Genomic DNA, 119,699 nt, shown 5'->3' on the forward strand with positions numbered 1-119,699 from the left:
TCTTTTTTTTGCATATGGAACATTACGGGGAGCTTTTATATCAGCTCATGAAACATGGGACTAACACTTTATATGTTGCATTCATATTTTTGTTCAGTGTAGATTAATTAATAACATATAAAAACACTTGTTTGCAGAGATCTCAAAGATGTTCAAAATCAGCTTCAACATGATCAAATGTCTGGTAGAAGAACAAAAAGGATTTTTTAAATGTATCACAGATATATCTTCGTGTGGAACAGTAGAAGCAATGTCTTTCCTGATTTGAGGCCAACTCCTTTTGCTGAGACAAAAATGCCCCCGCAAAAACCTCCTGACCACACTGTTCAGAGAAAGAGGGCATGTGCCAGTGTATACATGTGACAGAGAGACAGAATGAGAGAGAAAGAGAAAGAAAGAGACAAAAGCGAGCGAGATTGAGTCACTGTCACTTGTGGAGGAAAGTGCTAGAGTAGTTAGACCAGCCTCACTGGTCTGGGTGCATTTATCTGTCTGTAAGGCCTGTTGAATGTCATTCCCATGCTTCTCCTCCTAGTGATGACATGATCGAAAGAAGGGCAACTTCTCCACCACGAAAATAGACACGCGTGACTTCTAGAGATAAAGAGAAACAAACTGGAGAGTAAGAGAATTTGATAGAGGAAAAGGAAGAGAGAGAGTGAGAGCGAGAGAGAGAGAGAGAGAGAGTGAGCGTAAGAGAGACAGAAGAGTTTGAGCGGGTTTTAGCGTTGCTGTTTTTTGACACCGCTGAGTCTACAGAGCGATGTCGCAACTTTTCTGACAACCCAAGGAGGACTGGAGTGACCATGCAACAGACAGAGGAAATAAGGGGAAAGAATATGTCAACAATCCATCTGGAAAAACTGGTGAAGTATGACAATGGAGAACAACTGGAATGATAAAGAGAACAATCCTAACATGCTTCCTAACAAGACAAGAGACGCCAGGGCACACGCCTGAAATTGAACTAAGACTGAGGACAAACACAAGGAATATTCCAGATTGTTTTCTGTAACTCAATCTCAATAGCCGCTGGTCTTGTCTAATCCATAATCAGCATATCATATGTATGTACTGTATGTTTGTTTGTATATACCATCATTGGTCTAACCCAGGGGGTCTGATGTAAGAGTGCTCTCTGTCCTGAATGTCTCAGCCAAGCCCCTCTGTTGACACCCAGACCCTGCTTCAGTCCATGCTCCAGAGACTGAGGCTCCAGCCTGGCTCAGAGACCCAGCATGGCAGGCAGGACCAGGCCCCCCACGGCCCCACCACAGCTGCCCTGGGCCAGGGGGAGGATGGGGGGAGACCTTGGGCTAACGCCAATGGCAATGGGGCTCTGGGGCTGTCTCCGGCTGATGATGTCAGAGCGGCTGAGGGAAAAGGGGGATGTGAGAAGGCCAGGAAAAGTGAGATGTGGAGGTTGGACTCCAGGGAGGAGTTTGGGATACCTGTGTGGGACTGTAATTTTGGGGGATCCATTCGGAAAGGGAAAGGGGAGGAAGGGAGGAAGCAACCCACTGGCAGTCTCCCCAAGTTGGACAGGGGACAGATGGTGTCATCCCCTTTGGCTGCTCAGGGTGCCCCTGTCCTCGCCCCCTTACAGGATCCTGGCAGTGTAAGAGGTGACCCAGGGGGGTCAGTGGGGGCTCTGCCAACAGTGATGACCTTCACAGGAACTCAAACCAGGAACAAGGGCCACATTGACGCATCAGCTCTCAGTAACTCATCTCTAAGCTCCAAGACCAAGGGTGCTCAGAACCATGACCGGTCGGTTCTAATGACGTCAAACTCTGACTTTATTCCATTTGACATGGGGACTTTGGGCTATGGGGGTTCGGAGATTCCGGGACATGGAGATGTCATGAAGATTATGTCACCTGGTCAAGGTGTAGCAGAAAACACCTCGTCAACTAAGTCGATGAAGAGATTGACACAGAGGATAAAGGAGAAATGGAGGGACAGGCAGGAGAGTTTAGGGAAGAAAAGGAAAGCGGAGGATGGAGTTAGAGAAGAAAGGAAAGATGCAAAACAAGTTAAAGTAAGTACAGTAGAGTTGACTTTGACTCATTTTATTTATTTGATGATGCAGACTGTTTTATTAGCAAATACAAGTAACATATTTGCTAACCTTTGTTAGCTAACTGTCTAGCGTTACACTCGAACATTCAATATATTTTTCATTCAACAGTTTCAGCTGTTATCCAGAGATGATAACGTCACTAAGATGTCCAATAAAGAAGGCTATACGACCACTCAGTCACCAATCAGAGAGGGCCAGGGGGAAGCCCCTCCCGCTCTGTCAGAAGACAGCGGTACAGCGGGTCATTTCAGGTCAGTTCAAAACAAACAGACAATCAAACAGCTGTCAGTGTAGCAGATCAGCGTTGGTACTGTATGTGTTAGCAGCCATGGTTTGCTTAACTGATATATTTGTGGTTGTTCAGCGTCTGTGCATATGGCTAACTCATGTCCCAATTAAGTAGATTTGTGTACCACTTTGCCTATAGATACGGCATGGAGTATTTCCGAGTCAGGTCAGTAGGTCATGAAAACCTTTTTGCCTTAATTATACACTATAGAACAGCAGGGACTGTGAAGAGACACTCGTACAGGCACAGACACACAGAAACATGATAAGACACACACTCTACACACACGTACAGGTACACATACACATGATACGACACACACTCTACACACACGTACAGTTACAGACACACAAGCACATGATAAGACACACTCTACACACACGTACATTCACAGACACACATACACATGATAAGACACACTCTACACACACATACATTCACAGACACATGATAAGACACACACTACACACACGTACAGGCACACATACACATGATAAGACACACACGTACACATGAAGTGATCATTAGTAAATACAAATTCAGGGCTAGGAGATTCTTCTGACTATGCGATCTAACTAGGAATAACACCTTGCTTTCACATCTGAGTAAGTTCTGTGCAATATTGGTATATGCAAAGGGAGGTTGTCATAGCTGAGACATTAGTCAGGGTGATACTAGGCACTGACAGCTTTGAGGTGTCGGACACACCCTAGTTACTGACATTTACTGTCAATTACCTGCTTGTTATCGTGCTCTCACTCTCGCTCGCGCTCTCTCTCTCACTCACACACACACAGGAAGTTCTCAGTTCCTGTTTTAGTGAGTATTGAGTAAGACAGTGGTGCTTTGTTAGATAGTTATATACTGTATGTACATGTTTGATATATCTAATCTAGTATTCCTTATTTGTCATGACAGATCCCCAAGTTCCTTTGAGTTTGGCCTTGGGTCCTTTAGCTTGTTGGAGGAGATCCTCACAGGGCAGGAGTGGTCCAGGTTTATAAATCCATCACAAGTAGACACCTTAGCCAATCAAACACCAGCTGAAGAGGTCACCAATCAATTAGAGACCAGCCAGAGACGGCCACAAGATCATGAGAGCGGCCGATCAACTATGACCTTGGACAGAGTCAGCCAATCAGGAAATGTGAACAGTCAGTGGGACTTCAGACAAAGTGAATTGGACCATGATAGAAGCGCTGATGTTTCTTCCTCTGTCAATATGAATATTACAGAACCAAGTCTTGTCCAAGAACAGAACAGTAAATGTGAACTCATCAAATCGGCACCAAAGGAATACAGTCATGTCCAATCACAAACCAGTTCTGATGAAGTGAGGCCAAATCATATACCTGTGTTAGAGTTCTCCTTCATTAAGGTAAGATCTCACTCAAACATTATTGTGTCGTTTCCTGTACACAGGTTAAGCCTGGACTAAAAAGTTATTCTCCATTGAGTTTGCAGTTTAGTCCAGGACTAGGTTTAATCTGTGACCAGGAAATCGCCCCTATAGGCCTTCATTTAAACCCTATCACAAACCTTTTATGTAACCCTAAATTAACTAATCCTGATGAACTAAAAGTCTATGCCTTGGGGGGGGTTCTACTAAGATAACATATGGAATTGTTTCAAGATGGTCATACCATGGATCATTTAGCTATTTCATTAGAAATTTTAGGACCCCTGTAGGTATAAAAAAATATATATACATTTATTTTGATAACATATTGAATTTGTCCTTTACTACTGTACTATAGCCCATAGAAACACATTGAATAACATTCATGGCTAAACAGACAGACAAAAAAATAAATCATTAGGAATCATTTTTGAAGTATCTGTTGTATATCTAGAAGATAAAATATATTATAAAAAAGATTTTGGAAACATACTTCACACCTTTTTTTTGTTGGCACAAAACTACCTCCATACTTATATTGATTGTTTAAGACACCTGAAACCCCACCTCTTCAAGGAATACCTAGGATAGGATAAGTAATCCTTCTCACCCCCCCCCTTAAATGATTTAGATGCACTATTGTAAAGTGGCTGTTCCACTGGATGTCAGAAGGTGAATTCACCAATTTGTAAGTCGCTCTGGATAAGAGCGTCTGCTAAATGACTTAAATGTATGTATGTAAATGTTTAAAGTGGTGCTGGGTTGTCTTCAGACGAGTCCCGTGACACTTGTGGGGGTTGTAGAACAAAACGGAGAACACCAACGTGTTAGTGAGAATCGTATCTTTCCATAGAGTGTAGCCCAAAAGATTCGGACACAACAGACCGAAGTTGGCACATCGGCGGTAGTGACTTCAGATGAGTCCAGTGGGGCCAAACCAGATGCTACAGATATTTTAGTGAAAGACCCATTTTCGGGCCTGACAAACACTGCTGTAGTTTGGCCACCTTCCACCGCAGATGCAGAAGGTCAACATAGGCAGATGAGGTGGATTGACGCAGTCCATGCAAAAAGAAACATCTCTCTGTCTTAAACTGACAGATTTTGATGGGGATTTTTTAAATTACGTCACGTAGATAGATGCATGTGTGCGTCAATAATAGACTCTTAAGGATTAAAGTTGATAATAGTGTACCTTGTTGTTCCACAGCCAGTGGAGGTCTTGGACAGCTCTGCCCTGAAGAGCAGGGTCCACATGAACAGAAAAAGAGAGCACCGGTCACAGGAGAGGAAAGAAGAGAGAGAATGTTTAAAAGGAGAGGGGGGAGAGAGATTAGAAGACAACTCAGTCCCATCTGATGAGGAAGAGAGGGAAGAGGGGGACAACTTCATGATGCCTGTCTACCCCCTGAAATCCTCCCTTTCCCCTCCATCCTCTCCCTCTTCCTCCTCACATCCCCTTGTCACCCGAAGTATACTGCGACACTCACTGTTTCAAGATTCAGAGTCCTCACTATCAATGGAAACAGTGACCAAAAAGGTTTGTACAGATTTCACTCTCATTTGTCTGTCCCACACTGTCAGCATTTGGACAACTGTAAATTGAAAAATAATTTGGGGCATTCACCCAATATCTATCTATCTATCTATCTATCTATCTATCTATCTATCTATCTATCTATCTATCTATCTATCTATCTATCTATCTATCTATCTATCTATCTATCTATCTATCTATATCTATATCTCTCTCTCTCTCTCAGAGGCGGATGTCAAAATCTCGTCACGTGCGGTTCTCTGAGGAGGTAGTTACCATGCCGCCCAGCCTCCTGATCCAGCAGTATCCTGATTCAGACGAGGATGAGGAGGATTCCACGCTAGAGGAGAATGCAGTGATGGAGGAAGTTCAAGTTGTGCCGATGATGCCACAGCCCGCTGCTGCTCTCCCCGCCTGGATATTAGCTCTGAGGAGGAAGACAAGGAAGAAACACAAACACTGAACAATAACAGGCTCATCCTTGTCTACCCTTATTTAACCAAGAAATTACCTTGAGAATCTCCTTTGCAAGAGAGACTTGGCAAGATAGTAAAAGGACTTTGTAATTACTTTTGCATCTTTTTTCATTCAACTCAAATGTTTGATACTGAGTTATTAATGCTTTCCATGTGGAAGGGAAGAGGAAAGGAAACGAGATTACTTCAATCATTTTACAAGCCAACACACAGAAACTCATGTCATTACATGATCGCTATGTTTACGTATGTTTAGCAAGGAATGTCAGGAGACAATAGTTATAACAAACCGTTTCTCTCTCTCTCCCTCGCTCCTCATCAGTCCTTATTAATTAACAGTGGTGTAAGACCATTAAGAAGCTCTTTTCCTGATCTATTAGTGTTGTGATGGGTCCTTGGTGAGAGGAGGAGTGCCCAGGTTGTGTGTGTGTGTGTGTGTCCGTGCATATTGGGTGTGTATTGCAGAAAAACACAATACAGCAGGCACGACTCAGTCAAGTCCGATAATTGTATAATTCCTGGTTACCTTTGCTTTCCACCAGGTTCCAAGATCAATATAGGACCACGGCATCTTTTCTCATACCCCCCATTGTTATAGTACATCACAAATGGACCAAGACAGAGATGGAGAAAGGGATGAGGCCGGATAACTGTAACATATGAACTCCAGAGTATGTACAAAGGTAATGGGACCAGGGCAAAGCTTTTATGTGGCGGCAGACTGTAGAACAGCTACAATATTGAGAGTAACAGTTTATAAAGTTATTTGTTTGTTTTTACTAATGTATTCATCCCACTGTACAGAGATAGTTTGCAGGGCAAGTGGGGCGGAGCCCCATCTGTTTTGAGCCTCACATTTTTAGCAATAAATAAATAAAACATGTATATTTGTTTTAAATGGGGGTGGCTTGCCATTTTGAATGTTATTTTGGCATTAATATGTGTCACAGATCAGTTTGCAAACTATGTAAAAAAAAAAAAATCTAAATATCATTGAGTTAATAAAGGCGCATACACACATGGTCTCTTTGTTGTGTTGTTGAGTAAGGCAGCTCCAAAATGAAGGCGTTTCAGCCTAGCACAGTGCTTTCTGTGGTGGTGTGGCGAGCCAGCTGAAATAGGAGCAGTGTTCTGTCACACATGGGGACACTACGTCACAGGCCAAGTTTATTTTCTTAGTAAGGGTAGACTCCAAAATGTCAGCCCTTTGGGTCCTGCCATAGAGTTATATTATAAGTGCTCTTCCATGAAGGCTCAAGGTCATTGGCTAAAAAAATAAAATGACGTCAAATCACGTTATATGTACAGTAGCTATGATTAGACTGATCATGTCAACAGCTTACTTTCAATGTCTTAGCTGGCATTAATCATCACGAGTCAAGTCAGCAATCTATTGGCAAAATCCTTTTTAATCCTTGTCATATGAAGAGAAATAATGAAGAGAAATTATAGATAAAATGTATCGGTGCTCATCGGCCATTGGACATAAAGATTACACAACAAGTTGGAAATCGCAAATTCAACAATGAGTTATTTGGAAGTAATCAGTGGCTAACTGCAAGGATTGCAATGCAACCAGGAGCCAGCTATTCAGTGGAGTGGCTGTGATTTCCCACCATAAATCCAAAGAATGCCAGACTTTGATGACAAACTTTGATGACAAAAACGCCATGCCACCTTCATGTTTAAGTAAGCACATCACAAGTCAAGGTGAGTCCAAATGTCTTGTATGCTGCTGCATAAATGATGTAATATGCAAGGGAGCTATGTATACTATAGCTAAGGAAGTAATACTGTATTAAAAAGTGTATGTTGTATCGTAAGCTGTTAGTAGCCCATGTTCATCACCCTAATAATTTGATCTATTTTCACCTCTAATTTCGCCTAACGCTACTGTTCTGTTTCAGTGGTGCTGCACATGTAACCTATAACCTCTTTTTGAGAAATGTCATCATCTAATATTGTAAAAGGTTTCATTGTCTGCTTATGTCCCCTTCATTTATCCTACAGTTCTGACTTGGTGTACAGGGAAAATACTGTAAGAGCAGTCCATGTTCTGCATTTTGCCGCTGTACATTTCAAAAGTGCTGAACACATAGTTACATTGACTACATCCATCGACGCTTGCTCATTAATGTCTTAATCGAAATGACGGAATGCCTCTTATCTGCTCGCCGTTCCCGTATGCCATCGTTTGGACGTCTTACTTGTCAATAGAAACCACATTTGTTTTATCAGCTATGTTTTTTAAAAAGGCAGTAAACAAGGCTGAATTAATTGTTTCTCTGCCAGACAAGGCTCCGCTGATAGCCAGGTGTAGCGGTGGTAAGGATTCACTCCATTGTGCTGGAAAGAAAGCTCTGCTGTTGGGACAGCTTTATGTAGACCCTAATAGTTTGTGGGCACCGTTTGTCACTGTTATAGTGCAATTAATGTGTTATTTAGTGTTGTGTTGTGCAGTGTCTTTGCTGGCATGCATCTAAAAACAATTTGGGGTGTTTGCCCCACCAAGATTTACATGCTAAAATCGCCACTGCTTCACCCACATGAACATGGAACACATCAACAGCTGCTGATGAACTAAGGAAGTGTGGCAGGATCTTCCACTCTGCCGTTGGGTTGATGTGGACTGTCACTCAAAGCTGCTTCTTCTTCTTCTTCTTCTTCTTCGTCTTCTTCTTCTTCTTCTTCTTCTTCTTCTCCTCCTTCTTCGGTATAATGGCAGTCCTCAAACAAAATGTTAAGGTGCACGCCGCCACCTACTGTGCTGGAGTGTGCCATCAATCATGGTTTGCCTAATTCTGTACTACTAGGGGGGAAAAAATGAAATACAAATAAATCCCAATTAATTTCTAACAAACCCTGCCTCAAACCACTCAAAGCTGCTGGTCCAGGCAGAGGGAGACCGTTCCCGAGTCGTCTGAAATCTTCTCCTCTGGTTGGATTGACAGCTGGCTGCAACCTTCTCGAGAGAGTAATATCTGTATCTGTGACTCAGAGACCTAGGGTAAGGAACAGAGGGAGAGGAAGAGAGGGAGAGAAGATGGGATAGAGGAACAGAGGGAGAGGAAGAGAGGGAGAGAGAAGATGGGGTAGAGGAACAGAGGGAGAGGAAGAGAGGGAGAGAAGATGGGATAGAGGAACAGGGGGAGAGGAAGAGAGAGAGAGAAGATGGGGGAGAGGAACAGGGGGATAGGAAGAGAAGATGGAGTAGAGAGAAAGAGAGAATAAGACAGATGCTATTCACCTCTCTCTCCCACACACAAATGATGCATAACACAAAACAATATACTTTTTTAATTCAAAAATTACCTCCTCAAATTTCTTGGCTTTGTATTGGTCTGCCCCCTTCAGGAAGTTCAGAAGAATGATGTCACAGAGGACCGTACCCTGCAGCCAGTCAGAACGAAGAGTTATACAAGTTGACTTAACGAATTGGAAAATACAGTGAGCTCCAAAAATATTGGGACAGTGACACATGTTGTTGTTGTTTTGGCTCTGTACTCCAGCACTTTGAAATAACACAATGAATATGAAGAAAATGGTGCAGACTGTCAGCTTGAATTTGAGGGTATTTTCATCCATATCAAGTGGACCCTTTAAAAATAACAGCATTTTTTGTGTATAGTCCCCACATTTTATGTGGACCAAAAGAATTAGGCCAAATTCACTTATGTGTATTAAAGTAGTCAATAGTTTAGTATTTGGTCCCATATACCTGGCACTCAATTATTACATCAATTTTCTGACTCTACAAACTTGTTGGATGCGTTTTTTGTTGTTGTGTGTTTCAGATTATTTTGTGCCCAATAGAAATGAATTGGAAATAATGTATTGTGTCATTTTGGAGTCACGTTTACTGTAAATAAGAATATAATATGTTTCAAAACAATTCTACAATAATGTGGATGCTACTATGATTATGGATATTCCTGACTGAATCGTGAATAATTATGAGAGAGAAAGTTACAGATGGGACCAAATACTAAACTTTTGACTACTTTAATACACTTATAAGCAAATTTGTCCCAATATCTTTGGTACCCTAAAATAGATGGAAAAGAAAGTTGGTTGCTATTTATGTCGCACATGCAGCTAACAAAAATATATGGAAATGTCTACTCTATTCAAAATTATAACCAACTAATTGCAGCATTAACAGAAAAATTGAAGAGGCAAGCGGAAGGGGGACAAGGTAAGGAACCTGCATTAAAGACCAAAATTGGTTAAAGAAAATTGTGATAAATAAAAAAGTATACTAGTTTAATTTAAAAACCAAAAAATGTACAGCTGTGCCATACAGGTTGCAAAATATTTGGGAAGAGATTTTCGATTAATTGATTCCATGGCACATGGTTTATGAACTGATACACAAAACAATGCCAGATTCGAAACTTTTTCAATTGAAATGATAAAATGTTTTTTTTTATTGTAACCAAAATGATGTTATATCTATGAGGGATACAACCATCCCAGCTCTGCAGATTTTGCTGCAAAGAGACAGAATCATTAGCTCACTTGTTTTGGTACATCCCATAGTCTTGGTTATGCCCATATTATGTACAGTAGCTTGTTTTTGGTTGCAGGTTCAGGAATGGCTTAAGAATTACAACATTTACCTTGAGCTAACTCTGCAAATAGCACTGCTGGGGGATTTCAAAAGTCATGGTCAATTGATCAATAATATAATGCTCTTAGCAAAACATTTTATATTTAATTTACAATCGGTAGAAACTATAAGAATAGAAAGGTTCAGACACTTTTGTGAAACATTACAGCATAGTTTAAAAAATATATGTCAGCTAAAAATCAAAACTGGGTGGTCTTCAGAGATAGATGGGAGGGCAAAGGGTACTGTAGCTGAAGGATGGGCAAGCCGAAAAACACCATCCTAACCGTGAAGCATGGGGATGGCAGCATCATGTGGTGAGGGTGCTTTGCTGCAGGAGGGACTGGTGCACTTCACAAAATAGATAGCATCATGGAAGGAGAAGTACGTGGATATATTGAAGCAACATCTCAAGATATCAGTCAGGAAGTTAAAGTTTGGTCGCAAATGGGTTTTCCAGATGGACAATGACCCCAAGCATACTCCCAAAGTTGTGGCAAAATGGCTTAAGGACAACTAAGTCAAGGTACTGGAGTGGCCATCATTAAGCCCTGACATCAATCCTATAGAAAATGTGTGGGCAGAACTGAAAAACCATGTGCGAGCAAGGAGGCCTACAAACCTGACTCAATTACACCAGCTCTGTCAGGAAGAATGGGCCAAAATTCAACCAATTTATTGTGGGAAGCTTGTGGAAGGCTACCCAAAACATTTGACCCAAGCTAAACAATTTAAAGTCAATGCTACCAAATATTAATTGATTGTATGTAAACTTCTGACCCACTGGGAATGTGATGGAAGAAATAAAAGCTGATATAAATCATTATCTCTACTATTATTCTGACATTTCACATTCTTAAAATAAAGTGGTGATCCAAACTGGCCTATGACAGGAATTGTGAAAAACTGAGTTTAAATGTATTTGGCTAAGGTGAATGTAAACTTCCGACTTCAAGGATATGCATATTCTTAATACCATTTGAAAGGAAACACTTTGAAGTTTGTGGAAATGTGAAATGAATGTAGGATAATACAACACATTAGATATAGTAAAAGATAATACATTTTTTTTTTAAAGAGGTTTTTTTGTGTTGTTTTTTTGTTCCATCATCTTTGAAATGCAAGAGAAAGGTCACAGTGTATTGTTCCAGGTTAGGCGAAATTTCGATTTTGGCCACAAGATGCAACATTTTAGACTGATTCAATGAACCATTGCATTTCTGTTCAAAATGTTGTATCAAGACTGACCAAATATGCACTCTCCTCAAACAATAGCATGGTATTCTTTCACTGTAATAGCTACTGTAAATTGGACAGTGCAGTGAGATTAACAAGAACGTAAGCTTTCTGCCCATATCAGATATGTCTATGTCCTGGGAAATGTTCTTGTTACTCACAACCCCATGCTAATCACATTAGCCTACGTTAGATCAACCGTCCCATGTGGGGGGGACACCGATCCCGTAGAGGTTAATTAAAATCTTTTTGTGGGGGCCTCCCAAGTGTCGCGGCGTTTTAAGGTGTCTCTACAGACCTGGATTCGATTCCACGCTGTGTCACAGCTGGCCATGACTGGGAGACCCATGAGGTAGAGCACAATTGGGCCAGCGTCATCTGGGTTAGGAGAAGGTTTGGCGGCCGAGATTTCCTTGTCCCATCGCGCTCTAGCGACTCCTGTGGCGGGCCGGGGCGCATGCATGCTGACACGGTAGCCAGGTGTACTGTGTTTCCCCCGACACATTGGTGCGGCTGGCTTCCACGTTAAGCGGGCATTGTGTCAAGAAGCAGTGCAGCTTGGCTGGGTCATGTTTCGGATGACGTACGGCCCTCGACCATCGCCTCTCCCGAGTCCATGTGGAGTTGCAGTGATGGGACAAGACTGTAACTACCAATTGTATACCATGAAATTGGGGAGAAAAAAGTGGTTAAAAAGTATTCACTTTAAGATCAAAGTCATTGTATAATTTCAAATCCAATGTAATGCTGCTGCATTACAGAGCCAAAACAACAAAACATTTGACACTGCCCCAATACTTTTAGAGCTTACTGTACTTACTTATAATGGTGGTAACATTCTAAACATATTGCATGGCCTCCTTTTGAAACATACAGTCTGAGTACAGAAGCCTTACCAATCCCACGGAGGTAAAGGCTGCCACTACGTTGATCAGAGTAGGAACTGTGTTGAACTTCCCTGCCTGAAAGAACAGAGACAGATTAATCCCATATGATACACAGATAACAGGTACGAAAGCACACACACACACACACACACACCCTAATCCACACTCACGAGGCCAGTGACCAGGATGTCAAATCGGATGGCGTAGGCTTTGTGGAGAGTGCGGAACTCCGTCCCATTCTCATTTTTGTAATATTTGGCAAATCTGTGGAGGGAGATAGAGGAAGAGACAGTGTCAATGAACACAGCTTTACAACGAGGAAGAAGGGGGGTAAGGAAAATGGAGAGGAGAAAAAGGTGGTGGAAAACGACATGGCGGAAGAAAGGGAGAAGGAGGAAGAAAGAGGGGGATTCCCTTGAACGACACTAAACTGAAAAGTGTTTCAGTACCTGAAGTTGTATCCCTTAGCGATGCCATTCTTCTGAAACACAGCATCAAGCCGCGTAAAGGAGTAGTGTGGTTCACATCTCTCTTCTGACTCATCCAGATTACACTTCCATTCAATGTTGATCGCAATCTCTCCACCCTGATAGAGGGAGATAGAGGGAGGGAAGAGAAGGGGGGATAAGTGAGGAGGGGGAAGAGAAAATGTAGGGAGAAGCATGTGGGACTGGAGATATATAAAATGGAGAGGGAGAAGTGAGGAAGAGAGGTTAAGAAAGCAGAATGAGAGAGAGAGAGACAGAGACAGAGACAGAGACAGAGACAGAGAGACAGAGAGACAGAGAGAGAGAGAGAGAGAGAGAGAGAGAGAGAGAGAGAGAGAGAGAGAGAGAGAGAGAGAGAGAGAGAGAGAGAGAGAGAGAGAGAGAGAGATAGAGAGATAGAGAGATAGAGAGATAGAGATAGAGATAGAGATAGAGATAGAGATAGAGATAGAGATAGAGATAGATAGATAGATAGATAGATAGATAGATAGATAGATAGATAGATAAAGAGAGAGATAGAGAGAGTAGAGGAAAGAAAGATGGAGACTCTCGGGGGAGAAAGATGGAGAGGTGGAAGAGGGGAGGAGATATGTCTCACTGTCTGAGCGATGGTGGAGAAGTTCTGTCCTGTGTAGCGCAGCACTTCTCCCACCTTGAAGATGGGACAGTGGAGGTTGTGCTCTGGGTCATACGTACAGCTCCTGATATAAGTCGCATTCAGGGATGATGGGAAGTTCCCTCTGTGGGAGAGAGAGGGAAGGTAAAAACGTGAGCGATAGAGCCAAATCCCCTTCAGCAGAAAAGAGAGGGCAACGAGTTGACAGGAAAGCTCTAAAATGTGCAAATGTGCTGAGTGAACAGGTCAGGGCACTAAGAGATGACCTCATCATGGAGGAGATGACAGCCAAGGCTTGTATTAAAATCAAATGTTATTAAATGAATGACACAGATAGACAACTCAAGGTTAAAACACATCCAATACTTACACTGAGTGTACTAAATGGCTCTTTCCATGACATATCCTGACCAGGTGAAGGCTATGGTCTCTTATTGATGTCACCTGTGTTTTTCACGCTCAACAATTACCTGTGTTTATCAAGAATGGTCCACCACCCAACGGACATCCAGCCAACTTGACACAACTGTGGGAAGCACTGGAGTCAACATGGGCCAGCATTCCTGTGGAAAGCTTTGGACACCTTGTAGTCCATGCCCCGACGAATTGAAGCTGTTCTGAGAGCAACTTAATACTAGGAAGGTGTTCTTAATGTTTTGTACACTAAATGTACATAACAATATACTAATATGACATGTAACATCGATGAAACAAAGTTAATAATGTAACAATGAAACAAAGAAAAAATTGAAAGAAAAATAATAATGATTTAAATATGAATTAAGAATTATTCCATATAATATCTATTGTTTAAAGAAAACTAATTCTATAAATATAGATGAGGTTGGGTGGAAAAAGGACTGGGAGGGAGAAATATATTTTTGTCATGGGCAAAGAACCTCAAATGGGGTGACTATACTAATTGACTATACTAATTAATACACACTTTGATCCGATTGTGCAAACTGTGAAAACAGATCAACAAGGAAGATGGATTATTTTAAATATGCTACTGGACCAAAATCCGATCTGGTTAATTCATCTATATGGGCCAAATAATGATGATCCATACTTTTTCAAAAATATATGTAATAATCTATTGAGCTCACAAGCAATGAAATAATCTATTATTATGGTGGGAGAATATAATATGGTTTTAGGTACCTCAATAGATCGTAAAGGAAATCACACTACAAACTATCACCCTCAAGTACTTAAGGAGATCACAAAGATCATAGTTACATTAGAACTTGTGGATATATGGAGGTTGAAAAACCCTGACCCAGTGAGATGTACATGGAGGAGGCATCATCAAGCTTGACGTCTTGATGACTTCCGAGTCTCGTTCTTGCTGGCATCAAAAGTTTCAAACGTATTAATAGGAGCCTGAATGCGAGTGAACCACCATCTAATTGGCCTCCATATAAATCTGACAGCATTACCACTTGGGTGGGATGGATGGGGATATTGGAAATTTAATCAAAGCCTATTGGGTGACAATTTGTTCCTAAAACAAAATAATTCATAACTGACTTTATTTGTGCGACATAGGTACAGCAGATCCCCTTATTGTATGGGACACTTTCAAATGTACTTTTAGAGGCAATTCAATACAATACTCATCATTAAAACAAAAGCAGTTTAGGTCAAAAGAGATTAGACTAATAAAGGAAATAGAGGAAGTAACAGAGCAGGTAGATGGTAACGGAAACTGTACTATAGAGGCACAAAATAGGTTAGAGGTAAAACAAAATAAATGGAGGTACTTATTCAAGAACCATCAAGTGTAATGTAATACAAAAATAAAGTGAATTGGACAGAAAATGGTGAAAAATACATGGAAATTCTACCAAAAATAATTTACAGAAACTCGTTACAAATGATGGAGTTATCCACGATTCACCAAATTATATTTTGAAAGAGGAAGCAAAATATTTGAAGCATATGTTTTCTCTTCAGTCTCTTCCATTTCCACTGCATGATGTAAACTGTAAGGATTTATTTCCTAACAATAATGTAAAATTTACACATTTACAGAAAGACCTGTGCGAAGGCCAACTTACAGAAGAGGAACTTTTTGAAGCAATAAAATCTTTCGCAATATCAATTGAGGATGCTGAATTCACTGTCTTTATTCAGCAGTCGCAAAATGAACATGGGAAAGAGTGACTATTCCTCCATAATGAGTGTACTTGACAGCTGCCCTGATGATATTTTCCCAAATATAAACTCTCTGTCACACTTCCAATGACATCATGCAGTGTGGAGAGACGTTTCTCCACAACAACTAGGATTTCAAAAATCATCTTCGCACATCAATGACAAGCGCCCGGCTGAACCACCTCAGTTTGCTGTCTTTTGAGCGTCAACTGACAGATACATTACATTACATTACATTTAAGTCATTTAGCAGACGCTCTTATCCAGAGCGACTTACAAATTGGTGAATTCACCTTCTGACATCCAGTGGAACAGCCACTTTACAATAGTGCATCTAAATCATTTAAGGGGGGGTGAGAAGGATTACTTATCCTATCCTAGGTATTCCTTGAAGAGGTGGGGTTTCAGGTGTCTCCGGAAGGTGGTGATTGACTCTGCTGTCCTGGCGTCGTGAGGGAGTTTGTTCCACCATTGGGGGGCCAGAGCAGCGAACAGTTTTGACTGGGCTGAGCGGGAACTGTACTTCCTCAGTGGTAGGGAGGCGAGCAGGCCAGAGGTGGATGAACGCAGTGCCCTTGTTTGGGTGTAGGGCCTGATCAGAGCCTGGAGGTACTGCGGTGCCGTTCCCCTCACAGCTCCGGAGGCAAGCACCATGGTCTTGTAGCGGATGCGAGCTTCAACTGGAAGCCAGTGGAGAGAGCGGAGGAGCGGGGTGACGTGAGAGAACTTGGGAAGGTTGAACACCAGACGGGCTGCGGCGTTCTGGATGAGTTGTAGGGGTTTAATGGCACAGGCAGGGAGCCCAGCCAACAGCGAGTTGCAGTAATCCAGACGGGAGATGACAAGTGCCTGGATTAGGACCTGCGCCGCTTCCTGTGTGAGGCAGGGTCGTACTCTGCGGATGTTGTAGAGCATGAACCTACAGGAACGGGCCACCGCCATGATGTTGGTTGAGAACGACAGGGTGTTGTCCAGGATCACGCCAAGGTTCTTAGCGCTCTGGGAGGAGGACACAATGGAGTTGTCAACCGTGATGGCGAGATCATGGAACGGGCAGTCCTTCCCCGAGAGGAAGAGCAGCTCCGTCTTGCCGAGGTTCAGCTTGAGGTGGTGATCCGTCATCCACACTGATATGTCTGATACATTGGATTATGATGTAATCATCATCATAATCAACTCAAAGCCTCGCCGTCTGCACCTTGTGATGTAGGTCAGGCCGTATGATACATCTTCTAAAGGTAAGGTACCATTTTATAGTACTGCTGCCCGACGTGGTATAAATGGTAACATCAAATATAGGCTTGTTTGCCCATGGAGATTAAAGTGCGTCTGAAGATAGGTTTTATGTCGTTAGCAAGTCGGCAACTGGTCTAAAGTTACTGTCTTATATTAGTATGCTGGGATAGGTAATTATTTGTGGAAAAAACGTAGTGGCCTGAATACTTTCCGAATGCACTGTATCTACTGCATGGATAGTTCCATCTGAGCACCTGGTGTAATCACATTCTTTAACAAACATTTTTTGGTTGAGTTGAAGATGTGAATACAACATATAATTTGTTAACTTGTCAACTAGTTAATGACCTATTTACTGTAATGGGCTATTTACAAACAGCCATGAGTTAAATTAACTGAGGCTGCAGTTGATGGCTGGGGGCAGTATCGAGTAGCTTGGATGAATAAGGTGCCCAGAGTAAACTGCCTGCTCCTCAGTCCCAGTTGCTAATATATGCATATTATTAGTATATGTCGATATAAAACACTCTGAAGTTTCTAAAACTGTTTGAATTATGTCTGTGAGTATAACAGAACTCATATGGCAGGCAAAAACCTGAGAAAAAAACAACCAGGAAGTGGGAAATCTGAGGATTTTCAACTCATTCCCTATTGAAGATACAAAGGAATTATCCGGTTGGAACATTATTGAAGATTTATGTTAAAAACATCCTAAAGATTGATTCTATACATCGTTTGACATGTTTCTACGGACTGTAACGGAACTTTTTGACATTTCGTCTGCTCCTAGTGAACGCGGTTCGTGACTTTGGATTTGTTTACAAAACGAGCTAACAAAAGTAGCTATTTGGACATAAATGATGGACATTATCGAACAAATCAAACATTTATTGTGGAACTGGGATTCCTGGGAGTGAAGATCATCAAAGGTAAGTGAATACTTATAATGTTATTTCTGACTTCTGTTGACTGCACAATATGGCGGATATCTTTTTGGCTTGTTGGGTCTCTGAGCGCCGTACTCAGATTATTGCATGGTTTGCTTTTTCCGTAAAGCTTTTTTGAAATCTGACACAGTGGATGCATTAAGGAGAAGTTCATCTATATTTCCATGTATAACACTTGTATTTTCATCAACATTTATAATGAGTATTTCTGTAAATTGATATGGCTCTGCAAAATCCCCGGATGTTTTTCGAACTACTGAACAATGTATACTGAGATTTTTTTAAATAAATATGAACTTTATTGAACAAAACATACATGTATTGTGTAACATGAAGTTCTATGAGTGTCATCTGATGAAGAGAAGATGAAGAGAAGATTACCTTTAAAATGGTATAAGATTCTTGTATGTTTGAGGAATTTTAATTATGAGATTTCTGTTGTTTTGAATTTGGCGCCCTGCACTTTCACTGGCTGTTGTCATATCGATCCCGTTAACGGGATCTCAGCCCTAAGAAGTATTTAACCAATCTTGTCCTATGCTCTGGGGCTATTCATCACATTAGGAATTTAGATTTTATTGTTAGTCTCACTACTCAAAACAACTTCCCGTGGATATGGGTGAGACCTCCTGAAAGTACTCCAGCACAACTTCATAAAGGTTTGCCCATTACAGCCCCAGAAATGGGAAGTGTGTGGGACTCACCTGGTAACGTTGAACATAGGGAAGCGGATACTGTTCTTGATGAAGATGGTGAAGTTTTCCACTTCCATCATTGGTTGCCTGAGAAAGGGGGAGGAAGAGAATGTATATACAGTACCAGTCACAGGTTTGGACACATACTCATTCAAAGGTTTTTCTATAATGAGAGAAGTGTCTTACATGTGGACTTTGTCGTCCTCTGCAAGGCACCAACCCTCCATCTCACAGCGTCGTCCTTTAGAGGAGTTCACACAGGCACCAGTTATTATTCCTGGGGGAAGAGAGAGAGTGAGAGGGAGGGGGAGAGAGAAATAGAGTGTCATGCGTGTGCGTACTTGTGGAGAAGTCAGATGCAGGAGAGCAGAGGGTTGTGAACAGGCACACACTTTATTACAGCAGGAGAAACCAAAAGACAGACGCAGCTGCGTCAAAAACCTCCTCCAGCCAACAAGGCAAAGTGTGTCGCGCCCACAGTATTCACACAACATAAATTTAGAGCAATACAAATAAGCTTCAAACGCTTAGCCTAGTGCGTACAACACATAACACACAAAATAATTACACACAAAGACGAGGGGGAACAGAGGAGTAAATACATGTAGAGGGACTCACCGTTTCCAGTGGAGCTCCCCAAATACTTGTCGCACTCTTCATCTGTGTCACACTTGTACTTGCTTTCACTCTGAACACAGACAGTACAGATACGCACATAGATGCAGGCCTGATACATAGGCAGAAACATTGCCCTGTGATCAGAAACTCTGTCACCACCCAATATGAAATGCCTTGGCTTTTGTCAATGGTAATGGCAGGGACATCATAGAGTAGAGTACTCTGTATTGTTTTAAACATGGTATAGGTGCAGTGTTTCCCAACTCCGGTCCTCGAGTACCCCCAACAGCACACCTTTGTAGCCCCAGACAAACACACCTGATTCAACTTGTCAAGGGCTTGATGATGAGTTGACGAGTAGAATCAGGTATGCTTGTCCGTGGCTACAACAACAAGGTACATGGTACATGTATACTGGACTGGACTCACCTCCGGGCAGAATCCTTGGAACTGGTTCTCTGTGATGATGAGCTTGGTGATGATGCAGAACACTGCTGCACCCTGTCAGATCATATTCAAAACCAACAGTTTAGCCTAAACATCGTCAAGGCAACATATCAGGCCTACTGCTAAAATCATCTCAAAGCCTCAACCAATGCATGAGTCTGTAATTGTTTAACCAGTTGGTTGGGCTAATACTAAACTGACGTAGTAGCTATATATCATGAGCCACTCGGCCACAACTTCCACCCAACCAAAGGACTTTTCCTTCATCACCTCACACAAAACACTTCCCTTTAAGTGTTTAAAATGACCACCACTAAGTGCTCAATCACTTTATATCAAGTATCAAAAGACTGTTCGGGTATGTTTCAACTGAGGGAACTCCGCCTACATATTGCGATCATTTAATCAAAAGTTGAATCAATATTTTGTTTATTGCACAGTATGCACAGTTACACTCCCCAACGTATTTATTTGGACAGCGAAGCGAAAACCTTTCATTTGGCTTTATACTCCAGAATTTTGGTTTTGGGATCAAATGTTTACATGAGGCAACAGTCCAGAACAACACCTTTTATTTGAGGGTATTTTCATTTAATTTAGAAATGAAAGCATTTTGTGTATCTAGTCCCCCCATTAGAAGGTGTTACCAGTATTTGGAAAAATGCACTTATAATGTGTTAAAGGGGATACTTCACCCAAATTACAAAATTGCATTGGTTTCCTTAACCCGTAAGCAGTCTCTGGACAAGACATGACAGTGATTCATGCTTTGGTTTAGTTTCCTTGCCACTGTTTCCACGTGCTGACGTTTTAGCGTTTGTGGTACAAATCCCATTCAAGTCATGGGACCAATATTACAATATTACATTTCTATTGGACACAATATAATCCAAAAACGTTTGACTACTTTAATACACTATAAGTGAACTTGTCCAAATACTTATGACAGCTTCAAATGGGGGGACTAGATACATACAGTGTTTTAATTTCTAAACCTTAGAACAGATATGAATGAAAACACCCTCAAATAAAAGGTGACATTCTGCACTCCTGCCTCATATAAAACATTTATGCTTTACTGTCCAAATAAATACGAAGGGGAGTGTACAATATACAGGTTGAGTAAAGTAACTAAGTATGGTTGCGCTGCAATATAACATTGGTGTTGTCTCAGATTAGGGTCAAGGTTTAGGGGTCACGCTCAGGGTGTCACGGACCTGTGTAGGGGCGACATAGTCCGCCACATCCATCACACGGTTGTTATGGTAACCGAAGCCCTTCACCTTGGTCATGACTGAAGACTCGATGCCCGAGTCTCTCACCTGGTACGCCTTTTCGTGATAAAAGACCCAACTAAACGACAACAGACAGAAAGATAGATGGAGACAAAGATTGTGGAGGGGGAGAGGTAATGAAGGAGGATTATTAACAAGAGTTTTCGAATGTTGGAGAGATGGAGAGAGGAAAGGAGATGAAGAAGAGAGGTCAACATTATCACACACACACACACAGAGAGAGGCAAAAACAGGTTGTACAGACCATAGGAAGTAGATGATGATGAGTAGTTGTACGACGCGGTTGATGATTCCAACAGACCTGCTCTTCACCACCACCGACTTGGTCGTCTCGTAGGTGAAGAAATCCGTAATAAAAGCCCATATCTTAGGCATCCTGAGAACTGGGTTGTGTGCATGTGTCTATATGAGAGACAGCTACAGCGATAAGTGTATTTTGCATCAGTTTCTTTAGAAGTATGCGAGTGAGAGCCTTTAGTTACCACACAATGCTGCTGATAAGACTTTTCACATAAATTCCCTGTGTCCTCTCTTTCTTCGTTTCACCCCTATCTGTGCCTCTATCTCTGTAATGATTGAGTACATTCCGTAGGTCACCTTGTCCCCCTCCCTCGCTGCCTCTCTTTCTTTTTCTCACACATTGGGTAATGGTCATATTGGACCTTCCCCTTTCTCTGAACAAAGAGAAAAAAGGAAAACAACTCTTTTGGCTTTTTATCTCTCTGTTCCTCCATCACATACTCTCCCTCTCCTCATCATAACAGTTCTCTGCTCAGACTCCTGAACAAACTAAAGTCTCACTACACGTGAACACAAAACACTCTGCAGAACAGAACACCGTGTTTGACAGTACTCTGCAGAACAGAACAACACATGGACAGTACTCTGCAGAACAGAACAACGTAGACAGTACTCTGCAGAACAAAACAACGTAGACAATACTCTGCAGAACAGAACAACACATGGACAATACTCTGCAGAACAGAACAACGTGTTGACAGTACTCTGCAGAACAGAACAACGTGTGGACAGTACTCTGCCTAACAGAACAACATAGACAATACTCTGCAGAACAGAACAACTTAGACAATACTCTGCAGATGTCTCCACCCCCATCCAGGTGTCGCCCATCTTCCCCATTATTCCCAGTCTATTTATACCTGTGTTCTCGGTTTGTCTCTTGCTAGTTCATTTTGTTTGTCAAGCCTACCAGCGTTGTTCCCCTTGCTCCTGTCTGTTTCTAGTTCCTGTAATCTAGTTTTCCCGGTTTAGACCATTCTGATCCTGAGCCTGCCTGCCATTCTGTACCTTGTCACATCACACTGGATTATTGATCTCTGCCTGCCTGTCTTGTTTGTCAATTCAACCAGCGTTTTTCTCAGTTCCTGCTTTTTCCCAGTCTCGCTTTTTCTCACCCTCCTGGATTTGACCCTTGCCTGTCCGGATTCTGAGCCCGCCTACCTGACCACTCTGCCTTTCCCTGACCCTGACCCTGCCTGCCGTCCTGTACCTTTGCCCAACTACTCTGGATTATCGACCCCTGCCTGCCTTGACCTGTCGTTTTCCTGCCCCTGTTGCTGTAATAAACATTGTTACTTCACACAGTCTGTACTTGGGTCTTACCTGAAACGTTATAGATCTGGATAACCGACCTCTACCTGCCCTTGACCTGTTGTTTTGCCTACCCCCTGTTCTAGTAATAAACTTTTGTTACTTCAACACTGTCTGCATCTGGGTCTTCACTAAAACGTGATAGTACGAACTGGCCATGACTAACCGAGCAGACACAGACCAGCTCCGCAACGCCACCTCCACCCAAGGAGCCACCATTGGAAGGCACGAGGAGTTGCTTCGTGGTCTTATGGAAGAGTTCTAGACCTTGACTGAATCCCATGACTGACTGTTGAACACATTGCTGGAGCAATTCCGCAGGTTGTCTATTAGGCTGCCTACTACGACGGTAACCTCCCAGCCCCTCAGTAACCCAGCTGTTAGCAGCGCCGCCTCCCTGGCCACCCCAGTTTCCCGGGAATCCCACTTACCTCCCTGGAACACTTCAATGGAGAGTCGGACAACTGTCAGGCGTTTCTCACTCAGTGTTCCCTCATCATCGAGCTGCACCCCTCCTCCTTCCCCTCGGACCGCTCTAAGATAGCGTACCTCATCACGCTGATGTTCGGTAGGGCTCTCGCCTGGGCAACGGCAGTATGGGAACAACAGTCGGCCGTATACTTCAGCCTGGAGGAGTTTGTGGCGGAGGTATCCGGGAGAGAGTCTGCCCGGAAGTTACTCGAGCTTCGGGCAGGACTCCCGCAGTGTGGCAGACTATGAACCTGGAAGTTACTCGAGCTTCGGGCAGGACTCCCGCAATGTGGCAGACTATGAACCTGGAAGTTACTCGAGCTTCGGGCAGGACTCCCGCAGTGTGGCAGACTATGAACCTGGAAGTTACTCGAGCTTCGGGCAGGACTCCCGCAGTGTGGCGGACTATGAACCTGGAAGTTACTCGAGCTTCGGGCAGGACTCCCGCAGTGTGGCAGACTATGAACCTGGAAGTTACTCGAGCTTCGGGCAGGACTCCCGCAGTGTTGCAGACTATGAACCTGGAAGTTACTCGAGCTTCGGGCAGGACTCCCGCAGTGTGGCAGACTATGCGGTGGATTTCCACATCTTGGCAGCTGAGAGTGGCTGGAACCCAGAAGCGCTGTTCAACATGTTCCTGCACAGAGTTTCGGAGGAAGTAAAGGATGAGCTTGCAGCCCAGGAACGGATCACAACTCGCTCATCGCCTTCACCATTCGGATCGATGGGCGACTACGGGAATGAAGAAAGGAGAGATTTGATTTCACTCGCCCACCCAAGAATTACGCCTCGCTTACAAGGCATTCCGGAAGTCCACGAATTCTCCGTTGCCAAGAGAACCCGAGTTCCCCTGAGAGTCTCCGAAGTCTGCTGATTCACCTCTTCCCGAGCCAATGCAACTAGGCAGAGCTAGGCTCTCCAGCCGAATGGCTATTCAGGCTTCACACTAATAAGAGTTTTCTGTATTGTGGGACTACTGGTCATTTCGTCTCTACCTGTCCACTAAAAGACCAGGCTCACCAGTAAGAGCGAGTACTCTGGTGGGCCATATGGAGAACTTGTCCTCTCCCCTTACTCGCATTCCTTTTCATGCCATGTTGCTGTCCCTGAACCAATTGAATCTCTCTGGGTTCTCATCGACTCATAATCGATGAGAGCTTTATGGACGCTACCCTGGTGTCTGAGGTGGGCATCGCCCCTAAGCCCCTCTCCATTCCCATGGACGTTAGAGCGCTGGACGGGCGCTCTATAGGCCGGGTCACCCACATCAACCTACGTGCGTCAGGCAACCACAGAGAGACGGACCAATTCCTGCTCAGTAATTCTCCTCAGGTTTTCGTGGTATTGTGATTCTCTTGGCTCCAGCAACACAAGCCCATCATAGACTGAACTGCTGGTGCCATCATGGGCTGGAGCTCGTTCTGCCACGCTCATTGCCTGAAGTCAGCGCAGCCTGCCCCGGGATGTCCTCCTGGCAGTTACTCTGGACCTCTCCAATATTCCCGTGGAGTACCAGGACCTCTGGGAGATGTTCAGAAAAAACACGGGCCACTTCACTTCTGCCGCACCGACCCTATGACTTTCGGAATTACCTTCTCCCAGGCACTACTCCACCCTGGGACGATTGTACTCTCTGTCGAGTCCGGAGACCAAGGCTATGGAGACCTACATTGACTCCCTAGTTGCAGGGTTCATCCGTCCTTCTGCCTCTCCCGCTGGTGCAGGGTTCTTCTTTGTGGAGAAGGACAAAACCCTGCGCCCGTGCATCGACTTCCGGGGCCTTGACATCATCCCAGTGAAGAACCGTTACCTGTTACCACTCATCTCCTTGGCCTTCAAGCCGCTCCAGGGGGCCACGGTGTTCTTCAAGCTGGTCCTACGGAATGCCTACCATCTGGTGAGGGTACGGAAAGGGGACGAGTGGAAGACTATCTTCAACACGGCCAGCGGTCACTACGAGTTTTTGGTCAGGCCATTTGACCTTACCAACGCCCAAGGTGTGTTCCAGGCTCTGGTTAATGATGTTCTCCATGACATGTTGAACTAGTTCATCTTCATCTACCTCAACGACATCATATTCTTCTCCTGCTCCACCCAAGAACATGTGCTCCACATCCGACAGGTTCTCCAACGCATACTTAAATTCACACAGGACACCAGATAGGACAGGAGAAGTACTCCAGATATAACAAACTGACCCGAGCCCCCCGACACATAAACTACTGCAGCATAAATACTGGAGGCTGAGACAGGGGTCAGGAGACACTGTGGCCCCATCCAATGACACCCCCGGACAGGGCCAAACAGGAAGGACACAACCCTACCCACTTTGCCAAGGCACAGCCGCCACACCACTAGAGGGATATCTTCAACCACCAATTTACCATCCTGAGACAAGGCCGAGTATAGCCCACAAAGATCTCCGCCACGGCACTCCATCATCCCCTTCCTGGGTTACATCATCGCTGCAGGGAGTGTACAAATGGATACCGGGAATGTGAGAGTGGTGGTGGATTGGCCCCAGCCTACGTCCAGGGTGCAGCTGCAATGTCTACTGGGATTCGACAACTTTTATCAACGCTTTATTCGGGGTTACAGCACCCTGGCCTGCCCCCTGTCTGCACTCACCTCTCCCAAGGTTCTGTTCACGTGGTCCCCAACTGCTGACTGAGCATCCTGGGATCTCAAACACCGTTTCACCACAGCTCCCATCTTGGTTCATCCTGATCCGTCCCGCCAGTTTGTGGTGGAGGCCGATGCTTCAGATGTCGGAGTGGGGGCTGTCCTGTCCCAGCATTCTGCCCTGGACCTCAAGTAACATCCCTGCGCCTTTTTCTCCAATTGCCTCAATGCCACGGAAAGGAACTAAGATGTGGGGAATCGTGAGCTTCCCGCGAAGTAGGCATTGGAGGAGTGGAGGCACTGGCTGGAACATCTGTTCATTGTGTGGACCGACCACAAGAACCTGGAATATCTCCACACAGCCAAGCGTCTCAATTCTTGGCAAGCTAGGTGGGTCTTGCTTTTGACCCGGTTCAACTTCTCCCTCTCATACCGACTGGGAACCAAGAATGTCAAGCTGGATGTGCTGTCACGCCACTATAGCCCCACGGCTACAACCCTGGAAACCCGAGACCATCCTTCCCACATCGTGCCTGGCGATGACTGTTCATCTTCTGTTGCCCCGTACCCTCCGTATACTCCCCACTTTTCATATGTCTAGAATCAAACCTATCTCTCTCAGCCCTTTGTGTCATAGACCCAGGCCTCATCTGTGATTTCCAACGCCGGCACCCCGGTCAACCAGGTATGAGCCCAGGTAGGACGCCAGGTGGAGCCGCTAGAGGGGGGGGGTACTGTCACACCCTGATCCGTTTCACCTGTCTTTGTGCTTGTCTCCACCCCCCTCCAGGTGTCACCCATCTTTACCATTATCCCTAGTGTATTTTTACCTGTTTTCTGTTTGTCTGTTGCCAGTTCGTTTGGTTTGTTAAGCCTACCAGTGTTGCTCCCCTTGCTCCTGTCTTTTTCTAGTTCCTGTTTTCTAGCTTTCATGGTTTTGAACATTCTGCCTGCCCTGACCCTGAGACTGCCTGCCCTGACCCTGAGACTGCCTGCCGTTCTGTACCTTTTGGACTCTGATCTGGATTACCGACCCCTGCCCCCCTTTCTAGTAATAAAATGTTGTTACTTCAACACTGTCTGCATCTGGGTCTTCCCTAAAACGTGATAGCAGAAAAGAACAGGGTGTAGACAGTACTCTGCAGAACAGAAAACACAGAATAGTAGACGCCTTTGAGAGATCAATACAAACTATTTGACATATCATTATGGGTCTAATGATAATGGCTATAATAGTCACGCTTAGAGTCAGTGTGTTAATGCAATAATTTCAAAATGTGTGTGTTTGCTACGTGTGTACATGTGTGTAGTGTCTAGAGACCGAGCTGGAAGATGGCATCTCTTCATTTCTTAAGTGGTTCCATTACGTCTGTGGCAAATTACAGTAATGCAATGCAATACAGTTATATGGCTCTGAGTGCACACACCGAGGCAATGTTATCACGTTCCAGGAAATGACATGGTTCTCTGAAATCAATATACACTTCAGACATAAATGTTACATGAGAGACTTAATAAGAACCAGGAAGCACACATCACCGCATGCTAATGACGAGAGAGAGAGAGAGAGAAATAAGATTGACTGAGGTCTCTCTCATTACTAAGATTTTTGTGAAAGTTATCATCATACAGGAGACGGACTCGGTATAAACAGATAAACATGCACAATCGAAAAAGCAAGTCTTAGCAAAATTATAGATATACACATGACCCATTGTTCCCCAAACTCGTTCCCAGGGCCCCCTGGGTGCACATTTTGGTTTTTGTCCCAGCACTACACAGCTGATTCAAAAAAATCAAAGCTTGATGATGAGTTGATTATTTTAATCAGCTGTGTAATGCTGGGACAAAAACCAAAACATGCACCCAAGGAGGGACCGAGGACTGAGTTTGGGAAACGCTGACATAAGGGATTGAGTTGCAGTGACCTGAGGCAGGGAGGGATCTCTGATGAACATGGTAAAGCTTTTAAAACACACTCCCCACCTTACCCATCCCCTTTTAAAACCCACACTCCCCACCTTACCCATCCCCTTTTAAAACCCACACTCCCCACCTTACCCATCCCCTTTTAAAACCCACACTCCCCACCTTACCCATCCCCTTTTAAAACCCACACTCCCCACCTTACCCATCCCCTTTTAAAACCACACTCCCCACCTTACCCATCCCCCTTTAAAACCCACACTCCCCACCTTACCCATCCCCTTTTGAAAAACAACCCTCCCCACCCATTCCCTTTTAAAAAATGACCCTCCCCACCCATCCCCTTTTAAAACACACTCCCCACCTTACCCATCCCCTTTTAAAATACACTCCCCACCCTACCCAACCCCTTTTAAAACACACTCCCCACCTTACCCATCCCCTTTTAAAACACACTCCCCACCTTACCCATCCCCTTTTAAAAACCACACTCCCCACCTTACCCATCCCCTTTTAAAACCACACTCCCCACCTTACCCATCCCCTTTTAAAAACCAAACTCCCCACCTTACCATCCCCTTTTAAAAACGACCCTCCCCACCCATCCCCTTTTAAAAACCACACTCCCCACCTTACCCATCCCCTTTTAAAAACCACACTCCCCACATTACCCATCCCCTTTTAAAAAACGACCCTCCCCACCCATCCCCTTTTAAAAACCAAACTCCCCACCTTACCCATCCCCTTTTAAAAACCACACTCCCCACCTTACCCATCCCCTTTTAAAATACACTCCCCACCTTACCCAACCCCTTTTAAAACACACTCCCCACCTTACCCATCCCCTTTTAAAACCACACTCCCCACCTTACCCATCCCCTTTTCAAACACACTCCCCACCTTACCCATCCCCTTTTAAAACCACACTCCCCACCTTACCCATCCCCTTTTAAAAACCACACTCCCCACCTTACCCATCCCCTTTTAAAAACGACACTCCCCACCTTACCCATCCCATTTTAAAAACCACTCCCCACCTTACCCATCCCCTTTTAAAAAACGACCCTCCCCACCTTACCATCCCCTTTTAAAAACGACCCTCCCCACCCATCCCCTTTTAAAAACCACACTCCCCACCTTACCCATCCCCTTTTAAAAACCAAACTCCCCACCTTACCCATCCCCTTTTAAAAACCACATTCCCCACCTTACCCATCCCCTTTTAAAAAATGACCCTCCCCACCCATCCCCTTTTAAAAACCAAACTCCCCACCTTACCCATCCCCTTTTAAAAACCACACTCCCCACCTTACCCATCCCCTTTTAAAAATGACCCTCCCCACCCATCCCCTTTAAAAAAAATCGACCCTCCCCACCCAGACCCTTTTAAAAAACACACTCCCCACCTTACCCATCCCCTTCTAAAACACACTCCCCACCCATCCCCTTTTAAAACCACACTCCCCACCTTACCCATCCCCTTTTAAAACCACACTCCCCACCTTACCCATCCCCTTTTAAAAACTAAACTCCCCACCTTACCCATCCCCTTTTAAAAACGACCCTCCCCACCCATCCCCTTTTAAAAACCACACTCCCCACCTTACCCATCCCCTTTTAAAAAATGACCCTCCCCACCCATCCCCTTTAAAAAAATGACCCTCCCCACCCAGACCCTTTTAAAAAACACACTTCCCACCTTACCCATCCCCTTTTAAAACACACTCCCCACCTTACCCATCCCCTTTTAAAAACCACACTCCCCACCTTACCCATCCCCTTTTAAAAACCACACTCCCCACCTTACCCATCCCCTTTTAAAAACCACACTCCCCACCTTACCCATCCCCTTTTAAAAACCAAACTCCCCACCTTACCCATCCCCTTTTAAAAACGACCACCCCCACCCATCCCCTTTTAAAACCACACTCCCCACCTTACCCATCCCCTTTTAAAAACCACACTCCCCACCTTACCCATCCCCTTTTAAAAACCACACTCCCCACCTTACCATCCCCTTTTAAAAACCACACTCCCCACCTTACACGTCCCCTTTTAAAAACGACCATCCCCACCCATCCCCTTTTAAAAACCACACTCCCCACCTTACCCATCCCCTTTTGAAAACGACCATCCCCACCCATCCCCTTTTAAAAACCACATTCCCCACCTTACCCATCCCCTTTTAAAAACCACACTCCCCACCCATCCCCTTTTAATAACCACCCTTACTATTCTGACCCCACTCTACAACCACTGTCTCTACGCTGCCTTGCCAACAACTATCATTATAATTCACTCTGAAACAACCATCCCTGATTAGTTAAACCATACAGTTGAAGTCAGAAGTTTACATACGCTTCGGTTGGAGTCATTAAAACTCGTTTTTCAACCACTCCACAAAATTACTTGTTAACAAACTAGTTTTGGCAAGTCGGTTAGGAGATCTACTTTCTGCATAACACAAGTAATTTTTCCAACAATTGTTTACAGACAGATTATTTCACCTATAATTCACTGTATCACAATTCCTGTGGGTCAGTAGTTTACATACACTAAGTTGATTGTGCCTTTTAAACAGCTTGGAAAATTCCAGAAAATTATGTCATGGCTTTAGAGGTTTCTGGCTAATTGACATAATTTGAGTCAAGGAGGTGTACCTGTGGATTTCAAGGCCTACCTTCAAACTCAGTGCCTCTTTACTTGACATCATGGGGAAATCAAAAGAAATCAGCCAAGACGTCAGATTTTTTTTGTAAACCTGCACAAGTCTGGTTCATCCTTGGGAGCAATTTCCAAACGCCCGAAGGTACCACGTTCATCTGTACAAACAATAGTATGCAAGTATAAACACCATGGGACCACGCAGCCGTCATACAGCAAAGGACGTTGTGAAGATGCTGGAGGAAATATAAAAGTATCTATATCCACAGTAAAACAAGTCCTATATCGACATAACCTGAAAGGCCGCTCAGCAAGGAAGAAGCCACTGCTTCGAAACTTGCCTGTGTTGATTTTCCACACTATGAGTTTGGAATAATACTGTGAAATTGTGAAAATTATGACAAGCCCTTTTAGTGTATGATCTGTTTGAAAAGAGCACCAAATTAGTTAAGAGACCAATTTTCAGTTTCCCCTTCCCCACTCAGACCACTCCCAGACAGTCCTAACAAAATCCTTGCTAGAGAAATTGCCCTTTGCTGAGAGCATTTTTATTTATTTTTTTACAATTTTAATTGAAAACTATCACAGTAAAATACTTGTTACCCAGAGATTTGATATTGAGATAAAACGGCTAGATTGAACATTTAACAACTTTCTGCATCCGGGATGAGGTTTCTCATGGTCCACCTTTTGTCCCTTCCCTCCACACTCACGGTGACAACCGGTCTTGTTCTGCCATTATACAGGGAACCGTTCTTTGCCTCTCTCTCTCCTCCAATTCCAAAGGGCAAAACCTGAGCCTATAACAACATAGGTTAATATTTCCAGATGTACGATTTGTTGATTGGCTAATGTGGCACATTTGAACAACGTAGCATAATAAACCTTGATGTATGTAATCTCTCAGTACAGCCTCTAACGTCAAACTATCTACAAGCTCAATGAAGAGCCAGTTAACAGAAAGCATAAAAAGTGTGTGTACTCCTGCCTACTGTCATTTGTGTAAGTGGGTGTGTTAACGCGGTCCTCATCTGCCCCCATTTGATGTTTCCATCTGATGCCGTTGCTGACCTCACAACATATTATAGCCAACTGTGTGTGTGTGAGCTAGTGGTCTTGAGGTTCATTTCAGGGAGGAGACCAGTCTCTATTGGTTTAAATCTCATTCCTCTACCTGATAGTCCTCCACTCATAGAAGACATTAATCCTCTCACCTGGCTCCATCCCAATCCTCCCAAATGTCCCCCCCACCCACCCATCTCAGTTCCTTTAACTCCCTCGAGTGCCCACAAACAATCACTCACATTTTATTAAAAAAAGATGTATTATTTCACTTTGAAAAAGACAAACTTGACATGGCAAATAAACAAAAACGCACAGAATTGCAGTTCTTAATTTCTCTAAACAGTTTAAAATCTCAAGACTGAAGACCCCTCTGCATGTCTCAGTGCTACTAAACTACAACCATCCCCATGGGGCGAATAGAATAGAACCCAGTAGAATCATGGGTAATGTAGTACATAATATGCTGTTGGATAGATCGGACTTAGTCTGTTGAGAAACCCTCTATTTAGCATCAGGAAAACAAAAAGTCTGTCAGCACAGCAAGAGGTATTGACTTTCTGAGAATGTGTAGGACATCAGAGCGGGAATACAAATTATTGGTCCATTTAACGCTTAGTGTGTGTGTTTATATGATATGATCTGCGTTTCTTCGTGCACCGGTCACTGAGTAAACTTGTCCAATTGTTCCCTATTCGTTGCGATGTCTTCAGCAGGTCCAGCGAGGCTCCTCTCCCGCTCCTCAGTCAGAGTCCACTTCAGAGCTGGGGGGTGTGGTCATCGCTTCCTCTTCTTCCTCCTCAGACTCCTGAGACACACAATGAGAGAGACACACACACAGAGCAAGAGACACACACAGAGCGCGAGCGAGACACAGAGCGCGAGCGAGACACAGGGCGAGAGAGCGAGAGACACAGGGCGAGAGAGCGAGAGACACAGGGCGAGAGAGCGAGAGACACAGGGCGAGAGAGCGAGAGACACAGGGCGAGAGAGCGAGAGACACAGGGCGAGAGAGCGAGAGACAGGGCGAGAGAGCGAAAGACAGGGCGAGAGAGAGAGAGACAGGGCGAGAGAGCGAGAGACAGGGCGAGAGAGCGAGAGACAGGGCGAGAGAGCGAGAGACAGGGCGAGAGAGCGAGAGACAGGGCGAGAGAGCGAGAGACACAGGGCGAGAGAGCGAGAGACACAGGGCGAGAGAGCGAGAGACACAGGGCGAGAGAGCGAGAGACACAGGGCGAGAGAGCGAGAGACACAGGGCGAGAGAGCGAGAGACACAGGGCGAGAGAGCGAGAGCACAGGGCGAGAGAGCGAGAGACACAGGGCGAGAGAGCGAGAGACACAGGGCGAGAGAGCGAGAGACACAGGGCGAGAGAGCGAGAGACACAGGGCGAGAGAGCGAGAGACACAGGGCGAGAGAGCGAGAGACACAGGGCGAGAGAGCGAGAGACACAGGGCGAGAGAGCAAGAGACACAGGGCGAGAGAGCAAGAGACAGGGCGAGAGAGCAAGAGACACAGGGCGAGAGAGCAAGAGACACATGGCAAGAGAGCAAGAGACACATGGCGAGAGAGCAAGAGACACGGCGAGAGAGCAAGAGACGCACAAAGAGAGAGAAACACACACAGAGAGAGACACACAGAGAGAGAGAGACACACAGAGAGAGAGAGACACACAGAGAGAGACAGAGAGAGACAGACACACAGAGAGAGAGACAGAGAGAGACACACAGAGAGAGAGAGAGATACACACACAGAGAGAGAGAGAGATATTCTTCACTATGATAATCCCATCAATTCATCCTGTCAATTCATCCTATTGTTGCCATGGTGACAGTGCAGTACCTTGTCCCTGCTCTGGGGTTTGCCTTTGGCCTTCTTGGCTTTCTTGGCCTTCTTGCGTTCACCGTCAGATGAACTCTCCTCGCTGGAGATAAACTCTCGGCTCTTAAAGCTGTCGTTCCCTCCTTGCTCCTTTTCTTTCTCTCCTCCACCAGACTTCCTCTTCTTGTCGTCCTTCTTGCCCCCCGCCTTCTTCTTGCTCTCCCTGATGGAGAGAAATGGAACTCTAGGGTCAAGATGGTTGTAAGATTGAGGTTGTTATGAGTGTGTGTGTTAAGAGCTTCTATGTGCACCCGGTAGTGTGTGTGTGTGTGTGTGTGTGTGTGTGTGTGTGTGTGTGTGTGTGTGTGTGTGTGTGTGTGTGTGTGTGTGGTCTCCTACTTCTTGGCTGGTGTGGAGGAGCCTCCACCACTCTCTCTGTATTCCTTCATGGCTTTCTCATAGGTCTTTTTAGCCTCCTCTGCCTTCCCGTCCCATTCCTTGCAGAGACAAACCTTTTGTTATCAATCTGTTTTCCTAAATAATGGTTTAAATACAGAATAACAGTTCGCTAGGGTGACAATTATTTTATACAAAATTCCCAAACAGAAAAATGGGAGAGGAGCAGAATATGGGAAACAGAGAGTAGAGAAAGCATTCCCCCTCCTTCACCTCTTTGTCCTCCTTCCCGATCTGTTTCCACATCTCTCCTGCCTTCTTGGAGATCTCTGTGATGGAGATTCCGGGGTTTTCAGACTTGATGCGCTCGCGGCTGGAGTTGAGCCACAGCATGTAGGAACTCATCGGCCTCTTGGGGGCGTTCGTGTCCTTCTGCTTCTTCTAAAAGACAGACAGAGAGAAACATGAGCATAAAAACATCAATTTTGGAAGTGCTGCCATAGGTCGAAAAGGTATATTTTTCTCTGATACAAGCATAATAAACGAAGATATTACTCATCTATATTACCCCTTCTTTCTCTCTCCTCTTTCCTCTTCTAGATTACTCCTTCTCCCTCACCTCTTCTAGATTACTCCTTCTCCCTCACCTCTTCTAGATTACTCCTTCACCCTCACCTCTTCTAGATTACTCCTTCTCCCTCACCTCTTCTAGATTACTCCTTCTCCCTCACCTCTTCTAGATTACTCCTTCTCCCTCACCTCTTCTAGATTACTCCTTCTCCCTCACCTCTTCTAGATTACTCCTTCTCCCTCACCTCTTCTAGATTACTCCTTCTCCCTCACCTCTTCTAGATTACTCCTTCTCCCTCACCTCTTCTAGATTACTCCTTCTCCCTCACCTCTTCTAGATTACTCCTTCTCCCTCACCTCTTCTAGATTACTCCTTCTCCCTCACCTCTTCTAGATTACTCCTTCTCCCTCACCTCTTCTAGATTACTCCTTCTCCCTCACCTCTTCTAGATTACTCCTTCTCCCTCACCTCTTCTAGATTACTCCTTCTCCCTCACCTCTTCTAGATTACTCCTTCTCCCTCACCTCTTCTAGATTACTACTTCTCCCTCACCTCTTCTAGATTACTCCTTCTCCCTCACCTCTTCTAGATTACTCCTTCTCCCTCACCTCTTCTAGATTACGCCTTCTCCCTCACCTCTTCTAGATTACGCCTTCTCCCTCACCTCTTCTAGATTACGCCTTCTCCCTCACCTCTTCTAGATTACTCCTTCTCCCTCACCTCTTCTAGATTACTCCTTCTCCCTCACCTCTTCTAGATTACTCCTAATCCCGCTACTCTTCCCTCACCTCTTCTAGATTACTCCTAATCCCGCTACTCTTCTCTCTCACCTCTTCTAGATTTCTCCTAATCCCGCTACTCTTCTCTCTCACCTCTTCTAGATTACTCCTAATCCCGCTACTCTTCTCTCTCACCTCTTCTAGATTACTCCTAATCCCGCTACTCTTCTCTCTCACCTCTTCTAGATTACTCCTAATCCCGCTACTCTTCTCTCTCACCTCTTCTAGATTACTCCGAATCCCGCTACTCTTCTCTCTCACCTCTTCTAGATTACTCCTAACCCCTCTCTTCTCTCTCACCTCTTCTAGATTACTCCTAACCCCTCTCTTCTCTCTCACCTCTGCTAGATTACTCCTAACCCCTCTCTTCTCTCTCACCTCTTTGCGTGGTTTCCTCTCCCTCTTCTCTTTCACGACTTTGGCCTTCTTTGCAGGTTTCTTCTTTCCCTCATCACCACTGCCATCCCCTCCGCTGCCGCTGTCGCTCTCCGACGCGTTACTGTCATACCTGAGGGAGAGAGGCGGAGCAACACTGTTAAACAGAGAGGGGGAGGGAGAGGGGAGCAACACTGTTAAACAGAGAGGGGGAGGGAGAGGAGCAACACTGTTAAACAGAGAGGGGAGAGAGAGAGGGGAGTGAGAGAGGGGGAGCAACACTGTTAAACAGAGAGGGGGAGGGAGAGGAGCAACACTGTTAAACAGAGAGGGGGAGGGAGAGGGGAGCAACACTGTTAAACAGAGAGGGGAGAGAGAGGGGAGCAACACTGTTAAACAGAGAGGGGAGAGAGAGAGGAGCAACACTGTTAAACAGAGAGGGGGAGGGAGGGAGAGAGAGGGGAGAGAGGGAAGCAACACTGTTAAACACAGAGCGGGAGGGAGGGAGAGAGGAGGAGCAACACTGTTAAACAGAGAGGGGAGAGAGAGGGGAGCAACACTGTTAAACATAGAGGGGAGAGAGAGGGGAGAGAGAGGGGAGCAACACTGTTAAACAGAGAGGGGGAGGGAGGGAGAGAGAGGGGAGAGAGGGAAGCAACACTGTTAAACACAGAGCGGGAGGGAGGGAGAGAGGAGGAGCAACACTGTTAAACATAGAGGGGAGAGAGAGAGGAGCAACACTGTTAAACAGAGAGGGGAGAGAGAGAGGAGCAACACTGTTAAACAGAGAGGGGGAGGGAGGGAGAGGGGAGAGAGGGAAGCAACACTGTTAAACAGAGAGGGGGAGGGGAGCAACACTGTTAAACAGAGAGGGGAGAGAGAGGGGAGCAACACTGTTAAACAGAGAGGGGAGAGAGAGGGGAGCAACACTGTTAAACAGAGAGGGGGAGGGAGGGAGAGAGAGGGGAGAGAGGGAAGCAACACTGTTAAACAGAGAGGGGGAGGGAGGGAGAGAGGAGGAGCAACACTGTTAAACAGAGAGGGGAGAGAGAGGGGAGCAACACTGTTAAACATAGAGGGGAGAGAGAGGGGAGCAACACTGTTAAACAGAGAGGGGAGAGAGAGGGGAGCAACACTGTTAAACATAGAGGGGAGAGAGAGAGGAGCAACACTGTTAAACAGAGAGGGGAGAGAGAGGGGAGCAACACTGTTAAACATAGAGGGGAGAGAGAGAGGAGCAACACTGTTAAACAGAGAGGGGAGAGGGAGAGGAGCAACACTGTTAAACAGAGAGGGGGAGGGAGGGAGAGAGAGGGGAGAGAGGGAAGCAACACTGTTAAACAGAGAGGGGGAGGGAGGGAGAGAGGAGGAGCAACACTGTTAAACAGAGAGGGGAGAGAGAGGGGAGCAACACTGTTAAACAGAGGGGGAGGGAGAGAGAGGGGAGCAACACTGTTAAACAGAGGGGGAGGGAGAGAGAGGGGAGAGCGAGGGGAGCAACACTGTTAAACAGAGAGGGGAGAGAGAGGGGGGAGGAAGAGGGAGGGGAGAGAGAGGGGAGCAACACTTAAACAGAGAGGGGGAGGGAGAGAGAGGGGAGCAACACTTAAACAGAGAGGGGGAGGGAGAGAGAGGGGAGCAACACTTAAACAGAGAGGGGGAGTGAGAGAGGGGGAGCAACACTGTTAAACAGAGAGGGGGAGGGAGAGGAGCAACACTGTTAAACAGAGAGGCGAGAGAGAGGGGAGCAACACTGTTAAACAGAGAGGGGAGAGAGAGGGGAGCAACACTGTTAAACAGAGAGGGGAGAGAGAGGGGAGCAACACTGTTAAACAGAGAGGGGGAGAGAGAGGGGAGAGAGGGAAGCAACACTGTTAAACAGAGAGGGGGAGGGAGGGAGAGAGGAGGAGCAACACTGTTAAACAGAGAGGGGAGAGAGAGAGGAGCAACACTGTTAAACAGAGAGGGGAGAGAGAGAGGAGCAACACTGTTAAACATAGAGGGGAGAGAGAGAGGAGCAACACTGTTAAACAGAGAGGGGAGAGAGAGGGGAGCAACACTGTTAAACAGAGAGGGGAGAGAGAGGGGAGCAACACTGTTAAACATAGAGGGGGAGGGAGAGAGAGGGGAGAGCGAGGGGAGCAACACTGTTAAACAGAGAGGGGAGAGAGAGAGGGCAGAGGAAGAGAGAGGGGAGAGAGAGGGGAGCAACACTGTTAAACAGAGAGGGGGAGGGAGAGAGGGGAGCAACACTTAAACAGAGAGGGGGAGGGAGAGAGAGGGGAGAGCGAGGGGAGCAACACTGTTAAACAGAGAGGGAGAGGGAGAGAGAGGGGAGCAACACTGTTAAACAGAGAGGGGAGAGATAGGGGAGCAACACTGTTAAACAGAGGGGAGAGAGAGAGAGGGGAGCAACACTGTTAAACAGAGAGGGGGAGGGAGGGAGAGAGGGGAGCAACACTGTTAAACAGAGAGGGGGAGGGAGGGAGAGAGAGGGGAGCAACACTGTTAAACAGAGAGGGGGAGGGAGGGAGAGAGAGGGAGCAACACTGTTAAACAGAGGGGGAGGGAGGGAGAGAGAAGGGAGCAACACTTAAACAGAGAGGGGAGAGAGGGAGAGGGGGAGCAACACAGTTAAACAGAGAGGGGGAGGGAGAGAGAGGGGAGCAACACTGTTAAACAGCGAGGGGAGGGAGAGAGGGGAGCAACACTGTTAAACAGCGAGGGGGAGGGAGAGAGGGGAGAGCGAGGGGAGCAACACTGTTAGAGAGGGAGAGAGAGGGGAGCAACACTGTTAAACAGCGAGGGGGAGGGAGAGAGGGGAGAGCGAGGGGAGCAACACTGTTAAACAGCGAGGGGGAGGGAGAGAGAGGGGAGCAACACTGTTAAACAGAGAGGGGGAGGGAGGGAGAGGAGAGCAACACTGTTAAACAGAGGGGGAGAGAGGGAGAGGGGGAGCAACACAGTTAAACAGAGAGGGGGAGGGAGAGAGAGGGGAGCAACACTGTTAAACAGCGAGGGGGAGGGAGAGAGAGGGGAGCAACACAGTTAAACAGCGAGGGGGAGGGAGAGAGAGGGGAGCAACACTGTTAAACAGAGAGGGGAAGGGAGAGAGAGGGGAGCAACACTGTTAAACAGCGAGGGGGAGGGAGAGAGAGGGGAGCAACACTGTTAAACAGCGAGGGGGAGGGAGAGAGAGGGGAGCAACACTGTTAAACAGAGAGGGGAAGGGAGAGAGGGGAGCAACACTGTTAAACAGAGAGGGGAAGGGAGAGAGGGGAGAGAGAGGGGAGCGACACTGTTAAACAGAGAGGGGGAGAGAGGGGAGCAACACTGTTAAACAGAGAGGGGGAGGGAAAGAGAGGGAGAGAGAGGGGAGCAACACTGTTAAACAGAGAGGGGGAGGGAGAGAGGGAGAGAGAGGGGGAGTGACACTGTTAAACAGAGAGGGGGAGAGAGGGGAGCAACACTGTTAAACAGAGAGGGGGAGGGAAAGAGAGGGGAGAGAGAGGGGAGCAACACTGTTAAACAGAGAGGGGGAGGGAAAGAGAGGGGAGAGAGAGGGGAGCGACACTGTTAAACAAAGAGGGAGAGAGAGGTATACTATTCAACAGAAAGGGAGAGAGAGGGGAGAGAGAGGGGAGGGAGAGGGGAGGAATACTGTTAAACAGAGAGGGGAGAGAGAGGGGAGCAACACTGTTAAACAGAGAGGGGGAGGGAGAGAGGGGAGAGTGACACTGTTAAACAGAGAGGGGGAGAGAGGGGAGCAACACTGTTAAACAGAGAGGGGGAGGGAAAGAGAGGGGAGAGAGAGGGGAGCAACACTGTTAAACAGAGAGGGGAGGGAAAGAGAGGGGAGAGAGGGGAGCAACACTGTTAAACAGAGAGGGGGAGGGAGAGAGGGGAGAGAGAGGGGAGTGACACTGTTAAACAGAGAGGGGGAGAGAGGGGAGCAACACTGTTAAACAGAGAGGGGGAGGGAAAGAGAGGGGAGAGAGGGGAGCAACACTGTTAAACAGAGAGGGGGAGGGAAAGAGAGGGGAGAGAGAGGGAGCAACACTGTTAAACAGAGAGGGGGAGGGAGAGAGGGGAGAGAGAGGGGAGTGACACTGTTAAACAGAGAGGGGGAGAGAGGGGAGCAACACTGTTAAACAGAGAGGGGGAGGGAAAGAGAGGGGAGAGAGAGGGGAGCGACACTGTTAAACAAAGAGGGAGAGAGAGGTATACTATTCAACAGAAAGGGAGAGAGAGGGGAGAGAGAGGGGAGGGAGAGGGGAGGAATACTGTTAAACAGAGAGAGAGAGAGAGGGGAGGAACACTGTTAAACAGAGAGAGAGAGAGAGGGGAGGAATACTGTTAAACAGAGAGGGGGAGAGAGAGGGGAGAGAGGGAAGCAACACTGTTAAACAGAGAGGGGAGAGAGAGGGGAGCAACACTGTTAAACAGAGAGGGGGAGAGAGAGGGGAGAGAGGGAAGCAACACTGTTAAACAGAGAGGGGAGAGAGAGGGGAGCAACACTGTTAAACAGAGAGGGGGAGAGAGAGGGGAGAGAGGGAAGCAACACTGTTAAACAGAGAGGGGGAGGGAGGGAGAGAGGAGGAGCAACACTGTTAAACAGAGAGGGGAGAGAGAGAGGAGCAACACTGTTAAACAGAGAGGGGAGAGAGAGAGGAGCAACACTGTTAAACATAGAGGGGAGAGAGAGAGGAGCAACACTGTTAAACAGAGAGGGGAGAGAGAGGGGAGCAACACTGTTAAACAGAGAGGGGAGAGAGAGGGGAGCAACACTGTTAAACATAGAGGGGGAGGGAGAGAGAGGGGAGAGCGAGGGGAGCAACACTGTTAAACAGAGAGGGGAGAGAGAGAGGGCAGAGGAAGAGAGAGGGGAGAGAGAGGGGAGCAACACTGTTAAACAGAGAGGGGGAGGGAGAGAGAGGGGAGTGCGAGGGGAGCAACACTGTTAAACAGAGAGGGAGAGGGAGAGAGAGGGGAGCAACACTGTTAAACAGAGAGGGGAGAGATAGGGGAGCAACACTGTTAAACAGAGGGGAGAGAGAGAGGGGAGCAACACTGTTAAACAGAGAGGGGGAGGGAGGGAGAGAGGGGAGCAACACTGTTAAACAGAGAGGGGGAGGGAGGGAGAGAGAGGGGAGCAACACTGTTAAACAGAGAGGGGGAGGGAGGGAGAGAGAAGGGAGCAACACTGTTAAACAGAGGGGGAGGGAGGGAGAGAGAAGGGAGCAACACTTAAACAGAGAGGGGAGAGAGGGAGCAACACAGTTAAACAGAGAGGGGGAGGGAGAGAGAGGGGAGCAACACTGTTAAACAGCGAGGGGGAGGGAGAGAGGGGAGCAACACTGTTAAACAGCGAGGGGGAGGGAGAGAGGGGAGCAACACTGTTAAACAGCGAGGGGAGGGAGAGAGGGGAGAGCGAGGGGAGCAACACTGTTAAACAGCGAGGGGGAGGGAGAGAGGGGAGAGCGAGGGGAGCAACACTGTTAAACAGAGAGGGGGAGGGAGAGAGAGGGGAGCAACACTGTTAAACAGAGAGGGGGAGGGAGGGAGAGGAGAGCAACACTGTTAAACAGAGGGGGAGCAACACAGTTAAACAGAGAGGGGGAGGGAGAGAGAGGGGAGCAACACTGTTAAACAGCGAGGGGGAGGGAGAGAGAGGGGAGCAACACTGTTAAACAGAGAGGGGAAGGGAGAGAGAGGGGAGCAACACTGTTAAACAGCGAGGGGAGGGAGAGAGAGGGGAGCAACACTGTTAAACAGAGAGGGGAAGGGAGAGAGGGGAGCAACACTGTTAAACAGAGAGGGGAAGGGAGAGAGGGGAGAGAGAGGGGAGCGACACTGTTAAACAGAGAGGGGGAGAGAGGGGAGCAACACTGTTAAACAGAGAGGGGGAGGGAAAGAGAGGGGAGAGAGAGGGGAGCAACACTGTTAAACAGAGAGGGGGAGGGAGAGAGGGGAGAGAGAGGGGAGCGACACTGTTAAACAGAGAGGGGGAGAGAGGGGAGCAACACTGTTAAACAGAGAGGGGGAGGGAAAGAGAGGGGAGAGAGAGGGGAGCAACACTGTTAAACAGAGAGGGGGAGGGAAAGAGAGGGGAGAGAGAGGGGAGCGACACTGTTAAACAAAGAGGGAGAGAGAGGTATACTATTCAACAGAAAGGGAGAGAGAGGGGAGAGAGAGGGGAGGGAGAGGGGAGGAATACTGTTAAACAGAGAGAGAGAGAGAGAGAGAGAGGGGAGGGAGAGGATTACTGTTAAACAGAGAGAGAGAGAGAGGGGAGGGAGAGAGAGGGGAGGGAGAGGGAGGAATACTGTTAAACAGAGAGAGAGAGAGAGGGGAGGAATACTATTCAACAGAAAGGGAGAGAGGGGGGAGGGAGAGGAGGAATACTGTTAAACAGAGGGAGAGAGAGGGGAGGAGTACTGTTAAACAGAGAGAGAGAGAGAGGGGAGGAATACTGTTAAACAGAGAGAGAGAGGGGGAGGAATACTGTTAAACAGAGAGGGAGAGAGGGGGAGGGAGAGGGAGGAATACTGTTAAACAGAGAGGGAGAGAGGGGGAGGGAGAGGGGAGGAATACTGTTAAACAGAGGGAGAGAGAGGGGAGGAGTACTGTTAAACAGAGAGAGAGAGAGAGGGGAGGAATACTGTTAAACAGAGGGAGAGAGAGGGGAGGAGTACTGTTAAACAGAGAGAGAGAGAGAGGGGAGGAATACTGTTAAACAGAGAGAGAGAGAGGGGAGGAATACTGTTAAACAGAGAGGGAGAGAGGGGGGAGGGAGAGGGGAGGAATACTGTTAAACAGAGAGGGAGAGAGGGGGGAGGGAGAGGGGAGGAATACTGTTAAACAGAGAGGGAGAGAGGGGGGAGGGAGAGGGGAGGAATACTGTTAAACAGAGGGAGAGAGAGGGGAGGGAGAGGGGAGGAGTACTGTTAAACAGAGGGAGAGAGAGGGAGGGAGAGGGGAGGAGTACTGTTAAACAGAGAGGGAGAGAGAGGGGAGGGAGAGGGGAGGAATACTGTTAAACAGAGGGAGAGAGAGGGGAGGGAGAGGGGAGGAGTACTGTTAAACAGAGAGGGAGGGGGGGAGAGAGGGGGGAGGAATACTGTTAAACAGAGGGAGAGAGAGGGGAGGGAGAGGGGAGGAGTACTGTTAAACAGAGAGGGAGAGAGAGGGGAGGGAGAGGGGAGGAATACTGTTAAACAGAGGGAGAGAGAGAGGGGAGGAATACTGTTAAACAGAGAGGGAGAGAGGGGGGAGGGAGAGGGGAGGAATACTGTTAAACAGAGAGGGAGAGAGGGGGGAGGGAGAGGGGAGGAGTACTGTTAAACAGAGAGGGAGAGAGAGGGGAGGGAGAGGGGAGGAATACTGTTAAACAGAGGGAGAGAGAGGGGAGGGAGAGGGGAGGAGTACTGTTAAACAGAGAGGGAGAGAGAGGGGAGGGAGAGGGGAGGAATACTGTTAAACAGAGAGGGAGAGAGGGGGGAGGGAGAGGGGAGGAATACTGTTAAACAGAGGGAGAGAGAGGGGAGGGAGAGGGGAGGAATACTGTTAAACAGAGAGGGAGAGAGGGGGGAGGGAGAGGGGAGGAGTACTGTTAAACAGAGAGGGAGAGAGAGGGGAGGGAGAGGGGAGGAATACTGTTAAACAGAGGGAGAGAGAGGGGAGGGAGAGGGGAGGAGTACTGTTAAACAGAGGGAGAGAGAGAGGGGGAGGAATACTGTTAAACAGAGGGAGAGAGAGGGGAGGGAGAGGGGAGGAATACTGTTAAACAGAGGGAGAGAGAGGGGAGGGAGAGGGGAGGAGTACTGTTAAACAGAGGGAGAGAGAGAGGGGAGGAATACTGTTAAACAGAGGGAGAGAGAGGGGAGGGAGAGGGGAGGAGTACTGTTAAACAGAGGGAGAGAGAGGGAGGGAGAGGGGAGGAGTACTGTTAAACAGAGAGGGAGAGAGAGGGGAGGGAGAGGGGAGGAATACTGTTAAACAGAGGGAGAGAGAGGGGAGGGAGAGGGGAGGAGTACTGTTAAACAGAGGGAGAGAGAGGGGAGAGAGAGGGGAGGAATACTGTTAAACAGAGGGAGAGAGAGGGAGAGAGGGGAGGAATACTGTTAAACAGAGAGAGAGAGAGAGGGAGAGAGGGGAGGAATACTGTTAAACAGAGAGAGAGAGAGAGGGGAGGAATACTGTTAAACAGAGAGGGAGAGAGGGGGGAGGGAGAGGGGAGGAATACTGTTAAACAGAGAGGGAGAGAGGGGGGAGGGAGAGGGGAGGAGTACTGTTAAACAGAGGGAGAGAGAGGGGAGGGAGAGGGGAGGAGTACTGTTAAACAGAGAGGGAGAGAGAGGGGAGGGAGAGGGGAGGAATACTGTTAAACAGAGGGAGAGAGAGGGGAGGGAGAGGGGAGGAGTACTGTTAAACAGAGGGAGAGAGAGGGGAGGGAGAGGGGAGGAGTACTGTTAAACAGAGGGAGAGAGAGGGGAGGGAGAGGGGAGGAGTACTGTTAAACAGAGAGGGAGAGAGAGGGGAGGTAGAGGGGAGGAATACTGTTAAACAGAGGGAGAGAGAGGGGAGGGAGAGGGGAGGAATACTGTTAAACAGAGGGGGAGAGAGAGGGGAGGGAGAGGGGAGGAATACTGTTAAACAGAGAGGGGGAGGGAAAGAGAGGGGAGAGAGAGGGGAGCAACACTGTTAAACAGAGGGAGAGAGAGGGGAGGGAGAGGGGAGGAATACTGTTAAACAGAGAGGGGGAGGGAAAGAGAGGGGAGAGAGAGGGGAGCAACACTGTTAAACAGAGAGGGGGAGGGAAAGAGAGGGGAGAGAGAGGGGAGCAACACTGTTAAACAGAGAGGGGGAGGGAAAGAGAGGGGAGAGAGAGGGGAGCGACACTGTTAAACAGAGAGGGGGAGGGAAAGAGAGGGAGAGAGGGGAGCGACACTGTTAAACAGAGAGGGGGAGGGAGAGAGGGGAGAGAGAGGGGAGCAACACTGTTAAACAGAGAGGGGGAGGGAAAGAGAGGGAGAGAGAGGGGAGCAACACTGTTAAACAGAGAGGGGGAGGGAAAGAGAGGGGAGAGAGGGGGGAGCGACACTGTTAAACAGAGAGGGGGAGGGAGAGAGGGGAGAGAGAGGGGAGCGACACTGTTAAACAGAGAGGGGGAGGGAAAGAGAGGGGAGAGAGAGGGGAGCAACACTGTTAAACAGAGAGGGGGAGGGAAAGAGAGGGGAGAGAGAGGGGAGCAACACTGTTAAACAGAGAGGGGGAGGGAGAGAGAGGGGAGGGAGAGGGGAGGAATACTGTTAAACAGAGGGAGAGAGAGAGGGGAGGAATACTGTTAAACAGAGAGGGAGAGAGAGGGGAGGGAGAGGGGAGGAATACTGTTAAACAGAGGGAGAGAGAGGGGAGGAGTACTGTTAAACAGAGCGGGAGAGAGAGGGGAGGGAGAGAGAGGGGAGGGAGAGGGGAGGAATACTGTTAAACAGAGAGGGAGAGAGAGGGGAGGGAGAGGGGAGGAATACTGTTAAACAGAGGGAGAGAGAGGGGAGGGAGAGGGGAGGAATACTGTTAAACAGAGAGGGGGAGGGAAAGAGAGGGGAGAGAGAGGGGAGCAACACTGTTAAACAGAGAGGGGGAGGGAAAGAGAGGGGAGAGAGAGGGGAGCAACACTGTTAAACAGAGAGGGGGAGGGAAAGAGAGGGGAGAGAGAGGGGAGCGACACTGTTAAACAGAGAGGGGGAGGGAAAGAGAGGGGAGAGAGGGGAGCGACACTGTTAAACAGAGAGGGGGAGGGAAAGAGAGGGGAGAGAGAGGGGAGCAACACTGTTAAACAGAGAGGGGGAGGGAAAGAGAGGGGGGAGAGAGGGGAGCGACACTGTTAAACAGAGAGGGGGAGGGAGAGAGGGGAGAGAGAGGGGAGCGACACTGTTAAACAGAGAGGGGGAGGGAAAGAGAGGGGAGAGAGAGGGGAGCAACACTGTTAAACAGAGGGAGAGAGAGGGGAGCAACACTGTTAAACAGAGAGGGGGAGGGAAAGAGAGGGGAGAGAGGGGGGAGCGACACTGTTAAACAGAGAGGGGGAGGGAGAGAGGGAGAGAGAGGGGGAGCGACACTGTTAAACAGAGAGGGGGAGGGAGAGAGGGGAGAGAGAGGGGAGCAACACTGTTAAACAGAGAGGGGGAGGGAAAGAGAGGGGAGAGAGAGGGGAGCAACACTGTTAAACAGAGGGAGAGAGAGGGGAGCAACACTGTTAAACAGAGAGGGGGAGGGAAAGAGAGGGGAGAGAGAGGGGAGCAACACTGTTAAACAGAGGGAGAGAGGGGAGCAACACTGTTAAACAGAGAGGGGAGGGAAAGAGAGGGGAGAGAGAGGGGAGGGGGAGAAGGGGGAAGAATACTGTTAAACAAAGAGGGAGAGAGAGGGGAGGGAGAGAGAGGGGAGGGAGAGAGAGGGGAGGGATACTGTTAAACAGAGAGGGAGAGAGAGGGGAGGGAGAGAGAGGGGAGGGATACTATTCAACAGAAAGGGAGAGAGAGGGGAGGGAGAGAAAGGGGAGGAATACTATTCAACAGAAAGGGAGAGAGAGGGGAGGGAGAGAGAGGGGAGGGATACTGTTAAACAGAGGGGGAGAGAGAGGGGAGGGAGAGGGGAGGAATACTGTTAAACAGAGCGGGAGAGAGGGGAGGGAGAGAGGGGAGGAATAATGTTAGAGAGGGAGAGAGAGGGGAGGGAGAGAGGGGAGGAATACTGTTAAACAGAGCGGGAGAGAGGGGAGGGAGAGAGGGGAGGAATAATGTTAGAGAGGGAGAGAGAGGGGAGGAATACTGTTAAACAGAGAGGGAGAGAGAGGGGAGGGAGAGAGGGGAGGAATACTGTTAAACAGAGAGGGAGAGAGAGGGGAGGAATACTGTTAAACAGAGAGCGAGAGAGAGGGGAGAGAGAGGGGAGGAATACTGTTAAACAGAGAGCGAGAGAGAGGGGAGAGAGAGGGGAGGAATACTGTTAAACAGAGAGGGAGGGGGGGGAGAGAGGGGGGAGGAATACTGTTAAACAGAGAGAGAGGGGAGGGAGAGAGGGGAGGAATACTGTTAAACAGAGCGGGAGAGAGGGGAGGGAGAGAGGGGAGGAATAATGTTAGAGAGGGAGAGAGAGGGGAGGGAGAGAGGGGAGGAATACTGTTAAACAGAGGGGGAGAGAGAGGGGAGGGAGAGAGGGGAGGAATACTGTTAAACAGAGAGGGAGAGAGAGGGGAGAGAGAGGGGAGGAATACTGTTAAACAGAGAGAGAGGGGAGGGAGAGAGGGGAGGAATACTGTTAAACAGAGAGAGAGGGGAGGGAGAGAGGGGAGGAATACTGTTAAACAGAGAGCGAGAGAGAGGGGAGAGAGAGGGGAGGAATACTGTTAAACAGAGAGCGAGAGAGAGGGGAGAGAGAGGGGAGGAATACTGTTAAACAGAGAGGGAGGGGGGGGAGAGAGGGGGGAGGAATACTGTTAAACAGAGAGAGAGGGGAGGGAGAGAGGGGAGGAATACTGTTAAACAGAGAGCGAGAGAGAGGGGAGGAATACTGTTAAATAGAGAGGGAGGGGGGGTAGAGAGGGGGAGGAATACTGTTAAAGGGGAGGGAGAGAGAGGGGAAGGAGAGAGGGGAGGAATACTGTTAAACAGAGAGGGAGAGAGCGGGGAGGGATACTGTTAAATAGAGACAGAGCGAGGGAGGGAGAGAGAGGGGGAGAGAGAGGGAGGGAGAGAGAGGGGGGGATACTGTTAAATAGAGACAGAGCGAGGGGAGGGAGAGAGAGGGGGGGAGAGAGAGGGGAGGGAGAGAGAGGGGGGATACTGTTAAATAGAGACAGAGCGAGGGGAGGGAGAGAGAGGGGGGGAGAGAGAGGGGAGGGAGAGAGAGGGGCTGAAGTGGGCAATGGGAGAGTGAGTGAGGGATGACGGGTAAAAACTCACTCCTCAGCGACATCACTCTCCTCTCCAGGGTTGAAAGACTCATCTAGTAAAAAGAGAGATCATCAGTAACACAGCTCTCCCCCAAACCCGCTGCTCTCTTGGACAGCGACACAACTAGCTCACAATAGCCAGACCTACGACGTATTTAAATCTCTTCATGTATGAATGATTCCCATTGAGCTCTATTAGGGAGGCCCTGATTGGCTGCGGGAGCTGTCAATCAACGGCCTGGCCACCCTAATAACTGTGGGAGCTGTCACTCACCGGTCTCTTCGTCTGAGTCGTTGCTGCCGTCTCCCTCCTCTCTGATCTTGCCCTCGGCTTTCATCCTCTCCAGGTAGGCATCGTGCTGATCGTCGTCTGAGTCACTGTACTCGTTGTTCTTAGCCTTTATACCATGTCGGGGGGCAGCAGAGAGTCAGAGACTACACTACCCATGATGCTCCAACAAGGCCCTGTATCTCTTCCTATGGACAGCAGGTTACTGTCCAGAAGGGGCTGTGTTCCAACACTTTACAATTCCTTACCTCCTTACCTTTCGGACTACTGCTGGGAATGGAGACTAGGGGAGAATCTCATTGCATTTCCTTGATTCCTCACGTCCTTAAAACCCATTGGATGAGAAGGTCAAAGACCTCTGACCTCATCTAATGTGTTTTGAGGAGGATTCGAGAGAGGACGCAAGGAATGTAATGAGATTCTCCCTAAGTTAAAAGCTAAGACGCGAGACAAACAGGAGGAAGTGAAAGACATGATACTTTGTAGTTCTTTACCAGTCAGGTGACCTCAAGGTAATCGTTTGTTGCCGTGGCGACTACCACCCAGGGCAACGGAGTGGGGCACTGATGGACAGAGTGGGCTGTTTATATTACCAGAGAGCATTCTGGGAGTAAAAATCAGGACTTCCTGTATTTGGTTTAGAGGATGTGTTTCATCTTTCAGTTAACACACTGCAATGCCTTGGGCAATACATTAGTCAAGACAATGCAGGCAGCACCCCCCACACACAAACACAGCCTGTTTTACTATCCTCGTCGGGACCTAAATTACATTTCCATTCAAAATCCTATTTTCCCTAACCCTAATCGTAGTCCTCACCCCTAAGCCTAAAATAGATTTTCTGGGAAATGTCCCCACAACGGAGATTTTCCCCCCTCGTTTTACTATCCTTGGAGAATTTGGGGGATTTCCGGTCCCCATGAGGATAGAGGAACGAGACCACACACACACACACACCTCTCTCTTTCACACACACACTCTCCAAAACACATCTGTGGATAAGCATAATCAGCAATCACATACCGATTAGTAAATCATTCATGGTTCTTCACTGAAATCAACCACCATGATTAGAATTATAGCCCCCCCCCCAAAAAAACATACACAGACACAAGCCCCCCCCCCAAACACACACACCATGCGAGCAGTAATCGCTCCAAACCAAAAATCAAGCCAACACTCCCACACCCACGTAACCATACCAACCTTCTTCTTCAGGGGTACACAACAGACAGACAAGAAGAGAGTGACATCATCAATATTTATAAGCACATCATTTATCTTGGAGAGGAGTTGAATGCATGTCCACCACAGTAAACATCTCCTAAAGGTTACCTCCTTGAATCCTCGGTTCTTGATGTGGAGTTTCTTGGCGTTGACAAAGTCAAACAGCTTCCCGTACTCTTCCCTGTGACGAGAGAGAGAGAGAAACAGGAACCGTGAATTGGACACAGAATCAACAGGGGAGCTTGTGTGCTGCGCGTTCCTCCGTCCCCTCTAATTACCTCTCGATGCTGCTGAAGGTGAACTGGTTCCCCTGCTTGGTCTCCACCTCGAAGTCGAAGGAGCGCGTGGTGGTGGTGCCTCTGGCGAAGTTGACACTGGAGATCTCCTCGAAGCGCAGGTGAACTGGGGGCTTGTGCACATAGATGAAGCCCCGTTCCAGCGGGTAGAGCAGGCCGGACTGAGCCTTGTAGGAACATGTTATACACTGGGCCCCAGGGGTGTTACTACAGGGGAGAGGAGGCAGACTCAGTTATTCTGAGGGACATCACACAGTGTTTCATGGCACGTTTATAATGTCATGCCTCGGCAGAGGAACAGTGTGCGTTGGTGATCGCGTGTGTGTGTGTGTTGTGCGTGTATGTGTTGGCGATCCGGTGTGTCTGTGTGCGTTTACCCCTGGAAGTTTCCGGGCACAGTGATCTTCCTGTTGACCAGAGCCTTCATCACCCTGCTGACCATCTCATAGAGAGAACCTGACATGTTCTTGCTGAGCTTCCCTTCATAACGCTTCTCCACCTCCTCCCTTCGGTGAGGGAGCGAGAGGGGCAGGAGAGGGAGAAAGAACGGGGGAGAGGGCCCAAAGAGAGAGGGGGAGAGAAGAGGGAAACAGACATTGTATTTATTAAGTGTTCATTCTCCCTCTCCCATGCAGTGTTGAGCTGCTGTCGTTTCACTCTCCCACTCACTCGCTCATGTTGAGGGTAAGCTTGAGCTCCTCCTCCTTAGAGAAGTGCAGGATGAGGAAGTGGTAACGCGTCTGTCCCTGCTTAATGGGCGGGTCCAGACTGATCTACAGACGGCAGGGGGGGGCGTAGAAGAAGACAGAATGATTATGAATCGAAGACGATGGCAAGGGCTTTGAAGTGAGAATGATTGCATTTACACTGTGTTGTCTGCACATTCGGTGGCCCCCGACACCATCTTAACACAATCTACACTTGACTGTCAACCACTCACCTCAAACACACACACACACACACACACACACACTTACAACGAAGAACATCTGTCTCTGGTCCTTGCTTGGGAGCAGGAAGAGACGCAGCACGGTGGTGTAGGGGATCTTGTAGTCAAACGTCTTACCATGGAGGTGCAGGAAGGCAGGGTAGATGAGGATATCATACCTGACGCACAGAGGGAGAAGAACGTGGGTGAACAAGAGGGAGGCCTGCCGTCAAAGTGGGTGTTTGTCTAGTATGTGGTAGGTTTTCGTTTTTGGGGGGGGGGCTAGCGTTGAGCCAAGCGAACAATGTGGATCAATCTGATAAATGGAGAGTAATATTCAACAAAACAACGACAGATAATACTGATGAATAGTGGTTCATGGTGCTGATGCCACAGTACCTGCCCCTGGGTGTGAGGCACTGCAGCTCTTTGAAGACACACACAGCATCTCCTGTAGCCTGGATCACATCTGCCTTAGACCGCACGTTCTGGGCAAACGCCTGACAGGGAGGACAGGGACACAGGGTTAAAACAGGAATAACCACCGTATCAATGATGTTGGGGTGAAAATGGACTGTTTCTGAGTATAGGGACAGCTGTAGTGGTGGCGCCATCTGCTGGGGTGAAGCCAGTAAGGCACCGACGATCACTCCATTTTCAGCCAGCAGCAGGACAGAGTAGAGCGTGGGTTACCTCCACGGGGTCTGCCCCCTCGTCTGCGGGGCCGGGGGGGACGTAGAAACGGACCTCCATGAGAGAGACCTCAGCGTCATCGTTCTGGTGGAACTCCAGCGTCACCTCGTTCTTCCCGGTGGCACACTGGGACACGCTGGCCAGGGGGATCTCAAACACGGAGCTGTCATTCACGTCAAACGACAACAATGGACCTGCGGAGAGAGGGGGGTTCAAAAACCACAGCTCCCATAATGCACCACTACATAGCTGGAGGAATGCTACAACGGCTCAGTAAGAGAGATCCAGAGATGAAAAGGGTTGTTTTGTAAAGCTGCCAGCAGGATGATCAGATCCTCTGTTGGTGTTGTGTGATAAGTGTTCAGTGACATTTAGAGGGTGTTGTTTACCAGAGAATTTAGCAGTGCCCCAGTTCCAGCCTTTCACGCACATGTCCTTCTCTGTCAGCTCCACCTTGTAGTTGGCCTTGAAGAACTCAGAGATCCTCTCATAATCCTGCAGAGAGGGAGGGAGCGAGAGACGGGGGAGTGGAGGGGGACGACATGGGGAGGCAGAGAGAAAGCAAAATAGAAAACAGAGAGGAAAGATGTTCAGTTAAATTCTTACTGCCCACCACACTATTCAGTGAAAAACAAAGAAACACCTCTCTCTCCTCCCCTTTGATGAGGAGGCTAATTAATCACAGCTCAATCTGGTCGCTCTCCCCTTCTGGTCGCGCTCTCCTTCTGGTCGCGCTCTCCTTCTCGCAGCTTACAATCAACCCGTTTATTTATCCTGCCGGCCCGATTAGAGCTGGAGCACCCAGACACACACCGCAATCACTTCCACATGTGTGTGAAAGGACAGTGTGCATGGTGTGTTTTTGAGAGAGGAAAAGGAGAACGTGGGAAATAGAGCTTATGCACCTGGGTATCAGCTTGTCTGTTAGGTCAGGGGTTTTCAAACTTTTCTTGTCCAGGGACCCCTGACCAGGAAAACCGGCGTCCCGGGGACCCCTGCCCAGGAAAACCGGCGTCCCAGGGACCCCTGACCAGGAAAACCGGCGACCCAGGGACCCCTGACCAGGAAAACCAGCGTCCCAGGGACCCCTGACCAGGACAACCGGCGTCCCAGGGACCCCTGACCAGGAAAACCAGCGACCCAGGGACCCCTGACCAGGAAAACCGGTGACCCAGGGACCCCTGACCAGGAAAACCGGCGACCCAGGGACCCCTGACCAGGAAAACCGGCGTCCCAGGGACCCCTGACCAGGAAAACCGGCGACCCAGGGACCCCTGACCAGGAAAACCGGCGACCCAGGGACCCCTGACCAGGAAAACCGGCGACCCCTGACCAGGAAAACCAGCGACCCCTGACCAAGAAAACCAGCGACCCCATCATGTTAGCAAAACAATAGATGCCTTGTCATCAGGTAAAAGTCATCCACATTGATTTGGTAGTTTCATTATTTTGACCTCCCCACAGTTCATTGGAAGTGTAAACTCTAACAGAGCCCATTAGCTATAGAGGTGAAGGTGCTGTATCTGGGCAGTGGTGAAAACATTTTGCTGTTCTCAAGCACATTTTCTGTAATTCTACACATTTTCCCCCACTGAGTCGAGAGAAACCTTTTCAGATTCTAAACTAATTTCCATCTATTCTAAACAGTTGGCATGAAGTTGAGACAATTTTGCAATTTCCTCCGACACATTGGTGCGCGTGGCTGGCTTCCGGGTTAAGCGTACATTGTGCCAAGAAGTGCGGCTTGGCGGGTTGTGTTTTGGACGACGCGAGGCTTTCGACCTTCACCTCTCCCGAGTCTGTACGGGAGTTGCAGCGATAAGACTGTAACTACCAATTGTTTTTGACAAAATTGTGGAGATTTTTTTTAAATTCAGTCTTGTGTCACCTGAACTGTTCTGTTCTGTCCTCACCTTTGGTCTAATAATTTTCCCATATACTCAAAACTGTCACTTTTCAATTGCTACCATGGTTAGAAATATGCTTTTCATATTTCTTCTGTAAGAAACATTTCCTATCCAATTAGGGATGATACAAGTAAAGCAATATTTTTTTACATGGCAAAAATGGAAACACGAAGCACACCAAACTCTTTGGTCCTTTAAAACCCTGTTTTATGTCAATTATAGTGTGCTTTAACAAGGAAAGTAAATAAAATGTGACTCAGGATGACATCATCATTTGGTCTGTTCTCCTAAAGAAGATAAATCTGCTTGGTTTCCTTGCCACGATACCAACGAGTATCGCAGTACTGGTATCGTCCCAGCCCTACTTCTCCATATAGGCCAATTCCCACGAGTGTAAAGGGTTAAGTTGACACAAACTGTTTTTCCAACCCAAAAATGTACACTCAGATGACCCGCCTAAGAATTTTCTATACAGAAAAAACCCTGCAATTAGCTGAAATTAGTGTAATTTCCTCCATATTAAAAGGGATTGTTTGAGATTTTAGCAATGAATCCATTCATCTACTTCCCCAGCGTTGGATGGACAGGAATAGCTAGCAGGCCAACTGTTCCTGTAGACGTCCAATCATTGTGCTATCGCTAGTTAGCATTGCCACATAAAACTCTCTAAACTTCCTTCATACTGGACGCAGAGACATAAAAATGGTATCCATATTTTCTAAAACATTGCCAACCCCCTGCAGTACCTTGGACCCCTGTTTGAAAACCCCCGTTTGAAAACTCCTGTGTTCGTAGTTAGTAGAGTGGGAAAGCCCACAATGTGTGTGTGTGTTGGACAGAGAAAGAGAATATTCGCCAGACTGTGAATGTGTGTCCATCTGTGTGTGTATAGAACATCAGATCAGTGTGTTGACAGCATCGGTGCGTGTGTTTGTAAAGATGAATGAAGACATTGTGTTTGTGTGTGACAGCCCGTATATACAGACCTAAGTTTACATTATATAGTATATACTGGATATAAATCTGTGCGTGTGTGTAATGAGTGACCGGTAACTATGTAAAGATGTACATATCAATGTGTGTGTGTGTTCCTGCTGTCCTCATCAGCTCCAATATGTAGAGCACCATCCTTCATTACTCCTTTGGCAGAGTGCTGTTGCTTACATGACACAGCCATAATAAATCACTCATCCCAGCCTCCCCATACACACACACCAATTTCCTCCTGCACCAATCCTCCCTCCACCCCTCCCTGTCCCCAATGTGTTCCATTCCAACACCCCTGTTCCTCTCCCCCTAACTAATAAGATGCTCTGTAACACAGATGTTGCCATGTTATCTTGACACCAGGGTTCTTTGCATTAGTGGACACCAAGTTTTGCAAAAGGAAATGAAAAACAAGTGTTTTCTATTGGACAGGATTGTCCCTCCCAGTGTGTCGGCCCCCTTTGTTTAGGTTTTGTAAATTGTGCCTCGTGAATAGACCCAGTTACGGCTAACACAGTGGAGTCCAGATCAGTGCTAAGCAAACTCAGGGTAAGTGCAGTGCTGTTTACAAGAGGTACCAAATTAGTAAACAGATATGTGATACGTCATCAGTGCAATTCACCAGTCCCAATTCAAATACAGTATCATTACTTGTTCAGCACAGACATTCAACACATTGTCTATACAGTACCAGTCAAAAGTTTGGACACACCTACTCTTTCAAGTTTTTTTTTGTGTGTGAATATTTTCTAAAATGTAGAATAATAGTGAAGACATCAAAACTATGAAATACCACATATGGAATCATGTAACCAAATTATTTTTTTTATCTGTGTTTGAGGAGGAATAATGACGGTTTATGCCCTGCTATTGTTATAATTTGGATTTTCTTTATTTTTTTTTCTATTTTTCTACATTGGAAAACTCTTGGCATTCTCTCAACCAGCTTAATGAGGAATGATTTTCCAACAATCTTGAGGGAGTTCCAATATACGCGGAGCACTTGTTGGCTGATTTTCCTTCACTCTGCGGTCCAACTCATCCCAATTGGGTTGAGATCGGGTGATTGTGGAGGCCAGGTCATCTGACGCAGCACTCCATCAATCTCCCTCTTGGTCAAATAGCCCTGACACAGTCTGGAGGTGTGTTGGGTTATTATCCTGTCTAAAAACAATAGCTCCACTAAGTGCAAACCAGACAGGATGGTGTATCACTGCAGAATGCTGTGGTAGCCATGCTGGTTAAGTGTGCCTTGAATTTTAAATAAAATCACAGACAGTATCACCAGCAAAGCACCACCACACCACCTCCTCCCCCATGCTTCACGGTGGGAACTACACATGCAGAGATCATCCGTTCACCCACTCCATTCTCACGAACACATGGCAGTTGGAACAACAACAAAAGAAAACTCTAATTTGGACTCAGACCAAAAGGACAGATTTCCACTGGTCTAATGTCCATTGTTTGTGTTTCTTGGCCCAAGCAAGTCATCTTCTAATTGGTGTCCTTTGGTAGTGGTTTCTTTGCAGCAATTTGACCATGAAGGCCTGGTTCACACAGTCTCCTCGAACAGTTGATGTCGAGATGTGTCTGTTAATTGAACTCGGTGAAGTATTTATATAGGCTGAAATCTGAACTTGATCTGAAATTAACTTATCCTCAGCAGCAGAGGTAACTCTGGGTATTTCTTTCCTGTGGCAGTCCTCATGAGAGTCAGTTTCATCACAGCGCTTGATGGTTTTCGCGACTGCACTTGAAGAAAGTTCTTGAAATTTTGACTGAAATTTGACTGACCTTGACTGACCTTCAAATTGACTGACCTTCATGTCTTAAAGTAATGATGGACTATCGTTTCTCTTTGCATATTTGAGCTGGTCGGGCCATAACATGGACTTGGTCTTTTATCAAATAGCCCTATCGTCTGTACACCACTCCTACCTTGTCACAAAACAACTGATTGGCTCAAACACATTAAGAAGGAAAGAAAATCCACAAATGAACTTTTAACAAGGCATACCTGTTAATGTAAATGCATTCCAGGTGACTACCACATGAAGATGGTTGAGAGAATGTCAAGCGTGTGCAAAGCTGTCATCAAGGGAAAGGGTAGCTAATTTGAAGAATCTCACATTTAAAATATATTTAGATTTGTTTAACACTTTCTTTGGTTACTACATGATTCCATGTGTTATTTCATAGTGCTGAGGTCTTCACTATTACTCTACAATGTAGAAAATAGTAAAAAAATAATAATAATGGAGTAGGTGTGTCCAAACTTTTGACTGATAATGTACATGAGAAGTCGGCTGAGGTGTGTCGAACCAGTGAGGATATTCGGGCTGTCCCTGACAAAAAAATAATCTTGGTCGACCAAGAGTCATCTGATCTTTCGACCAATCGATTGGTCAAAATTCTTAGAAATTTATTTTTTCATAAATGATTCGACTGACACATCCTGTGTTTTAATTAAATCAACTATATGCTCTGAGCTTGTCTGATGCTTTACGCGCACTGTTTGATTAAATAATTAAAAGACAAATAACTAGAGGGAGTTCGACCACAATTGACTTGATTGTGCCGCCTGGCTCAGACTTGCTGAGCCGTGTAAAAATATATATATATATATATTTTTTTTAAAGACAGCGAGTAACTGTGTGACGAGCACCCGTTGACTCTGTCCTCACTGGTGCAGAGACCACCAAAGAACATCAGTGTTGATCGCGCTGTCCTTGTTGACAAAGCTGCAACATTATTACAGTCATTTCTTACTGAAAAGTTCTGTTACCGAAATCCCTCATTTGTTTAGGAAGAAACCATTCCCTCAACCCTAGGGCCTGACCTACAGCACATCATAAATAAATTGGTTAGAACAAACTCTGAACACCTTATTAACATGTGAGGAATACATTTGACTAGTTATGGGAAATACTGGAGAACAAGAAAAAGAAGGTATGGAACAAGCGCGGCGTGCACATTTGGCCTGTGTGTGCGCCAAACAGGTGCTGTTAGATTACAATATAATTTCAGACCGTTTGGAACAATGTAAACACAAAATAAATTATAGGGGTACCAGAGAGTGTGTTGGATATGTTTTTTTGTTTTTTTGGTAAAGCCTTTATTACAGCAAAGACTAAAAATGGTTTAGGCCAATTTATTATTTACGCTAAATTATTCAATGGCCCCTTTGTTATTTTAAAATTAAAATGCTTGATTACATTTCACATCATGAATGACCCGTATGCTGTGTGAAGACATGAACAAATAAATGACTGATTGTTACAATAGCCTGTTAGTATTGAAATATAGGCCCAAGGAAGTTACAATATTAAGACTAAACAGGTTGCACTCTTAGGCCGACAGCTCGATCAATGGTGGTTATACAAGGCTGCTATACTATGCCTACTAATAATAATGAAAGTACTTATTATAATGATAGTAATAACAAAAAGGAGATCAAAGGAAAAGGAGGGTTATTATTAGAAGCATAATTAGTCTGATAATTTGTAACAGATTAAATAATACTAAATCAATTAAAATAATAATACCAGAGAGGCTGGTCTAACGCAAAGAAAAGTGTAAAGCCTTTATTACAGCAGAGTAAAGATTAAAAACAGACCAATTTAGGAAACTGTTGTGTGAGGCTTGCTGTTCACAGAATCAGTAAGCTGTTAACCAAACGCTAAGACAGGCTACAGGCGCAGGATCGGTCTTATTTCTGTTGGTACGGTGCATTCGGAAAGTATTCAGACCCTTTGAATATCTCCACATTTTGTTACGTTACAGCTTTATTCTAAAATGGACTCAATTACCACCCCCCCCCCCATCAATCCACACACAATAGCCCATATTGAAAAAGCAAACAGGTTTTTAGAAATGTTAACAAATGTATGAAATAAAAACAGAAATACCATAAGTATTCAGACCCTTTGCTTTGAGACTCAAAATTGAGCTCAGGTGGATCGTGTTTCCATTGATCCTCTTTGAGATGTCTCTACAACTTGATTGGAGTCCACCTGTGGTAAATTCAATTGATAGGACATGATTTGGAAAGGCAAACACCGGTCCAACACGTGTATGGGATTGAGACAGAAGTCTTCAAGCTTTTGGATGCATTTCAGAACTGCAGTTTCCTCTGCTTGGAGCAACAGTGGAGTGGGTAGGGGAGTACGGATTTCTTCTCTTACATCTGCAAGCAGAGTCTGAACATCAGACGGGATGACATTGTCTCCCTCAATCCGTGCAATGGCTACTGCTATAGGTTTCAGGAGTTTCAGGCTGCTTACCACTCTCTCCCAAAATACATCACCCAGGAGGATCCTCTTGATGGGGCTGTTCATATCGGCAGACTGTGATATGGCCATTTCTTGGAGAGACTCCTTCCCTCCAGGAGACTGTCAAACATGATGACAACACCACCCCAACAGGTGTTGCTGGGAAGCTTCAATGTGGTGCTCTTATTCTTCTCACTTTGCTTGGCGAGTTAGATTGCTGCTATAACTTGATGACCCTTCACATATCTAACCATTTCATTGGCTCTCTTGAAGAGTGTACCCATTGTTTTCAGTGCCATGATTTCCTTGAGAAGCATATTCAATGCATGAGCAGCACAGCCAATGGGTGTGATGTGAGGGTAGGACTACTCCACTTTAGACCAAGCAGCCTTCATGTTCTCAGCATTGTCGGTCACCAGTGCAAATACCTTCTGTGTTCCAAGGTCAATTGATGACTGTCTTCAGCTCATCTGCAATGTAGTGACCGATGTGTCTGTTGTCCCTTGTGTCTGTGCTCTTGTAGAATACTGGTTGAGGGGTGGAGATGCAGTTAATTATTCCTTGCCCACAAACATTCGACCACCCATCAGAGATGATTGCAATACAGTCTGCTTTCTCTATGATTTGCTTGACCTTCTCTTGAACTCTGTTGAACTCTGCATCCAGAAAATGTGTAGATAAAGCATGTCTAGTTGGAGGGGTGTGTGCGGGGCGAAGAACATTCAGGAAATCTCTTTCAATACACATTGCCTGTGAGCATCAGAGCTGAACCAGTTTGCATACACAGATCGAGCAAGACATTCATCATAATTTATCTGAAAACGTTCCTCCATTGAGTCAAAAAAAACTTCTGATTCCAGGAGGACCATGAGCTGTTGCTATCGATAAGGTGTCTGATTCATAATTTTCACCTCAAATAGAAATTGAGGGACTTTTGTCAGAGGTTGCTTGTTGTGAGAGCTGACAGAACTTTATGCACTTGGCCAGATGATTCTGCATCTTCGTTGCATTCTTCACATGATTTGACACAGCTTTTCCTTCTGCATTAGCTGCAGTGAAATGTCTCCACACGTCAGCTAGTGCCTGTGGCATTGTCCTGTAAAGACGATAACAACACACACACACAAAAAAAAAATACAATTCCATGTACTGATAAATAGTTAAGCAATTAGATTAAACAACTCCTTTGTAACAAATGTTCTAAAATGAAACATGTATGGAAACAGGTGAATTAACACTCAGTTAGCATGCTCAAGTAAGCTAAAACCAAAAGGGTTGCAAAAACTAACTAGAAGAAATTGTTAACAAGTTAGAAATGATTTAAACACACTTTGCTGTAGGCTACTGTATACTAGTTAACAAAAAATCATGTATGTCCTATAAAATATATTCACCACACCAAGTATTGTAATCAAAACTTACCAGAAAGCATGTGGTCCATGGCTCAGACAGTGTAGTAGTGTGGGCTCAATAGCATCTTATTAGTGTGCAAGATCTTGAGAATCAGCTGTACATGTGATTGGAAGAGTGCACTGCACATGTGATGGAAGAATGCACTGTGCATGCAGAGGGTTGCAATTCCATTGAATTGGGTAAAGTTTAACCAAAATATGCCACAAGACCAAGAATTGCCTTATGTGTATCCCACAAAAAAAGGTTCACTGTAAAAAGCTAACCTTTTTGCTGAATTTAAAACAAAATTCCCAGGCTTAACTTCCCATGTAAAAATTTCTGGAAAACATTTCAGACCCTTTGCAACCCTAGTCAGGATCGAGGGAAAGATGAACAGAGCAAAGTACAGAGATCATTGATGAAAACCTGCTCCAGAGCATTCAGGACCTCAGACTGGTGGCGAAAGTTCACCTTCCAACAGGACAACAACCCTAAGCACACAGCCAAGACAACGCAGGAGTGGCTTCGGGACAAGTCTCTGAATGTCCTAGAGTGGCCCGGCCCAGCCAGAGCCTGGACTTGAACCCAATCTAACGTCCCTGGAGAGACCTGAAAATAGCTGTGGCGACACTCCCCATCCAGCCTGACAGAGCTTGAAAGGATCTGCAGAGAAAAATGAGAGCAACACCCCAAATACAGGTGTGCCAAGCATGTAGCGTCATACCCAAGAAGACTAATCACTGCCAAAAGTGCTTCAACAAAGTACTGACCAAAGGGACTGAATACTTGTGTAAAATGTGATATTTCATTTTCCCCCTTCCTTTTCATACATTTGCAGAAATGTATAAACACCTCACTTTGCTTTGTCATTATGGGGTATTGTGTGTAGATTTGAATGGGGGAAAACAATTTAATCCATTTTAGAAAAAGGCTGTAACGTAAAGAAATGTGGAAAAAGTCAAGGGGTCTGAATACACATAGCAACATGGTCTAGAAGGTGTCAATTCAACAGCGCATTGACGTGTTTCAGAAACGCGGTCCACTATCCAACAGGGGAAAAATAGAATTTGTTATAAAATAATATACTTTTTTTTAAATTTGTGTTACACCATTGTTCGTACATAATTTAACCATATACAATTTCAGTATCACGTCTTAGTGATGGACTGTGCCATCCCCACAGCCTCCACTATGGATCAGTCCACTCAGACAGGCACCAATCAGACTGGTGTATTGTACACAAAGATTATTATTTATTTTTTTATGTTGCTACAGCTCGACTAAAGAAATCTCGGTCGAACAACAGCCTATCGACCAGTCGACAACAATGGGGGTCAGTCCTAGAGGATATAGAGGGTGTACACATCAAAGTGACTGACTCGCTGGCTGCTCCACTAACCAATTCCTCACCAGTGAGAGTGACAACGTTGTCTAAACCCTCAGTCAGAAGATCCCATCTTCAAAAATACAATGATTACCCTCAGGAGACCACCTTAGCTTCTCTCTCTATAGCAGCTAACCTCAGGAGACCAGCCTTCCTTCTCTCTCTGTAGCAGCTAACCTCAGGAGACCAGCCTTCCTTCTCTCTCTGTAGCAGCTAACCTCAGGAGACCAGCCTTCCTTCTCTCTCTGTAGCAGCTAACCTCAGGAGACCAGCCTTCCTTCTCTCTCTACAGCAGCTAACCTCAGGAGACCAGCCTTCCTTCTCTCTCTACAGCAGCTAACCTCAGGAGACCAGCCTTCCTTCTCTCTCTGTAGCAGCTAACCTCAGGAGACCAGCCTTCCTTCTCTCTCTGTAGCAGCTAACCTCAGGAGACCAGCCTTCCTTCTCTCTCTGTAGCAGCTAACCTCAGGAGACCAGCCTTCCTTCTCTCTCTACAGCAGCTAACCTCAGGAGACCAGCCTTCCTTCTCTCTCTGTAGCAGCTAACCTCAGGAGACCAGCCTTCCTTCTCTCTCTACAGCAGCTAACCTCAGGAGACCAGCCTTCCATCTCTCTCTACAGCAGCTAACCTCAGGAGACCAGCCTTCCTTCTCTCTCTGTAGCAGCTAACCTCAGGAGACCAGCCTTCCTTCTCTCTCTGTAGCAGCTAACCTCAGGAGACCAGCCTTCCTTCTCTCTCTACAGCAGCTAACCTCAGGAGACCAGCCTTCCTTCTCTCTCTACAGCAGCTAACCTCAGGAGACCAGCCTTCCTTCTCTCTCTGTAGCAGCTAACCTCAGGAGACTAGCCTTCCTTCTCTCTCTGTAGCAGCTAACCTCAGGAGACCAGCCTTCCTTCTCTCTCTGTAGCAGCTAACCTCAGGAGACCAGCCTTCCTTCTCTCTCTGTAGCAGCTAACCTCAGGAGACCAGCCTTCCTTCTCTCTCTGTAGCAGCTAACCTCAGGAGACCAGCCTTCCTTCTATCTCTGTAGCAGCTAACCTCAGGAGACCAGCCTTCCTTCTCTCTCTGTAGCAGCTAACCTCAGGAGACCAGCCTTCCTTCTCTCTCTCTATAGCAGCTAACCTCAGGAGAACAGCCTTCCATCTCTCTATAGCAGCTAACCTCAGGAGACCAGCCTTCCATCTCTCTCTCTCTGTAGCAGCTAACCTCAGGAGAACAGCCTTCCTTCTCTCTCTGTAGCAGCTAACCTCAGGAGAACAGCCTTCCTTCTCTCTCTACAGCAGCTAACCTCAGGAGACCAGCCTTCCTTCTCTCTCTGTAGCAGCTAACCTCAGGAGACCAGCCTTCCTTCTCTCTCTGTAGCAGCTAACCTCAGGAGACCAGCCTTCCTTCTCTCTCTGTAGCAGCTAACCTCAGGAGACCAGCCTTCCTTCTCTCTCTGTAGCAGCTAACCTCAGGAGACCAGCCTTCCTTCTCTCTCTGTAGCAGCTAACCTCAGGAGACCAGCCTTCCTTCTCTCTCTGTAGCAGCTAACCTCAGGAGACCAGCCTTCCATCTCTCTCTCTATAGCAGCTAACCTCAGGAGACCAGCCTTCCATCTCTCTCTCTGTAGCAGCTAACCTCAGGAGAACAGCCTTCCATCTCTCTATAGCAGCTAACCTCAGGAGACCAGCCTTCCATCTCTCTCTCTCTGTAGCAGCTAACCTCAGGAGAACAGCCTTCCATCTCTCTATAGCAGCTAACCTCAGGAGACCAGCCTTCCATCTCTCTCTCTGTAGCAGCTAACCTCAGGAGACCAGCCTTCCTTCTCTCTCTCTATAGCAGCTAACCTCAGGAGACCAGCCTTCCTTCTCTCTCTCTGTAGCAGCTAACCTCAGGAGACCAGCCTTCCTTCTCTCTCTCTATAGCAGCTAACCTCAGGAGACCAGCCTTCCTTCTCTCTCTCTATAGCAGCTAACCTCAGGAGACCAGCCTTCCTTCTCTCTCTCTATAGCAGCTAACCTCAGGAGACCAGCCTTCCTTCTCTCTCTCTATAGCAGCTAACCTCAGGAGACCAGCCTTCCTTCTCTCTCTCTGTAGCAGCTAACCTCAGGAGACCAGCCTTCCTTCTCTCTTTCTATAGCAGCTAACCTCAGGAGACCAGCCTTCCTTCTCTCTCTCTATAGCAGCTAACCTCAGGAGACCAGCCTTCCTTCTCTCTCTCTATAGCAGCTAACCTCAGGAGACCAGCCTTCCTTCTCTCTCTGTAGCAGCTAACCTCAGGAGAACAGCCTTCCTTCTCTCTCTCTATAGCAGCTAACCTCAGGAGACCAGCCTTCCATCTCTCTCTCTATAGCAGCTAACCTCAGGAGACCAGCCTTCCATCTCTCTCTCTCTATAGCAGCTAACCTCAGGAGAACAGCCTTCCATCTCTCTCTGTAGCAGCTAACCTCAGGAGACCAGCCTTCCTTCTCTCTCTGTAGCAGCTAACCTCAGGAGACCAGCCTTCCTTCTCTCTCTGTAGCAGCTAACCTCAGGAGACCAGCCTTCCTTCTCTCTCTGTAGCAGCTAACCTCAGGAGACCAGCCTTCCTTCTCTCTCTGTAGCAGCTAACCTCAGGAGACCAGCCTTCCTTCTCTCTCTGTAGCAGCTAACCTCAGGAGACCAGCCTTCCTTCTCTCTCTGTAGCAGCTAACCTCAGGAGAACAGCCTTCCTTCTCTCTCTCTGTAGCAGCTAACCTCAGGAGACCAGCCTTCCTTCTCTCTCTGTAGCAGCTAACCTCAGGAGAACAGCCTTCCTTCTCTCTCTGTAGCAGCTAACCTCAGGAGAACAGCCTTCCTTCTCTCTCTACAGCAGCTAACCTCAGGAGACCAGCCTTCCTTCTCTCTCTGTAGCAGCTAACCTCAGGAGACCAGCCTTCCTTCTCTCTCTGTAGCAGCTAACCTCAGGAGAACAGCCTTCCTTCTCTCTCTACAGCAGCTAACCTCAGGAGACCAGCCTTCCTTCTCTCTCTCTGTAGCAGCTAACCTCAGGAGACCAGCCTTCCTTCTCTCTCTCTATAGCAGCTAACCTCAGGAGAACAGCCTTCCTTCTCTCTCTCTATAGCAGCTAACCTCAGGAGACCAGCCTTCCTTCTCTCTCTGTAGCAGCTAACCTCAGGAGACCAGCCTTCCTTCTCTCTCTCTATAGCAGCTAACCTCAGGAGAACAGCCTTCCTTCTCTCTCTCTGTAGCAGCTAACCTCAGGAGACCAGCCTTCCTTCTCTCTCTCTGTAGCAGCTAACCTCAGGAGAACAGCCTTCCTTCTCTCTCTCTGTAGCAGCTAACCTCAGGAGACCAGCCTTCCATCTCTCTCTCTATAGCAGCTAACCTCAGGAGACCAGCCTTCCTTCTCTCTCTGTAGCAGCTAACCTCAGGAGACCAGCCTTCCTTCTCTCTCTACAGCAGCTAACCTCAGGAGAACAGCCTTCCTTCTCTCTCTCTGTAGCAGCTAACCTCAGGAGACCAGCCTTCCATCTCTCTCTGTAGCAGCTAACCTCAGGAGACCAGCCTTCCTTCTCTCTCTGTAGCAGCTAACCTCAGGAGAACAGCCTTCCTTCTCTCTCTGTAGCAGCTAACCTCAGGAGAACAGCCTTCCTTCTCTCTCTCTATAGCAGCTAACCTCAGGAGACCAGCCTTCCTTCTCTCTCTGTAGCAGCTAACCTCAGGAGACCAGCCTTCCTTCTCTCTCTCTATAGCAGCTAACCTCAGGAGAACAGCCTTCCTTCTCTCTCTCTATAGCAGCTAACCTCAGGAGACCAGCCTTCCTTCTCTCTCTCTATAGCAGCTAACCTCAGGAGAACAGCCTTCCTTCTCTCTCTCTATAGCAGCTAACCTCAGGAGACCAGCCTTCCTTCTCTCTCTATAGCAGCTAACCTCAGGAGACCAGCCTTCCTTCTCTCTCTGTAGCAGCTAACCTCAGGAGACCAGCCTTCCTTCTCTCTCTGTAGCAGCTAACCTCAGGAGACCAGCCTTCCTTCTCTCTCTGTAGCAGCTAACCTCAGGAGACCAGCCTTCCATCTCTCTCTCTCTGTAGCAGCTAACCTCAGGAGAACAGCCTTCCATCTCTCTATAGCAGCTAACCTCAGGAGACCAGCCTTCCATCTCTCTCTCTGTAGCAGCTAACCTCAGGAGACCAGCCTTCCTTCTCTCTCTCTATAGCAGCTAACCTCAGGAGACCAGCCTTCCTTCTCTCTCTCTGTAGCAGCTAACCTCAGGAGACCAGCCTTCCTTCTCTCTCTCTATAGCAGCTAACCTCAGGAGACCAGCCTTCCTTTCTCTCTCTATAGCAGCTAACCTCAGGAGACCAGCCTTCCTTCTCTCTCTCTATAGCAGCTAACCTCAGGAGACCAGCCTTCCTTCTCTCTCTCTATAGCAGCTAACCTCAGGAGACCAGCCTTCCTTCTCTCTCTCTGTAGCAGCTAACCTCAGGAGACCAGCCTTCCTTCTCTCTTTCTATAGCAGCTAACCTCAGGAGACCAGCCTTCCTTCTCTCTCTCTATAGCAGCTAACCTCAGGAGACCAGCCTTCCTTCTCTCTCTCTATAGCAGCTAACCTCAGGAGACCAGCCTTCCTTCTCTCTCTGTAGCAGCTAACCTCAGGAGAACAGCCTTCCTTCTCTCTCTATAGCAGCTAACCTCAGGAGACCAGCCTTCCATCTCTCTCTCTATAGCAGCTAACCTCAGGAGACCAGCCTTCCATCTCTCTCTCTCTATAGCAGCTAACCTCAGGAGAACAGCCTTCCATCTCTCTCTCTGTAGCAGCTAACCTCAGGAGACCAGCCTTCCTTCTCTCTCTGTAGCAGCTAACCTCAGGAGACCAGCCTTCCTTCTCTCTCTGTAGCAGCTAACCTCAGGAGACCAGCCTTCCTTCTCTCTCTGTAGCAGCTAACCTCAGGAGACCAGCCTTCCTTCTCTCTCTGTAGCAGCTAACCTCAGGAGACCAGCCTTCCATCTCTCTCTCTCTGTAGCAGCTAACCTCAGGAGAACAGCCTTCCATCTCTCTATAGCAGCTAACCTCAGGAGACCAGCCTTCCATCTCTCTCTCTGTAGCAGCTAACCTCAGGAGACCAGCCTTCCTTCTCTCTCTCTATAGCAGCTAACCTCAGGAGACCAGCCTTCTTTCTCTCTCTGTAGCAGCTAACCTCAGGAGACCAGCCTTCCTTCTCTCTCTCTATAGCAGCTAACCTCAGGAGACCAGCCTTCCTTCTCTCTCTCTATAGCAGCTAACCTCAGGAGACCAGCCTTCCTTCTCTCTCTCTATAGCAGCTAACCTCAGGAGACCAGCCTTCCTTCTCTCTCTCTATAGCAGCTAACCTCAGGAGACCAGCCTTCCTTCTCTCTCTGTAGCAGCTAACCTCAGGAGACCAGCCTTCCTTCTCTCTTTCTATAGCAGCTAACCTCAGGAGACCAGCCTTCCTTCTCTCTCTCTATAGCAGCTAACCTCAGGAGACCAGCCTTCCTTCTCTCTCTCTATAGCAGCTAACCTCAGGAGACCAGCCTTCCTTCTCTCTCTGTAGCAGCTAACCTCAGGAGAACAGCCTTCCTTCTCTCTCTCTATAGCAGCTAACCTCAGGAGACCAGCCTTCCATCTCTCTCTCTATAGCAGCTAACCTCAGGAGACCAGCCTTCCATCTCTCTCTCTCTATAGCAGCTAACCTCAGGAGAACAGCCTTCCATCTCTCTCTCTGTAGCAGCTAACCTCAGGAGACCAGCCTTCCTTCTCTCTCTGTAGCAGCTAACCTCAGGAGACCAGCCTTCCTTCTCTCTCTGTAGCAGCTAACCTCAGGAGACCAGCCTTCCTTCTCTCTCTGTAGCAGCTAACCTCAGGAGACCAGCCTTCCTTCTCTCTCTGTAGCAGCTAACCTCAGGAGACCAGCCTTCCTTCTCTCTCTGTAGCAGCTAACCTCAGGAGAACAGCCTTCCTTCTCTCTCTCTGTAGCAGCTAACCTCAGGAGACCAGCCTTCCTTCTCTCTCTGTAGCAGCTAACCTCAGGAGAACAGCCTTCCTTCTCTCTCTGTAGCAGCTAACCTCAGGAGAACAGCCTTCCTTCTCTCTCTACAGCAGCTAACCTCAGGAGACCAGCCTTCCTTCTCTCTCTGTAGCAGCTAACCTCAGGAGACCAGCCTTCCTTCTCTCTCTGTAGCAGCTAACCTCAGGAGAACAGCCTTCCTTCTCTCTCTACAGCAGCTAACCTCAGGAGACCAGCCTTCCTTCTCTCTCTCTGTAGCAGCTAACCTCAGGAGACCAGCCTTCCTTCTCTCTCTCTATAGCAGCTAACCTCAGGAGAACAGCCTTCCTTCTCTCTCTATAGCAGCTAACCTCAGGAGACCAGCCTTCCTTCTCTCTCTGTAGCAGCTAACCTCAGGAGACCAGCCTTCCTTCTCTCTCTCTATAGCAGCTAACCTCAGGAGAACAGCCTTCCTTTCTCTCTCTGTAGCAGCTAACCTCAGGAGACCAGCCTTCCTTCTCTCTCTCTGTAGCAGCTAACCTCAGGAGAACAGCCTTCCTTCTCTCTCTCTGTAGCAGCTAACCTCAGGAGACCAGCCTTCCATCTCTCTCTCTATAGCAGCTAACCTCAGGAGACCAGCCTTCCTTCTCTCTCTGTAGCAGCTAACCTCAGGAGACCAGCCTTCCTTCTCTCTCTACAGCAGCTAACCTCAGGAGAACAGCCTTCCTTCTCTCTCTCTGTAGCAGCTAACCTCAGGAGACCAGCCTTCCATCTCTCTCTGTAGCAGCTAACCTCAGGAGACCAGCCTTCCTTCTCTCTCTGTAGCAGCTAACCTCAGGAGAACAGCCTTCCTTCTCTCTCTGTAGCAGCTAACCTCAGGAGAACAGCCTTCCTTCTCTCTCTCTATAGCAGCTAACCTCAGGAGACCAGCCTTCCTTCTCTCTCTGTAGCAGCTAACCTCAGGAGACCAGCCTTCCTTCTCTCTCTCTATAGCAGCTAACCTCAGGAGAACAGCCTTCCTTCTCTCTCTCTATAGCAGCTAACCTCAGGAGACCAGCCTTCCTTCTCTCTCTCTATAGCAGCTAACCTCAGGAGAACAGCCTTCCTTCTCTCTCTCTATAGCAGCTAACCTCAGGAGACCAGCCTTCCTTCTCTCTCTATAGCAGCTAACCTCAGGAGACCAGCCTTCCTTCTCTCTCTGTAGCAGCTAACCTCAGGAGACCAGCCTTCCTTCTCTCTCTGTAGCAGCTAACCTCAGGAGACCAGCCTTCCTTCTCTCTCTGTAGCAGCTAACCTCAGGAGACCAGCCTTCCTTCTCTCTCTATAGCAGCTAACCTCAGGAGACCAGCCTTCCTTCTCTCTCTCTATAGCAGCTAACCTCAGGAGACCAGCCTTCCTTCTCTCTCTCTATAGCAGCTAACCTCAGGAGATCTGTAGCAGCACTGGTAAGGCTAGATTGTACACACATGCACTCACATTCACACACACAGAGACGCAGATCTACTCTTGCACAGTACACATACACAGTCACGTGTGAACAGATCAACGGACTTACCTAAAAGCTCACCCGACACCTACCCAAACAGAACTCACAAATGAACACAAAACCACAGCCGTCGCTCACACAACCATTTTCAAACAAATTCCCTCACTCTTTCACACACTGCCTCACCGTGTCTCTGAAGCCGTCGTATTTGTAGACATGGCCATTGCTGGTTGCCAGTTTGATGCCGTGTCCCAGACACACACGCCTCCATGTGGCCACAGACAGCTCTGCTGCCGGGATGTTGTCCACCTTCCCGGTCTTACTGCTCTTATACACCACATTCTGCTTACTGAACCGCAGACGACCGTCGTTCTGCAGAGAGACCACACACACACACACACACACACAAACACACTTAGGTTATTGCGATTGACAAACTCGCGAGTAGCTAGATGCCGATTGGATATTGGTATATCCATTACAATACTCAATTTTCCTTGGCTAAAAAGAAAACACGAAGCAAAGACTTCACTCTATGATCCTTTAAAACCTACTTTGGTCAAATATAATGTGCTATTGCTAATAAACAAATGTGACTCTGGGTGACAACATAAAAAACGTTGTTGCTAACATTAGGAGTGTTTTCCTCAGGGAATTAAGTCCTCTTCATACTGGTAGAGTGCCAACCCTAATATCCATGTCTACTTCTATCCTGGTCCTGGAGACCCACAGGATGTGCAGGCATTCGTTCCACATTGATCCCTGGCAGGCCTAACAGACCTGATTCAACTAATCAGGGCACAGTTTTCCAAAAGCATCTTAAGGCTAAGTTCGTCATTAGAACCTCTGTATGAGCATATTTAAAGTCTCCGAGCTGTTTCCCAAAACATTTGTTACTAAAGTTGCAATTGAAAATGCTTGTTATTTACCGACTGCCTCATTCGCTATTAAAACAGCTAAGTGCATCGTTAAATGCTTTTTTTTTGTCCTTCCGCGTCACTTTACAGACAGCATATCTCAGCTAAACATGGAATCCAGATGTTTATCTGTCTCTGTGACCACCGGTAACTTCAGAACGAAGTTGACTACACATAGAAAGTTGCCAATGTCTTTGCAATTCCTACAAACAAGCAAAGGATAAACAGATACTTCAAATGAAAACCAAGATGACTGCATTAAAAGATAAATACAGTAGGCTACATACATAGGCCTATATATTTCCATCATATTGAAATCAATTTCACGTTCAGCCAATCTAGTTCTATTTTGCTGGCTAGCATACTGTCTGTCATTTTTGCGTCAATGCATATTTAATGTGTAACATGTGCACAATGTGCCAAATCTGTGACTTATTGCAATATTATTGGGAACGCATTTGAATAGCTAGTTACTGACCCAGGACCCCTTGGATTCATGGTAGATCTCGTTGAACTCCAGCGTGTCTCCCATCTCTGCCTCTACAAGTGATGCTCAGCTGAGGACACAGAGGAAGACCATGTCAAACAGTTAGCAAGCTAGCAATGTTAATTCAGAGGAGCCCACGTTGTAATATATCGAGCTATTTTGCTAATTCCTCTGAGAGTCAACGGGTGACACAGACTGTTGTTGCCATTTCATTTAATATCTAATTAGCTAGCTAGCTTTGCAAAATCAAAACATGTAGTTAGGCTAAGTAGCTAGCCAATAACAACATACGAAAGCTAGCGTGACAACTCAATGCGGTTATAAAGGCTTAGTAGTAAGTGAACAACAGTGAGCAAGCTGTTTTATTTCTGGTTAGAACATGCAGATACTAACTGGCTATCTATCGTAAAACGTTAGATAGCTGGATATGTAACGAGATTGCTAGTAAATGGATGCCAATCGAGTGTGGCTAGCATGCTAGCTGGCTAGTGATGATGTTGAGTTGCTTCGTCAACTATTTGATTCCTATGGATCAATAGTAGCTCGGGCAATTTTACTTGTTTACTTGATCTAGTTTTATACGCATATATTTGCAATCCACTATTTATCTCCCTAAATAAAAATAACAAAAACTTGATGTCTTACTGTAAATGTGATGAGGAGACCTCGCCGTTTCCCGCGTGAAGCGTCAAGGCAAGCGCTGACGTCACCGGACATAAATCAATGCTACTTTAGCATTTACTTCCGTTTCGTTCTTCTTACCAGAAAATAACACGTTTTAAAGATGTTCGGCTGTGTTGGTCTTTCGCCTGACACTAACATAAACAAATTGTCTTTTTCTAGAAACAGATGAGAATTGTTTAATACGAAAGCTTTCAGTTTTTTAGTAAGGCCTTGTTTTATGAAACGCAACCCTCATCGTTTTCAGAACCGCCTGCAATGACTGCTCACCACCACTAAGGGGTGCACGCAGCAACCTGTTAAAATAATGGTTCACTGTGATGATGGATGGATGATGATCAAGCCACCGGTCGGCCATATTGGCACTCCCCAGTAGGAGCAGTCCTCAGTAGGAATGAATGGAATTGTACTGTATTTCAATTAAATGTTTAAATGACAAAATTACATGTATTTATGTATTGTTTTGTTGTAGTGGGGGCAGTATCATTAGTAATCTCAAAAAGTATACTTTGCTCACATAATATAATTAATTGGTATGCATTAAGGTGTTTTAATTGAATAAATGTGGCAAAAACTAATGTAGACATTAACAAATGCATTTCTAAAGCTTCCAAAATATTTTTTACAATGGTGGGGAGTGATAAGATGGTCTGTGCTATCCTGGATCTTTGGGACATCCCTACCCCATTGAAGATGACATGTAAAATGGTAAGGGTTAGTGTAAGGGTAGGGGCATCTTGACCGTGGAGGCATGGGGCAGCATCCCCTAAATGTCATCTAGAGTATATATATAAATCATTGGACCCATCCCATATAGCCTACTGTACCACTTTGGCAAAGGAATTACACAAATTACACTTGTTCCACTGACTTGCCTTGATCCAATATCAACATACTACGTTATATGAATCCTATGAGCAGACACATATCAATGTTTTGATAATAATGAAATATTAGTTTTTAAATTGTTAGAATTAACATTGGTCTCTCTCTCTCTCTCTCTCTCTCTCTCTCTCTCTCTCTCTCTCTCTCACACCCACACACATACACATACACATACATCAATCGCATCTCACACTCTGGGTACACAATGGCACACGTTAACTGACAGGTGGAAGTGAGAGCAGGAGATCAGACTAGTCTAACTGTCAATAATGCTAATGGCAAAGGAATGACTATAACACAAAGGAGAAAAGTAGGAGTGAAGCAGGCAAACATTCATAGGCATATACATACACACACACACACACACACACACACACACCTAAATACACAGTGACTACACACAGACATCACACTCTATTCCTAAACCCTGTCCACTTTAATTCAAGTGGACTGATTTCATTTGCTGAGGTATATTGCATTGACGTAACATGTAGGCCTACAAATCTCCCGATGAAGCATCATGGGAATGAAATAAGTATATGTTTGATGAAAAGGAAGAATCACTGAGAGATAGAAATTGGTTGTGTCAAGTTCCAGTCATCCCAGATAGCACATTTGGTTCATTGGAAGTTGTGGAAACGTACATTTCTGGTTTCACATTGGTTCTGGGAACGAAGCCATAAGTTTTCTAACCGGTAAAACAGAATGTTTTTTAAACGTTCTGACAACAAAAGTGAAAATGTCACCTGTTCTGGTTTCAGGGAGGTTTTGAGAACGTTTACTATGGTTCCCTTAAAGTTTTCCTGGGAGATTTTATTAACTTTCTGAGAACAAAATGTATAGGTTATTTGAAGAGAAAATGTTTCAATAAGACTTTTAATAACACTCCTTGCTTAGTTTGGGTTAACTGATTTGAACATCAAACAGACAGGACACATGGAAAATCATTTGCTTGGGCAAATGCATTTATTTTTTTGTAGCTCTGCATTAATGAGATTTGAACTTATGAACTTCTGATTTCTATTCATGGAATTAGTCCACTTCGCCACCAGGATGGAGCTAGCATATCATGTTTTTTTTTACTCATAGAAATCTGTTCATTTTAGTCTATTCAAACAGACCCAATTTCAAAGGAAACAAGCACTCATTAAGATCAGGTGTGGGCAATTAATGGGTGAGGCTAACACACCTTAATACACTTAAAGGAAAGGTTGCGCGATATATAGTCCACAAATCTGATAAGATAGATTGATTATATTCCATCTAAAAGGTCTTAATGCAAAAGTTGATATATATTTAAAAATTATACACTTCTATTTTTGCAATTTGAATTACATTTATAAAAACTCCTATACCAACTATACACTGCGGCTTTGATGTCAAGAAAGGAACAGCCTACTCTTGGCTTCGGCGATGTAGGCCAATCGGACAAGTAGGTACTAAAGTGACGAAAGAGTTTTGTCATGTTATGTTGCTAGTAGATGATAAAAAAACTAAGGTAACCTAGTGGTTAGAGTGTTGGGCCAGTAACCAAAAGGTTGCTGGATTGAATCCCCAAGCTGATAAGGTAAAAATCTGTGGTTTTGCCCCTGAGCAAGGCAGTTAACCCACTGTTCCATGGGAGCCACAGACGTGGATGTCGATTATGGCAGCCCCCCGCACCTCTCAGATTCAGAGGGGTTGGGTTAAATGCATTCAGTTGTACAACAATACTGCAATTTGAATTACATTCAGTATAATTTTTTTGTTTTACCCCCTTTTCTCCCCAATTTCGTGGTATCCAATTGTTAGTATTGTTGGTATCCAATTGTTGTCTCATCGCTACAACTTGGGAGAGACAAAGGTCGAAAGCCATGCGTCCTCCGAAACACACCCAACCAAGCTGCACTGCTTCTTAACACCAGGAAGCCAGGCACACCAATGTGTCGGAGGAAACACCACCAGAGACTCTGGGTTCACGCCCAGGCTCTGTCACAGCCGGCCATGACCGGGAGGTCCGTGGGGCGATGCGCAATTGGCCTAGCATCGTCCGGGTTAGGGAGGGTTTGGCCGGTAGGAATATCCTTGTCTCATCGCGCACTTGTGACTCCTGTGGTGGGCTGGGCCGGGCCCACCACAGGAGTCGCTAGTGCTGCGATGAGCCTAGGCGTTAACCCAGAGTCTCTGGTGGCACAGCTGACACTGCGATGCAGTGCCCAAGACCACTGTGCCACCCGGGAGGCAGCACATACTTCTTTGAGTTGCTCAATTGAACCATGAGGAAACCTGTAGGAAACATTATGCTGAAGTACTGAAATTCCCACCAAAGAAAAATATGGTTCTCAGAACGTTATGTGCTAGCTGGGTATCCTGCGGAATTTGTTGGTTGTATGCAAAATAACCATAGCACAACACTCTCACCAAGCTCTAAGAAACATGGTTCTCAAAACGTTATGTGCTAGCTGGGGTGGCTCCTTCAAGTTTAGCCTATGCGTCAACTTGGTGAATCACCAGGAGGATAAAGAAATAAAGGGAGGGATAGGAGGGGGACAGAAACTTTCTCCCTCCTTACAAAAACCATCCGCAGTCAGTCTGTCACACAGACCATACGCCCGTCAAGTCTACGGACCGTCAACGTCAGCCAGGCGGATTTGGTGCGCACACCTCGGCTTGGATATACAGGGACCCACCGATGGAATTCGGTGTTATCGATATTTTTTTTATCAACTCACAAATTTTTCATTAGAGAAGGTGTGAATTCCACGTACCCAGGATTCAGAAATGTATTTTCTTCAAGAGAATATATTTAAAATTGGATTAATCAAGGAGAAATGAAAGTTGAATAGGTTAAACTAACAAAAGAGGATACGAATTCATCATTACGCAATTTGGCAAGTTGTCTTTGGATAAAGCCTTGCTGATTTAATCAGTGTGAACTGAAAGGAAATAAAGTCATTTGCCAAAAATAAAAATGCATTTTGGAGGTAAGTCCCAGTAAAAAGTATCAAAGCTTAATATCTTCCACATTAACAGTCTTGTAAAAATATGTATTTATTTATTATAATGATGATTCATGTGATTAGGATAATAATGATTTACCGATGGCTTTTACAAATTAATATTTTACAAACCACACTAGTGGTATTTCTGTTATTTGATCATTTTGAAATTTCCACAGTAGGAGTTCCCAGTATGTTGTATATTTTGGATAATGATATGACTAAGGTGAATTTGCACTTAATTTTCTCTACTTACCTAACTCAAATTTCTAAGTAAATTTCAATGAATATATGAATCCTGAATATTTTCAGATAATAGCAGAAATCCCTCCCCAATTGACAATTGTAATAACATATTAAAAGATAACAAATATGTAAAGCACATTTATCTGAGAATACAGAAGAAACAGAGTAGTTCAACTTTTGTCTGCAGATATCATATATATTGATACTCAAAATATAAACAAATACTGAGATCAAATGTTATAACATAACCAAAATCCCTTTGAGAATTTCCCTGTTCTATTAAAAATGGGATTTTTCAGTGTAGGACATTGAGGAAGCAATTTGATCTGAATGTAAGTTTTCACAAGCTTGGAAATGACAAATGTTTTTTAAATTAGCGCTCGTGTGTGTGTGTGTGTGTGTGTGTGTGTGTGTGTGTGTGTGTGTGTGTGTGTGTGTGTGTGTGTGTGTGTGTGTGTGTGTGTGTGTGTGTGTGTGTGTGTGAATGGGAAGTTTCCTTCATTGTAAAAAATGGCTTCGGTTGAGAGGTGCAAGATGGAGCTAAAGCCCTTGTCTAGTTAGCTGGCACTGATATGAGAAAGTACATTGTTCACGTTAGTCAGGGTGTGAGAACACACATACACCTGCCCCTTGGGACAGCCTATGCGGCTGCTGTTCCGTGTCTGTGAATGGGAGGTAAAAGAGAGGGAGGTTAAACATTGTTTGACAAAATTATGCAAAATGTCTTCTCACTGTCAACTGCGTTCATTTTCATCAAACTAAACATGTGTAAATATTTCTATGAACATAACAAGATTCAACAACTGAGACATAAACTGAACGAGTTCCACAGACATGTGACTAACAGAAATGGAATCATGTGTCCCTGAACAAAGGGGGGTTCAAAATCAAAAGTAACAGTCAGTATCCCGTGTGGCCACCAGCTGCATTAAGTACTGCAGTGCATCTCCTCCTCATGGACTGCACCAGATTTGCCCGATCTTGCTGTGAGATGTTACCCCACTCTTCCACCAAGGCACCTGCAAGTTCCTGGACATTTCTGGGTGGAATGGCCCAAGTCCTCACCCTCCGATCCAACAGATCCCAGATGTTCTCAATGGGATTGAGATCCGGGCTATTCGCTGGCCATGGCAGAACACTGACATTCCTGTCTTGCACGAAATCACGCACAGAACGAGCAGTATGGCTGGTGACATTGTCATGCTGGAGGGTCATGTCAGGATGAGCCTGCAGGAAGGATAACACATGAGGGAGGAGGATGTCTTCCCTGTAATACACAGTGTTGAGATTGCCAGCAATGACAACAAGCTCAGTCTGATGATGCTGTGACACACTGCCCCAGACAATGACGGACCCTCCTCCAAATCGATCCTGTTCCAGAGTACAGGCCTCGGTGTAATGCCTATTCTTTCGACGATAAACACGAATCCGACCATCACCCCTGGTGAGACAAAACCGCGACTCGTCAGTGAAGAGCAGTTTTTGTCAGTCCTGTCTGGTCCAGCGATGGTGGGTCTGTTCCCATAGGCGACGTTGTTGCCTTACAACAGGCCTACAAGCCCTCAGTCCAGCCTCTCTTAGCCTATTGCGGACAGTCTGAGCACTGATGGAGGGATTCTGATTTCCTGGTGTAACTCGGGCAGTTGTTGTTGCCATCTTGTACCTGTCCCACAGGTGTGATGTTCGGATGTACCGATCCTGTGCAGGTGTTACACGTGATCTTACACTGCGAGGCCGATCAGTTGTCCGTCCTGTCTCCCTGTAGTGGTGTCTTAGACGTCTCACAGTACGGACATTGCAATTTATTGCCCTGGCCACATCTACAGTCCTCATGCCTCCTTGCAGCATGCCTAAGGCACATTCACGCAGATGAGCAGGGACCCTGCGCATCTTTCTGATGTTTTTCAGAGTCAGTAGAAAGGCCTCTTTAGTGTCCTAAGTTTTCATAACTGTGACCTTAATTGCCTACCGTCTGTAAGCTGTTAGTATCTTAACGACTGTTCCACAGGTGCATGTTCATGAATTGTTTATGGTTCATTGAACAAGCATGGGAAACAGTGTTTAAACCCTTTACAATGAAGATCTGAGTTTATAAGCTCTAAAACAAAAGAATAATAGGCTGAAGATTTCCTCTCTCTCCCTGCCTCTCTCTCTCTCTCTCTCTCTCTCTCTCTCTCTCCCTACCTCTCTCTCTCTCCCTCCCTCTCTCTCGCTCCCTGCCTCTCTCTCTCTCTCTCTCTCTCTCTCTCTCTCTCTCTCTCTCTCTCTCTCCCTGCCTCTCTCCCTCTCTCGCTCCCTGCCTCTCTCTCTCTCGCTCTCTCTCTCTCCCTGCCTCTCTCTCTATCTCCGTGCCTTTCTCTCTCTCTCCCTGCCTCTCTCTCTCTATCTCCGTGCCTCTCTCTCTCTCTCTTCCTGCCTCTCTCTATCTCCGTGCCTCTCTCTCTCTCCCTGCCTCTCTCTCTCTCTATCTCCGTGCCCCTCTCTCTCTCCCTGCCTCTCTCTCTCTCTATCTCCGTGCCCCTCTCTCTCTCCACGCCTCTCTCTCTCCCACTGTTTTTCCCCCTCCTCTCTCCCACACTTTCAGGTGGTCTTCAATAAAGCAATAAGGTTAAAACAACAACCCCCTCCCCCCTTACAAATTATCCAATATTAGTTATATAACTAAACCACTTAATATGACCAAGTTTCCCAGATTTGAGCATATAAAGAATATAAACCAAGTTCAAACAGACCATATTGCCTTTGACTTCTTTCTTTCTTTCTTTCTGTCTGCTGTGTGTTTTTCTCTCTGACACATACACACCGGCATGTTATGGCTGGGAGGCTGAATTAGTGTCGGTGTGTTTCAGATAACAGTGTTTGTGTCCGTGTGGAAAGCAGAGCACATCCACTCTGTTGAAGGGTTCAAACCCACCCTTGGATCTAGAGCAGAAAGACCGAAGAATACAGGAGAAAGTAAAGAGAAGGGGAGGAAAGAAAAAGCGATGGACCATTCACATCCTTTGCTCAGCTCCATCCTTGACTCTTTGTGTGTCAGAGAGTGGGAGAGAGACATTGAGGTAGAAAGAGTGAGAGAAAGGGGGATTGAGTAAGAGAAGGAGAAAGTGGTGGTGCAGGATTAATACAGTACAGATTCCCTATTGACAGGAGTTAGCGAGAGGGAGAGGGGGAATGATGTAAAATGAGTTGGTCACGCTTTGAACAGTTACACATGCTGTTTACATTTTTCCCAAATTAACATGGCCCTTCACTTCATCTCTCTCTCTGCCTTTCCCTTATTCTCTCTCATCCAAGTCCTTTATTCATTCTCCTCCTCTCTGTGTTTCTCTCTACATCCCTCTCTTTATGTCTGTCTGTCTCTCACTTTCTCCCCCATCCCCCTTTTCTCCTTCTCTCCTTCTCAATTTTTTTCTAAAGCAGACAGACCGGATACATTGAATGGAAGGCTCTTGTATTTTTGTTGTTGTAGATTTCTTTTTTAAGCGTAACCTGGGGGTTTGGATAGGGAGTTAGGTTTCTCATTTACCTTTCCCTGCTCTGCCTAAGTCTGAATGTTTGAAAAAAGGAAGGAAGAATGGAAAGAGGTATAGTAGATGAAGGGAATGAGGTGTGCTAATTAGAGAGGGGAAGAAAGAGAGAGACCAAAAAGTGAACATCGAAGGAGAGAAAGAAAGGGATATGGAGAAAGCTAATATTGATCATTAGTGGTGGATGGAAAGCAGAGAGGACGAAGTGTGTAATAAAATCAACAGAAAGTAAGAAAGAATTAAAGACAGATTTCTCTGGGAAGGAGTGGGAATAAACAAATGGGGAGAGGAAGATAATTAAATCAGAGAGAGAAGCACAAAAATAAAAAGAGTGAACGTTGAGTTTGTTGGAAGTAGCACAGAGAGGGTTTTGTTGTAATCATTCAATTGTATTGTATGTTTTATGCCTCTCTATCTCCCCTTTGGTTTTCTGTCATTGATGTTCTTTGGCAATCCAGGGTCCGTTCCATGCCAAGTAGATCAATTTGAATTTCAATATGAACTCCAAGAAGATATCTCTAGGGATAAGAGATGTGTGTGTGTGTGTGTGTGTGTGTGTGTGTGTGTGTGTGTGTGTGTGTGTGTGTGTGTGTGTGTGTGTGTGTGTGTGTGTGTGTGTGTGTGTGTGTGTGCATATGCTCAAGCACATGTAAGTGTGTTTCAAAAGATTGGCACATTGGTCCTTGTGTGTGTGTGTGCATATGTGCGTGTGTGTGTGCATGTATGTGTGTGTGTGTGTGTGTGTTGAGTTAGTGAAGGAATGCACATTTGATTGAGTACATAAATCTGTGCTCTAACTGTACACAGGCACACAACATCGACCCTGACCCTGCCCCCCCCCCCCCCCCCCACCCCCAAAAAATCTGTCGTTCTGCTCCTGAACAGGTAGTTAACCCACTGTTCCTAGGCCATCATTGAAAATAAGAATTTGTTCTTAACTGACTTGACTAGTTAAATAAAGGTAAAAAATAAATGAAATATGCGCAATGCGGAGTGCCTGGACAGTTTATAATGTGGAGTGCCCTTAGCCGTGGTATATTGGCCAAATCCCTGGGGTGCCCCATTGCTATTATAAACTGGTTACCAACGTAATTAGAACAGTAAAAATAAATGTTTCGTCATACCCAGGGTATACGGTCTCATATACCACGGCTTTCAGCCAATCAGCATTCTGGGCTCGAACCACCCAGTTTATAATGTAGAATGTAGCACCGCTTCCAATCCAAGTGCCAATGCCGTTTAGCAAACTCCGAGCAGGGTTATGGTCAGATGACATGAAAATAGAGTTCTTTGGCCACGCACACGAGTGGTGGGTTTGTCATTGAAAAACAGAAGCATATACAGAATAGTAGCTCATACCCACTGTAAAATATGGTGTTGGATTGTTGATGTTATGGGGCTATTTTGCTTCCACTGGTCCTGGGGCCCTTGTTAAGGTCAACTGCATCATCAACTTTAAGAAATATATTTTAGCCCAAAACCTGGCTCCCTCAGCTAGGAGGCGGAAACTTGGACGCAAGGGGATCTTCCATCAAGACAATAACCCCAAACACAAAATACACAAATAAATGGTTAATTGACCACAAAATCAACAGTCTCCAGACTTGAACCCATTGAAAACTTGTGGTTTGAATTGAAGACGGCAGTCCATAAGCAGAGATGAAGGATATCAAGGATCTGTAACAATTCTGTGTGAAGAAATGGTCTAAGACCCCTTCCAATGTGTTCTCCCACTCAAAAATCCTTTTAGAAAAGGTTCATTGTCAATATCCTCGCAAGGTGAGGCTGCTGGAGTACTGAAAACAGGCTGCCAGTCATTTACAACCTTGTCTTTTTTGGATTTGTTTTATTAGTTAAATGAAATAGTCTCTGAGCAACTCTATTAGTATAAAATAAAAAACCCACTTAGCATACAATACAGCTCTGTGTTTGTATGATTTATTTTACAGTCTTTTTTTGCTCATCTTTATCAAGGGTGCCAATCATTTAGGACATGACTGTAGCTGATAGCAAGTCTTCTGTAGTCTGTAGGATATGTACCCCAGCCCTGAGACCAGCCTGTGCCCTGACATTAAACTTTGAACCCTAACCACAATGTTCAACCTTGACTGACCACAGACTCCTAACCTAATCAAGCACCATAAACCTTGTCCTACAGCTGGCAGCCATAATTTTGTGCAAAGTTTGACATTTACATCTGCAATCAAACCATAGATTAACATAGATAATCAAACATGGTTTAGAGAATGGAGAACTGTGTGTATAGACACACACACACATATGCAGGCACACACACACAGGTCACGGGGAACCTCTGTTGTAATGTGATCATGCCTGTGAGAATGTTCTGGCTTCAACCTGGCCTGTGGAGTTTGTTCTTAGTGCCAGGTACTGCTCCCTGCTCAGAAGACCGAGGGTTTGGGCTTTACGTTATCGTAACATTTACCGTCCACAGTAAAACTGTCTCATTCTACAGAAGACACTTGTGCATCAAAACGGCATTCTGCCAGACTGCGTTGTGTTTTGCATTAAAACACATGCAATGTGAAGTGTCCCAGGTGTGTGTTAGGAGGTTACCTAGATTAGTTATCGTTCTCTGCAGGATTCTTCGATGTTCCAAGGGAGAGTTGTTGAGCTGTTGCCATTCGTTCTAAATATTAAGGTGTGTCGGGCATTGAGCTTTTGTGATTGAAAGGAGTTGACATGTTTTTGCTGTAACTGTTAAACTGATTCAGATGAAAGGTGTTGAGGTGTGTTAAGGAGTAATATGTTGAAAGTGATGACGTTGAGAAATGGGTTCTATAGTGGACAAAGTCCTGACATGTTTGGTTAGTCCTGAGCAGAACAAGGTGTCTGCATAAATGTTTGTGAGTTGTTCAAGAGCTCCACTTAAGTCTTTCACTCCCTGGGGGCAAACTGATGGAGGGAAGAATGAGGGAGTGATAGAGAGAGAGAGAGCACTAATCGGGGTTAATAAGCTGCTGTTATTTTGGCCTGGGGCGAAAAACGTAACACTTCTAAAGACGAGAAGAAAGAGAGGGGGGTAAAGGAGGAGAAGGAGAGGGGGGGTAAAGGAGGAGAAGGAGAGGGGGAGGTAAAGGAGGAGAAGGAGAGGGGGGTAAAGGAGGAGAAGGAGAGGGGGGGTAAAGAAGGAGAGGGGGAGGTAAAGGAGGAGAAGGAGAGGGGGGGGTAAAGGAGGAGAAGGAGATGGGGGGTAAAGGAGGAGAAGGAGAGGGGGAGGTAAAGGAGGAGAAGGAGAGGGGGAGGTAAAGGAGGAGAAGGAGAGGGGGAGGTAAAGGAGGAGAAGGAGAGGGGGGGAGGTAAAGGAGGAGAAGGAGAGGGGGAGGTAAAGGAGGAGAAGGAGAGGGGGAGGTAAAGGAGGAGAAGGAGAGGAGGGGGGGAGGTAAAGGAGGAGAAGGAGAGGGGGAGGTAAAGGAGGAGAAGGAGAGGGGGGGGGTAAAGGAGTAGAAGGAGAGGGGGAGGTAAAGGAGGAGAAGGTGAGGGGGTAAAGGACGAGAAGGAGAGGGGGGGTAAAGGACGAGAAGGAGAGGGGGGGTAAAGGAGGAGAAGGAGAGGGGGTAAAGGAGGAGAAGGAGAGGGGGGTAAAGGAGGAGAAGGAGAGGGGGAGGTAAAGGAGGAGAAAGAGAGGGGGGTGTAAGGGAGGAGAAGGAGAGGGGGGGGTAAAGGAGGAGAAGGAGAGGAAATGGGGAAAACAATCAACAACCTGAAAACTTTCTACAAATAGATGGAGGGACTGAAAGGAAGAGAGGAAATGAGAAACATAGAGGGATATTGCAGGAGTAAGAAAGACAGGAGAGAATAAGTGGAAGAGGAGTTGAAAGAGAGAAAGGAGGGAGATGGATTGGATAGAGAGAGAAAGAAGGGGATGGATGGATGGGGTAACAGAGAGGTGGTCACATCCTGTACAGAACATATTTCACACCTGGTGAACAGCAACATGTTTAAAACTCATAATTACACAGACCCTTGCCCTGTCTGCCTGGAAGACCGAGAGAGACCGGGACCATGAATACAAGCGAGGTGGAGGAATGGAAAAGAGAGAGAGTATAGTGAGGATGAAACGGTTCTTGGAAAGCAAAGGGCAAAGGAGAATAGGAGAGAGATAACAGATGTGTGTGTGGCAACAAGATGGAGAAAGGTAGAGATAGAGATTAAAGGATGCATAAAAGGAGAGCCTTTGGGAAGTTATGACAGCTGAGTCCTGGGGGACAGACAGACAGGGGAAAAGGCTTTTCTGTGTGTTCTGTGTCTCTCATTGGCCCTATGGGACAGGGAAGTGGATAGGCACTGAGCTCTCTACCATTGACATAGATCATTTGGCCACCATTTCCCTGTGTGAAGCTGGAAGAGAGGGCCTTAAAAAGGGTCACCTCCGATTTAACACACACACACACACACACACACACACACACGTTGTGTATACATAAACTCATGTAAACAGGCACACACGCTTAACCTTAAACACACACACGTACACCAATGTATCCACACCGATGTACAGCATTTCAAATACAAACAAAAAAATCATGCACGTATATGTATGCAAATTTACAAGCAATCACATACCAACATAAACACTTATACAACACCAACATAAACACAAGTAAATTAAGGCAAATAAGAGACAAAGTTATGCATTCAAAACAAACGCACACAAATAAACATGTTGATGACAATAAAGTAAGCCAGATATATGTGTGTGTGCGTGTGTGTGTGTGTGTGTGTGTGTGTGTGTGTGTGTGGAGTGGATTTGAACAGTGAGACCATTCGTCTGACTCTTTGAAGCTATGAGTGACGTTTTATTTGAGACCAAAGGAAACATTTGACAGCCAGAACCTCCAGAATTGGATTGAAACCGAAAGGTTTTATTGCCAAGTTAGATTACTTAGATTTGCCAATATATTCAAACAAAACCATCACCATAGAGACAAAGAAATAAACAGCCTTGTGTAGTTTTAATCTTCAACAAATACTGATCTTTCCTTTGATTGCTTTCTCCCCCAGTCCATCACATCCAGCTCACACTGCTATTGTCTGCAGCCGTAGCATCGGTCCAGGTCCCAGAGCCCTACCTCAGCCTGTCTAATGAGAGAACTTCGATTGAGAGGACGTATGAGCTGACCAAGTACCTGGAGCATCAGCTGAGAGAGATAAAGGACACGTATGTGAGTACTGTACTGTTATATAGATGCTGTGTTGAAGCACTTATGTTGGAGCATGTCAATGTTTCTTTCCACAAGTGTTTGAATTCACCACATATTTGAGAAGCCTGGTTCCATTCTGTTTCTGCTCCAGCCAACCCGTTGGTCTGAACATAGTTAATCCATGTCTGATTGCACATGTTGGATTAAATATTCCTTCTCTCCCTCCCACTCCCTCTTTCCATACTCTGCTCTTCCTCCATCTCCTCCCCTCTTCCCTCCCTTAGCTATCCTACCTGGGCCCTCCGTTCAGTGATCCAGACTTCTCCCCTCCACGGCCCAACAGCACGACCCTGTCCCTGCCCAGCGCCGCCACCCGTCTGGAGTTGTGGCGGGGATTGGAGAACCGTGCCAGGCTGACCCAGAACCATAGGGCTTACTCTGTCCTGCTGGGAGCGGTGAGGGAGCTGGCCCGCTCCACCCTCTGTCCCTACCTCCAGAGCTCCCTGCTGCACTTCTCTACAGGCCTGGACAGTCTTTTGGGGTCTATATCAAACCTCATGAACACTCAGGGGTATGCTCTGCCTCCTGCTGGGATCGAGGCGCAGTACCTGCAGAGAGACACAGGGGGCGACAGAGAGGCAATGGGACGCAGACCATCTCCGCTGATGAGTCAGGGTCTCTATAAGGCAGGGGTGGAGGTGGGGCTAATGAGGCATCCTCTTGGTGATCAGAGGGGTGCTGGGACCATCAGAGGGGCAGTGAGAGGAGAAAAGGAGGAGAGCATCAGGAGAGAAACGACAGGGAGAAAGAGGGAGAGAGAGAAAGATAGAGGGAGGGGGAGGGAGGGTAGGAGAGCGGAGGTAACTAGGCCTGTGGTTAGGAGCGTGGGGTCGAGGCAGGAGGAGAGAGGGGAGGGCGGGAGGAAAGGGAGGAAGAGAGAGGCAGAAGATTGGGAGGGGGCCACTGAAGACAGGGAAGAGGAGGAAGAGTTGGAGAGAAAGGGAGGGAAGGACAGAAGGGGGAGGAGGCTGCTGAGTGTTTCAGGGGAAGGAGAGAGAACAGTTAAGCAGGGTCCACTAGACTCTGACGCCAGAGTCACTCTGTCCTTTTCAGACAGACAAAACTTCCCCCAACAACAACTCCTAAACAACAACAACAACAACAACAACAACCTCTACAGCTACAACTTCAACTATCACACCCAAAATAAGGAGAGAGCCGGGGAGGATTCAGAAAACAGGGTGACAGAGGAGGAACAATACATCATCCGAGAGTCTGCATCCCTCCTCTCCTCCTCTTCATCCTTCCACCCCCAGCGCCGATCCCCTCGCTCCTTATTCTCCCCCTCTCTCCACCCCCCCCTCTCACCCCTCTCCCTCTTCTACCCGTTTGGCACAGGGCCAGGGGAGGGACACACCCTGTTGTCAGAACCAGTTCCCCTGTCATTGAGGAGGGGTCCCCCCTTGCTGCCGCCCCCTCCCCTGCCACCTCTTCTGTCCTCCTCCCCTCTGCTGGCGGTGCAGCCGGCGCTGAACGACTTCTCCAGAAAGGTTGAGGGCTTCTGGGTACTGAGGGAACTGCAGAGCTGGCTGTGGCGCTCCGCCAAGGACTTCAACCGCCTCAAGAAGAGACTCCGAGTCTGACAGACTGATAGAGGAGGGAGGACACACACTGTCTCTCTCTCTCTCTCTCTCTCTCTCTCACTCACTCACACACACACACACACACACACACACACACACACACACACACACACACACACACACACACACACACACACACACACACACACACACACACACACACACACACACACACACACACACACACACACACACACACACGCAGTCTGAGAAACTGAGAGAACACACACGGAGACATACTCACACATAGAACCTGAGAGTGGGCACAAACACACACACATTTTCACATAGACAGTGTTGGAATACCTACCTAGCGCTGAACCACAGAAAAGTGGCTTTCTGGCCTGCCATCAGCCTGAGCACACATTGGCACATCCGGGGTTGGGACATAATCAATTGTCTGTCTCTCAGTCTGTGGACAATATCAGCACTGTCACCAATGACATGACATCATGACATAGCAGGTCATTGATCTGCCGTTGGAACTTATTTACTGGATGTAACGCCTCACAAACTGGACATAAAGGTGGTGATCAAGCAGATAGACAGTCATGTCATTGACTGAGAGCTGATTCAGAACAGCAGTGAATCACTAGACATTCATCTTCGCCAAGGGAGGAAGAGAGTTATGAATGGAGAGAGACAGAGGGAAGAAGAGGAAGGAGAAATGGCAGGATGGAGATTGGGTAGAAAGAGAGTGAGTGGGAGAAAGGGGGTGTCTGAATCAGGGGCTGACAGTTGGAGTCTGGGAGGTGGGGGTTGCTTGAGTAATCAGAAATCTGCAGATACTTACAGTAAACACTGCATAGACACCCACCGGACACACACAGTACAGACCCATTTCCAGGGGTACCAGTAATTTGTGAATTGGCCAACTGTTTTTACAGTGAGTTGTTGACACTTTTAGCTTTGGAATGGGCATCTCAGCTTTTCCCTCCGCTTGTTTCAGCCAAATGCAACACAAAAGCCCCTAAGCTTGGCATAGTTGGGTTTTCTATCAACTACCATGTGTCTTTACACAAGGACCTGTACAGTAATGTCCAACAGTGTGTATGTATAGAGTTTAAGATTAGATTATAGCTGTGATATTTATTGAACAAGATGTTGTATTTATTTTCTTGTGTGAATACTGTCCTACGTCATGTTGGAGATGGAAGAGAATCAAATATGAGTTGTTGTACTGAGATGAATGCTATTGGTCATTTAGGGAGGGGTGTTTGGGGAGTGAGGTTGTTTTTGAACGTTATGGTTTGGGTGAGGGGTACAACTGAAAGATGTAGAAGGGGGGGCATTTCCCAAAACAAAGAGCGACTCACATTCATCACAAACAAGAGGGGAATGAAAGTTTTATTTGTCTGTCTTGACAAAATTTACGATGTCTCTTTTTCTTTCATCTCTCCCCTTCCCCCCATCCCTCACTACTCCCTTTCTGTTCTCCATCCTATTATCTCACGCATCTCGCCTTCCCAAAAATATCCCTCGACCCTGCCTCGTAACAGACAGAGCTTAGGAACATAAACACACAGGTACAAACACAACCCTTAAACACGTCCACCTTCACCCCCTCTGTTTCTTTCCATTGCTCTCTCTCTCTTTAACTCTCTCTTTAACTCTCCCCCCTCTCTCTCTCTTTAACTCTCTCTTTAACTCTCTCTTTAACTCTCTCTTTAACTCTCTCTTTAACTCTCCCCCCTCTCTCTTTAACTCTCTCTTCCATCTCCCTCCCACAGTTTCTCACTCCCCCCTCTCTCTCTTTAACTCTCTCTCCCCCCTCTCTCTCTTTAACTCTCTCTTCCATCTCCCTCACACAGTTTCTCACTCCCCCCCTCTCTCTCTTTAACTCTCTCTCCCCCCTCTCTCTCTTTAACTCTCTCTTCCATCTCCCTCACACAGTTTCTCACTCCCCCCCTCTCTCTTTAACTCTCTCTTCCATTTCCCTCACACAGTTTCTCCCCCCCCCTCTCTCTTTAACTCTCTCTTCCATCTCCCTCACACAGTTTCTCACTCCCCCCCTCTCTCTCTCTTTAACTCTCTCTTCCATCTCCCTCACACAGTTTCTCACTCCCCCCTCTCTCTCTTTAACTCTCTCTTCCATCTCCCTCACACAGTTTCTCACTCCCCCCCTCTCTCTCTTTAACTCTCTCTTCCATCTCCCTCACACAGTTTCTCACTCCCCCCCCCTCTCTCTCGTTTCCCCTCAGGCTGGAAATTAAGGGATCAATGAAGGTCCCACTCTTCACCTCAGCTACACACCTACACTGTGCACAACCATTTCCCAACCCACTACACACACAGATACACAGGGCCGGTTCTAGCCTTTTGGGGGCCCTTTTAGTGTCCCCCCTCTTGACAGAGAAATGTACATTTTCAGGTTAATTTCCTGCAATATTTCTCCATGGGCGGAAATAAACTTTTTATATTTTATAAAAAAATGTCCTGCAATTCTACCTATTTTGCCATGGCTTATGCCATGTTATTGACATCTGGGTGAGAGTTACTAACAAACCTGGAGGTCACAGCCACACCATCATCCCAGACACCCTGGACACACTCAAATCCGGCGTTCCGCCGGGAACAGATCTACTGATGACTCATTTGCACTTCATATTGCTCTCTCTATTCCACTCCCACCTGGACAAGAAGAACACCTATGTGAGAATGCTGTTCATTGACTACAGCTCAGCGTTCAACACCATGGTGCCCTCCAAGCTAAACCAGTAAGCTAAGGACACTGGGACTGAATGCCTCCCTCTGTAACTGGATCCTGGACTGACGCGAAGCCCCCAGGTGGTGAGGGTAGGCAACAACACATCCACCACACTGACCCTCAACACGGGGGCCCCTCAGGGGTGCGTGCTTAGTCACCTCCTGTACTCCCTGTTCATCCACGAATGCATGGCCGCGCACGACTGCAACACCATTATTAAGTTTTCCGATGATATGATGGGGGTAGGCCTGATCACTGACAACGATGAGACAGCCTATAGGGAGGAGGTCAGAGACCTGGCAGTGTGGTGCCAGGACAACAACCTCTCCCTCAACGTCAGCAAGACAAAGGAGCTGATCGTGAACTACGGAAAACGGAGGGCCAAGCATGCCCCCATTCATATCGACAGGGTCATAGTGCAGCAGGTCGAGAGCTTCAAGTTCCTCTGTGTCCACATCACTAAGGAATTATCATGTTCCACACACGCCAACACAGTGTCATGAAGAGGACACTACAACGCCTCTTCCCCCTCAGGAGGCTGAAAACATTTGTCATAGGCCCTCAGATCCTCAAAAAGATATACAGCTGCACCATTGAGAGCATCTTGACTGCATCACCACTTTGTACAGCTGCTTGGTATCTGACTGCAAGGGTAGTGGGTACTCCCTGCCATTCAGGACCTCTATACCAAGCAGTGTCAGAGGAAGATCCTAAAAATTGTCAAAGACTCCAGCCACCCCAGTCATAGACTGTTATCTCTGCTACTCTCTGCTAAACTGAACAAGTTCCACAGACATGTGACAAACAGAAATGGAATAATGTGTCCCAGAACAAAGGGGGGGGGGGGGGTCAAAATCAAAAGTAACAGTCAGTATCTGGTGTGACCACCAGCTGCATTAAGTACTACAGTGCATCTCCTCTTCATGGACTGCACCAGATTTGCCCATTCTTACTGTGAGATGTTACCCCACTCTTCCACCAGGGCACCTGCAAGTTCCCGGATATTTCTAGGGGGAATGGCCCTAGCCCTCACCCTCCGATCCAACAGGTCCCAGACGTGCTCAATGGGATTGAGATCCGGGCTCTTCGCTGGCCATGGCAGAACACTTACATTCCTGTCTTGCAGGTAATCAGGCACAGAACGAGCAGTACGGCAGGTGGTATTGTCATGCTGGAGGGTCATGTCAGGATGAGCATGCAAGAAGGGTACCACATGAGGGAGGAGGATGTCTTCCCTGTAACACATAGAGTTGAGATTACCTGCAATGACAACAAGCACAGTCGGATGATGCTGTGACACACCGCGCCAGACCATAATGGGTCCTCCACCTCTAAATCGAGGCATCGGTGTAATGCTCATTCCTTCGACGATAAACGTGAATCCGACCATCACTTGAGAAAAAACTGTGACTTGTCTAGTGAAGAGCACTTTTTGCCAGTCCTGTCTGGTCCAGCGACGGTGGGTTTGTGCCCATAGGCGACGTTGTTGCCAGTGATGTCTGGTGAGGACCTGCCTTACAACAGGCCTACAAGCCCTCAGTCCAGCCTCTCTCAGCCTATTGTGGACAGTCTGACCACTGATGGAGGGATTGTGTGTTCCTGGTGTAACTCGGGCAGTTGTTGTTTCCATCCTGTACCTGCCCCGCAGGTGTGATGTTTGGATGTACCGATCTTGTGCAGGTGTTGTTACACGTGGTCTGTCACTGCGAGGATGATCAACTGTTCGTCTTGTCTCCCGGTAGCGCTGTCTTGGGCGTCTCACACTACGGACATTGCAATTTCTTGCCCTGGCCACATCTGTAGTCCTCATGCCTCCTTGCAGCATGCCTAAGGCACGTTCACACAGATGAGCAGGGACCCTGGGCATCTTTATTTTGGTGTTTTTCAGAGTCAGTAGAAAGGCCTCTTTAGTGTCCTAAGTTTTCATAACTCTGACCTTAATTGCCTACCGTCTGTAAGCTGTTAGTGTCTTAACAACCGTTCCACAGGTGCATGTTCATGAATAGTTTATGGTTCATTGAACAAGCATGGGAAACCGTTTAAACCCTTTACAATGAAGATCTGTGAAGTTAAGAGTTTATTTAATTATCTGCATTGACCATTTTTGCACCAACTTTTTTGACTCCTCACATACACTGCTGCTAGTGTTTACTATCTGTCACTACATGCCTAGTTATATGTATCTACCTCAATTACCTCGTACACCTGCACATCGGCTGGTACCGGTGTATATAGCCATGTTAACGTTAGTTATTGTGTATCTATTATTACTTATTACCTAATTATGATCTATTATTACTTGTATTATTTTTACGTGTTACTTTTCTACTATATCTCGGTTTTCTTTCTCTCTGCATTGTTGGGAAGGGCCCGTAAGTAAACATTTTTAGTCTACAATTGTTGTTTACGAAGCATGTGACAAATAAAATTGTATTTGACACGCACATATACACACACACACACACACACACTGACGTTCAAACTCCCAACCCAACCAGAGAGAGAGAGGGAAAGGGAGCTGTAATGGTTCAGTAGGAAGTGACTTATCCTTGGTTGGTTGTCAATGCTGACACATGGTCATACACGCTCTGACTCAGTAACTATGAGTGGAAGGGTTAACTCTGAGACAGCACACACACACAGCGCAGTGTGTTTTTTACATTTGGTAAAATACATCAAAGGGGCTGCCACCAGTGGTCAACAAAGACCGCTTTGTGCCAGCGTGTGTGTTTGTGCATGTGTGCGCGCGCGTGCATGTGTTTGACCCTGTGTGGCTTGTATGCGCCCCACTCGTGTGAATCATCCTTGGCGCATGTGTCATAAGTGGGTATGAACGAGGCTCCCCCTTCATAACTATGCCATTTCTACACTCTCTCTCCTGCAACACACACTCACACAGCCTCAATATTTCTCTCTGTATTTCCTCTGTATGGAGTAGATGGATGATGTAACTGGTGAGTGTTACCCAATGGTTCATCTGACCAGTGGCATTTTTTTTTGTTATTTATGTATTAAGTTCCATTCCCTAAGGCTCCCTGTAGCAGTCTGTATTAAGTTCCATTCCCTAAGGCTCCCTGTAGTAGTCTGTATTAAGTTCCATTCCCTAAGGCTCCCTGTAGAAGTCTGTATTAAGTTCCATTCCCTAAGGCTCCCTGTAGCAGTCTGTATTAAGTTCCATTCCCTAAGGCTCCCTGTGGCAGTCTGTATTAAGTTCCATTCCCTAAGGCTCCCTGTAGCAGTCTGTATTAAGTTCCATTCCCTAAGGCTCCCTGTAGTAGTCTGTATTAAGTTCCATTCCCTAAGGCTCCCTGTAGTAGTCTGTATTAAGTTCCATTCCCTAAGGCTCCCTGTAGTCGTCTGTATTAAGTTCCATTCCCTAAGGCTCCCTGTAGCAGTCATTATTAAGTTCCATTCCCTAAGGCTCCCTGTGGCAGTCTGTATTAAGTTCCATTCCCTAAGGCTCCCTGTGGCAGTATGTATTAAGTTCCATTCCCTAAGGCTCCCTGTGGCAGTCTGTATTAAGTTCCATTCCCTAAGGCTCCATGTGGCAGTCTGTATTAAGTTCCATTCCCTAAGGCTCCCTGTAGTAGTCTGTATTAAGTTCCATTCCCTAAGGCTCCATGTGGCAGTCTGTATTAAGTTCCATTCCCTAAGGCTTCCTGTGCAGTTTGTATTAAGTTCCATTCCCTAAGGCTCCCTGTAGTAGTCTGTATTAAGTTCCATTCCCTAAGGCTCCCTGTAGAAGTCTGTATTAAGTTCCATTCCCTAAGGCTCCCTGTAGCAGTCTGTATTAAGTTCCATTCCCTAAGGCTCCCTGTGGCAGTCTGTATTAAGTTCCATTCCCTAAGGCTCCCTGTAGCAGTCTGTATTAAGTTCCATTCTCTAAGGCTCCCTGTAGTAGTCTGTATTAAGTTCCATTCCATAAGGCTCCCTGTGGCAGTCTGTATTAAGTTCCATTCCCTAAGGCTCCCTGTAGCAGTCTGTATTAAGTTCCATTCCCTAAGGCTCCATGTGGCAGTCTGTATTAAGTTCCATTCCCTAAGGCTCCCTGTAGTAGTCTGTATTAAGTTCCATTCCCTAAGGCTCAATGTGGCAGTCTGTATTAAGTTCCATTCCCTAAGGCTTCCTGTGCAGTTTGTATTAAGTTCCATTCCCTAAGGCTCCCTGTAGTAGTCTGTATTAAGTTCCATTCCCTAAGGCTACATGTAGAAGTCTGTATTAAGTTCCATTCCCTAAGGCTCCCTGTAGCAGTCTGTATTAAGTTCCATTCCCTAAGGCTCCCTGTGGCAGTCTGTATTAAGTTCCATTCCCTAAGGCTCCCTGTAGTATTCTGTATTAAGTTCCATTCCATAAGGCTCCCTGTAGCAGTCTGTATTAAGTTCCATTCCCTAAGGCTCCATGTAGAAGTCTGTATTAAGTTCCATTCCCTAAGGCTCCCTGTAGCAGTCTGTATTAAGTTCCATTCCCTAAGGCTCCCTGTGGCAGTCTGTATTAAGTTCCATTCCCTAAGGCTCCCTGTAGCAGTCTGTATTAAGTTCCATTCTCTAAGGCTCCCTGTAGTAGTCTGTATTAAGTTCCATTCCATAAGGCTCCCTGTGGCAGTCTGTATTAAGTTCCATTCCCTAAGGCTCCCTGTAGCAGTCTGTATTAAGTTCCATTCCCTAAGGCTCCATGTGGCAGTCTGTATTAAGTTCCATTCCATAAGGCTCCCTGTAGTAGTCTGTATTATGTTCCATTCCCTAAGGCTCAATGTGGCAGTCTGTATTAAGTTCCATTCCCTAAGGCTTCCTGTGCAGTTTGTATTAAGTTCCATTCCCTAAGGCTCCCTGTAGTAGTCTGTATTAAGTTCCATTCCCTAAGGCTCCATGTAGAAGTCTGTATTAAGTTCCATTCCCTAAGGCTCCCTGTAGCAGTCTGTATTAAGTTCCATTCTCTAAGGCTCTCTGTAGTAGTCTGTATTAAGTTCCATTCCATAAGGCTCCCTGTGGCAGTCTGTATTAAGTTCCATTCCTTAAGGCTCCCTGTAGTAGTCTGTATTAAGTTCCATTCCATAAGGCTCCCTGTAGCAGTCTGTATTAATTTCCATTCCCTAATGCTCCCTGTAGTTGTCTGTATTAAGTTCCATTCCCTAAGGCTCCCTGTAGCAGTCTGTATTAATTTCCATTCCCTAAGGCTCCCTGTAGTCGTCTGTATTAAGTTCCATTCCCTAAGGCTCCCTGTAGTAGTCTGCATTAAATTCCATTCCCTAAGGCTCCCTGTGGCAGTCTGTATTAAGTTCCATTCCCTAAGGCTCCCTGTAGTAGTCTGTATTAAGTTCCATTCCCTAAGGCTCCCTGTAGTAGTCTGTATTAAGTTCCATTCCCTAAGGCTCCCTGTAGTCGTCTGTATTAAGTTCCATTCCCTAAGGCTCCCTGTGGCAGTCTGTATTAAGTTCCATTCCCTAAGGCTCCCTGTAGTAGTCTGTATTAAGTTCCATTCCCTAAGGCTCCCTGTAGTAGTCTGTATTAAGTTCCATTCCCTAAGGCTCCCTGTAGTCGTCTGTATTAAGTTCCATTCCCTAAGGCTCCCTGTAGTAGTCTGTATTAAATTCCATTCCCTAAGGCTCCCTGTGGCAGTCTGTATTAAGTTCCATTCCCTAAGGCTCCCTGTAGCAGTCTGTATTAATTTCCATTCCCTAAGGCTCCCTGTAGTCGTCTGTATTAAGTTCCATTCCCTAAGGCTCCCTGTAGTAGTCTGTATTAAGTTCCATTCCCTAAGGCTCCCTGTGGCAGTCTGTATTAAGTTCCATTCCCTAAGGCTCCCTGTGGCAGTCTGTATTAAGTTCCATTCCCTAAGGCTCCCTGTGGCAGTCTGTATTAAGTTCCATTCCCTAAGGCTCCCTGTAGTAGTCTGTATTAAGTTCCATTCCCCAAGGCTCCCTGTAGCAGTCTGGGAAAGCGCTGTCCAGATGAGTGGCAGTCTGTGACCTAATGGAAGAGTTATGGCCTACAGAGGTGTTGACATATAAGTCCTCTTGTTAAGAATTTTTATTTCCACTGAGAGGCAACGCTGTCTCTCTGTCCTTCTCTCTCCTTACACACAGATGCTCGTTCCTAAGTACAAATCTGACCCCCCCCCCCCCTCTCGGTCTCTCTCCCTCTCTGTCACTCTTTCAATCTCTTCCCCATATGTCCCCTTCAATCCCTTTCTTTTTCAGTCCATCTATCCGAATGTTAACCAGCCTGTCAGTCATTTTATCCGTCTGACTCCATTTCACCACAAATCTTTCATTACCATCACTTTTTAACTCTAATACCCCCTTATTCTCTTCCTCTTTTTACTATTATATTTTTTATTTATTTAACCTTTATTAAATATGCAAGTCAGTTAAGAACAAATTCTTATTTACAATGACGGCCTACACCGGCCAAACCCGGACGATTGAGTGGGACTCCCAATCACAGGCGGTTATGATACAGCCTGGATTCAAACCAGGGTGTCTGTAATGATGCCTCTAGCACTGAGACGCAGTGCCTTAGACCACTGTGCAACTCAGGAGCCCTTTTTATGTCTGTCTTCTGCTCTCTTTCTTTCCTTCCCTCTGTTCTGCTCACCTGCAGCACATAAAAATTCCCATTTTATTTCTCCACAGAACTGTTGTGTCGCCCAGGGATTTACTGCATTCCTCTTCTCTCTGCACAGCTACATAGCATTGACTTGTTTTCTCTTTTTAACAATTTTATTTCCCCTTTCTCTCTCTCCATCCTTTGTCTTCACATACATTTATTCTCATACTCTTGAATCTACCTCCCCTCGTCTCTCTCCTCCACCCCACTTCTCCCTGGCCCATCCCTTCCTTTTACCTCATGCCCCACCCCCCGCTCTGGGCCATTGCCATGCAATGGAACGTTCTGCCTCCACTAACTTAGCTGGAGGGTGCAGGGTTGGGCTGAACCTCTTAACCGCTAGGCAGGGGTTGCCCGAGGGCTTGGGATGAGCTTGATTTATGAGTTAATCAATTCATCCTCTGTGAGCGTGTAACCACTGAGGTGTGCGTTCTTTCATCTGGCTGTTTGAGTCTGTTGACTCGGCTACCTAGGAAAACACAACCTGCTGTTGCCCTACGTGTTAGACTTTTTCAACATGTTTTCGAAAGAGATTAGAAGGGTGGTTTTGGATTCAATTCATAGGATGTTTGAATGGTTTGTGTGCGCATGCAAGAACAGAACCAGATGACAGAGGGCTGTTTGATGATCATCTAATAAGTCTGACATGCATGTTGGCCGCCCGTCAGATGAATACAAAACACAGCTGGAGACAGAAAGATATAGGACCTATTTGAAGAGCTTTTTTTTTTTAGCGGCAAACCTATGGTCAGGTAAATCCAACATGGCGGAATCTGACTTTGACTTCAGACTTATTTAAGAATAATTATTTTTAACAATGCTCTCATGACATGTTGTGATTCATGTTCTGTCAGAGAGTTCATTCTGTGGCCTTAAAAGGAGTTCTGGTTGTGGGGGAAGTCAATGGGGCATTTAGCATGTTGGCGCGTCACAGTCAGTGCTCCATGTTGACGTGTCACATTTGTTATACTCTTTATGGCTGGTTAGGAGCAGCTGGAATTATGGTGGATCAAACAGCGCAGGTAGAAAAAAATAACATGAAATATATTTGGTCCTACCGCATGCCAACAGCCTGAAAGGATGGGACACCACCACTTAAAAAAAATCACCCTGCAACTCTGACGTCAAGTGCCACACACCCAAATACCTCAGCAGCTGCCGCCATAATCTCAAATTGTCTGCGACTCACATTCCATCCACACAGTAGTTGATAACCCATTGCTATAAACTAACAATACAATCATACCAGTTGTTGGCCTACCCCTCTGTACTAATACATGTCTACTAGTCACATCACTCCTCACAGGATCCCTCCCCTTGACCCATCTCCCTTCACAGCCTCAGCATATGACAACTTCTGCACTACTCTCACCCTGGAAACCTCAACCTGCCTCTCACACGGGACATTTCTGATTCCCAGCACCATGGGCACCCTGACAACTAACACATACCACTACTTTCCCCAATGCTGCACATTCCTTTGTCTCATGCCCTCCTGTTTACGTCGCACACCTAGGAAGGAGGCTCCTACACACTGCCACATGCCCATAGGTTTGACACCTAAAACAATGTCATGTATTCAGCATAAAAGCTTGTACAGGATAACATACAGTATATCCTAACATCACTTCGCCAAGAAGAGACATCAAATCAGTGACTTCACCACTCACACCACCCTGTCTGTGTCCCACCAAACAATGAGCATCAAACACCAGAACTCTTCCCCATCAGTTGGCCAATTTGCACATTTACCACGAGCCCCAGTAATCATGAGCAAAACCACTCACAGCTCATGTCCCCATTAATTTAACACAGAGCACCTGCTCCCTCTGACCAGCAAAACCACAAACCATCATCACAAGACCACTTCTGGTTACCTTCACAGATACTACAGCCCCCAACTCTGTTTTCACCCACAAATTGCTCAGACAAGAGTCAGTGCAAAGGTGTGTAGAAGGATGCCAATTAAATACAATGATGGTGATTGATGAAGCAATTTAATTCAGCTGAGTAAGGTGGGCTTGTGGCTAATGAAGATTGGATGCAGGTGGCTCTATAAGCGTGTATTTTTTATTTTTATTTATTTTTATTTCTCTATAACAGTGTATGGAGTTCCTGCTCCGACCACGGTCCAATATATAGGTCTGTGCCCATATATGGAGATCCTGCACTAAGGCTGTGTTCCAATACTAAAACAAGCCCATATATGGAAGTTCCTGTTGTGGGTTCGGTGTGTCAACTGAAGATTAAACTCTCCTGCTGAAACTACTTTATAAACTACATGACCTAGAGAGAGAGAGACACATACACGTCAAGAGGAAAATTCTTTCTCTCTTACACAAAAATATTTCAAGGAACCATGAAAACAAACCAAATATTTTCCCAGTCTAACGGTGGGAAATACTTACAGGGTATTTCTTTCAATTGTCCATTCAAAACTCAATGGTGATACAATTTCTTCATTTCGTTGCACTGTCTGAGTTTCTCGTTCTTTATTCCCTTTTGGTTTTTGGCAACATAAACACATTTAGACAGGACTAGACCAAAACAAACTCAATCCCAAATATGTGTCTGTCTGCCCAGTGAGAAATGGACAGGCCTGGACTTTGATATTGTAATGAGAAGTTATTCTCATTAAAAACAGTCTGTTCTCTATCCATGGAATTCGGGAGAGGCGAAGGTCGAGCCATGAGTCCTCCGAAACATGACCCGCCATACAAGGAGTCGCTAGAGCACACTGAGCCAGATAAATGATTTTGAGTTTTAGTACTGGGAGTCAGAGTTGGAAATCAGTCTGTGTGCGCGCGACGAAGAGGATGCACACTTGCTGATTTTACTTTTCTATTGAACATACTTCTTTCTGTGTGAAATATTATAGTTTAATTGCATTTTAGGGTAGCTGAGGATTAAATAGGAAATGTATTTTGACTTGTTTTAACAAAGTTTAGCGGTAGCTTTTTGGGTTCCTCTCTCTGCACGTTGAACGAATGGATTACTCAAATCGATGGTGCCAACTAAACTGACTTTTTGGGATATAAAGAAGGATTTTATCTAACAAAACGACCATGCATGTTGTAGCTGGGACCCTTGGGATTGCAAATCAGAGGAAGATTTTCAAAAGGTGAATATGTGTTATTTTACGAAGCCTGTGCTGGTTGAAAAATAGTTTGATGTGGGGCACCGTCCTCAAACACTCGCATGGCATGCTTTCACTGTAAAGCCTATTGTAAATTGGACAACGTAGTTAGATTAACAAGAATTTAAGCTTTAAAACGTCATTGGGATAGGGGGCAGCATTTTCACTTTTGGATGAAAAGCGTGCCCAGAGTAAACTGCCTCCTGCTCAGTCCCAGATGCTAATATATGCATATTAATAGTAGTATTGGATAGGAATCACTCTGAAGTTTCTAAAACTGTTTGAATGATGTCTGTGAGTATAACAGAACTCATATGGCAGGAAAAACCTGAGAGAAAATCCAAACAGGAAGTGGGAAATCTGAGGTTTGTAGTTTTTCAACTCAGCTCCGATTGAAGATACAGTGGGATATTGGTTATGTTGCACTTCCTAAGGCTTCCACTAGATGTCAACTGTCTTTAGAATGTTGTTTGATGCTTCTACTATGAAGGGGGGCTGAATGAGAGGGGAATGAGTCAGAGGTCTGCCAGCAGCCACGAGCTCTATCATGCGCATTCACATGAGAGGTAGCTCCCGTTCCATTGCTTTTCTACAGACAATGGAATTCTCCGGTTGGAACATTATTGAACATTTATGATAAAAACATCCTAAGGATTGATTCTATACATCGGTTGATATGTTTCTGCGACCAGTAATATCACTTTTTGGAATTTTCGTCTGACCTTTCCGCTGGAAGTTGAACGCGCGTTGCGATTTGTTCACCAAACACCATAACAAAAGGAGGTATATGGAGATAAATGATGAACGTTATCAAACAAATCAAACATTTATTGTGGAACTAGGAATCCTGGGAGTGCATTCTGATGAAGATCATCAAAGGTAAGTCAATATTTATAATGCTATTTCTGACTAATGTTGACTGCTCAACATGGCGGATATTTCTTTTGGCTGGTTTGGGCTCTGAGCGCCGTACTCAGATTATTGCAAAGGAGGTATATGGAGATAAATGATGAACGTTATCGAACAAATCAAACATTTATTGTGGAACTAGGAATCCTGGGAGTGCATTCTGATGAAGATCATCAAAGGTAAGTCAATATTTATAATACTATTTCTGACTAATGTTGACTGCTCAACATGGCGGATATTTCTTTTGGCTGGTTTGGGCTCTGAGCGCCGTACTCAGATTATTGCATGGTATGCTTTTTCCGTAAAAAGACATTTAAAATCTGACACAGTGGTTGCATTAATTAAGGAGAAGTATATCTCTAATTCCATGTATAACACTTGTATTTTCATCAACATTTATGATGAGCATTTCTGTAAATTGATGTGGCTCTCTGCAAAATCACTGCATGTTTCAGAACTACTGAATGTAACGCGCCAATGTAAAATTAGATTTTTTGATATAAATATGCACTTTATCGAACAAAACATACATGTATTGTGCAACATGAACTCCTATGAGTGTCATCTGATGAAGATCATCAATGGTTAGTGATTCATTTTATCTCTATTTCTGCTTTTTGTGACTCCTCTCTTTGGCTGGAAAAATGGTTGTGTTTTTCTGTGAGTTGGTGGTGACCTAACATAATCGTTTGTGGTGCTTTCGCTGTAAAGCCTTTTTGAAATCAGATCAAACACTGTGGCTGGATTAACGAGAATTTAATCTTTAAAATGATGTAAAATGCTTGTATGCTTGAGGAATTTTAATGTTGAAATTTTTGTTGTTTTGGATTTGGCGCCCTGCACTTTCACTGGCTGTTGGCGAGGTGGGATGCTACCGTCCCACATATCCCAGAGAGATTAACCGATATAAGAAACTTGTATGTGCCTAGATGTTTAATATCCATAATTTGTATGATTATTTATTTGAATTGCTTGCCCTCCAAAATCAAATCAAATGTATTTATACAGCCCTTCTTACATCTGCTGATATATCAAAGTGCTGTACAGAAACCCAGGATAAAACCTCAAACAGCAAGCAATGCAGGTGTAGAAGCACGGTGGCTAGGAAAAACTCCCTAGAAAGGCCAAAACCTAGGAAGAAACCTAGAGAGGCACCAGGCTATGAGGGGTGGCCAGTCCTCTTCTGGCTGTGCCGGGTGGAGATTATAACAGAACATGGCCAAGATGTTCAAATGTTCATAAATGACCAGCATGGTCAAATAATAATAATCACAGTAGTTGTCGAGGGTACAACAAGTCAGCACCTCAGGAGTAAATGTCAGTTGGCTTTTCATAGCCGATTATTGAGAGTATCTCCACCACTCCTGCTGCCTCTAGAGAGTTGAAAACAGCAGGTCTTGGACAGGTAGCACGTCCGGTGAACAGGTCGGGGTTCCATAGCCGCAGGCAGAACAGTTGAAACTGGAGCAGCAGCACGGCCAGGCGGACTGGGGACAGCAAGGAGTCATTATGCCAGGTAGTCCTGAGGAATGGTCTTAGGGCTCAGGTCCCGAGAGAGAGAGGAAGAAAGAAAGAAAGAAAGGGAGAATTAGAGAGAGAATACTTAAATTCACACAGGACACCGGATAAGACAGGAGAAATACTCTAGACAGACTGACCCTAGCCCCCCGACAAATAAACTACTGCAGCATAAATACTGGAGGCTGAGACAGGAGGGGTCAGGAGACACTGTGGCCCCATCCGATGATACCCCCGGACAGGGCCAAACAGGCAGGATATAACCCCACCCACTTTGCCAAAGCACAGCAGCCACACTACTAGAGGGATATCTTCAACCACCAACTTACCATCCTGGGACAAGGCTGAGTATAACCCACAAAGATCTCTGCCACGGCACAACCCAAGGGGGGCCTCCAATTTCACCGGAAGTTGTCGACTAATCCTAAGAAGTTTTTTAATGAATAATCATATTCTGAACGTTAAAATTTTCTTGTGTTTTTTATGGAAATTTTTCTTAAAGATCCACCTAAGAGGAAGTGGGAGCACCTATTTCGAGTAATATCTGTCCTAGAGCAGAAATTCTCATTTAGCTTCCACCTTGAAGACTGACACAGGCTGCTAAAAAATCTTCAGGAATTGGGGATGGGAACATTGTGACGATTCCCAAGTGTTGCAGAGAAATAATAACAGCAAATAGGACACTAACTGACAGCTGTCAGTGTAACTAGCTAGCATGCTAACCTGAGCTAGCTAATGAAAGATATGTGAGCACCACTTCAGTTAAGACAGGCTTAACTTAACACGGTTTAGTTGGGACTCATATCTTGACAGGTAGGCTGGTAGTCTTTTTCTGAGATAATTATATGTAAGTCAGGTGAAAATAATTATCTCAGAAAAAGACTACAAGCCTACCTGTCAAGATATGAGTCCCAACTAAACCGTGCATATACAACCTGTTGACATGTTGAGGGTTGACGTTAGTCTGAGTCTTGCCGTGAGATAATTCCAGTGAAACCATGTCGGATTCCAGGCAGCACTAATATTTGGACATGCTCACAGACCATATCAAACAGCTAAATTCTTTGTTCTCTCTTTTATCATTTCAGCAAACTAGCTAGCTATGTGAATTGCAGCCGCAAATCCGCTATATAGATATAATTAATATAATCTTGGGTAATATGGAAAGCCTAACTATTGTAGCAATGGGCAAGCTCGTTTTGCATGGCCCGATGCCCCAGGTGGGTGGAGATAAAAAAAAAAGTGATTTCTACTGGTGTGGGCGTTTAACGTTGTTGGAACAATTTGAGAGCATGACTTTAAATACAACCATGAGGTACCCTGTAGGAAACATTATGCTGAAGTACTGAAATTCTCACAAAAGAATGTTGTTTCTCAACACTCTCTGAACTATTTAAGAACATTTCCAATATCAAACCGGTTGGAGAACGTTCCTAGAATATCACCAAAATTAAAATGAAATGTAAATGTTACAACTTTTAGGAAATACCACAAAAATAATGTTTTTTTTGTTAAGTTCCTTATATATGCTGAGAATGTTCCAAAGCTGAATAATTGTCCTGCACCATTCCCAGAAAGTTGAAACCACGCTCTCGCCAAGTTCTAAAAAAACAAATGGTTCTAAGAATGTTATGTGCGAGCTGGGAAAGTTCTATCCATGTTTAGCTAGGGGCACTATTTTCTCTCGCAAACTGCTTTTTCCTAACCTAAACCTGGCATTGAAGTTTTATGAAAGTATGCTTTTAAACTCACTGCATGATCTTATCACGCAGCTCTACCCTGCAGCCTGGTTTCATAAACTAGACGTAACATAGTAAATGTAAATCCCGGATGCTGAAATTAGTACAACATGTTACGTGTGGTATGGTTACATAAGACAGATGGTTACTTAAGGCAAAAACTAAAGTAGGGTGGGTGGGCGTATAAGGGGAGTCTACCAACACAACATTTGCGAATTTAAATTTAATCACGGCCAACTTTAGCATTTTAGCTAATTAACAACTTTTCAACTATGTACTACTTTTTAGCTACTTTGCAACTACTTAGCATGTTAACTAACCTTTCCCCTAACCCTAACTTTGACCATTTTAGATAACCCTTCTCTTAACTCTAACCTTAACCCTTTTAACTAACCCTTCCCATAACCATTTGACCAAATTTGTAGCATATAATACAAAATGGGTGATGGACATCCACAAATTAACACATACCACACCAAACGTAACATGTCATACTGAATGGAGTGTTACAGATTTACGTACAGAATAATACGAAATGCTCTGAGACCAGCTTGTGCTAAGCACTGCCGAAGCCTCTTCACCCTCACCCACCTCCATTTGTTATCAACTCGAATCTCCCTCTTCCTCTCGATGTTCCCCACCGCCCCTCTCTCTTCCTTCTTCTCCTCCCCACATTTTCCTTCACCCTTTTTCACTTCCCTCCCTGGCTTTCCGTCTCCCTTCCCCGCTCCCCCTGCTCTCTTCTCCATCCCACTTTCATTTACTTGTTTGCTGTCACTCCTCTCTCTCTCCCCTCCTACTTCTCTCATTCCTTACCCTCTTCATGCTCCCTCTCTCCAACCCATTTCGCTCTCACCCCGTCTCCCTCCCCCTCTCTCTCCCCCTCCTCCCTTCTTCCCCTGTATGATTTACTCAGTCTGCTTGGAGGCACTCATTACCCACCTCACATTGGTTCATCTTAGCCATAAAAGGCAGAAACCGAACAAGAGCAGTTTAGAGGACAACACTTAAGGCCAGAGACAACACCCTCTCCACCCTTCTTTCACTTTTCCATCCCTCCACCAACTCCCCCTTTTGTTTTGTCTTTCACTCTCATCCCTCCGTCCACAGTTAATGTTGCGTTAACCCTTGCTATATTCTCTTAATATATGCTCTCTCCCTCACTCTCTCTCTCTCTCTTTTCTGCTGTCTTTCTTTTTATCCCAGGCTCATCCATCATCTGCTGTCTTTCTTTTTATCCCAGGCTCATCCATCATCTGCTGTTGCTGGGGTTAACCGGCTGTCAGGTAATTATCTCATATTTATGCAAATATTCGTGTCCCATATTGCTTCCCTAAACCCATCTAAAGCCTGTTCTCAGGGGTTGATGTCATAATTCAACCCAGAGTAAGAGTTATGGATGGCCCACAGGCACAGCAGCAGTACTTCATGCTCTCATCTTTGAGAGTAGTAATGATTCAGTAAGACTCATGAAGGGAGTGTGTTGAACGTACTAATTGAGGATCTTTGGCTACTGAGCAGTTGCTAACTTAACACAGAGGTAATGGTTAGACCTATATATTCAGCTGTTTCCCCAAATGGTGAGTTGGAACATACAGGTTGTGACAAAAAAACCTTGGTCTGACAAAGTTCTAAGAACCACTGTTCTGTATGATCCTCTGCTTCCTCCCAGTGGTCACAGTGGTCACAGCAGGCACATATCTCTCCTCTGTGTACTGTGCAGTATACTAGATGCTGTAGGGTCAACTCATTTCTCCACCTGCATGCAGTTTACAGTTAATAGGACATTTGACATGTTTTTCTTTTCATGATGGAATCAAGAATGAGGTGAGTTTAGCGAGGTATCGTGCGGCTCCTGCTCCTCTCTGACAACTGAGCCTCTCCACATGATGGAAATTAAGACCACATTTTGTGTGTGTGTGTGTGTGTGTGTGTGTGTGTGTGTGTGTGTGTGTGTGTGTGTGTGTGTGTGTGTGTGTGTGTGTGTGTGTGTGTGTGTGTGTGTGTGTGTGTGTGTGTGTGTGTGTGTGTGTGTGTGTGTGTGCGTGTTGCTGTCTGGACCTTATTAAGTAGAAAACAGATTTAATAATGATGTCTAATAGGAAGGAATTTCCCTAACTTTGTCAAACTAGAGCCGCATCCCAGAACTGGTTTAAGCAGGGTTGGGGTCAATTAGAAACACACACACAAACTGTGTTTTTTTGTGTACATAGGAAAGAGACTTGCTGATGGAGCAGCCAAAGATGGTGGATAAATGAAGATAGTTCACTCAGGCTGTTTGTTCACTGAGGCTGTTTACCATTGAAAAAAGTAAGTTCCGGTCTACTTAAGTGGGTGTGTCCCATAGACACCAATTCAATAGCAGCTGAGTCTGATCTAGTTAGTTCATGGACTTTTATTGAACCAGAAAAATAATTGCAAGTGGGGTGTCTCACTACCTCTTCCGTCTCTTAAGCAGCGAAGGTTGGTTTAGACAGGCAGCCCAATTCTGATATTTTTTCACTAATTGGTCTTTTGCCTAATCAGATCAGCTCTGAACAATATCTGATGCGATTGGTCAAAAGACAATTTAGTGAAAATAATATCAGAATTGGATGCCTGTGTAAACCACTGGGGTATAATAAGAACTGGAGCCAGATGTCCGCCCGTTGTTTGCAAGGTAATCTACTCACGTTCCCATACGCCGATTCACGGACTGTCTATATGCAGGTTGCATCCGGTTTATACAGACCAACATCACACGTGCACTAGCACATCAAATTTTTATATCTTCGGCTGTAAGTGATGAAATCTGCCTCAGCGACAATTATTTGAATAATCGAATGGATGTTTTGTGCACAAAGGTGATGACTAAAGTGTGTTGTTAGGAGATTTCTAATCTGATTTCTCCATGTAGCCGTGTATAGAAATCGTCTTTCTGGGCCAGGCGTCAGTTAAACTGCAATACCAAAGCAAAACTGTAAGACTAGTCAAAACCGTACCTCTAGACCTGAACCCTGGCCCCTTGGCACAAAACCCAGCCTACATGACCTGCCTGACCAAAAACAGAACAAGACCTCTGACTTCTCACCTGTGGAGCTAAGACAGCTTGAGTTATGGCCTTTAACCACAGATCGAGGATCAGATTACTCTAATGATTATTGTAACCCCCCTCTGTAATTCACATTAAGACCATAAGATTTCAACAAATTATTTCCCCAACACTTTCCCTTGCTGCCAATGCTATTGCTCAACAAAAAATGGTCTCTGTGTCATCACAACAGTCAGAGATATTTAAACAAAATGACTTGTAGTAAAAGTTGTAGATGTATTCTAATGAAGTTAGATCTATAATTGCTTTTTAAATATACAAGTAGGAAAGCCTTATGATAAATAATCCACTTGTGTATATAATTTTTGAGTAAAGTAGTAATATGTTGGATGAATGTGTTTGGGGAAACCCCCTATTAGGTCCATAGGGGCTAGTTACCCCTTTATGGTTATGAATGTGTTTTTACCTGTCATTTAGACAATGACCAGCTCAGTTAGCTCTAGTTTAAGCCAGATAATCTGAGTTAAAAAAAATGTTACCCCGGTACTTAAAACCCTACCTCTTTTCTAAAAACAACATTTCATGGAATAACTACAAAAGTGTGAACTGTAGCCATGTATTTCCCTTTATAGTGTAATTGACTAAGCATTGCCTTCCTCCACATACTAATTTTTTCCCGAAACGCTTTTTTTGTGTTAGCAATTAGCCATTGTTCTTAGGGGGGCATAGTTACCCCCCTAGTACCTTAACACTTCAAGCCTCCAGTTAAAATGCTTTATACCTTGTTATAAACATGTGTCACAGGTATTCGTATTTACTCTACAGGTGTGACTAATGCCCCTTGATTACTGTGCACTCTTCAGCCCACATTGTCCTAATTTAGTGATTTTTAATTGATTGTCTCCCTGTTTTTCCCTGCCCCTTTATAACCTTAGTTTAATTTGTTTTGAAGCCACGCATGAGCTCTTTTGGAGCGTTATGAAAAGTATTATGTTGATGGAATGATGACGAAAAGTGTAACGCTTTCTCTCCATTGGAACCTGCTTTGATTTTATTTAACTGCTTCCTGTATTGTTTTTTCCTCCATTTTTGTTTGCAAAGCTAAAGCCAGCTTACTTTTTGGAAGATGACATTTGGAGAGAAATAAATGAACTTCTGAACCCTTACCTGCCTCTGACTTTCATGTATTACCACTTAAATAACCGGTGTGACCTATTTTATTAGCTTTTCAGACCTCTCTTTGGTCTTGGTGTTGACCTAGGGTGGTGTAGTCGGATCTATGGTACTGAACTGAGTTTAGTCACAGCCCCTTGTGTATATATAGTGACATGCACTATATATACACAAAAGGACGTGGATACCCCTTCCAATTAGTGGATTCGGCTATTTCAGCCACACCCGTTGCTGACAGGTGTGGAATAACTTGACTGACCTGCACAGAGCCCTGACCTCAACCCCAACGAACACCTTTAGGATGAATTGGAATGCTGTCTGCGAGCCAGGCCTAATCACCGAACATCAGCGCCCGCCGTCACTAATGCTCTTGTGACTAAATTGAAGCAAGTTCAACAGCAAGGGGGGACCAACTCCATATTAATGCCCATGATTTTGAATGAGATGTTCGACTATCAGGTGTACACATACTTCTTGTCATATAGTGTATGTGTAACATAAGGGATTTGACAATAGATATATATATTTAGGTCCACAACTGAATTGCAGAGCAGCTTATATACTGCAAGATTAAAAGAACATCAAAATGATTAAAAGGAGAAACGCATTGATAAAAACATTTGAATGTGGGCATATACCCCATCTAGTGTCCGTTTTAAAAGTCTAACTAATGATGGAATTGAGCTCTGCTAACCTGTTGGATTTGCTTGTCACCATGATATTTTAATTTATTTTTTAAATAAACTGTCTGAGCAGAAAATCTAATTGTTCACATGCGCTGAATACAACAGTTGTAGACCTTACCATGAAATGCTTACTTACAAGCCCTTAACCAACAATGCAGTTCAAGAAATAGAGTTCAGCAGGCTTTTGAACCTAGACTTGGCGCTCCATTACCGCCTGCCGTGCTGTAGCAGAGAGAACAGTCTATGATTTGGGCAGGTTACGTTCAAAATGTAATCCGTTACAGTTACTAGTTACCTCTGAAATTTTTTAAATCAATAACGTAACTTTTGGATGACCCAAACTCAGTAATCTGATTACATTCCGCTACTTTTAGATTACTTTCCCCTTATGAGGCATTAGAAGAAGACAAATATGTATGTTACCAATTGAACAACATCTATTGCAGAACAAATCAATGTTAACGTTTACATAGCTGGATGTTACATTTTACTTTATGGGTTGGTTACGTAGGCTTCTTCTAACCCATCACTTTCTACTACATATAATACTATGATTAAATTATACAGTTGAAGTCGGAAGTTTACATACACCTTACCCAAATACATTTAAACTCAGTTTCACAATACCTGACATTTAATCCTAGTAAAAATTCCCTGTCTTAGGTCAGTTAGGATCACCACTTTTTATTTTAAGAATGTGAAATGTCAGAATAATAGTAGAGAGTGTTTGATTTCAGCTTTTATTTATTTCATCACATTCCCAGTGGGTCAGAAGTTTACATACACTCAATTAGTATTTGGTAGCATTGCCTTTAAATTGTTTAACTTGAGTCAAATGCTTCAGGTAGCCTTCCACAAGCTTCCCACAATAAGTTGGGTGAATTTTGGCCCATTCCTCCTGACAGAGCTGGTGTAACGGAGTCAGGTTTGTAGGCAACCTTGCTCGCACACGCTTTTTCAGTTCTGCCCACAAATTTTCTATAGGATTGAGGTCAATACATCCACATAGGTTTCCTACCTCATGATGCCATCTATTTTGTGAAATGCACCAGTCCCTCCTGCAACAAAGCACCCACACAACATGATGCTGCCACCCCCATGCTTCACAGTTGGGGTGGTATTCTTCAGTTTGCAAACCTCCCCCTTTTTCCTCCAAACATAACGATGGTCATTAGCCTATCAGAAGCTTCTAAAGTCATGACATAATTTTATGGAATTTTCCAAGCTGCTTAAAGGCACAGTCAACTTAATGTATGTAAACTTCTGACCCACTGGAATTGTGTTACAGTGAATTATAAGTGAAATATCTGTCTGAAAACAATTGTTGTTAGAATTACTTGTGTCATGTACAAAGTAGATGTCCTAACCGACATGCCAAAACTATAGATTGTTCACAAGAAATGTGTGGAGTGGTTGAAACACTTAGGTTGGAGTCAATAAAACTCCTTTATGTGAACTTCCCACTTCAACTGTATCTTTACAATAAAAACCAAAGTCTATCAGATTTCCAGGCATTCCAATAAAAGTTATACTCCTTGATTTTCAAGAATAGGACTTATGGAAGCATAAATTAGCCAAATTGTTGAATTAGACAGCGCAATAAAAGCCCCACTGTTATTCCATAAACTTGGATCAGCACTATGCAGCTGTTGCAAGAGCGCATTTTTCACTGGCTGTCCACTGGTTTCAAAAACAATGATTGATAGGCAGCTTAAACTTCTTGAAATCAACCATTATTGGGTTCAAATACACATTTAGATTTGTTAACAGCCATCCACAACAACCACAATGTAAATAGTCTGGGTGGCCACTTGATTAATTGTTCAGCAGTCTTCACCTTATTTCACCTTTATTTAACCAAGTAGGACAGTTCAGAAGATAAGCAAAGCAGTGCGACAAAAACAACAACTCAAAGTTATTAACAATCCAGTTCATTAAGAAGTCAATAGTAATCATCCGTGAGTCATTTAGCCTCGTAACCATTTATCATAAATCATGATAGAATACAAACATTGAATGGTTCTTCAATCTATAATCCCCATTAGTTTGGTATCAAAGTTGATCAGTTAGCAAACAATGACGTTTCTCATTTCACCCTTTCAATTGTCTTCATGTGTACATGTAATTAATGTCATTACTTATTAACCATATCACTTGCATAATTGGCTTTTGAGGATCCGTAGGGCCATGATCATTGACAATTCACATTACACAATATGTTTGAAGCGTGCGCTCCAAGCCGCGCTCCGAGGTAATAACTATAAGCAATAACTGATGGCCCGCTCCCCCGATCGCCACAGATAGTTCAGATGAAAGGTAACAGAGTCGGTGGACTTACGTGGATTCATGGACGCACAGAACTTCTGGATCAGACGGAGTTAAGGAAGAGAAAGCGGCGAGATCAGGCGATGGCAATTTACTCCTTTTATTGAGTTGAGATTTGTCGGACATTTCCACCTGACCTAAGCTATTGTATTCAGTAATCATGTGCATATAAACCAGAATGATAATGTTAACAATGAGGCAGTGTGCCCTAGCAGAACGTCCACTGTGTGCAGCTCACCCTGCACTAACATAAATAACCTGAGCATGTCTACCTCTGCTAAGCTTCCCAGTAAAGCAATAAAAACAATCAAGCATTAGAGAAAAATGCTATAAATGGCCTACGTTAAGATATGTAGCTTAATAAACAAGGTTCATGAAATAAATAATTTTCTAGTAACAGATGACATTCATATTCTTACTATTTCTGAAAATCACTTACATAATACCTTTGATGATACAGTGGTTTCAATATATGTTTAAAAGATCTACAGAAAATACAGAAATGCCAAAGGTGGAGGTGTGGCCATCTATATTCAGAACCACATTCCTGTAAAGTTTAGAAAGGATCTTATGTTAAATACTGTTGAAGTAATATGGCTTAAGGGTTTATCTGCCTAACCTAAAGTCCATTCTAGTGGGAGGCCGCTATAGACCACCAAGTGCTAACAGTCAGTATCTGGGTAACATGTGAAATGCTTTATAATGTACAGTGGGGAGAACAAGTCTTTGAGACACTGCCAATTTTGCAGGTTTTCCTACTTACAAAGCATGTAGAGGTCTGTAATTGTTATCATAGATACACTTCAACTAATGGAGGACAGAATCTAAAACAAAAATCCAGAAAATCACATTTGATGATTTTTAAGTAATTAATTAGCATGACATAAGTCTTTGATACATCAGAAAAGCAGAGATCATACGTTTCCTGTAGTTCTTGACCAGGTTTGCATACACTGCAGCAGGGATTTTGGCCCACTCCTCCATACAGACCTTCTCCAGATCCTTCAGGTTTCGGGGCTGTCACTGGGCAATACGGACTTTCAGCTCCCTCCAAAGATTTTCTATTGGGTTCAGGTCTGGTGACTGGCTAGGCCACTCCAGGACCTTGAGATGCTTCTTACGGAGCCACTCCTTAGTTGCCCTGGCTGTGTGTTTCGGGTCATTCTCATGCTGGAAGACCCAGCCACGACCCATCTTCAATGCTCTTACTGAGGGAAGGAGGTTGTTGGCCAAGATCTTGCGATACATGGCCCCATCCATCCTCCCCTCAATATGGTGCAGTCGTTCTGTCCCCTTTGCAGAAAAGCATCCCCAAAGAATTATGTTTCCACCTCCATGCTTCACAGTTGGGATGGTGTTCTTGGGGTTGTACTCATCCTCCTTCTTCCTCCAAACACAGCGAGTGGAGTTTAGACCAAAAAGCTCTATTTTTGTCTCATCAGACCACATGACCTTCTCCCATTCCTCCTCTGGATCATCCAGATGGTCATTGGCAAACTTTATACGGGCCTGGACATGCGCTGGCTTGAGCTGGGGGACCTTGCGTGCGCTGCAGGATTTTAATCCATGATGGCGTAGTGTGTTACTAATGGTTTTCTTTGGGACTGTGGTCCCAGCTCTCTTCAGGTCATTGACCATGTCCTGCCATGTAGTTATTGGCTGATCCCTCACCTTCCTCATGATCATTGATGCTCCACGAGGTGAGATCTTGCATGGAGCCCCAGACCGAGGGTGATTGACCGTCATCTTGAACTTCTTCCATTTTCTAATAATTGCCAACAGTTGCTGCCTTCTCACCAAGCTGCTTGCCTATTGTCCTGTAGCCCATCCCAGCCTTGTGCAGGTCTACAACTTTATCCCTGATGTCCTTACACAGCTGTCTGGTTCTGGCCATTGTGGAGAGGTTGGATTCTGTTTGATTAAGTGTGTGGACAGATGTCTTTTATACAGGTAACAAGTTCAAACATGTGCAGTTAATACAGGTAATGAGTGGAGAACAGGAGGGCTTCTTAAAGAAAAGGTCTGTGAGAGTTGGAATCCTTAATGGTTGGTAGGTGATCAAATGCTTATGTCATGCAATAAAATGCAAATTGATTACTTAAAAATCATACAATGTGATTTTCTGGATTTTTGTTTTAGATTCCGTCTCTCACAGTTGAAGTGTACCTATGATAAAAAATTACAGACCTCTACATGCTTTGTAAGTAGGAAAACCTGCAAAATCGGCAGTGTATCAAATATTTGTTCTCCCCACTGTATGTGATACAGAGAGGTATATTTTCTGGGTGATTTAAGTATTGACTGGCTTTCATCGGGGTGCCCACTCAAGATAACGCTTTGAACTGTAACTAGTGCCTACAACCTGGTTCAGGTTATCAGTCAACCTACCAGGGTAGTTACAAACGGTACAGGAATGAAATCATCAGCATGTACTGATCACATATTTACAAATTCTGTAGAAATTAGCTTGAAAGCAGTATCCAAATCCATCGGATGACGTGATCACAATATAGTAGCCATCTCCAAAGGCTGGACCTAATAAAGTGCATGAGGTCATACAAGACATTTTGTAATGATTCCTATGTTGTTGATGTAAGGAATATTTGTTGGTCCATGGTGTGTAATCAACCAGACGCTGCACTTGACACATTTATGAAATAGCTTATCCCAGTTACTAAAACGCATGCACTGTCACAATGTACCAAGGTGGGTGGAATCAGGCGCAGAGAGCAGGTTTGGGTGATTTGACAGTTTATTCTCCAATGCACAAAAGACGACGGTCAACCCAACACACAGGGTGAATAATCCAACACAGGATCATAATAGACCGGAGAATAAAAACACAAGTACTCCACCAAACGACATGAAGACAAAAACAACAGACAAACGAAAAAGGGATCGGTAGTGGCTAGTAGGACGGTGACGACGACCGCCGAGCACCGCCCGAACAGGCAGGAGAGCCAACCTCGGCGGAAGTCGTGACAGTACCACCCCCCCCCCCCCACACTGACGCACGCCCCCCGCAGCGCGCCGCCACCGTCCTCGAGGACGACCCGGAGGACGAGGTGCTGGGCGATCCGGGTGGAGGCGGTGGAAACCTATCAGGAGAGAAGGGTCCAAAATGTCCCCCACCGGAACCCAGCATCTCTCCTCCGGACCGTACCCCTCCCAGTCCACGAGGTACTGTAGGCCCCCCACCCGGCGTCTCGAATCCAGAATGCCCCGAACTGTGTATGCCGGGGACCCCTCGATGTCCAGAGGGGGCGGAGGGACCTCAGGCACCTCACCTTCTTGCAGGGGACCAGCCACCACCGGCCTGAGGAGAGACACATGAAACGAGGGGTTAATACGGTAATACCTAGGAAGTTGTAACCTGTAACACACCTCGTTTATTCTCCTCAGGACTTTGAACGGCCCCACACACTGCGGCCCCAGCTTCCGACAGGGCAGGCGGAGGGGCAGGTTTCGGGTCGAGAGCCAGACCCTGTCTCCCAGTGCAAACACCGCTGTAGAGAGGGAAAAAAACAGGGAAAGAAGTCAACACATACACATGACCGACAGGAAGCTCTGGGTGAGTCTGGTGCTTACTCACCTGGGGTGATCGAACAGTGCTCCGCCTGCCCTTCCGACTCCCAGAAGAGTTCCTCCAGCACCGGTCAGACGTGTGCCCTCGTCGACCACAACTGGTGCAGGAGGACACTCCTCCTCCGGTCCCCCTCGAAGCCGCTCCTCCTAAATCCATAGGGATAGGAGCAGGAGGGCTGGGAAGTGGAAACAACAGGGCCTGATCCGAACGCCCGCGGGCAGCCAGCAGGTTGTCGAGACGGATAGCCAAGTCAATGAGTTCCTCCAGTGTGAATGTGGTGTCCCGACATGCCAGCTCCCTGCGGACGTCCTCCCTGAGACTGCATCTGAAATGGTCGATCAAGGCCATGTCGTTCCATCCTGCTCCTGCGGCCAAGGTCCTGAACTACAGAGCAAAGTCCTGTACGCTCCTCGCCTCCTGACGCAGATGGAACAGCCGTTCACCCGCCACCCGACCCTCTGGTGGGTGGTCAAAAACAGCTCGGAATCGGCGGGTGAACTCTGGGTAATTATCCCTCGCCGAGTCCGGACCATTCCACACTACGTTGGCCCACTCGAGGGCTCGCCCAGTCAAGCAGGAGACGAGGGCTCTCACGCTCTCCTCTCCAGAGGGAGCAGGACGCACGGTCGCCAGGTATAGTTCTAGTTGAAGGAGGTAACCCTGGCACCCAGCCGCCATTCCGTCATACTCCCGTGGGAGCGTCAGCCGAAGAGCCCCGGAGCCAAATGTGGTCGCAGGAACAGGAGGTGCTGAAGAAGGAGTTGCTGGAGATGAGGTGGGGAGGCCACTCCTCTCCCATCGATCCATCCTCTCCATCATTTGGTCCATGGCAGAACCAATCCGGCGAAGCACGCTGGTGTGATGGAGGACCCTCTCTTCCATCGATGGGAGAGGAGACGCGGCTGCTCCTGCTGATTCCATGGTGGTGCGGGATTCTGTCACGATGTACCAAAGTGGGTGGAATCAGGCGCAGAGAGCAGGTTTCAGTGATTTGACAGTTTATTCTCCGATGCACAAAAGACGACGGTCAACCCAACACACAGGGTGAATAATCCAACACAGGATCATAATAGACCGGAGAATAAAACACAAGTACTCCACCAAACGACATGAAGACAAAAACAACAGACAAACGAAAAAGGGATCGGTAGTGGCTAGTAGGACGGTGACGACGACCGCCGAGCACCGCCCGAACAGGCAGGAGAGCCAACCTCGGCGGAAGTCGTGACATGCACACATTAAGAAATTACTGTAAAAACTGTTAAATCCACACGGATTGATGAGGAATTTAAGAATTGTATGGTTGAGAGTAATGATGCAAAATAAATGGCAAATAAGTCTGGCTGCACAACTGTGGTGGCATTTTTCTGCTTTACCAAATGAGGATAGAGTTACCAACTTCACACACCAGTCAGAGTTACACTTAAACTAACTACATATTTTTTTAATATGAGCTTTTCAATAGCCTTTTTTGACTTTCAATGATGCTCTATCTCTAATGAACCATTGAAAAGTGCCAACAGAAAAGTACAAAGATCTTTTATAGCTAAGATACACCCCTCTCAACTTACATGACGAACCACAGATTTTTGGAACATTTCACAAAGGTTAAGATGCGTATGAAAGATATCTATAAAACATAGCAGACAGATCCTGCTGTGTCAACATTTCTCATTGTAAAGACCAGTGTCCGGCCCCCTCCTACTCCAAACTGGAACCCGTCTCACCCTGGTACGGTATAGCACAAAAACATTACCTTTACTATCTGTTATGCTCTTTAGGCTTTATTACCCAAAGATATCCTAAATCTCCTCTGTCAGTGCTATCTCATAGAGGCCCATCCTCAGTGGAACACACACACAATACTCTATTCGGTCGAATGTGTTAACTATTATAATGTAATACAGGCATTATTACAATCTTACAAGCACTAAAACATAATCTTGCAATTTTCCACGACACAACCGATTGGAAAACATGCTGCAAATTGAGAAATCATGTGACTAAACTGAATAAAAAGAAGAAGAAACCACACTATGAAACAAAGATACATTAAATAAAGAATGGCAAGATGAGCAAACTTAGGCGTGACATGCCAGAAACAAATGCTGACACAACACATCCAACTATATCTGACCAAATTATGAAAGACAAGCATTGTAATTTTGAATTCCATGAAGTGAGTGTGGAAGAGGTGAAAAAATGATTGTTGTATATCAACAATGACAAGCCACTGGGGTCTGACAACTTGGATGAGAAATTATTGAGGATAATAGCGGACGATATTGCCACTCCTATTTGCCATATCTTCAATTTAATCCACTATAAACTGTGTGCTCTCGGGCCTGAAGGGAAGCAAAAGTCATTCCCCTACGTAAGAATAGTAAAAAAAACTTTACTGGCTCAAATAACTGACCAATCTACTTGTTACCAACCCTTAGTAAAACTTTGGGGGAAAATTGTGTTTGACCAAATACAATGCTATTTTGCAATAAACAAATTGACAACAGACTTACAGCATGCTTATGTGGAAGGAACGTCAACAAGCATAGGACTTACACAAATGACTGCTGATTGAGAGAAATTGATGCAAAAAAGATTGTGGGTCTGTTTTAATAGACTTCAGTACATCCTTTGACATTAGATCATAGTCTGCTGCTGGAAAAGCATATGTGTTTTGGCTTTACACCCCCTGACATATTCTGGATAAAGAGTTACCTGTCTAACAGAACACAGAGGGTGTTCTTAAATTAAAGCCTATCCAACATACAGTGGGGCAAAAAAGTATTTAGTCAGCCACCAATTGTGCAAGTTCTCCCACTTAAAAAGATGAGAGAGGCCTGTAATTTTCACCATAGGTACACTTCAACTATGATAGACAAAATTAGAAAAAAATCCAAAAAATCACATTGTAGGATTTTTAATGAATTTATTTAGCCTATTTATTGCCTCACCCCCCTTATCCTACCTCATTTGCGCACACTGTATATAGACATTCCCTATTGTATTATTGACTGTATGTTTGTTTATTCCATGTGTAACTCTGTGTTGTTGGTTGTGTCGCACTGCTTTGCTTTATCTTGACCAGGTCGCAGTTGTAAATAAGAACTTGTTCTCAACTAGCATACCTGATTAAATAAATAAAAGATATATATGTTAGAATCACCTTTGACAACGATTACAGCTGTGAGTCTCTAAAAGCTTTGCACCCCTGGATTGTACAATATTTGCACAATTATTAATTTTTTAATTCTTCAAGCTGTCAGGTTGGTTGTTGATCATTGCTAGACAGCCATTTTCAACTATTGCCATAATTGTCAAGCCAACTTAACTCATACAGTGGGGCAAAAAAAGTAGTTAGTCAGCCACCAATTGTGCAAGTTCTCCCACTTAAAAATATGAGAGAGGCCTGTAATTTTCATCATAGGTACACTTCAACTATGACAGACAAAATGAGAAAAAAAATCCAGAAAATCACATTGTGGGGATCTATTTGCAAATTAAGGTGGAAAATAAGTATTTGGTCAATAACAAAAGTTTATCTCAATACTTTGTTATATACCCTTTGTTGGCAATGACAGGTCAAACGTTTTCTGTAAGTCTTCACAAGGTTTTCACACAATTTTGCTGGTATTTTGGCCCATTCCTCCATGCAGATCTCCTCTGGAGCAGTGATGTTTTGGGGCTACACGGACTTTCAACTCCCTCCAAAGATTTTCTATGGGGTTGAGATCTGGAGACTGGCTATGCCACTCCAGGACCTTGAAATGCTTCTTACGAAGCCACTCCTTCGTTCCCAGGGTGGTGTGTTTGGGATCATTGTCATGCTGAAAGACCCAGCCACGTTTCATCTTCAATGCCCTTGCTGATGGATGGAGGTTTTCACTCAAAATCTCACGATACATGGCCCCATTCATTATTTTCTTTACACGGATCAGTCGTCCTGGTCCCTTTGCAGAAAAACAGCCCCAAACAATGATGTTTCCACCCCCATGCTTCACAGTAGGTATGATGTTCTTTGGATGCAACTCAGCATTCTTTGTCCTCCAAACACGACGAGTTGAGTTTTTACCAAAAAGTTATATTTTGGTTTCATCTGACCATATGCCATTCTCCCAATCTTCTTCTGGATCATCCAAATGCTCTTTAGCAAACTTCAGACGGGCCTGGACATGTACTGGCTTAAGCTGGGGGACACGTCTGGCACTGCAGGATTTGAGTCCCTGGTGGCGTAGTGTGTTACTGATGGTAGGCTTTGTTACTTTGGTCCCAGCTCTCTGCAGGTCATTCACTTAGGTCCCCCCGTGTGGTTCTGGGATTTTTGCTCACCGTTCTTGTGATCATTTTGACCCCACGGGGTGAGATCTTGCGTGGAGCCCCAGATCGAGGGAGATTATCAGTGGTCTTGTATGTCTTCCATTTCCTAATAATTGCTCCTACAGTTGATTTCTTCAAACCAAGCTGCTTACCTATTGCAGATTCAGTCTTCCCAGCCTGGTGCAGGTCTACAATTTTGTTTCTGGTGTCCTTTGACAGCTCTTTGGTCTTGGCCATAGTGGAGTTTGGAGTGTGACTGTTTGAGGTTGTGGACAGGTGTCTTTTATACTGATAACAAGTTCAAACAGGTGCCATTAATACAGGTAACGAGTGGAGGACAGAGGAGCCTCTTAAAGAAGAAGTTACAGGTCTGTGAGAGCCAGAAATCTTGCTTGTTTGTAGGTGACCAAATACTTATTTTCCACCATAATTTGCAAATAAATTAATTAAAAATCCTACAATGTGATTTTCTGGATTTTTTTTTCTCATTTTGTCTGTCATAGTTGAAGTGTACCTATGATGAAAATTACAGGCCACTCTCATCTTTTTAAGTGGGAGAACTTGCACAATTGGTGGCTGACTAAATACTTTTTTGCCCCACTGTAATCCAGGTTGTATCAGGAAATTGTAAATTGTATAATGGCCTTAATTTTGCCTGGACCCCAGGAAGAGTAGCTGTGGTCTTTGTAGTATGATCTAAAATAAGGACACCCGACAACTAGGTTCTATCTCCAGCCTGTTTATTAACCTAACCCCCGCATGTCATACATAGGTACGGATAAACCCAAGGGACATCCTACTACAGTCAGCTAATGGAGATCAATACTAAATATTTTTGTCAGAGGACAAACCATTCACAGAGACAAACTGATATCTTTCCGACAGATAAGATCTAAACCAGGCCAGAACTTGTCCGTGTAGACCAATTTGGGTTTCCAATCTCTCCAAAAGAATGTGGTGATCGATGGTATCAAAAGCAACACTAAGGTGTAGGAGCACTAGGACAGATGCAAAGCCTCGGTCTGATGCCATTAAAAGGTCATTTACCACCTTCAGAAGTGCAGTCTCAGTGCTATGATGGGGTCTAAAATCAGACTGAAGCATTTCGTATACATTGTTGGTCTTCAGGAAGGCAGTGAGTTGCTGTGCAACAGCCTTTTTTGATGACACGCTCTTCAAAACGCCTGCGCTGCAGCATACTCCTAGCCAACATCTCTCTCCGATATCCCTCCTCAAACTGCTCCATCGACTCCCAGATGGTTTCTGGCTCTCGCCTCTGCCGACCGCCCCTTGTGCCCCCCCTAACCATAGAGAAGCCAGAGGGCTCTAAGGTCAGGGCGTGACATTCTCCTAATTTCGTCAGAACTTTCATTCATTTTACAGCAGGTTTGCAAGTCACAAAAATAAATACAATTACATTGTAGTATAGATAAATCCTTCCTTCACTCTTTCCCAAGCCAAGCTTGTCCCAACCTCCCATTCAAGATTTTTATTCATATTATTTTTTTTATTAAAAAAAATATTCATAATTAAATTGGAGGTCTTCGGGGGGCCAAATATCACCAAATTAATTATGAATATTTTTTTCATAATTTTTTTAATATTAACAATAACAATCTCGAACCCGTTTTTGCATCCCGGTCCCACATATGATGTACGTGAACGAAGGAGAATGGATGAGTAAGCCGATGTATGGCTGGGTGTAACTGTGTCTGAGAAGAAGTTAGGGTGCCAAAAGATGGGAGGTTGAGACAAGCTTGGCTTCGGTGGGAAAGGATGGGAGATTGGGACAAGCTTGGCATGCTGTAGTCTTCAAATCTGGCTCGCCTACAATATTGTTTGACCCACAAATTAATTGTGAATATATTTTCATAAAAAAACAATATATTCATGATAAAAAATATCGGACCCGAGATGAAAAAACTCCCAAATCCAATGTCCAAAGAAGGAAGTTATCCTACCTAAATAATGCAAAAGTTACATTTTAATTTCATTCATGAGGAAAGAGAATGCAGGAGACTAATAATGCAGGCAGCGGACCATTTTGTGGTGCTGAAACATGAAGCTGCAACCACATCGCAATCAATAGGAGGTGAACAGCGCCTGGTGCTGAAAATATAGCTAACTTGTTATGCAAGTGTTGCACAGCAACAGATGGAGAACACCTACAGCAGTCGAGTAAATCATTTCAACAAAACTTTTCATTTTTTAATTTGATTTTACAAACAACAGGAGGACTTAATTGGAGTCTATTTTTTGCTAGGTCTACTATACATAAAATAACAACTGGCTGAGCTAGGCTATAAGGCTTAACAGCATCTTTCACAATAAAAAAATATGTCCCGAGTCTATATTGTGTTCATATAGGAAAATGATGAATCGCAGGTGTAAGTCGATCCAAACATTGTTAGCACATACAATGCATGTTTCTTTATTGTGCTGTATTTCTCTGAGCATGACACCCACAACGTACACAAGGACTCAGCACTCCTGAGCGCATCCCTGATTTGTCTCGATGTCTGGAATTCAATCAGCTCAGTTTGAATTGCGGCCTCATCCAGCGAGGGTATAGTTTTCTCAGCAAGGAGGGAGAACTCGCCACCTGGGCATCTGTGAGAGGATCACGTACAAATGCAATGATATCACTGGGCATTCTGTAGTCTTCAAATCTGGTTGAAAAGTTGTCCCTCAGCTGCTTGATGAATTCTTCCATGCTGCGGCCTGGTCCCTCTGCCTGTCGTTTCTTCAGTGTGCCGAAGTGCAGTAGATGTCAAGTCCAAATGGAACAACTCAAGCTTCCCAGTAAAGGCCTTAAGTTTTTCCACCATGTCCACCACTGTTTTCCCTCTTTCTTGTAACTGGAGATTTAACCCGAATATGTCAGCAAACAAATCTGTGTGTGTGGATTGCAGTTAACGCTTAGTATTTATTCATTTCTTTGGCACATTTTTAGCAGTTTTATTTTAGTGCAAGCAGGATGCATGTTTTGGAATAATTTGGTTCTGTACAGGCTTTCTTCTATTCATTCAATTAGGTTAGTATTAGGTTAATATTGTGGAGTAACTGCAATGTTGATCCTTCCTCAGTTTTAACTCTCCTGTTGTGTTCGTTTAAAAAATGACTGCCCCATTATAGCTGATATAGCTGATCCATAATAATACCATAATAATACATATATTATCACCACACAATCTTGTGTTCTGTTTCGTTGTGTTCTTGAACGTAGCCCTGTTTCTTTGTGTTCTTGAACATAGCCCTGTCTTTCATTTTTGTTCATTGATTTCACCTGCGTTAGTTACTCACCTGGTTTCATCAGCTCCTTTAAAAAAATCTATCA

At 45.5% G+C, this 119,699-nt stretch overlaps 4 protein-coding genes across 4 annotated transcripts; 2 read left to right on the top strand and 2 right to left on the bottom strand.

The window, feature by feature from the left end:
- The first annotated feature begins 417 nt into the window (after positions 1–417).
- zgc:113229 (uncharacterized protein LOC550612 homolog) lies at positions 418–6,807 on the top strand. Its single transcript, XM_064954759.1, has 5 exons — positions 418–2,041; positions 2,192–2,334; positions 3,291–3,750; positions 4,982–5,311; positions 5,535–6,807. The coding sequence occupies exons 1-5, from the start codon at positions 1,148–1,150 to the stop codon at positions 5,769–5,771; spliced, it is 2,064 nt and encodes a 687-aa protein (XP_064810831.1). The 5' UTR covers positions 418–1,147; the 3' UTR covers positions 5,772–6,807.
- A 1,853-nt stretch (positions 6,808–8,660) lies between these two features.
- Positions 8,661–21,393, bottom strand: p2rx3a (purinergic receptor P2X, ligand-gated ion channel, 3a). The gene is made up of 12 exons (XM_064955716.1): positions 21,263–21,393; positions 20,941–21,076; positions 19,706–19,777; positions 19,277–19,346; positions 18,845–18,935; positions 18,668–18,745; positions 13,603–13,744; positions 12,966–13,102; positions 12,687–12,780; positions 12,526–12,591; positions 9,097–9,174; positions 8,661–8,786 (listed from the first exon to the last, which is right to left on the bottom strand). The coding sequence occupies exons 1-12, from the start codon at positions 21,391–21,393 to the stop codon at positions 8,661–8,663; spliced, it is 1,221 nt and encodes a 406-aa protein (XP_064811788.1).
- Positions 21,394–31,617: 10,224 nt separating this feature from the next.
- On the bottom strand, positions 31,618–70,260 carry ssrp1a (structure specific recognition protein 1a). The gene is made up of 18 exons (XM_064954760.1): positions 70,151–70,260; positions 69,497–69,575; positions 68,288–68,473; positions 51,093–51,198; positions 50,704–50,897; positions 50,410–50,510; positions 50,060–50,189; positions 49,752–49,855; positions 49,460–49,588; positions 49,065–49,289; positions 48,895–48,967; positions 47,545–47,668; positions 47,281–47,323; positions 35,318–35,447; positions 33,863–34,030; positions 33,593–33,690; positions 33,215–33,416; positions 31,618–32,182 (listed from the first exon to the last, which is right to left on the bottom strand). Exons 2-18 carry the CDS (start codon positions 69,548–69,550, stop codon positions 32,117–32,119), a joined length of 2,133 nt encoding a protein of 710 aa, XP_064810832.1. The 5' UTR covers positions 69,551–69,575; positions 70,151–70,260; the 3' UTR covers positions 31,618–32,116.
- A 2,456-nt stretch (positions 70,261–72,716) lies between these two features.
- clcf1 (cardiotrophin-like cytokine factor 1) lies at positions 72,717–84,630 on the top strand. The gene is made up of 4 exons (XM_064955844.1): positions 72,717–72,750; positions 82,848–83,008; positions 83,272–83,745; positions 84,511–84,630. The coding sequence occupies exons 1-4, from the start codon at positions 72,717–72,719 to the stop codon at positions 84,628–84,630; spliced, it is 789 nt and encodes a 262-aa protein (XP_064811916.1).
- The last annotated feature ends 35,069 nt before the right edge of the window (positions 84,631–119,699 follow it).

This window comes from Oncorhynchus masou, chromosome 32, assembly GCF_036934945.1.
Source record: "Oncorhynchus masou masou isolate Uvic2021 chromosome 32, UVic_Omas_1.1, whole genome shotgun sequence".
NCBI lineage: Eukaryota > Metazoa > Chordata > Actinopteri > Salmoniformes > Salmonidae > Oncorhynchus > Oncorhynchus masou.

What these genes read in the sequence shown, in the direction of transcription:
- zgc:113229 (XM_064954759.1), top strand. Translation starts at nt 1,148, where the DNA reads ATGTCTCAGCCAAGCCCCTCTGTTGACACCCAGACCCTGCTTCAGTCC. An exon ending in TAGAGTTCTCCTTCATTAAG is followed by an intron (nt 3,751 to 4,981) that starts GTAAGATCTCAC and finishes GTTGTTCCACAG; the next exon opens with CCAGTGGAGGTCTTGGACAG. An exon ending in TGGAAACAGTGACCAAAAAG is followed by an intron (nt 5,312 to 5,534) that starts GTTTGTACAGAT and finishes TCTCTCTCTCAG; the next exon opens with AGGCGGATGTCAAAATCTCG.
- p2rx3a (XM_064955716.1), bottom strand. Translation starts at nt 21,393, where the DNA reads ATGCCTAAGATATGGGCTTTTATTACGGATTTCTTCACCTACGAGACG. An exon ending in GAGGACGACAAAGTCCACAT is followed by an intron (nt 18,746 to 18,844) that starts GTAAGACACTTC and finishes CCCCTTTCTCAG; the next exon opens with GCAACCAATGATGGAAGTGG. An exon ending in TCTCCACCATCGCTCAGACA is followed by an intron (nt 13,103 to 13,602) that starts GTGAGACATATC and finishes TCCCTCTATCAG; the next exon opens with GGTGGAGAGATTGCGATCAA.
- ssrp1a (XM_064954760.1), bottom strand. Translation starts at nt 69,550, where the DNA reads ATGGGAGACACGCTGGAGTTCAACGAGATCTACCATGAATCCAAGGGG. An exon ending in ATGAATCCAAGGGGTCCTGG is followed by an intron (nt 68,474 to 69,496) that starts GTCAGTAACTAG and finishes GTCTCTCTGCAG; the next exon opens with AACGACGGTCGTCTGCGGTT. An exon ending in TCGGGAAGGAGGACAAAGAG is followed by an intron (nt 33,691 to 33,862) that starts GTGAAGGAGGGG and finishes TGTCTCTGCAAG; the next exon opens with GAATGGGACGGGAAGGCAGA.
- clcf1 (XM_064955844.1), top strand. Translation starts at nt 72,717, where the DNA reads ATGGCAGCCCCCCGCACCTCTCAGATTCAGAGGG. An exon ending in CACCTCTCAGATTCAGAGGG is followed by an intron (nt 72,751 to 82,847) that starts GTTGGGTTAAAT and finishes TTTCTCCCCCAG; the next exon opens with TCCATCACATCCAGCTCACA. An exon ending in CTGGGACCATCAGAGGGGCA is followed by an intron (nt 83,746 to 84,510) that starts GTGAGAGGAGAA and finishes CTGGCGGTGCAG; the next exon opens with CCGGCGCTGAACGACTTCTC.